General features: G+C 39.8%; 1 protein-coding gene across 8 annotated transcripts; it reads left to right on the top strand.

Moving 5' to 3' along the window:
• The first annotated feature begins 7996 nt into the window (after positions 1-7996).
• On the top strand, positions 7997-101153 carry LOC103972918 (uncharacterized). Of its 8 annotated transcripts, XM_065108975.1 has the most exons (23): positions 7997-8163; positions 8360-8993; positions 9256-9907; positions 16583-16658; positions 21350-21468; positions 21601-21664; positions 21799-21944; positions 22207-22376; positions 22481-22620; positions 22715-22999; positions 24028-24177; positions 26417-26671; positions 26854-26994; positions 27077-27397; positions 27511-27684; positions 49769-50777; positions 50871-51058; positions 71279-71383; positions 80614-82050; positions 91113-91685; positions 91778-91988; positions 92859-92974; positions 98242-99595. In XM_065108975.1, the coding sequence occupies exons 1-22, from the start codon at positions 8011-8013 to the stop codon at positions 92867-92869; spliced, it is 7014 nt and encodes a 2337-aa protein (XP_064965047.1). In that variant the 5' UTR covers positions 7997-8010; the 3' UTR covers positions 92870-92974; positions 98242-99595. The 8 variants fall into 8 exon arrangements, with proteins under 8 accessions (XP_064965047.1, XP_064965046.1, XP_064965043.1 ...); XM_065108974.1 differs by lacking the exons at positions 92859-92974; positions 98242-99595 and adding an exon at positions 100962-101153; XM_065108971.1 differs by lacking the exon at positions 92859-92974.
• Positions 101154-144179: the final 43026 nt, after the last annotated feature.

Consider the following 144179-nt stretch of genomic DNA (forward strand, 5'->3'; position numbering starts at 1 on the left):
CGCCTGGCTGGGCGGTGGAACCGCCAGCACCGGGAACCCTAAGAGAATTCAAATTTTGGAGCCCAAAATTTGAATCCTCTTGAGGCCTATAAATACCCCTCAAATCTCAGCTGAGGTTACAACTTTTGAGAAGCATTTTGATTGAGAGAAAAGTCTTAGAAAGTCTTAGCAAGTCTTGTTTTCAATTTGCTAGAGAGTTCTCCTCCTTCTTTCTTATTGAAAATTTGTAAGAGGTTGAGCTGCTTGTAAAAGGTTGTAAGAGGGGTGTTTACCCTTCCATTTCAAGAGACTTGCTAGTGGAAGGTGGGAGCCTCATCGAAGAGGGGCCTCGCAAGTGGAGTAGGTCATTTGACCGAACCACTCTAAAAATCGGCGTAATCTCTGGTTTGCTTTTTATTATTGTCATTTACATTACTGCAAATCTTCTTACTGCTTTAGTTCCTTATTGCTCTTGCTGCGCAACTTTAAGAACACGCCTTCAAGTTAAATTTCTCAAGTTTCGTTCTTAACGTACGAAAGATTTTGATTAAAATCGAAGTTTTAATCCGCTGCACTAATTCACCCCCCCCTCTTAGTGCCGCTCCGATCCTAACACTTACTTCCTTACTGGAAAAAGATGTCTTTCAATGGTCAGACAAAGCCTCCACTGCCTTCGACAAACTTAAGGCAGCCATAACGACGACGCCAGTGCTAGCGCTACCAGATTTCAACCGACCCTTCATCATTAAGGCCGATGCATTTGGAGACAGAATTGTTAGGATCGAGAGCACTAAGAGGGGGGGGGGGTGAATTAGTGCAGCGGAAATCTTTCAGCGATTAAAAACGAAAGCTGCGTTCGTTTGATAAAAACTATTTTGATGCAAAAGCCGATTCTAAGATTACTTATGATTAAGTGCAGTTTACGTCTAAACACAATTTGCGTCTAAGCGCAGTTTACGCAGTTTGTATCTAAATGCAGTTTGCGTCTAAATGCAGATTGCATCTAAGCACAGTTTGCATCTAAGCGCAGTTTGCGTCTAAGCTCAGATTGCGTCTAAGCGCAGTTTGCGTCTAAGCGTAGTTTGCGTCTAAGCGCAGATTGTGTCTAAGCGCAGTTTGCGTCTAAACACAGTTTGCATCTAAGCGCAGTTTACGTCTAAGCTCAGATTCGGAAAGATATGAACTTAGACACTCGTTCGTAAAAGCGCAGAAGGCAGTTTGCGGTTATAAATGGAATCAAAACGTAAACGTAAACTGCAAAGAAACTCGTTCGTAAAAGCGCAAAAGACAGTTGCTATGTAGGAGGTTTGCAGTAATGATAAAGTGCTCAAAATAAAAGCAAACCAGAGATTTAGAGTGGTTCGGTCAGTCTTGACCTACTACACTTTTGGCTTCCTCCACCGACGAGGTCACCGACATCAACTAGAGGCCTTCCTTCAATAGGCGAAGGCCAACTGCCCTTTTACAGTTTTACTCCTTTTGACGGGCTCAGAAGACAACCCTTAAAGAACCTTTCTCTCCTCTCTTTACAACTCAAGACTTGACGAACAGAAAGAGGAGAACTTTTGGACTTTACACAAATTTGAGCTCTTAGAATCACAGAAAAGATCAAGAATTCGGTGTAGGTCTATATCTTTTCAGTGCTGAATGGGTGGGGTATTTATAGGCCCCAACCCAGTTCAAATTTGGAGCTCAAAACGATCAAATCCCGGAATTCCGGGATTAGGCGGTTGCACCTCCTGACTGGAGAGGTTGCACCGCCTGGCAGAGCTCGAGGACTGAGCCCAGGCGGTTGCACCTCTCTATCAGGGGCGGTTGCACCGCTCTGCCAGAGCTCGAAGACCGAGCTCAGGCGGTTACACCGCCTGACTGGAGAGGTTGCACCGCCCAGTCTCGCTCGGAGACTGAGCCCTGGGCGGTTGCACCTCTTGGCTGGGGCGGTTGCACCGCCCAGTCTCGCTGGGAGACATAGCCTGGGTGGTGCTACCTCCCTGCCTGGGCGGTTGCACCTCCCACAGCAACCTAGGTCCGAATGGGTTGAACCATTCGACCCAATTTGAGTTCTTCAGGGGCCCAATTGCCCCAGGATTAAGCTAATGGGATTACCTCCCATTTCTAACTTAATCAAAGTGCTAACTACGATTATTTCCTAAGACATATTCTGCAGCTTGCTTCGATGCGTCACTCGCTTCTTCCGGCGAGTTTCCGGCGTACTTCCGTCGATCATCCGATGAACCCTCGGTGATGCTCCTGCGGACTTCCGGCAAACTCCTGGACTGCGATGATCCACTTGGCAAGTTCCGACGAGCTCCTTTGGCAAGCTTCTGGACTTCTCGGATTTGTTCCCGCAGAACCTCCGACGACTATCCGAACTTCCGTCGAGCTCTCGAACTCCCAACGTGATCGTTGTCATGACTCCGGCGCAACTCCTGCTGCATGTCTTACTTTCATCATAGTTAATCCTGCACACTTATCTCGACACATACATTAGACAACAAATGACAATTGACTTCATCATCAAAATCCGAGATTCAACAAGAATAGGAGACGTTTTCATGCAAGATGGTCGACCACTCACATACATTAGCAAGACCTTGTCTCCCCCCTATCAAAACATGTTAACATATGATAAGGAGATGCTCGCCATTGTGCACGCAGCAACGAGGTGGAGATCGTACTTGATCAGGCGATACTTTCAAATCAAGACTAACCATAAAAGCCTAAAATATCTCTTGGAGTAGAAGATATCTTCCCACGAGCAGCAAAAATGGGTAACAAAACTTCTTGGATTTGATTATGATATAACTTACAAAAAGTGAAAAGAGAATGTTGTTGCAGATGCGCTTTCGCAGCTACCTGAGCAAGTTGAATTTTCGGTCGTTTTACTTCCAACCAGCGACTTCCTTAAGGATATTAAGATAGAATGGCAGGAAGATTCGAAGACTAGTAAGATAAAAAAAAAAATTGGAGGAAGCACCAAGCTCCGTGGCTCATTACAATTGTGACTCAAAAGAATTGTACTATAAGGGTACTAAATTGAAAAGGAGTATAGCATATCACCCACAAATCGACGGCCAGACAGAAGTTGTAAATAGGTGCTTGGAGACAGCCCAAAGCCACCCACCAAATATGACTATCCAAGGAGAACTCCAAACCTAGCCAAGTGCCATTATTGATCGATGGATCGTGACTTGACGATGACGACCCACTGCTAAAGTGCTAATACAGTGGGTGAACCTACTAATAGAAGATGTCACTTGGGAGAACTATTACGACTTGAAGATCAAATTCCCAAAATTCATGAATTGTCAGCCTCGAGGACAAGACTGATTTGAAGAGGGAGGGTCTGTTAGGACTTTAGCTAGGAGAGTCCTAATTGAGAGGGACATTCATGTAAAACCTACCTAAATCGACCCCTATTAAAGAGGTGAAGAGGTCGGCTAGGGTTAGGAGGTTGTTTCTTAGAGAAGAATTAGGAGTTGTAAAGGAATAGGAGTCTTGAGTAGAAGTCCTATTAGGAGTTGGTTAGAAGTAGGAGTCTTGAGTAGGAGTCCTATTAGGAGTTAGGGTTTAGAAACCCTATAAATAGCCATGTATTCCTCCTCTTTTGATAAACAATAGATGAATCTTTTATGCAGCCTTTGAGCAGCAACTTGGAGGGAGGAACCCCTATAGAGTTCCAAGGAGGCCGATCCCCTAAAGTGATCAACCCCAAGTTTAGAATCTGCAAGGGTTCTAACAGAATAACAGGAAGATTCGGAGACTAGTAAGAAGATCAAAAAAAAAAAATTGGAGGAAGCACCAAGCTCCGTGGCTCATTACAATTGGGACTCAAAAGAATTATACTATAAGGGTACTAAATTGAAAATGAGTATGACATATCACCCACAAATCGACGGCCAGACAGAAGTTGTAAATAGGTGCTTGGAGACAGCCCAAAGCCACCCACCAAATATGACTATCCAAGGAGAACTCTAGACCCAACCAAGTGCGATTATTGATCGATGGATCGTGACTCGACGACGACGACCCATTGCTAAAGTGCTAATACAGTGGGTGAACCTACTAATAGAAGATGCCACTTGGGAGAACTATGACGACTTGAAGATCAAATTCCCAAAATTCATGAATTGTTAGCCTCGAGGACAAGGCTGATTTGAAGAGGGCGGGTCTGTTAGGACTCTAGCTAGGAGAGCCCTAATTGAGAGGGACATTCATGTAAAACCTACCTAAGTCGACCCCTATTAAAGAGGTGAAGAGGCCGGCTAGGGTTAGGAGGTTGTTTCTTAGAGAAGACTTAGGAGTTGTAAAGGAATATGAGTCTTGAGTAGAAGTCCTATTAGGAGTTGGTTAGAAGTAGGAGTCTTGAGTAGGAGTCCTATTAGGAGTTAGGGCTTAGAAACCCTATAAATAGCCATGTATTCCTCCTCTTTTGATAAGCAATAGATGAATCTTTTATGCAGCCTTTGAGCAGCAACTTGGAGGGAGGAACCCCTATAGAGTTCCAAGGAGGCCGATCCCCTAAAGAGATCAACCCCAAGTTTAGAATCTGCAAGAGTTCTACCACGCTGCTCCCCGGCCAGCAGTCTTCCCTCATTGCTGCTCCGCCCTGCTCGAGCGATAAGGACCGTGACCATTGCTTCCCGGCTAGTGGACCAACCCCCTCGTCACTTCTACTGTTGGCGATGCTGCCCCCAACCACGCCACCATCGCTGCCTACCCTTGGGTCGCAGTTGTAGTCGCTTGACCATCTCTCTTCGCGGAGATCAAAACAAGGCAACTACGACCATCGTAGCCACCACCGTCTCCTCAACCGCATGCGATTCCATGGCGTCACCAGTGCCTCCTTCCGTAGTGCGATAGAGACAAACATTATTCCCTACCATCCGCAACATCGCAACCACCGCGGCGGTGAGCCCTTGGCGGCGCTGCCCTAGCCGCATCACCGTCGCTGCCTTCCCTTGGGTCACAACCGTCGCAGCCACAGCCGCTCGACTTCCCCTCCTCGTGGTGACCACAACAGAGTAACTTTGCACTTTTTACCGCAGCCACGTAATAGGCTTGGGTAATTGGATGGAGATCCAATACCCAATAGGGCATGATTCATTAGGGTTAAGTTAACAGGGGACCTCTATAAATAGGAGGGAACCAAAGACTCATAGGCTAGATGTTTTCTTAGTTGTCACCTCCTATTTTCCTCTCCCCTTCTCCTCCTCAGATAGGAGACCTGGAGATTTGATGAGCATCGTTGCAGCCCTGTTGTGCGGATCACCGCTAAAGAGGAGAACGTTTGACCTCCTTCATCCTCTCCTACAAATCTATAGGAATTTAAGGATACACAACAATCTCATGTGTGGTTTTAAGTTTCACAGATTTTACGCACAAATCTTCGTACGATGACAAACATATTTTTGAAATCTTCCGCTATGCATGTGATGTCGCCCCCTAGATCTTTCTATAATAAGTTAAATATCTTTCTGATACGAATTTGATCGATTAGAGTTTTCTAAATCGATGAAAATTTATGAAAGTACTAATGCATCCTCCTCTTAGTGTTATTTACGGTCCTAACAGGTTCTCCAACAATCTGGCTTCCGGTTAAGTTGGGTTTTTCTTATGTTCAAAGCTACTGTTCCCCCAAGTAGTTGTGATTAGCTGGAGTCATGAAGAAATCGAGACTCATTTGAGATTGGGTGAAGAGGTATTTTAGGCACACGAGTTTCATGCGCACACGGAGTTGTATGTGTCTCCTACCACATAGCTTTGATCTGGCCATCCATCTTTGTTGGGGCCGAAGTCCTACTTAGATTAGGACTTGGTCAAAGTGGTGTGCTGATCTTGATCACACGGCATTACCTCTTGCTTTAATGGATAAGATCGATGCTTTAATGGTTAAATTTTGCCTTATATTATATTTCACTTCAATGGGTAAGATTGATCTTGATCTCAATTCAATTCGGTAAAATTATCTTTGATAAAAAAAATATGGACATAATCGTTATGCATATTTTCCACAAAATTAGCAACCATATATGATTTTTGTGCTTCTTGTTGTATCTTTGAAATATTACATTGTGACAATATATTTTTGGTTATTTTTTGTTTGCATTTTATTATCAAATCAAATAAAAAACTTGGTATGAATTATTTATGCAGTACTATGCAAATATTTTTGTAAATTGTGCTTTAATTTGTAAAATTCCTAAAATTTTAGACTTTCAAGCTTCTAAGGATAGAATCACTAAAAAATAGTATAACTGTGGTAAAAAATATATGTAATTTTCTGAAAAATACATGTCTAACGATACAAGAGTTGGTAATTTAAAAAGTCTCATCTTGAGTCCTCAAAATAAGGCATAAAGTAGAAATTTAAAAAAAAATCAGCCTATTTATGACTCAATTTTCTCCAATTGATATATTAATATTAAAAAAATAAAAAAGATGATTATTTATTGATTTTGAATAGGGTTATATTGTTTTTGGATCCTATTAAAAAATAGTATAATTAGGGTTTTTCTTTTCATGTGAAGATTTCACACATGAATCTATGATTATATTAAAGGGGTCCTATAAAAAAATATCAACTTAATCCTTAAAATAAGGGATAGATAGAAAATTTTAACCTATTTATGATCGAATTTTCTCAAATTGATCTATAAATCTTAGAAAAAAATAGGACGATGGACATTTAGACTTCCATAAGACGTTTTCTCCACAACAGCTTCCTTGGACACAACTTTATCCCTCTCAAATTTTTAACAGTTTTATTCAACTCAAGCTTCTTCTTATTGTCAACACTCTTCAATTTGTTTTTCATTTTCTTCCTTAATTTATTGGGATTGTAACCTCTAGCCAGGTTTGTAGGATACCTATCTAGTTTCTGTTCTAAATTCCTCTCGTTACTAAGGAATTCAAATATAATATCATCGAGTCATGTTCTACCAAGGTTGTGAGCTATTTCCCAAAGATATCAATCACAAGATTACATTTGGAAGCTGTGGTATCACATAAAGTTGGCTCTGATGGTCTGACAACCTCAAGTGCAACATCATATACTAAGTCATCCATTGGAAAATCCTCTTGTAGGATATCAACTTGTAAATCCTACGTAATGCGAAATGGGTAAATTACCTTAATATCATAATATCACTATATATTGTGACCACTAATGATATAATTACATTAACAAGTGACATAAAATCATATAACAAATACCCCTTACATTCCAATGGGTATAACTCTTTATGTTAAAAAAAAAAAAAAAGATCAGGAGATGTTTAGATAATATATGGACACATATGGTATTGATATTTACGTGTTCAAGTAAGATAATCAGCAAAGGAAAGAGGGAATTGGTTCGGTTCGGAGGGGGTTTTTTCCCCTCAAGTATTAGCCAAAGCAATTGCAAAAATGAATCACGTCAATCAAGGGTAGGGGGGGGGGGGGGGGGGCGCGGTGAGGGGGGAAATTGCTCGCATCGTCCCAATTATTATGGTGCTTATTATTTAAAATCTCTTTTATTATTCATAATTTTTTATTATTTATAAGTTTTTAAAAATTAATAAAATAATATTTTATTATTTATAATATATCTAATTTTATTTTATCTTTTTTTTTCTTCTCCATAGTTCTCGTCTATTTTTATTGTCTTCTCATCACTTGCATATCCTATAGGATAGTTTAAAAACTTAAATTATTATAATGAACATCAAATACAGATAACCCTATTAGATTATTATAAAATATATAATCCTAAAAATATTAAAATTATTATACTAAATATAAAAATTATTTTTATCTTATTTTTTATTTTCAATTTATCTTATTTTTATTTTTTTTTGTCATTTTATTTAACTTTGAGGAGGAAAATGAGGAGTAAAACAACCGGAAGAAGATGAATTATAGATAAGAAGTTAAAAGATTTTATTAAAATTAAATTATAAATTTAAAATATATATCTTTATTTACAAAAAGATAACTTAGAGTATTCAAAGTTAATACTAAAGAACATGGAAGGTGTTGCAAACAATAATGTTGCGAAAAACCCCTCCTTGTGTTTGGAAGCACCACTGGCCCTTCCCTCCGCCTCCCGGCGTCGCTCGACGGCTGCTGCATCGTTTACCGGGTGGACGGCGTTGGAGATCCGTGGTTGTGGTGGTTTTTTTTTCTACCAGTGAGCGGCAGGTTAGGGTTTCTTTTCCCGTTCTTTTTTCTTTGCGATGTTCTTCTTCTGCAATGTTGTTTTAGATCCTTATTGATTCAACCAAAATGTATTTGGTATTGATCGCCCATTTCTGTTTCTAAAACATCCTAGTTGGCCAGGCTTGTTCAATTCTTTACTTAATTGGTTGGCGGAAGCTGAAACTTCTTGTGATTTTAGTGTGACTGGCAAGAACATATGGCCCGTGGTCAATCTCAGAAGGACGAGGATACTAGCAGCTCGACGAGTAGACGCGCTAGCAAGAAAAGGAAAGACATAATTGACTCGAGCATTTCTGGTTCGACGACGAATGCTAGCCCTAAAACCAAAGTTTCGAGTGGCAAAGCGAAAGACAGCAGGACTCTGACTACCACGAGTTCAGCAGCGACGGATTCTTCCAATTTGAGATCTGCTAGGGAAACAACTACCAAGAAAGCGAGCGTGTTGGGTCCTATCTTGCGGAAATCAGAACGGCTTGAGAACCAAAATATGTCAACCCCTTTGCAGAAAAGGGGTTCAGATATGGAAGTCAAGAATCATAGTCCGCTAAGACGGTCAAAGAGGATTGAGAGGTTCTGCGCATCAAGTTCCTCAGGTTCAAAGCTGTCTGGAAAAAGCTCAACTCCTTTGGTGAAGAAGAAAGTGAACGAGGTGAAGAATGAAAAAACAAAATCAGTTTCAGGCACCACAGGAACGAACAAGTCTAAGAAGCTTAGCAGTGGTAGTAGCCGATTGTTAAAAAACCGAACGAGAATGGATGCCCGGAGTTATAGAGCTTTATTTACACCACTAACTAAAAAGGCCAAAATTTCAGGTATTTCATGCCTGTAAATCCACAAGTATATTTCATTGGCATCTTGTCTGCTGACTCTGCTCTCTAAAATTGGAATAAAATAAACCTTATTGAATTTTACTTCTTTTGCAACATTTAGATGTTACATTAAACTAATAATTTCTATTTGTTTGCATGACACCATCTCAATGCAACCAGTTCAATATGGTCCTCTGTTCAGCATCTCACTTGATTTCATCGTTCATTTTTTTGCTATCTGATTCTCTGTCTTGGATACTTCTAGATTCCACAGAACCATTGCATGACTGTGTTTCAAGGGCTGCTGATTCTGCAGCAGTAGTAGAGCATGGAGATGAGTGTAGTGGAAGAAAGTGTGACGAGCCTATAGTGAATCCTTGTGATAAAGAATTAAAAGAAACTGCAGAAGGTTCTAGTTCAGTTTCAAGAGAGCTTGAAGAGTTGGTCCAGGGAGTTGATAGAGCAAGTACATCTTGTTTTAACGTGAAGCGAAAGTTAACTGGATTAAGTGAGTCCAAATATGCTGATAACAGTACTAGTTCACTGCAGCCTTCTCTAGCTGGAAATATTGCCAAAGAATATGACAATGGCATGTTTCAGAGAGAGACTGACATTGATCGTGACGAAATTGATGCATGTAAGTTAAATACAGAAGATTTTGGGTTATTACAGCCTGCAGAGCATGCTTTTCAAAATAGACCCTTCACTGCTGATGTTATTCAACAAAGTGGGGATACTTCAGCATCTCCTAGAAGTGCAAAGCTAACTTGTGATCTTGATTTGAACACTTCATTAACACTACAAGGAGAACATATGTTGATTCAGACAATTTCCATGGTGGATGCTTGTCTTTCATCTCCTTCTTTGACTAGACGAGATAATCTACAGCAGTGCACAAAGTGTTTTGAACTCCAAAGGTGCTTCTTGTCTTATGCTCCTATTTGATCTGAATCCTGTTTTGTTTTTATGTTCGATAGTACTATTATGCACCCCAATCCATTATTTACCAGCAGCATGTCTCATTGCTTATCTGTGAGATAAAAATTAAAATTTGTTCTACTAAGTAGTTTAACAATATATCTGAGTGATCATAATGCAAGTCTGAAAATATATTTAGTTAGATATTTCCTGGAGATTCTGGATCAAGACAATTGCTTGACCATTATAATTTCTCTGCTTCTGGGTTGCTTACATGAAGTCAGTTTGTTCTGAAGACATGTTTATTGATAACAAGAAACAAGGAGATTTAAATTACAAAGAAACAAGTAGACGAGATTTAGATTACACCAGATTATGTAATCGTTGATTCTCTAGTCGACTTCTTTTCTTTGTATGAATCTGTCATATCCATTTAGTTGCATCATTGTCTAAAAGAGAATAAATTAGTTGAAATTAAAATGTTCTTATATATATACATTCTCAAAACCTCTAATTTCTCTCACAATCTATAGCACTACAAGTCAAACTCGGAATTTTTCGAGTTAATTGCAACAAGTTTGGTGTTTTACTTCCAATAAGCCCCACCACTCAGCTACAAATTGAAGTTCAACTATTAATAATAACTTACTCTAAAAATTTATATAATGTTAATCGTATAAAATTTTAAATACATGGGGACTTTGTAGCCCTTGATCAAATTGCCATAAGAATTTCAAACATACCCTTAGCATTCAAGATAACTCATTTGTGATATTGTCTTGAACTTAAATGCTGCGAACCAATCTTTCATTGCATTGATATAACCCGGATATAACTTATAAATAGAAGGGTTCTTATAAAAGAATTTAGGGTTTAAATAGTGTCTTACTCGACGATGAAGTTGACATATGCATATTCCATCAATGATTGTAAAGATATTCTTATAATTTTCTTCATCTTTATCAAAAAAATTTTGAATTGTTTCTTTGGTTCTATTTATAGCCTTATAAAGATATCTCATTATTGGATTTCTCATTATTTGTGAACTAAAGTACTCAAACAAGAGGGCCTATCACTTTTAATGCACAAATCATATGATTGCAAAATAATAGCATCAAGATGATATCAATTGCCTTACTGCCTTTTGCTTTTTTTTGCCTACTTACTTGTCACCCATTTCTCTGAAGTAAACATATTTCTAATATTGTGTTTTTGCTTTTGAATACTATACAATGTCAAGAATGAAAGGAATGAATTGACAAATCATGTGATACTATACCTCACCAATTCCTTGTTGTCTATGAATTTTCTCATCATATTCAATGCTTTGATATGATTATATATAAAACTCATAACAAAAATTGCCTTCTCTGATCTCTAATATTTACTTCATATTTGTAATCTTTCCCATATCCTGTTAATAAGATCAATACAATGTGTCGCGTATGGAGTCCTTTATATAAGTGCAACCTTTTTGCTTGTAATAATTTCCCCAATAAAGAAGAAAATAAAATTGATAATTATTTGAAAATACAAAAATAACATAATTAAAATATTTAAAGAAAATATCATACTAGCTAAAATATAATTGCTTTCATCATTTGATATCACTTGAACCACATTTTGCTATCCAATTTTGTCGACAAGCTTATCAAGCAATTTAAATATTTTTTCTCCAGATTTCATAAAATTAGGATGTAACCATCTTATCGATCCATGCATATGACATAATTGAACAATCATGTTTTGCCCATGCTTCCTTCTGTCTCTTCATCAAACTATTTATGTAATGCAGCTCATTTTACAAATATGAAACTCTGAACTCATGGTACTTGGAGGCTTCAACTTAGAACCATATGTTTTAATTACTTCAATTATATGCTGAAAACTTCTAAACGGGTTGCAGAAGGGAATACCTGTCTTTATGATATTAACAAGTGGATACACTAATCTGTTTTTGAAGTTCACCATAATAAATATTTAAGATTCTATCATATGGTTTTTCTAATTAATAAAAATCATAGTAAATCTTTCTCTTTTCTCCATTTTTTATCATTAATTGCCTTGATAAAAATATAAGTAGCTTTTATGATTGATCTTTCTGGTATAAAATTAAATCGATTCTTGGAAATATTCATTTGCATCTTATTATATCTACAATTTTCAAAGTTATATAATATGCTTTATTATTGTAATTCCTTTGTAGTTAAAGCAGATTTTAATGTCTCTATTACTTTTATAAATTTGTATTAAAATCTCTTCATTCATTAAAAATTTTATTTTTAAACAAATATTAAATAAATTAGTTGATCAAGTCAAACCATTGTTGGATTTTCAAAATTCTTCCAAATCTCAATAAGGATAACTTTAGGATTCACACTCTTATGCAAGGTTTGATGTATTGCCTGAAACGGTACAAAATGTGTGGTTTGTATCAGTTCACTTGCTAAGCATACATGTACTAGCTTGTTTTGGATGGTATATAGAAAACTAGCCTGATATTTGTCGGCATTGATGGTGTATTGGTCAATATGATCGAAACTCGCCTATTATAAATCTGACCCGGTCAAATCTGGCCCAAATGATCAAATTGACCATTTTAGGGCCTCTTTTGGGGCATTAATTCCCCCTCCCTCCCTCGCTCCCCCCATTCACTCACTCTCTTTCACTCATGCACACTCATTTTCTCACACTCACTTATGATTAAAACTCCTATTCGACGATTAGTGGTAATCAAGCTCTAGATTAGTGATTAAAATTCCTAAGAAAAAAGATAAATTCAATTTTTCCTCTTGATAACCTAGATTTTCTATTCATTTATGGCTTAGATACACTTTATTCCTATTTAAATTTAATTTATATATCAATACATTAGGAAAAATTCTAAAAAAAGGGGTTTTTGAATTTCTTATCATTTTTTGGCCATTTTTCGAACAATGGGTATGAAATGGCATACCAACACATGGTACTATTACTGATCGCTATGTATCGATCTACCTAGTGATTGATGGCTCGATGGGCACGATACAGTGTTCCTTGCTCTTATTTTTATTTTTCTTAAAAATTCATTTACTTCATTTTCTCAAATTTTAAGAAGTCTATTATTTTTAACTTGCTGCTATTGTATATCTCTAAATCTAAGCTTTTTAAAGAATGTTTATTCCAAGGATCGCCATTACAAGTGTTAAGACTCATTTCGGTTATTCTGTTGGATTGGTACATACTGATCAATACCAGGGTACTAGGTGTCGGTACACCGGAAGGGTAGGTGGAGGAGGGAGAAAAGAGGAAGAAGAGGAGATAATGGAGGAATAGAAGGCAGTAGGAGGAAGAGGAAGAGGAAGAGAAGAGGCATACCCGAAAAGTAATTAGCGCAAAGATTATGTGCGGTGGTAGTGTGCAGTGAGGTTGTGGTAAGCGTAGGTCACCAGTATCGGCCTGCATGAGATGCGAAGGTCGATCGTGGTGAGAAGTGTTAGGAAATCTGGGGCGATATCACATGCGTAGCGGAAGAATAGAAAACAAAATCCTAGAATTCCCGTAGAAAAATAAGGTTTTATCGTTGTGCAAAGATTGGTGCGCAAAAACCCGCAAAACCGAAAAAACTACATGTATAAGAAAGAAGTGTTACCTAGGGAGATCGTATATCTCTAAAAATCTGTATATCTGTGAGAGAGGACGAAGGAGGTCAACTGCCCTCCTCTCTAGTGGTGATTCACACGGCAGGGGTTGCGAAGATGCTCTTCAAATCACTGCCCAAATCTCTTCCTCGTACGTACTATACAATAAAGAAGGGGTTGCCCCTTCGTGCTGTCCACACTGTCACGGACTTAGCTGGTTTTGTCTAAGTTGTGCGGCACCCTTGCGTGTCCGTCTGCAAAGGTCAGCCTCCCCGAAACCTCCCATGGTCCCTTAGGACCTACAAAAGAGAAAACGGGTTGGAGAAAGCGCCTCACTCGGGATCCACAAGCAAACATTCTAGGAAACACTTCATAGACAATGCAAATTACAAACAGACTTTACAAGCTCTAAACATTTGCACAATAAAGGGTCAAAATGGTCCACTATAGACCGAAAATCTCTCACAAGTGTCCACATGATACAATATTTATTTATAAGCCTAAAGCGGCCACCAAACCCAACTAAAATAGGACTATTAAGCCTTCGGTTGTCCCTCTACATGCTGTGCAAAGCATGAACATACCAAAAGACACGGACATATATAAGTATTACATCAAACATTATGTTTAGAACTTTATCCGTGACATTCTCCTCCACTTATTCCTTCGACGTCCTCGTCGAAGCCTTTTGCCGACACTGCAACTCCTCACCTTTGCTGAGTCTTCAATCTTCTGCTCCAGCTGCAATGCGTCTCTTGACTCCCAACTGCTCTATGCTACTGTTGTTGAGTAGTCGAACTTTTGATCCACTATGCTGTTTCAACTCGCCAATGACTTTGACTTTAGTGTGGGGTTGGCTGAGTTGTGTTGATCCTTGTTGATTCCTACGGATCCTCCAGATGAAGGAAAAGACCATCCTTACTATTCGCCAGTCTCTCAAATACCACATGCTGCTTGAACTGGGTGGATGCTTGTTGGAGCTTTAACGAGCATCGTCTCGTAAACTTTCGAAGTTTTGGGTCATTCCTCCACAAAATGTCTATCGACTCTTCTTTCATTTAGTTGTCACTTCAAAGTAGATTCGCATCACTTCCGCTTTCGATTGGCATTCTGCTGGGAAATGAAGCGGATAATCTACTCTCAGTAGCACTGATCACCATTGGTGAGGATTTGACAACTATTGTCTTCTATTATCTTCGAACGGTCTTTGAACCTGTGCAGCGCTCCTCTGCTGGATAGATAAGAAAATTGGGGTACTCGATTTCGCCCATTCTCTTAAGAGTTGAGAAGGCAATGGTTACTTGACTTCGCCCGCCTCCTCAAGGGTTGTACTCCATGCATCGAGTTGGTTACTGACATTTGCCTGTTCTTTGCTCACACTTCTGAAGCACTCGAAGTGTTTGCACTCTTTGCATTTAGTTAGCTACTGTGATTCACCTTCTCAATGCCATCGAACTTCTGGAATGCAAGAAGTTTTCACCCCAACTTGAAGTAATTATCTAATAGATTTGGTCGCCTCTGAGATTGTACCATCTTCTCCATCAACCCGTCGCCTACTCCACTGAGTAGCAAAGGTACAGCACCGCGTACTGCCTGCTTCGTTCCTTGGTCGTGCACTCTTGTATGACCCGAAGTCCTTCATTTTCGGCTATCTTGATGAGAAGCTCGTTGACACCGGTCTTACGAAGTTCCTTGGTCTCTGCCCTTCAGCCTTGTCTCGGTACTTGGAGTTTGCCTCTACATGCTCCACCTCCTCAGCCCCTTTCACGACCAAGCACTCTCCCTCCATGAGAGTAAGGGATCAATGACTTTCACGGAAGTCCCGCCTCTACGGTACCATAGAGGTACCATATATTTATTTATTTTTCCTTTTATTGGTTTTTGAATTATTTTGAAAGTTGATTTTTATCTTATTGTTCCAATCTGACTGATCTCGTTGATCTCTCTTGTGGCATCCCTTGCCAGTCACAATACTGATACTGCAAAACAATATTGATACTGCTTTTGCAGTTTCTGGAATATAGCTAACTTGTTCTAATTTAGTTTACAGAGTTAAAGAGTCATCCTTTTTGTTAGGTCTGGTATGGCACTGACAATTTAGAAAAATAAAATTATCATTTCCTGTGTAATATTTGATCCAGCTAAATACAACTGAATTTGGTTTTGAGCTAGAAACTCGTAGTTGCACTGCAGAAATATTATTTTTTGGGTGGTCAAATATCCAAATGCTTGTGATTGCTGAATCTTCATACACAGTTCTGTATGATAAATATGTGGCTGGTGCAATGATTCAGCTACTAAATCTTTTAACAACCTCAACAATATGGTTGAGTCTTAATTACTAACTAGATCTTGGTGGTCCATAACAACTTTTTAAAGCTTTTCTTTTCGTTTTAATCGGAACATGACATAGTTGGTTGGCTTGTGTTTGCATGTGGCAAGGCCCATGTGTGGCTTATTGAAAATGCCTTGCAGTGGCTTGGTACACCAAGCAGACACTTATGTCTGACAATGCACTAGGACAAAATAGGTCTCTGTACTATCTAATACTTCATGTGTGAGATACATGCTGCCATTTGTAGCACTGCTATGGACATCACCAACAAATTAGTAGTTTCATGACTGACAGTCTGAGACATCAGCTGAATGTTGCACGCTGACATAATAATCAGTACATTCTTCTTCCTTTCAGCTATTTTGTCCCGGGCCTACTGGTGTTGCAGTAAGAAACTTGCCTATCATCCCCATGCGTGACATGTGCAACTTATATTCTTGTCCATTCCTGCATCGCCAGATAACCAGCTGTACAAGCTCTAGGAGCATAGTATGAGCCTTGGTTCTTGATACCCCTTTTTGTGTTCTTCAGAATTTTCTTTGATGTCTTTGAAAATGGATGTTTAATTTTGTTAATTATGAGTTCTGATGACATTATTTGTCAAAATCTAGAAAGAAGGAATCGCTTTCTAAGATTCCTTTTTAGTTTTATGTATTTTGATTATATCAATATCAGTTATTGTATAATTTGTTGATAAATTTATTGCAAACTTTGTGCAGGGTTCAGGATATGCAAGTTAAGGAGCAATGTTCATATATTGCCAGAAGCCATGATTTATCCCTCGAATTGTCTGAGGTTTGATCCATTCTGCTCTATTTCTTTGTTTGTGTTTATGTTGTCCTTTGATTTAAAAGATATATTTGGTTTGATCCATGATTTATCCCTCGAATTGTCTGAGGCTTGATCCATTTTGCTCTATTTCTTTGTTTGTGTTTATGTTGTCCTTTAATTTAATATATATATATTTATTGTTATAAATAATGATTTTTTTCCCTCTGAGGTTTGACATCTGTCATTACTGTCTTGCTTACAATTCTTTGGTCTTCAATGTGGTTTTTTGATCAAATTCAATTTACTGTTGCAATTGGGTTCTGGTTTCACATTTTTGGCTAAGATACTCGCCAATAAGGTGTGACAGAGTAATTTGGTTCCTAGTTGATTATGGCAACATGGTCCATTATAAAGTTATCTGCTGAGTACAGTTGACCATTGTTCTAAATTTGGCAATACCTGTGCATGGTTTTAATCACCAATCTGGGACCTGTTTTGACAATCTGTTGGATTGACACTGTATCAAGATACTGAGCGGTACTCTAGATTGTAGCACCTGATATCCTTTAGAAAAGAAAAGGAAATGGAAATGGAAATGAATGATATACCAAGTAATACGGTGCTTTATGTCCTGAGACTGGTGCTTGGTTGGCCTAGTAAACATTTGTTGGTATATATCAGAGTAACCAGTATTTTAAACCATGGTCAGTCGATGCATCAAGTTGCCAGAAAGGCATGTACTGGCATGCTGTGCCATGCTATGCCTGACAAGACACCGATGGAGTGTGCCGTTGGAACTGAAAAAAACAGCAAGGAGAGGGTGTTTTTATTTATATATTGTTGTTGGTTGGGGGCGAGGGTGGGTGGTGTAAAAGATAAAAACACATATCTCCAATGTGTGCTCTCATGTGGCATCTGGCTTCTTCCTAGTCCACTTTGGTGGCAAGAAGTGGCTTCATATGGTAAGGTCAAAGGCAGTTGCTTTCTTTGGCAGAAAAAAGGTTTATTACTAAGAAACAAATCAGTTATCTTTGCTTAAGTTAATAGCAAGCTGGTCGGTCTATTTGGAATCAGGTTCCTCCTACCAGCACAACCCAGGTTATTCAATCCTGTTGAATATGTTTGGACTGATAGCTCCAGTTTTGTCTCTGTGATGGTCAAACAACATGATAATCTATTCCATTGATTGGACAGCTATGCCTGCTGTCTCCCTCTACTGGGGGCTGAAAATCTAGAACCATATAAGCCACCATAGATGAGACAGTAGACTGCATTTGTTGTTTTGTTTCGTAATGATGATTTTTCATAGTGTTTAACTGTTGATAATTCTGTGTGCCACATTAAGAAGTATCTCCCAGGTCATCTGGGGAGACATATTTGTGTGATGAATAGAAATTTGTACACCCTGTGTTCTTATTATAGCAGCTTACCGCTGATATAGTTTTGTTGTAAACTTGTAATGCTCTATTGAAGTAGGATCTGCTGCTTTTAGAAGCAGAGAGATAGTTCCTGTAGTAAGCAAGAAGAGCATAACATATCAATTATCATGTATAACATATGCTGACATCTGAATAATGCTTGCTGTAAAATTTTCCATTTAAAGTTAGTCAAAGGATTCAGTTTGATGAGAATTTGTAGTTGATTATATCCTGCATTCATGATGCAACAATGATCAATATTAAAATTCAGATTGGATTTTTCTTGGGTTCGAGTCAAGTCTAGGGCCATCGCAACTACTATCCTATAGGATACACTGCACCGGAGCTATGGCTTTTGTCACTGTACTGCTGGTGTGTACCATAAGATGCATCTGAGTCATGGAAAAATGACTATCACCATAAATCTGTTGGCCATGAGATCCTGGGATGTAGGAAGACTGATACAATAAACTCGTATTGGTCTAAGACAATATATAGGCTCTGCCTCATTTTCTCATAATCATTTTCCTTCTCCTTTCCTTATCTTTGTAGCAATAAATAAGCCTTGTGGATTTACATGTTCATTGATCAGTATCCTAAGTAGCATGATTGAAATATTGCTCTTCGATCTATGCCTCACCTGTCTGGGTTTCAGTAGCAGAAACATGAGACTGGCCCTGGCCAGCAACATTGGTGGACTTATTGCTGTTTACGTCTCTACTATCTCTGCGGGCCTCACCAAACATAGACTGTGAGAGTGGTGTCCTATCATCCAACTGGACTTGTGGCTTATCAATTGCACCAAGTGGATAACCATTTCCATTTGCCATAATGGTTGAATATCTCACCCTGTTGTGTCATACTAGAACCCCTAAAAGATTGACTGCTTAAAACCCAATATTGTTTTGACGGAGGGAGTTGTTGCTCGTATCAGTTCACATCCATAAAACTGGACTGCCTCATACTGCCTATCTTGTCCAATTGAGGAGGGACACTTGATTCTCTCATGTTACCACTCCTGCCCAACCCCTATGTACTGGTAGTAATGGTCTGCCTCAATGTGGAAGATCAATTAAATTGAGTCAGTCCACTGTTGTTTTCACTGCCATGCTCATCCTGTGAATTGGTTGGCTCATGTCTTTCCGTCATCTCCTCGTGCATACAGTGATGCACCAATGACGGACAACTCTCGACTATCAGATTGGTGTTAGTGTTGACATCATTGCTGTGATCCTTGCACCAATGATCCACTGTTGTTTTCACTGCCATGCTCATCCTGTGAATTGGTTGGCTCATGTCTTTCCGTCATCTCCTTGTGCATACAGTGATGCACCAATGATGGAAAACCCTCGACTATCAGATTGGTGTTAGTGTTGACATCATTGCTGTGATCCTTGCATGAATATTAGGTTGGGGCTCTATAGCACTCTTGTCAAATTCCTCCCGTTGTGCCTTTTCTTTCAGCCACGATGCTTTCTGGACCGTTTCTTCAACTTCAAACTTGTGAAATTAGGCGTCCTCTTGATGACTTGAGTGATTTTGGCAGACATTTGCAGGAGGCATGAGAGATCTGAATGAAACTGGAGTGAGAAAGAAGGCGAAGCATGCCTCTTTAAAGCATTTAAAGAGACCCTAATGGGTCTCTTGGCTTGGGTAACCACTGGGTGGGGTTACAGTCCTGTATAGGCTTGGTAACGGGTCATAAATTTGTGGTAAGCCTAATTCACTAAGGTTATCGGACGGTAACCTTGGACTGACCAAAAAGGGCTAGATTGACCTTTGCCTGAACCAAGAAGTACTGATTTGAAGTGAATATGCAGTATGTTACTTTGTACTTGGTTTGTGATGAACGACATAGGGACCTGTGGTTTAATCTGCTGGTTGTGCTGTTCCATGATAACCACACGGTATCGTGTTGGCATGTGTCAGCCTGTGATGTTCTAGTGAAAGGAAAACCTTGACTAGAGTTTTGTGCTAATGAGAAAAGCCTCTTAAACCATTATGTTGTTTGAGGATTACAACTTGGATTTTTCTGTTGAATCTTGAAGATCAAATATAGGATTCAAGACACCCTAATAACAAATAGCTACAAGGACATGAAATTAAGAGGAAGAGTCCATTTGGGCTGCACTTTAGGTTGAGGTTAGTTATATTTGTAGGATTGAGCCATTGGGATCTAGTAGTTCTTTTGTTATGATTTTCGTTCTTATTTAGTTCTTTTCAAAGTCTAATACAATTGATTAGATTTTACATTAGTTAAGTAACATTATTCATAATTTAGGGTTCTTGGTTGAATGAGTTATTAAGTGTACTTTGATTTTGGAGAGTTTGGTTGAGATAGTTTTTGATAAAAATGATCTTAAATAAAAAGATTAATATGCATATTTGTAGTTTTAGGATTTAATATAGTATGATAACATGTTTTTATTTGATATGATCTTAATATGGATATAATGACACGTGGAAGGCCGTCAACACCTCACCGCCACATGGTCGATGCCTCCTGGACATGTGTCTGACACCTTATCCACGTGTCACACCTCATCGTCATTTGGATGACGTAGCAACCATTCAATCTTGTGGAGTTAGCTATGCAAGAAGCTGACTCAGCGAACCGTTGCCCCACGTTTTTTGGATTCTATGCTATGCGATCACATCTGTGCTAGTTTTGCAAGGCTGGGTGGAGTTCGGTAGGGTTCAGTCTTGGAATCTCCTCGCTCAATGGACTTAAAGTAGGACCTTAATTGGCTCCGAATTAGCATCCTACTCAGAGAATAGAATCTGCTTTAACATATCTTGATTTGATTGATTATCTTCTGATCTCAAGGTTTTAGCTATCAACTTGCAGTCTATGAAAAAACTGGTAGTCGCTTTTTGTGGTTGTAATGTGGATTTTGATACGTAAAAGGTCTCTTCTAGTGGTCACATTAGCCCTGCTTTTTTCTTCTTAATTCTTTTATATTTCTTCCATTGTCTCTCTTATTCGTCTCACTATTGTTCTTCTAACTCCATATTTTATGCATTCACATTTTTTGTTGAGGTTTTCTCATATTTACCAGTATTCTCTGTGCGAGTAATGTTTGGATTTGGTACTCCTGTGGTTTGTATTGATGACTCAATCCTGTAGCATACAGAAGGGGATGCCTGGCATGTGTCTCTGCTGATATTATGACTTATTTTAGATATGTATTGAACCCAAAATCATATATTCATATTATGAAAGTTTATTAAATCACCGCATCACATGTTGTCTATCAATGGGCAGTTGTTTCTTATAAAGTTCACTTCTTTCTCTAGGAAGCTCATCATAAAGTTGCTCCAGATAAACATGGCAATGCTGCTATTTGTTTGCAAGAAGATAAATGTAAAGGAAACTCTTTGTCAGAAGCTGAAAGTGGACTGGCTGGAGCAGAGAAGTATTCATACCTATGCTTTGTTTTTTCTACAAATATCATGAATTTTCAATTAATATATAACTTTGATAAATGTTTTTCGTGAAAGCGGATGCATCATATGCATCTCTAAGTCTCCTAATTTTTTTTTAATAGGTCAAATTGTTTTGTAGCTTCAGCCTGTACAGTAAGTCTAAACATGCTCATGGAAAGTCCGGAGGTATTTTTTTTATTCTCTATTTAGGTTCTTTTTGGTTCTCTGTTTATTTTTGATAGTTATACTTGATAATATGTTCTATTAGGCTATCAGCTTCATGCTTATTGTCTAATTTTCTCTTTATATTGTTACATTAGATTGGGGCCAGACCAGTGGACTGTAATCTCATGGATATTTCAAAAGAACATGATAATTCAACTCATTTGAGAAAGTCCTTGTTTGAAATTAAGACAGATGGTGGTGCCAATGCATGTGTTGTCTGCAAACACCCAGAAACAGAACTGTAAGTTACCGGGATTTTCTATTAAAATTTGATTATGGTGCAAATTGATGCTTTCTAGCTTACAAATAGCTAATTAAAATATGGCCTTTATTAACCTTTATATTGGCAATGATTAGTTTAAAGTGTGTGTGCGCATATGCATGCTCAAGATATCTGATAAGAAATATTTTGATGTTAAAATTTTCCTCTGTAGCCCTCGACAAGTGTGATGGCTACTTAGTTTTCCTCATTTAATTTTGGTAAAATTTCTCTGTAATCTTAGGTCTTGTGATGGGAAAGGTTGCAACAGAAGCTATCATCTTTCTTGTCTTGATCCACCCCTGCAAAATTATCCTGGTGCTTGGCTATGCATTTTTTGCATAAAAAAGAAAATAGAGATTGGTGTACACTCCATATCTGAAGGAATAGATTCCATTTGGAACTTTAAAGAAGGTGAGATGATCAACAATCTTTATGCTAATTGAGCTTGGTATCCTTGTCTTTTTCTAGGTTGCTAATTATGAAACTCATCTTTTTCATGGGTGCTCATGGTCTAGAATTGCAGAATGGCAAGCATTACTTTGTCAAGTATAAAGGTCTTGCTCATATCCATAATCAATGGATTTCAGAAACCCAGATGCTTCAGGAAGCTCCTACACTTTTGTCTAAATTCAAAAGGAAATATTACAAAGAGAGGGTTGGTTACTTACAATTTATTTTTTCTTACCTTGTTCAATGTAAGGTGAATATGTTTGCTGGTATCATTCTTGATTAAACTCAATGCTTATTAGGCTATAAAATGGAAGCAGGAGTGGGCCGAGCCTCATCGGCTATTGCTAAAAAGATTGCTGATGCCTCAAAAGCTGACTGATGACCTTTTTAATGGGCTTGCTAATAGCTTTCCAAAATGCTACCATGAGTGGTTTGTGAAATGGAAAGGTCTTGGTTATGAGGATGCTACATGGGAGCTTGAGACTTCACCAGTTCTATGCACACCCGAGGCTATGACACTTATGAAAGATTATGAAGCACGTATTGAGGCAAAGACAGCATTTGATTCTTCCAAAGCTGAAAAGGTATTCTATGATATGGAGTAAATTTATTTCTTAACAGCATTTTCTCTAGTCCTTATAGAAATTAATGACATCAAAATTAAGGAGGTCTTTTGAAAAATAAAAGGACTAAACTTCACTACCTTTTGACATGTTTGGAGTTGCCCCTCCTGGGTGTTTTAACCTCAACCACAGGAAGCTTCCTACTGAAAGTTAATTAGATAATTATAACAGTTAGATATGCTCATGACCGAAAGACATTAACAAAATAAATTACTTCTGAAATATGATATACTTTAACACATAGCTCTGCCAAATAACAATCCGGTGGATCATTCTCAATGAGATTGCTAGATATGGTGGGCTCCAAAATTAGTTGGGAAAAAACAAACTTACAAGTAACACAAAATTAAGTAACAGAAATGAACTGACCTGTTTTAGTATATAGAATTTTCCGCAAAATGTTTGTTCTATGCTTATTCTGATACCCTTGCTTGTTGTTTCTAATGAGATGATTAATTGATGGGAAATTTACTTGGGATTATTTTTGAACTTGGTTTTCAAGACTAACACTAGAAATTAAGGGGTTTATACTAAATATAGGACTATGTTTGAATTTATCAAATCTAGCTTTAGCAATACCAAGATAAGACTTGAGGTGTCCCAGAGGAGGCACTGACATAAGAAGTGTGAAGGGACAATTTGGCATGCTTGTGCTCTATCATCACAACTTGGTAATTTGCTCAATTCCAACCGACCCCCGTACTGGGTACCTTCCCTTGCTGTGACAAAAGTCTGCATGTCCTATATATATATATATGTGTGTGTGTGTATTTTTTTTAAGTTTTCTTGATTATAACTTCTTTTTTTCCACATTTGTCTAGTTGTCCTTGATTATGTGGTATCATGCTATTCCATTCCTTTTGTCTGCCTTACATGCTAAGTCATCAGTTTTGCTTTGTCTGTTTCATTTCAGTGCAAATTGCTTGTTAGGGTTTTGTGAATGCAACACAATTTATGTGGTTTCTATAACTAAAATTTGTTATTCCTAGGCTCTGGAGTTCAAGACAAATCCTTATAATAAATTGACGAGGTTTCCTGATGGGTGTCCACCTGGACTTGATAATGATCATTTATATGCTATCAACAGGCTTCGTGAGTTTTGGCACAGGAATCAAAGTACTGTTTTAATTGATGGTCAGGTACAGTATGTTATTCTCACCATTTAGAATTTTCCAATATTGTAAATTTTTCGAGGCATGCTTGGTGTAGAAGAGCCATATTTGCCTATTCTATATACTCACATGGCCTATAGAACATTATATTTTTTTGCTTCATATGCATTCCACATACTTGTGTCTGTACTTCAATAGTTCATTCTATGCAATGTTCGTAATTTCGTACCATACTGGAGTATTGAGCTCAGCTCGGTATGGTACGATATGAATATACTGAGCGATACATTTCGATGTACCACTCGGTATATATATATATATATATATATATATATATATATATATAAAGTAAAAAAAAAGGGCGACTACCTCGTTGCACTTTTTTGTGCGGGGAGAAGACCCCACGCAGGCAGAAAAACGAGGCGACATTGCCATTTTTTTTACTTTTATATATATATATATATATATATATATATATATATATATATATATATATATATATATATATATATATATATATATATATATAAGTAAAAAAAAAGGCGACGTCGCCTCAGGTTTTTGCCCACGTGGGATGAAGGTTTTCTTCTCTCCGTGCAAAAAAGGGCGACGAGGCGACGTCGCCTTGTTTCTTCTGCTTACGTGGGAGAAGAAACGCCGCCTCGACGATGTTCGGTTTCTTCTCCCCGCGATGTCACCGAGGCCTCGTCGCCTCAGACGAGGGAGAGCGGCGTCGGATCTCTAGGTTCTCCCTCTTCTTTCTTCTCCCTCAACTAATACCGCCCGATAGCGGGTGGCGATGGTCGAAATCGATCGTCACCGACCGATTTAGGGTGGTAATGGTGCGGAAACAGCCCCAATCAATGGTACCGCCCGATAGCGGGCGGTCCGCGTACCAATCTGCCGGCGGATCGGTATGTACCGCCTGGTACGGGCGGTATTATTCAAAATTAAAATCCTTGATTCTATGTACCAGGTGGTATTATTCGAAATTAAAATCCTTGATTCTACGTACATGTTTATGCGATACAAGGTTAATTTTGAGAAAAAGTAATTAAGATATAGTTCTGTTCAGTATTCAGAAATTCCTCTGAGAGATACTTGGCCAAATTTACATGATGCATAGAGATATCTGCTTCTGGGAAGAATGTGATGCAACAGCTAAAACCCAGGACTGCTACACCCAATTTAAGAACATCAGCAGACATTATGATCATCAAAGAAACTATTTTTAGTAGTTTATATAATTATTTATTGCCTACTGATATTTGCTTCTTTGGTGTCTTTGTCGTGGTTGACTTTCATGATTATCAGTTTATATTAGTTTCACTGACTGAGGCATTGTTGCATTATTGAATTCACATAAGATCATATGATCTTGCAAGTGATCTTGGCAAAATTTTGTTTTTTTATGTTTAAATTCATTGTGGACCAGTTTCAGTTTCAAAGACTAAGATACTTGATTGACACAGTGTTCCATTATAAGCTTGAATGACAACACACTCCTCATGGATCTATTTGTATTTAACTTTATTGATCTTAGCGTGGTTCTGAGGTAAGGTCAAATTTGTTTGAGTGGCTAAATTAATCTTTATGGTGGCTAAGATCCATGAGTTTGTTTACCATCTTTGAATCTAATATGTTTAGCTCTCGTGATATAGTCTAACTTGTTAGCTTCTCACTCTTGAGCTAGCTTCACAGAACTTTACTAGGAGTGTAGATCTTGGCTGATTATTTCTGTCTGAACTTCGAATTACTTGCTTGCTTTGGTTCTTCTACTCTTATCGTCCATTTTTTTAGTCGTGGACCATAAATAGAAAGGGTATCTTTTTCTTTTAACCCTCATTAGACAACCTCTAGTGGTTAATATTCACTTATGCAATTTTCGTTCTGTTCTTATATACAAATCTGATTTCCTAGATTTTAGTTATTCTTTTCTTTAAACATTATTTCTGCATTGGTTAAGATCATGCATCTGCACCATAAGAAAGATATTTTACTTAAATCAATAGCTTCGTTTCTGTATTTATTGTCAATTGTCTCTTGTCTGTTTGTTAAATATCGATGCCTTTGGAGATCAAGTTCCTCTATATACCATGAAGCATTGTTTCATTTACCTCTTTGTGGTTTATAGTCTTATGATTGTTTGTGATATTTTAGTTTATTAGATTTACAGTTACTGCTCAAGTAAATGTAAGAGTCAACAATCTGTCTGCTTTAGGTATGTACATTTTTTGTGCCTAACTTGATTGATTCTATTTTGTAGGAGCGGGTTATGAAGTCCATTTTATTCATATTTTCCTTGCTATCTTATGCTTGTCGGCCTTTTCTCATTGTCACACCTTGTACTTCTCTTTCCTTATGGGAGACTGAGTTTAATCGCTTGGCACCTTCTATCAATCTTGTTGTCTATAATGGGAGCAAGGATGTCCGGAAGATGATTCAATCTCTTGAATTTTATCAGGGAGGTGGTTGCATAATGTTTCAAGTGCTCTTGTCACACCCTGATGCTATACTTGAGGTATCTTTGTTTGTTTGTTTTCTACTTAGCTGTTGAGTTATAACATGTCAGCTTAATGCTCTATTGCATGCTTCCCGCAATTCAGATGGACCCAACATTTCTCATTTGCTATATAAATCTTCGCATATTATTTGTACAATACATAAATCCAGTTTTTTAATGCGATCCTGGTTAATATTCAGGATTTTGAAACACTAGAATGCATTGCCTGGGAAGCTCTCCTTGTTGATGAGTGCCAAAGTTCTAGAGTGTTTAAGCATTTGGAACTGCTTAAGCGTCTTTCATCTTCCTTCAGGCTGCTTCTTTTAAGTGGTCATTTGAAGGTATGTAGAAGTATCAATCCTTCATGCTGATATGATTTTTCCGAAACTCTAATAATGTCTAATGAACTGTTGGAACTTTCAGGACAATATTGCTGAATACCTCAACCTGCTCTTGTTCCTTGATCTAGGGACTGATGGGAATTTGGGATGCATTATGAAGTCTGATTCTGTTGGTGTTGTTGGCACACTTGCTTTATTGAAAGAGAGATTGTCACAAAATCTTGCTTATGACCGTAAACCGGATTCCTCTAAGTTTTTGGAGTACTGGGTTCCTGTTCAGCTTTCTAATGTGCAGCTGGAACAATATTGTGCTACTCTGATTTCAAATGCCATACCTCTTTGTTCATGTTCAAAAATTGATCTAGTTGGAGCCCTTGGTAACATTCTTATATCAACCAGAAAGGTTGGCAGCCAGATACTATTTGGTTATTGGGATCATGTAGTGTAATGTTGGTAGTGAATAAATAGGAAGCTAATATTATCTTTTTGTTATCTCAATTATTATTTTTATGGCAGTGCTGTGACCATCCTTACCTCGTTGATGAATCTTTGCAAAGCTCACTTACCAGAGGTCTTCCAGTGACTGAATATTTAGATATTGGGGTAAATGCAAGTGGCAAGCTACTAGTACTTGACAAGATTCTCCAAATGATACAAAATCAAGGATTGAGAGTGCTGATTCTTTTTCAGGTTCGTGACATATGTTCTTTCAGGTTTGCTTATTCTGCATTTTGTAGTTCCTTTAGATCACAGGGTTTGCAGGCTGACGTCATTGGATGAACCTGTGTACCATGCTAGTCGACCTAGCTTGCACTTTGTGCCTTTTAAATGAATTAGTTATTCGGCATGAGCACCACAAAATCTTGAATGCCTGGAAACATCACAATATTATAATTTACTGCAGTAGTTTGCACATTTAGTAAGTAATCAATATGGTGATATTTTAGTTGGAACTCGATCTTGTGTCATCCACCTTATTTTAGTAGTTGGAGAAAATCATTTATGTATAATTTTAAGTTTTATTGGACTTTTCATTAAAATAAGTTTATGCAGAGAGACACTAATATGCTTTGATTAGTTATCTTATGGAAAGTGAATATTGTTGACCTTAAAGTTGGTCCTATGGGGTATGGCAGTGATGGAGTGACATGGTTGGGTTCGGGCTCGAGTGGGAGCGAATCAATTGGCCTGAGATGCTAGGTGGTCGTCGTTGAGGACTTTGTCGAGGAGGATTTGGGTGTTGATCTGGATGCCGATTTGGTATATGTTGCTCCTGAACATTGTCTGGGATCCTACAACAAGACCTAGGTCAAGGAAACCTAACTCAGTCCCTCTGATGCTTAATGGTTTGTTCGAATTGTAGACGAATATGGGACTCAAGAAGACAGAAGAAGAGAATGAAAGAGACTATTTCTTAGGAATGATCATGCACTGTTGTTGCCTCTTTTGTACAGCGTGCTAGTTTTGCCACGCGTTTGCTTGATTTGCTCTTATATCACTTTGTCACGTCCTTAAATGGGATTGCTTAAGGCGTGCGACACCCCAACGATATTTGTCCGCAAGGGTCAACCTAGACCTTAACCTTGTGTGGTCCACAAAGGACTTGTGGACCATTGCACATGGTGAATATACGAGTAATATGCTACCATTGCACATGAAAAGAGTACAATATTTGGGATCACAAGCAACTTAAAGTAATCAACTTTTATTAGGCACAAAAGGCTCTTAAAAATGGGCTGAATGGTTACACACAGAAGGGGGTCTTGAAGGCCTAATGTTCACCAAACACTTTCGTTGAACAAAAAGCGGACACACTAAAGATGTTGCCTCACCTCTCAAACATGTAACCAAGGCGGCATCTGCCCTGGTGCCACCCAGGGGTTCTAAGGTGTTGAGACAACTGACATTTCACATCGCGTGGCTGTCGATTAGAAATTAGCTTGTGGCACACGAGAATGGGGTTGTTTTGGCTATTTTCTCCTTTGTATGGCACTACACAACTAAAAACGTTTTCGAGTTTTACAAGATAGAAAAAGAAAACAAACCAAAATAGGGTTGTCTAATAGTATTTTCTATCATGTACTTCGTAAAAACACTCGAAAATATAAAACAAAAAAGCCGAAATGCATCATGGACATGCATCAAACACCCGTCAAGTTTCGATTGACAAGGTTGAGCCATAGTTTTAATTCGGCCACTCTTTCTTCAGTGTCTTTATCACGTTCAGGCTGCCCTTTAACTTTTGCCTCTTCTACGTGAGAGAATTATTGTGCTGTGGGAACATTGCTGCAAAGCGTCGAATACCTAGTTTGTATTGTTCCATGACATTCGTTGCTTCACCTTGTCTTATTAGCATGTGAGGCACGTCCGAACATATACCTTCACATCAGTCCTCAGCATTAGTCAACAAAAGGTCCTCTCTACTAGAGTCGAAGTTTCATAGATACTTGAATGCCCCACCTATTGGGAATTGTGACACTCTTTCAAGAGTTCATGCGTCAAATTGTTTGCTCATGAAACATAAACTCTATTCCCTTCGGTGTAGACCAGTCCCTTTGGGACCTAAAATTATCGAGCCTTACTCTCTTTGATCAGTTGCATCGAGGTTACTATCTAGGGATCATTGTACAGTCTATCCTTGATCTTGGAAAGAAAGTAGGATTGCAATTGACTCGCTTGGCTGGAAGCCTTTCGGTTGCATTACATTCACCAATTCCACCTTTTTGCCTAAGGCATCAGCCACGATGTTTGCTCGTTTGGGCTTGTCTGCCCAAGCCTCCAATGAGGAAGTAGTTGGATGAGCTATTAAGCGATGGTCGTGTCCGAGTTCGAAAGCATTGTTTGGATATCCAATTCTCTTCTAAAACAAACAATGGTCTCTTCAGAATTAGGCTTCGTTGCCTGGAAGTACTTCTCCACGTCTAAAGAAAATTTTTGAGTTCCTTTGCGTCCCTAGAACCCCTGTAGTTGTGTGGCTTGGGTGCCATCAAATTTTGTGGCAGAGTGATGCATGTGTTGTCCCCTCCTACATATAGATCTCTTTTGAGCATTGTAATTCATGTCGTGAGATCAACCACTACTTCTCGTAGGTGTTGCACGGGCTCTTTGGTGTCTTCCATTTGTTGGTCGACTCGAGATTGCATTGTGTCGATTCGAGATTTTGCCTACTCTTGTGAGTTCTCTACCCCAAAGAGTTGTTGCTGGTGTTGATAAAGTTTCTCTAAGCTCATTTTGAGGAACTTGCATTAAGTTCCATTAAGTTCCAAAACATCTTAGTAGAGTTTCTCTAAGTTTGTATTAGGCAAGTCTATGCACACTTTGTGTACAAACTTGTGAATGCAAAGGGCCCAACACTACCCAAAAGCCCTGTCCAGCTCTGTGCCATCTTGTCACGGACTTAGCTGGTTTTGCCTAAGTCGTGCGGCACCCTTGCGTGTCCGTCCGCAAAGGTCAGCCTCCCCGAAGTCTCCCATGGTCCCTTAGGACCCCCAAAAGAGAGAACAGGATAGAGAAAATGTCTCACTCGGGATCCACAAGTAAACATCTCCGAAAACACTTCATAGACAATGCAAATTACAAACAGACTTTACAAGCTCTGAACAGTTGCACAACAAAGGGTAAAATAGTCCATTACAGACCGAAAATCTCTTACACGTGTCCACATGATACAACCTTTATTTACAAGCCTAAAGCGGCCACCAACCTAACTAAAAATGGGATTATTAAGCCTTCGGCCGTCCCTCTACATGCTGTGCAGAGCATGAACATACCAAAAGACACGGACATACATAAGCATTACATCAAACATTCTGTTTAGAAGTTTGTCCGTGACATTCTCCCCCACTTATTCCTTCGACGTCCTCGTCGAAGCCTTTGTTGACACTGCAACTCCTCGCCTTTGTTGAGTCTTCAATCTTCTGCTCCAGCTGCAATGAGCCTCTTAGCTCCCAGCTGCTCTCCGCTGCTGCTTTTGAGTAGTCGAACCTTTGATCCGTCATGCTGCTTCAACTCGCCAATGACTCTGACTCTAGTGTGGGGTTGGCTGAGTTGTGTTGATCCCTGTTGGTTCATGCGGATCCTCCAGATGAAGGAAAAGACCATCCTTACTGCGCTAGTCTCTCAAATGCCTCATGCTGCTTGAACTGGGTGGATGCTTATTGGAGCTTTAACGAGCATCGCCTCGCAAACTAATGAAGTTTTGGGTCTTTCCTCCACAAAATTTGCTCATTAACTCTTCTTTCACTTAGTTGTCACATCCAAGTAGGTTCGCATCACTTCCGCTTTCGATTGGCATTTCGTTGGAAAATAAAGCGGACAATCTACTGTCAGTAATACTGATCATCGTTGGTGAGGATTTGACAACTATTGTCTTCCATTATCTTCGAAAGGTCTTTGAACATATGCAGAGCTCCTCTGCTGGATAGATAAGAGAATTGGGGTACTCGGTTTCGCCCATTCTCTTAAGAGTTGAGAAGGCAAAGGTTATTTGACTTCGCCCGCCTCCTCGAGGTTGTGCTCCATGCATCGAGCTGGTTACTAGCCTTCGCCTATTCTTTGCTCACACTTCTGAAGCACTTGAAGTGTTTGCACTCGTTGCGTTGACTTAGCTACTGTGATTCACCTTCTCAATGCCATCGAACTTCTGGAATGCAGGAAGTTTTCACCCCAACTTGGAGTAGTTCTCTAATAGATTTGGTCGCCTTTGGGATTGTACCGTCTTCTGCATCAACCCTGCCGCCTACTCCCCTGAGTAGCGAAGGTACACCACCGCGTACTGCCTGCTTCGTTCGTTGGTCGTGCACTCTTGCATGACCCGAAGTCCTTCACTTTCGGCTATCTTGATGAGAAACTCGTTGACACCGGTCTTACGAAGTTCCTTGGCCTCTGCCCTTCAACCTTGTCACGGTACTTGGAGTTTGCCTCTGCATGCTCCGCCTCCTCGGCCCATTTCACGACCAAGTGCTCTCGCTTCATGAGAGCAAAGGATCAATGACTTTCGCGGAAGTCCCCCCTCTGCGGTACCATGGCGCTGCCATGCCCATGGCCCTACTATCTGTCGCCTCGCATCTGCATCCCTTTTCTTCATGATCAGTAGATATGTCTCTGTGGCACTCCTCGGAGTCCACCTCCATTCTAACTGATGCTTGATTTTGGGTAGTTAAGTCCCTCTGGACTCGTTGTCGCTTCCTCGCCCCTTTCGACCCCCTACTTCAACACCTCTGTGTTCTCCAAGCAGCTCCGTTTGGTCGATGGAACGACAGACTACAACTCCCATGCATGGCCTCTGCCATCACGTTGTAGGGTTTGCACCGATTTTGTTCTCCTTAGCTTCCTTGGTAACAATGTTCGTTTACTCGACCTTGTCCTCTGACTTGCCGGGCTCCCTTAAGCGAATATGAGCTCTGGAGCAGTCCAACTCTCCAATTGCTTCGATCATACCTCTGTATAATCAAGTCCCTCCCATGGGACTCACTAGTACTTGCATTCGAACTTTTCCCTTGGTGGAACACAGCCCCCATAAGCTGATGACCAAGGTTTTTATCCGATTCAAAATTCGATGCAGGCACAGAAGACCCGCCTCTGCGGTACCATGGCCTTCACTCCTTGAATCCATAGTCCTTCTTGCCGTCGTGTTGTTCAACGAAGTGGAGCTTCCAGTAGCTCCCGATCATACCTCCATATGATCTAATCCCTCGCGGGACTAGGTTGTTGTTAGGACTCTAGCTTGGAGAGTCCTAATTGAAAGGGACATTCATGTAAAACTGTTAGGACTCTAGCTAGGAGAGTCCTAATTGAGAGGGACATTCTGTTAGGACTCTAGCTAGGAGAGCCCTAATTGAGAGGGGCATTCATGTAGGAGGTGTTTTCTTAGAGAAGAATTAGGAGTTGTAAGGGAATAAGAGTCTTGACTAGGAGTCATATTAGGAGTTGGTTAGAAGTAAGAGTCTTAAGTAGGAGTCTTATTAGGAGTTAGGGTTTAGAAGCCCTATAAATAGCCATGTATTCCTTCTCTTTTCTTAAGCAATAGATGAATCTTTTCTGCAGCCTTTGAGCAGCAACTTGGAGGGAGGAACCCCTATAGAGTTCCAAGGAGGTCGATCCCCTAAAGAGATCAACCTCAAGTTTAGAATCTTCAAGGGTTCTAACACCTGGTATCAGAGCAGCGTTCTTGGCATCTCGCTGCCCTTCCACTGCCATCCATCAGCCCTCCACAACCGCCCAAAGCAATTCCCACAATTGCTTAAAAGATCGTCGTCGAATTCCACCATAATCTCCACCACCGCGGATCATCCTTTGATCTCCTCGTGAATTGCAACAGGTTCTGGTTTCCTACCTTACTGCTGCTGCAATTTAGTTATCCTTATTCGAAAATCAAAAAAAAAAAACTGTTCCTATATTGCTGCATAAACCTTTCGTCACAAAGTTTTCATCTCTACGACGAAAGATACATTGCAGAATTCTAGCCGCATAGTACCATCTATTTGATCTTGCTACTATGCTTTTTCTATCCAAATTTCTATGAAATTTTTATGACATCTTTGACACTTCCTAACAGCAGATTTCCCTTTGGTTTTTTCAAAAAATTCTCAATATAAACCATTGATCTTTTACGTCAAATCTGCTATACTTGAAAATCTGCACTGTAAAATTTCAGCCGCATAGCACTGTTTGTTTGATCTTGGTACTATATTGTTTCTATCCAAATCTCTACGAAATTTTTATGATAGCTTTGACACTTCCTAACAGTGGATTTACCTTTGGTTTCATCAAAAAATTCTCAATATAAACCACTGATCTTTTACATCCAATCTGCTATACCTAAAAATCTGTGCTGCAGAAAATTTCAGCTGCATATTGTTGCATTAACCCATCTATTTGTAATCTTTTTTGAATGAAATTTTTTATACACTTCATAGATCATCTTGGCTTCCATCTAAGATTGATCTATTAAGAAATTCATCTCAAAAAACGATTTTATGTTGCTGCAAATTTTCGTCGTAACCCGCTGAAATTTTTCGACGAGAATTCTGCAATCGCAACTTGCACCAATTTCCTTGCTGTTATACTGTCGATATTTTCTTGATTAAATTAGATATCCTTGCTGTCATATAAACTGTGATTTTGCTATCAATTCCCTCCTCAATTCTCTCAAGTTTTTGGTGGAAATTACGTCGAGAAACCGTTGTTTCTTCGACGACAATTCTACTCTTACAAGACAGCACATACTTGCTGCAACTTCCACTGATTTCTATCAAACCTTTGCTACCATCTACCACAGATCCAAAACATTCATCCATAGCCCTAAAACTCCACTAAACCACACCCTCAAACTGCACCCAAAACAGCCACAAAACAAGCCTAAATCGTAGCCTACATCCATCGATCCACCAATCCTTTCGACCATCACTTCTCTCAACTATACATGCCTTTAACCTGACAACAAAAGAGAGATCTTAACATCATAGATTTGGAGGCATATACTATGGCATCTAAGAAGGCAATCAATGTTAAATTCGAAGCCTTGGAGGCGCGAATGGAGGATAAGATTCGGACGCTCTTTACCGAACTCAGATTGGGCCGACCACTAAACCCGAAAAAATCATATCACGGAGAGAGCTTTGCCCAATCGCACCAGGCTCGAAGAGATGAGTTCCAAGGGAGGGGAGGCTCTATGACTGAACCCAACTATCCATGCATGAGAGTGGACTTCCCTAGATGGGAAGAAGGAGACCCGATTTGTTGGATCTCGCGCGCGGAGCGATATTTTCAGTACCACAAAACCGCGGATGCATCTATGGTGAAAATTGCTGTAATTACATCAAATATTTAAGTTAGGAATTGATTTTCTTTCCTTGTTATTATAATTTAAGGAAATCTTAATCTACTTTCGTGTTTGTTGATATGAATTAAGGAAATAACTAGTAAGTATTCCAAATATGATGATATCATATTTGTTAGTATATTAAATGGAAATAATTTATATTAAATAAATACGAAAATTAAAATTTATTTCCCTTAATAGAGGCTCACCTCCTCCTATTTAAAGGGGAGGGATCTCTCTCCTTCGTTCCTCACCTAGTCGAGCCTGGCAACGGGAGGAACGAGGAGTTACACCCTGTTGACAAGAGAACGAGGAGTTACACCCTATTGACAAGAGGTAGGTTTCCCTACCTTTCTTAAAAGTTTTAGCTTTTATTTTGATTCTTTAAATGTTGAAAGTTTTATAGTTTGAAAAATGTGTATCAATTCTTTAAATGTTAAATTTTTTTGTATTAAAGTAATCGGTTAAAGTTTTCAAAATATTCTTTGACCCATTATTAAGGTTTTTATTGTAGAATTAAATATGTTAAAAAGGTATATGTTTTATATGATATATTTTCTATATTACAGTTTATCTTTAATCTTATCTGGATTAAAATCTTGTTAGACTAGAATATGTTATCTAAAATCCCTTTTTGATATTCTTTGATCTGAAATTTAAAATATATTATTCTGAATGATTTAAAATATGACTAGAATATGTTGAAATTTTATGTGTTGAAAACATGATTTTTATTTGAATTTAAAAAGCTATTTCCTTGTGTTAAAACTTATCTCCTAGTCCCTCTTTTAATGTCTTGTGATTTCTAGTCAAATTGAGAATGTTATTTCTTTGTATTAAAACTTTTCACCTCATCTATCTTTTAATGCATTATTATGTTTTCATATATGTTATTAATGGGTATATGCTATGGCTAGTCCATGGGCCAAGGCTGGGCCAGTTTTATGTAATGCATGCTCAATCATGTATAATGCACATGACCAATAGATGGACTGGCTCAATCTAGCCCAATATTATTGTTAAACTTGAGCCTAAATATTGATTGAATTAAACTATACTTGATTAGTCTAGATCAATTCAGGGTGATTCCGAATTGATTGACTTATTCAAGTTAGTTTAACCTAAATTGAACTTAATCTAGTCTAAATTATACTAGTCTAGGGTGGTTCCAGACCAGTTAAATAAGGATTAGAGATCAGTTCAGTTAGGCTCTAGTAAATCGAGTTCAATTGAATCGATTAAACTAGAGTTAAGTCAATTGAGGGTTAATTTATATTATTTGATATTGATGATTTTTGAAAGAGATGTTTTAAATATGTTATTTCATCCCGAAATGGATATGACCAGTGTGAGATTATATTCCTGCCAAGAGCAGGTAGGGCGATTCCCTTCGGGGATTAGCGGGCCGTCAGACGTGACGGCTGGACGGTTCCTCCATCCGCTGTTGGGAGGAACGTGTCCCCACTTTGGCGGGTGTGGGACACCACTCCATCCGCTGTTGGGAGTGTGATATGAGTTTGCCTCCATCCGCTGTTGGGAGAACACAAACTCATCCCGTAGGATAAAGCCTCTCCATCCGCTGTTGGGGGAGTGCTCCTTCGGGTACTTGATATACGCCAATGGGATGATTGATTGAATTTTGTTCATGTATTCATCTTGATTTGACTTTTGGGGTTCCTACTCAGCGTTGCTGAATTTTCTTTGTTTTTGATTTTCAGAGCAGCCTCCCTCTAGTACTAAATCAGATTCCAGTGGAGAGCGGACCTTCCTCTACCGCTAGGTAGAGCCACTAGGATGACTCTTGAAGTTAACATCACTATGTTTACTTTTCTATTTGTAATTTGATGAATAAATGAATTGTAATAAATGGTTATAGATGATGAATAAAGTGATGTTTATTTATTTGGCCTGTGTGAAAATATATGAAAAAAAAAAAATCCAGGATGTGACAATTTTTATGGTATCAGAGCATGGTCTAGGGCTTGTAGGTATATTAGGTCCCTTGATTGACTTTAACCAATGATTGTCTTTAACCTATTATAAGAGTAATAGAGCTAATTCCAAAGATTTGTGGTTTTATCACTCGGGGTGCTCATGGTCGCAATGCTACTAGTGTACGCACTCGGAGAGGTGTTCATACAAATAATAAGTTGGAAACTCTTTGACAGTTGATCAGATATATAGAAACTGTGTTATTACTATTAAATGTCATAATTTGCTAGTAGATCTTATTATACTAGAATTTCAAGATTTCGATGCTATCTTGGGTATGGACTGACTTTCAACATACCATGCAAGTGTCGATTGTTTTCGGAAGACTATTACTTTTTCACCCTTAGATCAACCATCTTTCAAGTTCATTGGGATTCAGGAAAAGTTCCCTTATATTATTTCAGCTTTGAGTGCTACCCAATTATTACTCAAAGGATGTCAGGGATACTTGACCTTTATTTTTGGAGAAGAATCTAAGAAGCCAGTATTAAAGGACATCCCTATTGTACGGGATTTTCCAGATGTTTTTCCCGAAAATCTACTTGCACTACTACAAAATAGATAGATTGAATTTACAATTGATCTTCTACCTGACACTGCACCTATTTCTAAACCTCCATATAGAATGATACCAATTGAGTTGTAGGAGTTAAAGAAACAGATCCAAGAGCATTTGGACAAGGGTTTTATTCGATCCAGTGTATCACCTTGGGGTGCCTCTATCCTATTTGTGAAGAAGAAAGATGGATCTATGCGACTATGCATCGATTATAGACAACTCAATCAAGTGACCATAAAGAATAAATATCCCCTTCCCCGAATAGATGACCTATTTGATCAACTTCAAGGTACTCAGGTATACTCGAAAATTGATTTAAGATTTGGGTATCATCAACTGAAGATAAGGGAAGGAGACGTACAAAAAAAAAAAAAAAAAAAAAAAACTGCTTTTAGAACAAGATATGGTCATTATGAATTCTTAGTAATGCCTTTTGGACTCACAAATGCATCGACTGCCTTCATGGATCTTATGAATAGGGTATTCCACCCTTATCTTGATAAATTTGTAATTGTGTTCATTGATGATGTCTTGATCTACTCTACAAGCATAGCAGAGCATGAACACCATCTTAAGATAGTTTTGGAAGTCCTAAGGCAAGAGAGACTATATGCCAAACTAAGCAAGAGCAACTTCTGGCTCAATGAAATTATGTTTCTCGGTCATGTAATTTCAAGTGCTGGTATATCTGTTGACCCTCATAAGATTGAAGCCGTGATAAATTAGAAGCAACCTTCTAATGTTTCAGAGATTAGAAGCTTTTTAGGTTTGGTTGGATACTATAGAAGATTCGTAGAAGACTTTTCAAAAATAGTAGCACCATTGACCAGATTGACACAAAAGAATATAAAGTTCATGTGGGATGATAAATGTCAACAAAGTTTTCAAGAATTGAAGAAGGAATTAACCAGTGCTCCTATATTGGTGATTCCTTCGGGGGGGGAAGGTTTTGTAGTGTATAGCGACGCCTCACTACAAGAGCTTGGTTGCGTTCTAATGCAAAACGAGAGGGTAGTTGCTTATGCATCGAGGCAATTAAAGCCTCATGAGAAGAACTATCCTACTCATGACTTAGAGTTAGCAGCTATCATTTCTGCACTGAAAATTTGGAGGCATTATCTCTATGGACAGACTTTTGAAATCTTCACGGATCATAAGAGTCTCAAATATATTTTCACACAGAAAGATTTAAATATGAGACAAAGAAGGTGGTTGGACTTTCTAAAGGATTATGATTTTAATATCAACTACCATCCTGGGAAAGCTAATGTAGTTACTGATGCCTTAAGCAGAAATACCTATAGTCTTGTAGCCTATATAAATATTCAAAGGAATTCTATGATGACGGAGTTGGCAGACTTAAAACTTAAACTTTTATCGGAGACAAATAAAGGTTTTCTTGCGTGTCTGATGGCACAATCATATTTGGTGGAAAAGGTTAAAGAAAGTCAGAAGGAAGATACATATCTTCAAATGATAGTTAAGGACATAGCTCAAGGATCTAGACCTGAATTCCTCCAAGCCGAAGATGGTTCTATTACATTCCATAATCGACTTTGTGTTCCCGAAAGCCATCCAGTAAAGATGCAATTATTGGATGAGGCACATAGATCAAAATTTAACATCTATCCCGGGACTACTAAGATATATCGAGATTTACGCCAAAACTATTGGTGGCGTGGTATGAAGAGAGATATAGCAGAATTTGTTTCTAAATGTTTGATATGCCAACAAGTGAAGATAGAAAATCGAGTACCTACAGGAAAATTACAAAAGATTTTGATTCCTGAATGGAAGTGGGAGCAAGTCACTATGGATTTCGTGACAGGATTACCCAAGACTGTGAAAGGATATGACGAAATTTGGGTAATAGTAGACAGACTTACTAAATCTGCTCACTTCCTCCCTATTAACAAGAAGTATTCATTAGATAAACTAGCAAGCTTATATATTAAAGAAATTATTCGATATCATGGGGTGCCAGTTAGCATTATCTCAGATAGAGATCCAAGATTCACCTCTAAATTTTGGGGAAGTCTACAAAAATCTTTGGGCACGCAGTTAAAGTTTAGTACAGCTTTTCACCCCCAAACTGATGGCCAATCTGAAAGGACAATACAAACTCTTGAAGACCTCTTAAAAGCATGTGCTTTGGACTTTGGTGGGAGTTGAGATATGCACTTGCATCTAATTGAGTTTTTTTATAATAATAGTTATCACTCTAGCATACAGATGGCTCCATTTGAAGCTCTTTATGGAAGAAAGTGCAGATCACCTGTATATTGGGATGAGGTAGGAGAACAGAAGCTTTTGGGGCCTCAATTAATTCAAAAAGATGCTGATAATATTCGAATTATACGCCAAAGATTATTAACCGCTTAAAGTCATCAGAAAAGTTATGCAGATCGAAGGCGAAGAGATCTAGAGTTCGAAATTGGTGAGCATGTCTTCTTAAATGTGTCGCCAACCAAGGTAGTTATAAGGTGTGGTCAAAGGGGGAAGTTAGCCCCAAGATTTATTGGCTATTTGAGATCTTACAAAAGGTTGGGCCTGTAGCATACAGATTGGCATTGCCCCCGGCTTTGGCTAGCATCCATGATGTATTCCACGTGTCAATGCTTCGAAGATATATCAGGGATCCATCACATGTCATATCTTACCAACCTCTACAATTACGAGATTATGCCACTTTTAGAGAACAACCAACCCAGATCTTGAAAAGAGAAGAACATGTTCTAAGGAACAAAATTATACCTTTGGTAAAGATTTGTTAGCAACACCATTCAGACCAAGAGGCAACATGGGAAAGAGAAGAAGATATGCGAGAGCAGTATCCTCATCTATTCTATTAAGGTAAGCTAAATTTGGGGACCAAATTTCCTATAGGAGGGGAGAAATGTAATCACATCAAATATTTAAGTTAGGAATTGATTTTCTTTCCTTACTTGTTATTATAATTTAAGGAAATCTTAATCTACTTCCGTGTTTGTTGATATGAATTAAGGAAATAACTAGTAAGTATTCCAAATATGATGGATAATTCAAAGAAGGACTGCTGATCCGCTTCAGACCAACCGATTACGAGAATATTGATGGACAACTAGCAAAGATCCGACAAACTTCCACCATTCAGGAGTACCAAACCAGGTTTGAAAGGTTATCTAATCAAACTCATGATTGGTCTCAAAAACAGCTATTGAGGACCTTCATTGTGGGCTTAAAGCCGGAGATCCGAGGAGAAGTTAAAGCGCGACAACCGTATACGCTTATGGCAGCCATCTCTTTCGCACGACATCAAGAGGAACAATTTAACCATGAAGCTTGGAGGACTAGGGTAGCTCCTCAACCAGTAATATTGAAGCCCTTAGCCCCCCCTACTATTGACCAAGTCCCTACACCAAAGAGGTTAACAAGAGAAGAGCTTCGGGAGCGATATGCGAAGAGGTTATGTTGGCATTGTGACGAGCCGTGGAGCCGTGAGTATCGCTGTAGTAAAAGAGGACTTCTTATGATTGAACCGATAAAAGAAAAGGTCATTGAACATTCAGAAGAGAGCCTTGAACATGAAGAAAAAGATGCAGAAGAAGAGCCACAACCGATCGAAGTTACGGTACATACACTAGCTGGCTACTCAAACCCGCAAACGATGAAAGTTGGAGGCCTTCTCAAACAACAATCGATCACTGTTCTCATCGACACGGGCAGCACTAATAACTTCCTAAACAATAAGGTTGCTGTCCATATGAACTTACCTATTGAGAATTGCAGTAGGTTTGTCGTTAAGGTCGCCAACGGACGGATTTTGAAGTGTGATCATAGGTGCCCGCAGGTGAAACTGTTGCTGCAGGACCAAGAGATAATTGCAGATTTCTTCCTCCTCCCTCTTGATGATCATGAGGCCATACTCAGAATTAAATGGTTGATGACATTAGGTGATATTTCTTGGAATTTTATGCAACTATTTATAAAATTTTACAGTAAGGAGAAACAGGTAATACTGCATGGGAAACGTGAGGGCGACGTAACGATGATTTGCACACAACAAATGGAGAAGGTTTTGCATAAAGCATGCAGGGGCTTTTTGGTACAACTTGAGCAGCAAATGAAAGGAGAGCCAATAGAATTTGAAGTTCCAAACCTATTTCCTTTGCTTGCTGAATTTTCAGATATATTTGACGAGCCGCACAACCTACCTCCAGAATGATGAAATAGAAAGGATTTTAAAAGAGATGCTTGAAACAGGAGTTATTCGGCCAAGTTGCAACATCTACTTTTCACCGGTGCTACTTGTACATAAGAAGGACGGAACATGACGAATATGCGTTGATTACCGAGCTCTCAATGACATAACCATCAAGAACAAATACCTTATTCCAATAGCAGATGAATTGCTAGATGAAAGGGAGCACAAATCTTCACAAAGTTGGACCTTCGATCCGGGTATTATCAAATACGAGTGTATGAAGAAGTCCTACCGAAAACCGCCTTTCCAACACACAACGGCCACTACGAATTTTTACTTTCTTCAACAAAAGGTGAAATATTTTGGGTATATCATATCAGAGGAAGGTGTGACGGTGGATCCCTGCAAAATTGAAGCAATGCAAAACTAGCCTACCTCGAGGAACATAAAATTGCTACATGGCTTTTTGGGTTTAATAGGCTACCACCGTAAGTTCGTGAAAAACTATGGAAAGATCAGTGCACCACTTAACTTCCTTACTAGAAAAAGATATCTTCCAATGGTCGGACAGAGCCTCCACTGCCTTCGACAAACTTAAGGCAGCCATAACGACGACGCCGGTGCTAGCGCTACCATATTTCAACCGACCCTTCATCATTAAGGCCGATGCATCTGGAGACAGAATGGGAGACGTTCTCATGCAAGATGGTCGACCACTCACATACATTAGCAAGACATTGTCTCCCCCCTATCAAAACATGTTAACATATGATAAGGAGATGCTCGCCATTATGCACGCAGCAACGAGGTGGAGATCGTACTTGATTAGGCGATACTTTCAAATCAAGACCGACCATAAAAGCCTAAAATATCTCTTGGAGCAGAAGATATCTTCCCCCGAGCAGCAAAAATGGGTAACAAAACTTCTTGTATTTGATTATGAAATAACTTACAAAAGGTGGAAAGAGAATGTTGTTTCAGATGCGCTTTCGCAGCTACTTGAGCAAGCTGAATTTTCGGTCGTTTTACTTCCAACCAGCGACTTCCTTAAGGATATTAAGATGGAATGACAGGAAGATTCGGAGACCAGTAAGATAAAAAAAAAATTAGAGGAAGCATCAAGCTCCGTGGCTCATTACAATCGAGATTCAAAAGAATTATACTATAAGGGACGCATTGTGCTTGTGACAAATTCTATTTGCATCTTCAAGAGCAGATTTTGGACAAAGTTATTCCATATGCAGGGTACTAAATTGAAAAGGAGTACGACATATCACCCACAAACCAACAGCCAGACGGAAGTTTTAAATAGGTGCTTGGAGACAGCCCAAAGCCACCCACCAAATATGACTACCCAAAGAGAACTCCAGACCCAGCCAAGTGCCATTATTGATCGACGGATCGTGACTCGATGACGACGACCCACTAATGAAGTGCAAATACAGTGGGCGAACCTACCGATAGAAGATGCCACTTGGGAGAACTATGACGACTTGAAGATCAAATTCTCACAATTCACGAATCATCAGCCTCGAGGACAAGGCTGATTTGAAGAGGGCGGGTCTGTTAGGACTCTAGCTTGGAGAGTCCTAATTGAGAGGGACATTCATGTAAAACTGTTAGGACTCTAGCTAGGAGAGTCCTAATTGAGAGGGACATTCTGTTAGGACTCTAGCTAGGAGAGTCCTAATTGAGAGGGGCATTCATGTAGGAGGTGTTTTCTTAGAGAAGAATTAGGAGTTGTAAGGGAATAGGAGTCTTGACTAGGAGTCATATTAGGAGTTGGATAGAAGTAAGAGTCTTAAGTAGGAGTCCTATTAGGAGTTAGGGTTTAGAAGCCCTATAAATAGCCATGTATTCCTTCTATTTTCTTAAGCAATAGATGAATCTTTTCTGCAGCCTTTGAGCAGCAACTTGGAGGGAGGAACCCCTATAGAGTTCCAAGGAGGCCGATCCCCTAAAGAGATCAACCCAAAGTTTAGAATCTGCAAGGGTTCTAACAGTTGTGTGTATCGCATTGTCACGAACTGTTCCACCACGATCCGCTGCACCATGTCGCCTCCTGGTGACATCTCTATTGCATTCTGATCCTTGTGGTATGAACTCGAATTGTGAACCCTTCATGTGTCGCCTCTGCCAATACATCGCAGGGTCTCTTCCACCTTCGATTTTGTTCGCTCCTTTGGCAATCGATCTTCATCCACCGACTCTTGGGTCACACCTAGATGAAGCACCGCTCTAGGACTGTCCGTCGCCTAGTAGCTCCCGAAGTCCCCCGACTTCGCTGCAATTAGTACACCATTGTCTGGATCCTGGGCCTCTAACCCTACCAACACAATCTTCGCTGCGCACCGCTTTCTTCATAGCAACTTGAATGGCAACACTAGGCATATTCTTCAAGAGTACTCGCCTCTGTGTTCTCTTGTCCCGTGCTATGGCCTTCGGATCCCAACTTCGCCTCCGCAAATTGAGTCGCCTTAGTTCCTCCATCAAATGCTCCTCCGAGATAAAGTGCATGTGCCCAGAAGCTCCCTTCGTCTTTGGCTCCATGCAAGATGAGTCCGCTCCGTCAGAATGAATGACCCATGGAACAACATGTCCTTGACCTCTGTCCAAGGAAAGCACTATGCCTCTGCTCCATGTTCCATCTTCTATGCTGGCTCCCTTCATGCGGCTTGGGTACTTCGCCAAGTTACACCCAAGTTGCTCCGCTCCTCGTTTTTGTATTGAGTTGATGGTGGCCCTCGCGCCCACCATTCCACGGGTCAGCCCTCCCTTGAGTCCGATCTCCATATCGACTCCAAGTGTGCCTTCATTTGTGTTGCTTTGGGTCGCTCTCCCACTTGATCTCGCAATGCATCCACCAATGCATTCTCTCAAGCGAGATCATGCGACGACTCCTCGCCGCTTGCTCAGTCCATTGAGCTTCGTGGAGTTGTTGTTTGTTGAGGTACTCCTCAACTTGTGAGGTCCGTCTCACATGATTCTCCCTCTGGAGAGCCGGGACTTATCCCTCCTGGATAACTGTCTCGTTGGAGTAACATCTCTTTCGTTTTAGAGACCACCATCCCCTTGGACTACTCCGATCTGCTGAACAAACTGTGCATTGTTCTGCCTCCTGCAAACACACTTGCTAGATTGCGACTCCACGTCAATACAGCCCCCGCTGTACCACTCAAGGCCTAGCAACATGCTGAACTCGGTGCACACTTCAGCCTCCTACGGACGTATCCTTCACATGCCAAAGAGAAAGTTTCAATGCTCCATGGCGCCGAGTTTCGGTCGTCTTGGGATGGCCGCGAACATTCCATCGTCCGCATACAAGCCCATGCATGAGTATTGAATTCTTTGAGTTAGCAATTCCCCTCACCTCTGTGAGCTTTGCACAACTCTTTCGGTCGCTGAGCAACTCATTCCACCTTGGATGGTCTCATCCTTTACCAAGCGCCTCGCTTGCCTCGAGCACCATTAAGTATGGTTGTCAACGTTGAGCCGTAGCTCAAACTCAACCATCCTAACCTTTGTGCGCTCCGCATTCTTCCAAGCTTGTCTATTCTCGTGGTGCCTCTTGCGCGAAGGGTTGGCCATTCCTCTGAATGCCAATCTCAGATGCCCGCTCCTCCTAGCGACTCCTTTTCCCTACATCTCCATGCCCGTTTTCTCCCAAACGGTCGCGCGTGTGCTGACTGCCCTCAACGCAGCCCTGTTAGTTCCCCCACGTTTGCATGCTAAGTGTTTCTATGAGTGCTTGTCCCGCTCTGATACCATCTGTCACGGACTTAACTGGTTTTGCCTAAGTCGTACGGCACCCTTGCGTGTCCGTCCGCAAAGGTCAGCCTCCCCGAAGCTTCCCATGGTCCCTTAGGACCCCCAAAAGAGCGAACATGATAGAGAAAACGCCTCACTCGGGATCCACATGCAAACATCTCCGAAAACACTTCATAGACAATTCAAATTACAAACAAACTTTACAAACTCTGAACAGTTGCACAACAAAGGGTAAAATGGTCCATTACAGACCGAAAATCTCTCACACGTGTCCACATGACACAACCTTTATTTACAAGCCTAAAGCGGCCACCAACCTAACTAAAAATGGGACTATTAAGCCTTCGGTCGTTCCTCTACATGCTGTGCAGAGTATGAACATACCAAAAGACACGGACATACATAAGCATTACATCAAACATCCTGTTTAGAAGTTTGTCCGTGACAACCCGGGTTTCTAGGGGTTTGAGATGGTTAGCATTTTGCATCGAACCAAAAATTGGATAGTTTTGGCCCAGTTTAGCCCAATTCAATGAGTGGTCGCTGTGCAGCCTTGAGAGGGGAGGAAAGGAGAAGAGATGGGAGAAGATGAGTGGAAAAGTAAGGAGAGGGGACAAGAAGAGAGGAAAAGTAAGGAGAGTGGACAGGAAGAGAGGAAAAAAGTGAGGAGAGGAGAGGAGAAGGAAGAAGATGGTAGGAGAAGAAAGGAAACGAGATGAGACGTAGGAGAGATGAGGAGAAACGATTCTTGCAACAATAAGCAATGTTGAATGATCATCGAGGTAGGGAGGCTGCAACTCACTCCCCTCACGGGCCACAGCAACAGATAGGGTTCATTTCCTTGTCGCTTCTGCAGGCAGCTGTGGCGATCAACAACGTTGAATGGCTGTCGACGAGCTTCTCGTCTCTAGCGACAACAATGATTAAGGCATGTTGTGTCTCGTAGTATCGTTGCTCCTTCGACATTAAGGTGAGTTTTTCTTTTTTTCTTTTATATACATCTGAGTTGATTCAATCAGCTCGAGTCGACTCATCCAAATTGACCAATCTTAATGAGTCGACCGAACTTATTAAGTCAACATGCAAATCGGGTTGATTCTACCCTTATTATAATACAACATCTGACCGGACTCGTGAGGTCTGATCTGGGCCATAATCACATGATTCAACGGCCCAGATCATGAGTTCAACAACCTTGAAGATAACTAGGAGATGAATTGGTATCTAATGACACTATTTCTGTGAAAATTAGATGCCAAACAATTAAGTTACAATAGTTTGGTAGTTCTATGCAATTTAGTCTCGAAAGCTTTATATAGAGATAGTTTGGATATTTCGTTGATTTCGATTTGATACACCTGATTTTAGCAAAATTCTTAGCTTTACTCAAAGATGGGTCAAAATGAATTAGATGCATCAACCTTAATTGAAGTTAGTTGATTTTGGTTAATCTAGGTAATATTGCAACCTCAATAGAAGAAAAAGAATAGGATAGAAAAAAGAAGAGGAAGTTGAGGTTGAAGAAAAGACAGAAGCCCATCATGAAACAAAGAAGATGCTTCCCTCATTTTGTTTGTTATTCACTACAACTATCATTGCAGTCATCGCATTTGCCACTACTAACTATTTTTATTATCTTAAACATCCATTGTTAGTAAAATAAAGAAGAGACTAGAGAGTAGAGAGTACATTGTGAGAGGATAAAAGAGGACAATTATTGCTCTTACCATATATGTTGCTACAGAGAAGTGAGGTGTTACAGTGCTTTCAATTAATTTCAAGATCCATAGGCACTCTCTCTGAATGACACCTTAATTTGTCTCATTATTACCTGATACTTCTTTTGCATGGTGATTAAAGAGCCTTTATGGTTATAATTGGTCTGTTGCTATGTTTAAAACTGCAAGTGGATGAATTTTGAGCCTTGTGTATAAATGATTTTTTTCTGGATTTTTTTTCATTATTTTTATTTTTTAGGATTATATTTCACATAGTTTTTAACTTTGTGTTTTCAATTTCATATGTCATTTTAGAAAATTAAATATTTATGAAGGTAAAGGAATGTTTAGTATATAATATTTTTTTCCTCAAATTTTCTTTAGTGAACTTTCTTTTTTATTTCTTATGTTTTATATTTTTATGTTGTATTCCCGGACTGATTGCAATCATTTGATCTGATACTGATTGATTTTGCTGAACCCAATTGTAGATCACGTGCTCATCCTGATCTTAATTTATCTTATGAATTTATCTATGAAACTGGTTTTACAACTAGGTTCCTGATGAGAATTGATCTCTTTTGGTTCAATAAAAATGAGCACAATCCCGATTAGATACTCACTTGATCAAATCTAGCAGTTATATTAGATTTATCTGATTAATTTAAACCAACACTAATTAAATTCCCACTCGATTGTCCTCAAACTGGGCACTTTGCTTGAGCTTGTCCTCAATGAAGTTGTTTGGACCAATTAAACTAAATACAGTTACTATAGAAATAAGCAATCTAATACTGTAGTCAACTTGTCTTGTTTGATGTGGGTGTGAGTTTTCAGTTTATGTGGATCCATACATGACCTATACTCATAATCGAAGTGTATATGTACTTCCTTTTTTCTTATTTTTCCTCCAATCCCAACTATTCTTACCTCCCTACTCATCCACTTCCAAACTCTAAATAAAAATATTACAATATCTGATCTTCTTATATGGTTAGCCAATATAAGTACATGCTGTTGGCAAAACATGCCATATGCCTGTACAGTTACACAGCATGTCACGGCCTTAACTGGAATTGCCTAAGGCGTGAGGCACCCTTGCGGCCAAGACGCGAACTTAGCTTGCGTTGCCTAAGTCGCGCTTCGCCCTTACGATATTGCTCCGTAAAGATCAGCCCACTTGCAACCTCTCGCAGGTCCCGAAGGATCTGTAAAAGAGAAAGTTGATTAGTTCGAAAGAACGAGCGACGGACAAGTCCCGACGTCTCGCGAAAAGAGGGGAAGCTTTACAAGCAATTCAGCGAGCACCTTACGTGCACAAGAGAAAAGAGGGAGAGGGGGAAAACAAGGGTTTTAGAAGGTTGAACGAACAGCTGCAAGCCCACAAACAGTTGCTCACCGAGTCCCGGGCGCGACAATAAGTTCCCGTCAAGGCAACGTGCGAACTTGCGAATGAGTGTTCAACGCCCGGTACTATACCGAAGCCCCATCCAGCCCTGTGCCACCCTAGGGGTTCCAAGGGGCTGAGATGGCTGACGTTTTGGTGAGTGGAGGCAGATTCCAGAAATCAGCCCGCGGCACACGAAATCGGAGCTGTTTTGGGGTTGTTTTGCTCGGTTCGGTGAGCGGTCGCTTTGTAATGCTGCAGCTTGTTCGAACTTACATTTTTATAAGCAAAATGACCCAAAACCAAGAGAAAACATGCTGTCAAGCAGCTGTACATGTAGGTGTCAACGATGAACGGTTCGTTGAATGGAGTTGTTGCGAGTGCGCGACGACCGTTCGTGACAAGTAGGCAGAGGAAAAAAAAAAACTAAGAAAAAGGGGAACAAAGAAAGAAAACAAATAATGAGGGGGTAAGAAACTCCCGATCCATGTACCACTATTGATGCAGATCGTTTGCCTTTGTGATGTATATAAATATTTTTTCTTCCCTTCCTGCTTTTTGCTGATATTTTGCCAACCTAATATGCGCTTTGCATGATACTCCTAATGCGAAGTGGTGGCCACCTGGTCAGATACAGGACTTTTTTTTTCTCTTTATTTGCTTTTTCTGAGCTTGCTGATTCTTGATTGTTTACACAAACAACTTGAGATGCTTCTCTGCAAAACCACACCTTAAAAATATTATTATTTGTTGGTACCGTGGATGGGATCCTTATTCACTTGGAGCAATATGTGCCCTTTCTTTATTTGGTGCTTTCACGTATAAATAGCATAGTTTATATGGTCTGATAAATAGCATAGTTTCTTGCTGAAGTTATATGACATGACAAAATATTATATTTGTAAGAATGCCTTGTCTTCTTTTGCAGCCCTGGTTAGTGCTTTCATGTGTTGCTTCAATGATCATATCATGATATTTTTGCCATAGAATTGGTTTTATATTTTGGATTCAGTTAAGATTCCAAATAATTATTTTCCATTTTAATATTGGACTGAGGCACTCTGGCATGTTTAGTTTACATAACTGAGTACCCTTTTTTAAAAAAAAAATCTCAGAGTCTTTTGTTGCTCATTTCCATGATTGTGGATTAAACCGAATTATTTATTCGAAAAACCTAAGGGCGAAGAAACATTTAAACTTTTCCTGCTTATATGATATTTTAAATGTGAAACTTATGTTTGAAGTCCTGATGTTGCTGGCATTAATTTTGTCAGAATAACTTTCTTTTTTGTTATTAAACTTTGCATTCTTTATTTGTTCTCATTTAAACTTTTGAATATGATAGTCAACTGGCAGAGCTGGAAAGACTTCAATTGGTGATATTTTGGATGACTTTCTTCGTCAAAGATTCGGTGGTGATTCCTATGAGCGTATTGATCGTGGAATAGCAATGTCAAAGAAACTGGCTGCACTGAACATGTTTAATGACAAGGAGAGAGGAAGATTTGTCTTTTTAATTGAAAATCGTGCATGCTTACCAAGCATCAAACTTGCATGCATTGACGCTATTATAATTTATGATAGTGATTGGAATCCATTGAATGATCTACGTGCGCTTCAGAAGATAACTATTGAATCACAGCGTGATTATGTAGCTGTTTTTCGTCTATATTCATCCTTTACAATAGAGGAAAAACTTTTAATTCTTGCAAAGCAGGATATGATACTTGACAACAATATGGATAACGTAAGCCCTAGTGTCTGCCATTCGCTTCTTAGTTGGGGTGCCTCATGCCTCTTTCACCGACTAGAAAAGTTCCATCAACTTCAATCCTTGGATAATTATTCTCCAAATTCCTCTGATAAAATGCTTCTGCTTAATGATGTGCTGGAAATATTAACAAAAATACCAGCCTATATTCCTAGCAAATGTTCAATTTTGGTAAAGGTCCAGCAGAGTGGAGCATCCTATTCAAGAAATATAGTTTTGGCTGGTGAGCAAGGAGCCTCCTCATTCGATAAAGATCTGTGCAGTTTCTGGTCAAATTTATTGGAAGGAAGACATCCTCAATGGCGATACATTTCTAAGCCATCTCATAGTCAGAGAAGTCGTAGAAAGGTTCACAATATGGACAAACTTGTAATGCCACCTGAATCAGAAAATGAAGAAGCAGAGAAAAAGCGGAGGAAGGTAGTTAGCAGCAATACTGTTGATCCACTATATTCGGAATGTTCATTTCAAGGAAGACAAGCTGAAGGCAATAGCAATTTGTTGTCTGGAAATCATGATCAGCCATCTCTTAGTTTCATGACTAAAGCAGCTTTCATGTCAAGTAGCTTGCAGACAGAGACTGGTATTACTGTACTGTTAAGAATTGGATTGCAATATGTCATCTTTCTTGGCGATTTTGATATTCTTTATTTTGTTGTGGGATTAAATGTTGCAGAAGCACAACTAACATGTCAAGGAAAGGATGTATCACATGTGTCTCCAATGTCTGATGGTACTTCTGATGTAAATAAGCCTCACGAGGTTGATTTAAACGGGAGAGAGAAATTAAGTTCCTCTCAAAGGAACCTTCATCTTTCGTTGAAGCCAAAGTTATCAAAGCTCTGTGAGGTATTGAAACTTCCGGTAAGCAAAATTAACAATTTGTTTTAGTTTCTTGAACTTTGGGCTCATCACTATTTTTCTACGCAGTGTGTATTGTGACATTTGAACCTCAACTGAGTACAAGTAGTTCTTTTGCAGTGTATTTTAAGCAGCATGCTCTATAAAAAAAAAGCAGCATTGCTCTAGAAAAAGAATTTATCTAATTTTTTCCCCTTTTGACCATCAAATAATAATCAAGCAATCTCCTTTTGGACCATTCTAAATGGGTTTTCTTTATTTTTCCATAAAATTCTCAAATAGATTTGCTAACTTTAGATTGTTCATGTAATTTTATTCATGGTTCGCGTTACCGGTACCATTATATCGATCGACCATTGGTACAATACGTACCGATCCATATGATGTATTAACACATGGTACGGTGGGCGTATCAATAGATCAGTATGTACTGCCGATATCAGTTCTTTTTCGGATCAGTATGTACCACTTGTACTTGATGGTATGTCACGGTACTGTCACGAACAAAATTGTAAATAAGGTGTTTGATGTAATGTTTGTATATATCTGTGTCTTTCGGTTTTGTTTATGCCTTGCACATGTAGAGGGCTTGCAGTAGGTTTGTCAACTTTATTTTAGTTGGATTTTGTGTTCATTTCAGGCTTGTAAACGTAAGTTGTATAGACTCATTGCGAAGAGGTGAAACTGCCCAAAAACAAACCATCCAGACAATCATTTTGGGGGTTTTTTAGCTCTATAGAGTGGTGTGGAGTGTCAGCCAGCACAACACTCGGGAACTACCCGGGTGGCACATGACTGGATGGGCCTTTGGGGTATTGTTTAGGGCTGGTTCGCTGTCTTGTTCCACAGTAGTGTCATATGGGCACTTGTGGAGACTTTTGGCCGCGACGGGCAACCTCGGACCCTTTGTAGCACAATTGTTTAGAGGTTTCGAAATCTATATTTGTAATTTGCATTGTCTATCCAGTGTTTGCTGAAATGGTTACTTGTGGGATCTCGAGTTAATCGCTTTCTCTAACCCATCTTCTCTTTTGCATATTCTTGGGGACCATAAGAGGTTTTGGGGAGATTGACCCTATTTGGATGGATATGCAAGGGTGCTGTACGACTTAGTCAAAACTAAAGATTTTAATTTTGGTATGGGTGATACGTAATGGTCCGCCAGCAGAGACCGCCCGCTATTGGGCGATACCATCGATTGGGGCTATTTTCGCCCCGTTACCGTCCTAAACTGGTCGTCACCACTCGTTATCGGGTGGTATTAACCGAGGGAGAAGAAAGAAGAGGGAGAATGATGGTATTAATCGAGGGAGAAGAAAGAAGAGGGAGAAGAAGAGAACTTGGAGATCGGCGCTGCTCTCCCTCCTCGTCTTGTCACGGACAAAACTATAAATAGGGTGTTTAATGTAATGCTCATGTATGTCCGTGTCTTTTGGTCAGTGATTTAAAAAGCGCTAGGCGCCAATAGGCGTTAAGGTCCAAAAACGGCCAAGGCGCTAGGCGCTCGCCCAAGCGAAGCGAGACGCTAAAATATAAAAATATATAATATAATTAATAAATATAATTATTTAAAATTTTAAATAAAAATATGCTATTAAATTAAGAAAATTAACAATATTAAAATCAAAATAATATATTATTAATCTATTAACAGTATTAAAAATTAATAATTTCAAATAAACCTAATAATATTAACAGTATATAGTATATTGTTAATTGTATACAATATACTATTAACAGTATACTGTATATACTATTAACAATATAAAGAAGGAGAAGAAGGAAGAGTGTAAGGGGTGCTGAATGAGAAAAGAGGAAGCGGCAGCGACAGCGGGAGTGTAAGGAGGCAGCGGCAACGGGAGTGTAAGGAGGCAGCGGCAACAGGAGCAGGAGTGTAAGGAGGCAGCGGCAGCAAGAGTGTAAGGAGGTAGCGACAGCGGGAGTGTAAGGAGGTAGCGGCAGCGGCGAGCAGCGACAGTGGGAGCAGGAGCGGGAGCGGGGAGTGGCGATAGCAGCAGCGGTTGCGAGCAGCGATAGCGGCGAGCAGCGGGATCGGGATCGGGAGCAGCAATGACAACGAGGGTTAGGGTTGGGTAGTCGCTGATATCGATTTTAGTTGGTTCGATTGAACCAACTAACCATTGGAGACCGAACCAGACCTAAAATCCTAGTTCGGTCACCTGGTTTAACCCAGGCGCTCGCCCGAAGCGCCCAGTGCCTGGGCTCGAGCGAGCGCCCAGGCAACGCCTCTTTGAAGTGCGTCGCCTGGATGTTTAGCGAGGCGCTCGGGCCTCGCCTTGCCTCGCCCGAGCACCTAGGCGAGCGCCCGAGCGCCTTTTTAAATCGCTGCTTTTGGTTTATTCATGCTTTGTACAACATGTGGAGGGACGGTCAAAGGCTTAACAACCTCATTTTAGTTGGGTTTGGTGGTCGTTTTAGAGTTGTAAATAAAGGTCGTGTCATGTGAACACTTGTGAGAGATGTTCGGTCTGTAGTGGACCATTTTGGATCCTCTGTTGTGCAACCGTTCAGAGCTTGTAAAAGTCTGTTTGTAATTTACATTGGCTATAAAGTGTTTTATGAAATGATTGCTTGTGAATCTCGAGTGAGACGTATTCTCTAACCCGTTTTCGCTTTTGTAGGTCCTAAGGGACCATAGGAGGTTTCAGGGAGGCTGACATTTGCGGACGGACACGCAAGGGTGCCGTACGACTTAGGCAAAACCAGTTAAGTTCGTGACAGATGGTATCAGAGCGGGAGAAGCACTTATAGAAACACTTGGCATGCAAACGTGGGGGACCTATCGAGGCTGTGTTGAGGGCAACCAGTACGTGCGACCGTTTGGGGGAGTGGGCATTTGAGATTGACATTCAGAGGAATGGCCAACCCTTCATGTTAGAGGCACTACGAGGACAAGCAAGCTGGGAAGAATGCGTAGCGCACAAAGGTTGCGATGGTTGAGTTTGAGCTACGGCCCAACATTGGCAACCATACTTGATGGTGCTCAAGGCAAGCGAGACGCTTGGTAAAGGATGAGACCATGTAAGGTGGAATGGGTTGTTTAGCGACCGAAAGAGTTGTGCAAAGCTCACATTGGTGAGGGGAATTGCTAACTTGAAGAATTCGATACTTATGCAAAGGCTTGTATGCAAACGATGGAGTGTTTTGTCATGGACTTAGCTAGAATTGCCTAAGTCGTGAGGCACCCTTGTGGCAAAGACGCGAACTTAGCTTGAGTTGCCTAAGTCGTGACGCATCCTTGCGCCAACTTCTCGGACTTAGCTGGCATTGCCTAAGTCATGAGGCATCCTTGCGACATATGCGTCCGCAAAGGTTTAGCCTAGTTGTAATCTCGTATGGTCCCAAAGGACCTATAAAACAGAAAGTTGATTAGATTGAAAACGAGTGATGAACAAGTCCCGACGTCTCGCGAAGAGGGAAGCTTTACAAGCAATTCAGTAAGCACCTTGAGTGCATAAGAGAAAAGAGAGAAAAGAGGAAAACAAGGACTTTGGAAGGTTGAATGAATATCTGCAAGTCCACAAACAGTTGCTCACCGGGTGCCAGGCGTGAAGGCAAGTTCCCGTCAAGAAAACGTGCGAACTTGTGAAGATTGTTCAACGCCCGACAATATATCGAAGCCCCATCCAATCTTGTGCCACCCGGGGGGGTTCTAGGGTGTTGAGATGGCTGACGTTTTGGGCACGGTAGCGGGTTGCAGAAAACAGCCCACAGCACGCGAAAACGGAGCTATTTTGGAGCTTTTTGGCCCGGCACGGTTAGCGGTTGCACGACAGCGCTGTAACCTGTTCGAATATGTATTTTTATAAGCAAAACACACAAAACCATGGCAAAACAGGCTGTTGTGTCTCTATTCAAGCATGCAAAAGTGACGAACGGTTCGTTGAATGAAGTTGTTGCGAGTGCGCGATGACCGTTTGTGACATTCTCCCCCACTTAAACTGTCGACGCCCTCGTCGACGCTTGTTGGTAGTTGTTGATGATTGCTTCTTCATGTCGTAGGGCGTCTTCGGGCTCCCAACTAGTTTCAGTTCGGGGAAGCTTTCGCCACTTCACCAAGTACGCGGTCTGCTCAGTTCCATTGGGTAGCTTTATCTTGTGATCCGCAGAATGGTTTCAACTCGCTTCTCATAGGAGGCTCTGGTGGGGGGTAGCAGAGTTGGAACACTTCAAGAAGTATCTTGCAGATCTGAGTGGTAGACTTTCAAGTTGCTGGCGTGAAAAACATTATGAATTTTGAGCCACACCAACCACTATAACCTATAGGAGACGTTGTCCACCCTACTGATAATTGGGAAAGGCCCTTCATACTTGCGCACCAATCCTTTGTGTACTTTTTTCCTAAAGAATTAGAGTGATGCTGGTCGGAGCTTCACCAACACCAAATCGCCGACTTTGAACTCTTGCGGTCGCCTTCCCAAGTCGGCGCACTTCATCTTTTTGGCCGCCTTCGCCAAGTAAGCCCGCGCAATATCTGCATTTCGATGTCATTTTTTTGCAAAGTGATATGCTGACGGACTACTCCCAGTATATCCGATAGCCAAGGTGAGTTGACGGTTGTTTTCCTGTAATGATCTCGAAGGGGCTCTTGTTGGACGTAGAGCTCCGTTGCAAGTTGTAGGAGAATTGGGCTATGTCCAACATCTTCACCTAATCTCGTTGGTTGGTACTCACGTAGTGCCGAAGATATTGCTCCAGGAGCGAGTTTATCCCTTCGGTTTGGCTATCCGTTTGGGGGTGGAGGCTTGTGGAGATGTATAACTTAGATCCCAACAATTTGAATAGCTCGGTCCAGAATCGTCCCAGGAACTGAGCGTCTCGATCACTGATGATATTATGCGGGACTCCTGAATACTTCACCACATTCTTCATCATCAGCTTGGCCGCCTCTTTTGCTAAATAGTGTAGGGGTGCAGCAATGAAAGTTACATACTTTGAAAATCGATCGACCAACACGAGTATCGATCCGAGTCCTTCTACTGCCGGCAAGCTTGATATAAAATCCAAGGAAATGCTCTCCCACGACCTTTCTAGTATGGGCAACGACTCCAAAAGTCCCATCGGCTTCCGTTGCTCCACCTTGTCTTGTTGGTAAGTGAGGCATGTTCGAACATATTCCTCCACATCAGTACCCATCTTCGGCCAGTAGAAGGCCCTCTCCACGAGAGCCAAGGTTCTGTGAATGCCCGGATGTCCACAGCCCAAAGGGAATCGTGACACTCTCTTAAGAGCTCACGCCTCAAATTGTCCACTCGAGGGACATAAATCCTATTCCCTTTTATGTAAACGAGTCCCTCCTGGACCCAAAATCGTCGTGCCTTATCTTATTTGATGAGCTGCATCAGGGTTACTGCTTGGGGATCACTGTACAGTCCATCCTTGATCCTTGAAAGGAAGTTGGAGTGCAACTGACTTGCTTGGCCTCGACCCTCAAATTGTCGCCAAACTCGTAGATAGTGGACCACTGGTGTCATCTCCTTCTCGTGCAGCAGATACCGCCACTCGGTCTCGTTGAGCTTGCGGCTGTCGGAGGCCACCGGATGACCCTCTTGCATGAGTACTCTCCCAATAGTGAAGTCTAAAGCATTTGTATGGATTTCGAAGGGCTCCCTATAGTTCGACAATTTGAGCACCGGTTCTTCCAACACAGCAGCCTTCAGATCTTGGAAAAAACGTCACATTTATCAGACCACCTCCAAGGCTGCTCCTTCTTTAGTAAGTCCGTCAGTGGAGTTGCATGCTTCGAATACCCTGTTATAAAGCGTCGATTGTAGTTGATGAAACCAAGGAAGGATCTCAGCTCTAGCACCTTCTTTAGAGTTCGCCATTCCGCAACAGCTTGCACCTTCGATTTGTCCATCCGAATGGAGCCATCACCGATTCGATGCCCCAAGAATAAGATCTCTGTTTGAGCAAAGTAGCACTTCTCCCTTTTCACGAACAAAGTATTCTCCCTGAGAACCTTGAAAATTATCCGAAGGTGCTCGACGTGCTCCTCGAGTGTTTGGCTGTAGATGACAATATTGTCCAAGTAGACGACTACGAACTTATCCAAATACTCTTTGAATAGTTGGTTCATAAGAGTGTAGAACGTGGCTGGAGCGTTGGCAGATCTATCGATCGCGAAGAGAGGGATGCAGATGTGAGGCGACTGATAGTAGGGCCATGGGCATGATAGCGTCATGGTACCGTAGAGGCGGGACTTTCGTGAAGTCATCGATCCCTTGCTCTCAAGGGGGGAGAGCGCTTGGTCGTGAAAGGGGTTGGGGAGGTGGAGAATGCAGAGGCAAACTTCAAGTACCGAGACAAGGTTGAAGGGCAAAGGCTAGGGAACTTTGTAAGATCGGTGTCAACGAGCTTCTCATCAAGATAGCTAGAAGTGGAGGACTTCGGGTTGGTGCAAGAGTGCATGACCAAGGAACGAAGCATGCAGTACATGGTGCTGTACCTTTGCTACTCAGTGGAGTAGGTAGCTGGGTTGATGGAGAAGACGGTACAATCCCAGAGGCGACCAAAACTATTAGAGACTTACTTCAAGTTGGGGTGAAAACTTTCTGCATTCCAGATGTTCGATGGCATTGGGAAGGTGAATCACAGTAACTAACTCAACGCATGGAGTGTAAATACTTCAAGTGCTTCAGAAGTGTGAGCAAAGAGCAGGCGAAGGCCAGTACTCAGCACAATCCGTGGAGTACAACCCTCGAGGAGGCGGGCGAAATCAAGTAACCTTTGCCTTCTCAACTCTTAAGAGAACGGGCGAAACCGAGTACCCTAATTCTCTTATCTATCCAGTAGAGGAGCTTTTCTAAGGTTTAAAGACCCTTCGAAGAAATCTAATGGAAGACAATAGTTATCGAATCCTCACCAATGGTGATAAGTGCTACTGAGAGTAGATTATCCGCTTCATTTCCCAATAGAATGTCAATCGAAAGCGGAAGTGATGCAAACCTACTTGGAAGTGACAACTAAGTGAAAGAAGAGTCGATGGACAAATTTTGTAGAGGAAGGACCTAAAAACTTCAAAAATTTTCGAGGCGATGCTTATTAAAGCTCCAACAAGTATCCACCTAGTTCAAGAAGCATGAGACATTTAAGAGACTAACGCATAGTAAGGATGGTCTTTTCCTTCATCCGAAGGATCCGTAGGAACCTACAGTGATCAACACAACTCAGCCAACCCCACACTAAAGTTAGAGTCATTGGCCAGTTGAAACAGCATGACAGATCAAAAGTTCGACTACTCAACAATAGTGACAGAGAGCAGCCGAGAGCCAGGAGGCGCATTGTAGTTGAAGCAGAAGATTGAAGACTCAGCAACGGTGAGGAGGCAAAGGCTTTGAAGAGGACGTCGAAGGAATAAGTGGGGGAGAATGTTATGGACAAAACTGTAAACTGGGTGTCTAATGTAATGCCTATCTATGTCCGTGTCTTTTGGTTTGTTCATGCTTTGCATAGCATGTAGAGGGACGGTCAAAGGCTTAACAGCCCCATTTTAGTTGGGTTTGGTGGCCGTTTTAGGCTTGTAAATAAAGGTTGTGTCATGTGAACACTTGTGAAAGATGTTCGGTCTGTAGTGGACCATTTTGGATCCTTTGTTGTGCAACCGTTCAGAGCTTGTAAAAGTCTGTTTGTAATTTGCATTGGCTATAAAGTGTTTTATGAAATAATTGCTTGTGGATCCCGAGTGAGATGTATTCTCTAACCCGTTTTCTCTTTTGTAGGTCCTAAGGGACCATAGGAGGTTTCGGGAATGCTAACCTTTGTGGATGGACACGCAAGGGTGCCTCTCGACTTAGGCAAAACCGGCTAAGTCCGTGACAGTCTATCGGAGACTTCTCCTCATCCACGTGGGGAGAGGAATCCTTGGTATTGCGGGGAGAAGAAACGGTTTCTTGTCCCCACCTTTTCCATGCGAGCAAAAAAGTGGCGACGTAGCCGAGGCGATGTCGTAGAAAACAATTTATTTTTTTACTTATATATATATATATATATATAACGAGGTGACGTTGCGTCGGTTTTTTGTCCGCGTGTGGGGAAGAAACCGAGGTTTCTTCTCCCCACACGCCAAAAAGGGCGACGAGGTAGTCGCCCTTTTATTTTACTTATATATATATATATATATATATATATATATATATGGAGTGGTATACCGAAATGTACTGCTCTGTCACGAACGATCGTCGCGCACCAGCAATAACTTTGTTCAACGAACCATTTGTCGCTTTTACATCCATGTATAGATGCTTGACAGCATGTTTTGCCTTGGTTTTATTTGTTTTTGCTTGTAAAAATGCATGTTCGAATAGGTTGTAGCGCTACAGTGCGACTGGTCACCGCGTCGGGCAAAATTGTCCTAAAATGGCTCCGTTTTCACGTACCACGACTTGTTTTCCACAGACCGTAGCTGCATGCAAAATGTTAGCCATCTCAGCACTTTAGAACCCCTCGGGTGGCACAAGGCTGGAAGGGGCTTCGGTATAGTGTCAGATGTTGAACAATCTTCATAAGTTCACACGTTAACTTGACGGAAACTTGCCTTCGCGCCCGGCACCCGATGAGCAATTGTTTGTGGACTTTTAACTGTTCGTTCTACCTTCTAAAGTCCTTGTTTTCTCCTTCTTCTCTTTTCTCTCTTGCACTCAAGGTGCTCGTTGAATTGCTTGTAAAGCTTCCCCCTTCGCGAGACGTTGGGGCTTGTACGTCGCTCGTTTTCAATCTAATCAACTTTTTGCTTTATAGGTCCTTCGGGACCTGTACAAGGTTACAACTCGGCTGACCCTTTGCGAACGAATATGTCGTAAGGGAGCCTCATGATTTAGGGACCTGTACAAAGTTACAAGCTCAAAAGGCAAGACCCTAAAACCTGGCGGGTACTTCTTGTGCGGAGGGCCGCACATAGTGAGGGAGTGCCCACAGAAACAAGCACTCAATGCCTTAATAGTTTCAATCCATCCCCCCAAATTAGACAAAGGCAAGGCCGTCGCCCTCAGTTCAAGTAGTTCAGAATCTAGCAGCGACGATGAGGAGTCGCAAGATCCTCGAATGGGAGCAATGCGTTTGTTGAATGCATTGCGGGGTCAAGTGGGAGAGAACATGAAGGCAAAGCCATTGAAAGCAGAGAGTAGCGAGCTGATGTACGTGGACATTAAGCTCAATGGCCAAACAACCCGTGCAATGGTGGACACGAGCGTTACCTACAACTTTATTGCTTACTGGGAAGCAAAACGACTTGGGCTGATCTTGTAGAAGAACTCAAGTCGGATGAAGGCGGTGAACTCGGAGGCCATGCGGATCTCTTGGCTGGCAAAAGGAGTCCCCATCAAGATTGGAACATGGAGCAGGAGCATAAACATAATGGCGGTGCCATTGGACGACTTCAAAGTGATCCTCGGAATGGAGTTCATGCACGCGACGAAGTTGGTGCCAATTCCATTCCTAAACTCCCTATGTATGATGGGAGGTGACGACCCCAGTGTGGTTCCCATCCCGCTCATCGTGGACTTGTTTGACCAACTGCGCAAAGCAAAGTATTTCTTCAAACTCGACCTTCGGTTAGCATACTGGTAGGTGCGTATTACTGAAGGCGACGAAGCGAAGACTACTTGCGTGACCAGGTTCGAAGTATTTGAGTTCTTGGTGATGCCTTTCGGCTTAATCAATGCTCTGGTCACATTCTGCACTCTTATGAACCAACTATTCAAGGAGTATTTGGATAAGTTTATGGTCGTCTACTTGGACGATATTATCGTCAATAGCCAAATGCTCGAGGAGCATGTCGAGCGCCTTCGAACAAGTTTCAAGGTTCTCAAGGAGAACACTTTGTTCGTGAAAAGGGAGAAGTGCTACCTTGCTCAGACGGAGATCTTATTCTTGGGGCATCGAATTGGTGATGGTTCCATTCGGATGGACAAATCAAAGGTGCAAGCTGTTGTGGAATGGCGAACTCCAAAGAAGGTGCCGGAGCTGAGATCCTTCCTTGGTTTCGTCAACTACTATTGATGCTTCATAGTTGGGTATTTGAAGCGCGCAACTCCACTAACGGAGTTGCTGAAAGAGCAGCCTTGGAGATGGTCTGACAAATGTTAAGTTGCATTCCAAGATCTAAAGGCCGTTGTGTTAGAAGAACCAGTGCTCAAATTGCCGGACTATGGCAGCGATTTAAAAAGGCGCTCGGGCGCTCACTTAGGCGCTCGGGCGAGGCGAGGCGAGGCCCGAGCGCCTCGCTAATCTCCCAGGCGGTGCGTGCCACCTGGGCACTCGCCCGAGCCCAGGCGCTGGGCTCTCGCCCGAGCCCAGGCGCTGGGCGCTTCGGGCGAGCGCCTGGGTTAACCAAGGCGACCGAACCAGGATTTTAGGTCTGGTTCGGTCCTGGTTCGGTCTCCGATGGTTAGTTGGTTCACTCGAATCAACTAAAACTGCTATAAGTGACAACCGAACCTTAACCCTCGCCGCTGCCGCTCCTGATCCCGATCCCGCTGCTCGCCGTTATTGCTGCTCGCAAATGCTGCCGTTGTCGCCGCTCGCCGCTGTCGCTGCTCGCAAACGCTGCCGCTGTTGCTGCTCGCGCCTCCCGCTGCTCGCCACTTCTGCTCCCGCTCCTACTGCCGCTGCTCGCCGCTCGCAAATGCTGTTGCTGTCGTCGCTCGCGCCTCCCGCTGCTCGCCGCTCCTGTTCCCGCTCCCGCTCCCGCTGCTCGCTGCTGTCGTTGCCGCTGTCACCGCTCGCCGCTGCAGCTGCCTCCTTACACTCCGCTGCCGCTATCGCTTCCTCTTTTCTCAGTCAGCAGGCTCAGCACCCCCTTACACTTCTTTCTTCTCCTTTTGTTAACAGTATACAGTATACTGTATACTATTAAATACTGTTAATATTGTTAAGTTTATTTGAAATTATTAATTTTCAATACTGTTAATAGATTTTCTTAATTTAATAGCATATTTTAATTTAAAATTTTAAATAATTATATTTATTAATTATATTTTAGCGCCTCGCTTCGCTCGGGCGAGCGCCTAGCGCCTCGAGCGTTTTTAGACCTTGGTGCCTAGCGCTTTTTAAATCACTAGACTATGGGGAGCCCTTCGAAGTCTATACAAATGCTTTAGATTTCACTATTGGGGGAGTACTCATACAGGAGGGTCATCCGATTGCCAACGAGAGCCGCAAGCTCAATGAGATCGAGCGACGGTATTCGGTGCATGAGAAGGAGATGACAGCGGTGGTCCACTGTCTATGAGTTTGGCGGCACTACCTTTTCGGATCGCGATTTGTGATGAGGAAGAACAACATCCCCAAGCAGTAACCCTGATGTAACTAATCAAAGAAGGCAAGACACGACGATTTAGGATCCAGGAGGGACTCGTCTACACAAATGGGAATAGGGTTTATGTTCCTTGAGTGGACAATTTGTGGCGCAAACTCTTGAGAGAGTGTCACGATTCCCTTTGGGCAGGATATCTGGGCATTCACCGAACATTGACCCTCATGGAGAGGGCCTTCTATTGGCCGAAGATGGGGATTGATGTGGAGGAATATGTTTGAATGTGCCTTACTTGCCAACAAGACAAGGTAGAGCAGCGGAAGCCGGTGGGACTTTTGGAGCCATTGCCCGTATCAGAAAGGTCGTGAGAGAGCATTTCCTTGGACTTCATATTAAGCTTGTCGGTAGTAGGGGGACTCGGATCGATATTTGTGGTGGTCGATCGATTTTCAAAGTATGTAACTTTCATTGCTGCACCCCTACACTATTCAGCAAAGGAGGCGGCCAAGCTGATGATGAAGAATATGGTGAAGTATTTGGGAGTCCCGCACAATATCATCAGTGATCGAGACGCTTGATTTCTCGGACGATTTTGGACCGAGCTATTCAAATTGTTGGGGTCTATGTTATATTTCTCCACAAGCCTCCACCCCCAAATGGATGGCAAAACCGAAAGGATAAACTCGCTCCTTGAGCAATATCTTCGGCACTACGTGAGTGCCAACCAACGAGATTGGGTGAAGCTGTTGGACATAGCCAAATTCTCCTACAACTTGCAGTGGAGCTCTGCGTCCAACAAGAGCCCCATCAAGATCATTACAGGACAACAACCGTCGAATCCTCACACCTTGGCTATCGGGTATACCGTCAACTCCTCACATTCAGTATAATATTTTTTTTATATTGTTTTTGTTCTTATAATCTGGATTAGGATTCACTATTATAGGCAACCAAGGTCTAAATTCTTATTGCGGATTATGATTGAGCAATTATGATTTGGTACAATCTGTATTATTACTATTTTCCATGGATGATTTGATTCTGATAATTGTTTGACCTTTTAGTTGTCTATCAAAAGTGGTATGAATTGATAAGTAAGTTGGAAGATTTTGTCCAATTCTATCGAATTTGAAAAGCACACCAGAAGAAAAGGAAATGAAAAGACTGAATGAGAAGATAGAAACTTGGATTCAGGAAATACAGAAAAGAAATCTGTGACTATGAATTAGTGGAGAAGACACAGTAGTTATTGCATATGCTCTTTGTTGCAACCATCTTATTTGCCATCTAGAACCAGCGTTGTAATGTATGTCACCATTAATGTGTAAATGATGAGAAGATAAAAACGGAGGAAATAGGATGGGTTGCTGCTTTGAAATTCTTAAGAGAACAGAGATCTAACGTGAAGGGAGATGTTAAAGGATTCTAAATTAATTTCAAATTACTTAGTGCATTCTTGAAATGATTTTTTTCTTTACTTTTTTATTACTATATACTATTATATCTACAAGGTAATTGGAGAAGCACTAAGGCATAGCAACGTCGATCACTATGTTAAGGCTGCAAACGTATAAGTTTTGAGTCTTCTGTATTATGTCTATGATTATTATTTACTATAATGATGCCATTTTATGATATATTTTACATGTATCTTTATAAAAGTATGTCGCCAATATTTTTGTTAAATTCATCTCCATCGTTTTACATTCTTATTCTTTCTTTAATTATCCTTTTATATCACACTTTCATGTTTTCTTGATAATGTTAGATATTTACAAAATAACTAAAAGGAATAGAATATAATAATTTATTTTGATAAATTTATTATAAATTTTATAATATTTCACTATTTTAATGATTTTTTATAATATTTTATCCATGAGTTATTTTCTCAGACAATCCTAATCGTGTTGACCAATGGGAGTAAAAAAGTTAGTCCAAGAACACATGGTTATATTAACAATTTGGAATATAGGAACATTTTCAGGGAAGGGATTATAATTAGTATACACTATGATTAGAAGAAAAATAAATATTATTTGTTTATAAGAGACTAAGTGGATAGGAGAAAATCTAGAGAGACTAATGGTACTGAATTTAAAATTTGGTATACTAAAAAAGTTAAATATAGAAATGGTGTAGAAATTGTTGTTGATGAGGATTTTAAGAATAATATTGTACATGTAAAATGATTTGGAGATAGAATTATAGTTCTAAAATTTGTGGGAGGACAAGATGTTTTGAATATCATTAGTACTTATTTCCCTCAAGTCGGGTTGGATGATCAAACCAAAATATTATTTTGGGAAAACTTAAATGATATCATTCATGGAATGCTTATAATCGAAAAACTTATAATTGGACAAGATTTGAATGGTCATGTAGGGAAAATGTATAGTGAATATAAAGGGGTGTATGGGGGCTTTGGTTATGCGGAGAGAAATAAAACATTTAACTACTTATAAGAGCGGTCATAACTGTAGTCAAATAGGCCTTTTTCTTAGTAGAAAGGTAGATAAACTTATTCTTGGCGAAAGTTTGACGAATCAAAATAGGTTGATGGTATTAGTTACTATAGAAAATAAAAGAAGAAAAGGTAGTTAAAAAATCACTAGGACTAAATGGTGGAATTTTAAAGATGATACTGTAAACACTTTTAAGAATAAGATGGAAAGGTCGACAACGTGAACTTAGATTAGGATAATATTAATATTATTTGAACTATGATGGCTAATAAGATTAGGAGCTTAATAAAGGAGATTCTTGATTAAACTAAAGGTAGAGGTGTAACCTTAAGAAAGAGTTGGTGGTGGTGCGAGGAATTTCAAAAAAATAATTTTTACTAAAAGTTTATGTTTTAAAGACCGACAAAATTGTAAAAATGAGAAAAATTTAAAAGATATGAAGAATATAAAAAAAGTAAAAAAAACGATTAGTACTGTAAGATATAAAGCTTATGATAATTTTTATAATAAATTAGGTACTAAAGATGGTGCAAAAAATATATCAAATTGCTAAAGCTATAGAAAGAAAGTGTAAGGATTTAGATAATATTAGATGTATTAAAGATGAAGATTAAATAATACTTGCTAATGATAACGAGATTAAGAAAAGATGAAAAATTATTTTTATAAATTATTTAATAAATATTCCACATAGGACTTAGATTTAACGATAAATAATAGTGGTAGATTTAATAATCTTAGATTTATTCATAAAATTAGAGCTAATGAAGTAAAATATTCATTAAAGAAGAATAAAATAGCTAAGAGTGTGGGGCCTAATGGTATCCCTATTGAGGTCCGAAAGAGTTTAGGGGACAATGGAATATCTTAGTTAACTAGTTTATGTAACAAAATCATAAGATTCGAAAGGATGTCTGATGAATAGAAAAAGAGTTTTTTAGTACCAATTTACAAAAATATGAGTGACATATATAATTGTTCAAATTATAGAGGAATTAAAAACATGAGCCATACTATGGAACTTTGGGAAAAAGTTATCGAAAGTAGGATAAGGCTTGAAACAAATACATTTGAAAATCAATTTCGTTTTATGCTTGGAAGATCAACTATAGAAGCTATTTATTTATTAGGACAATCAATGGAAAAGTTATAGGGTGAAAAAGAAAGATTTGCATAAGGTTTTTATTGACTTAGAAAGAGCCTATGATACGGCTCCTAGAGAAAGGTGTATTCACTAATTATATTGATGTTGTTAAATATATGTATGATAATATAGCTATTAGTGTTAGAATTATAGGGAGCGTGTCTAGTGAGTTTCTTATTAGCATAGGATTACACCAATGATTCACAGTAAGGCCTGACATTTTTATATTGATAATGGATGAACTTACTAGTTACTTACATGATAGACCTCCTTAGTGTATGTTATTTGTTGATGTTGTCGTCTTAGTTGATGAAAGCCTAAGTGGAATTAATTATAAACTTAAGCTATGGAGGTAAGCCTTGGAAACTAAAGGTTTTAGATTAAGCAGGACTAAAACTGAATATATAAAATGCAATCTTAGTGATTTTAGAAATAGATAAGAGAATATAGTTAGATTGGATGGACAGGAAGTTCTTTTAAATAAAAACTTTAGATATCTTGGATCAATTATTCAATAAGATGGAGAGATTAATGAAGATATATTTCGTAAGGTAAAAATAAAATGGTTAAAATGGCGAGGGGCATCAAGAGTCTTGTGTGATCATTGGATGCCTTTGAGACTCAAAGAAAAAAATTATAAGATAGTTGTGCGACTAACACTGCTTAAAGGATTTGAGTGTTGGGCAATTAAGAAAAAATAGTGTCTGCCATACCGAATCGTACCGCCCGGTACCGGTATTTCGACCTGGGCTCGGTACACCGTACCGTACATCGTAGCAGCACTGTACACTGTACCGTACCGGTACCTAGATTTGAGTGTACGCACTGTAGCAGCACTGTACACCGTACCGGTACCTGGATTTGAGTGTACGACACTGTAGCAGCACTGTACACCGTACCGTACCGGTACCGAGCCCAGGTCGAAATACCGGTACGGAACGGTATTGCGAACCTTGAGAAAAAATATATACAAAAAGTTTGTGTTGCCGATATTAGAATGTTGAGATGGATGTGTGGAGTTACTAAGCAAGATAGGAAAATTAATACTTTTATTCGTAAACAACTAGGTATCGTTTCGATAGAGGATAAGATGAGATAAAATTGTCTAAGATGGTCTGAGTATGTGCTGAGAAGACCTCGAGATGCGATAGTAAAAAAAGATGAAATAATCAATATTAGTGTTACGAGGAGAGGTGGAGGAAGACCTAAAAAGACCTTAATAGAAACTATAAATAAATATTTAAGTACTTTGATCTTAACTAAATATATGACTTTTTATAGATTTTAATGATGGTAAAAGATCCATATAGTCGACCCTAAATAGTTGGGACTTACAATTTGTTGTTTTGTCGTTGTATTGGATCTATACTTGAATGTTTACGAATGAAACATTTCTTTCACAATCCTACCTACTAACTTCACACAACTATCTCAACATTCTGATCTTAGCTACTTAAACTTTTGTATTTGATACTTTTTGATCATCGCACTTAGATTTATAAAATATATCTAATTAAACAATTGTTTGATTTGTTTTAATTGAAAGAGCTTCTAGTGATCATATTAAACTATTTTGGAACCTCTTCACATTAACAACTTTGCTTTTACTCTATAAACAATGCTTTTAATCTCTTTATACTTAAATGAACTTTTTGTCCATCCTTCCTTAACTACATCTTTAGTTCTTCTATTAGCATTATTAAATTTACAACTTGTATATTCAATCTTACTCATACTTAATCTAAAAATTTTAATTGTTAAAGTTTGTCTTCCTAATTTAAATTTAAAATGTATTCCATTAAACTCGCATAAATCAAAATTAATATTTTAACAAACAACATACACCGGATTGGTATATCCTATTTGTCAAGGATTAGAAAATCAGGTGTACTAATTGATATGGGTTGATACTATTAGGTTTCATCTGTTTCAATTCATGCCATCATTACCTCTCAATTTTAATTGTTGAAACCATATGTATGAAGTGGTAACAGCCTACTGCTCGATATCCTATCTCCTCTCACGTGTTCTCTTTCCCTTTCTCTCTTTCTTTCGAAATCTACCACCTTTATAATCCCCTTCTCCAATCTCTCTCTCTTTTGTTTTAACAAGACCATTTCATATTGAATTAATGTCAGTAGGTCATTTACACTGATTTCAATATTAGGAATGGTAGCAAAAGACCTAAAAGGACTTTCTATAAATAAAGATTGAAGTATTCTAATCTAAACTTAATTAAACATATGACATTTTATGAATTGCAATGGCAGCAAAAGATTCATATAGCCGACCCTAAATAGTAGACTTATGGGTTTGTTGTTGTTGTTGTTGTTGTTTTATGACATCTACACCAATGTTGTTGATTAGGATTTTAAACTTTATTGTATATGACTAATAAGGTTGTACGACTAATAAGTTCATTCATTATTGACATACAAAGGAAGGAAAAAGGTTATTTTAATGTATTCCTATGACAACAAGAAACTTGCTAAACACACTTTGTATAGTTCAAGCACTAGTGATTATACTATGGTTTATATCTTTTTAGATTCAATATATTTGATACAAGTGTCTAGTCTGAATTCACCGTAATAAATCTCTAGTAACTATATATAGGATTTTTCATATTAAAAAGTTTATGTAGACTTTTTTTCTCTCTATGCTTCTTTATTAATTTCCTTATTAAATGAATTTAATTTCTGATTGATTTCCTGGGTATAAATAAATTGATTCATGGAAATATTTGGTTCACATCTTATTCAATCTTCAGTTTCCCTTATCCTAAATTTTCATATCATACATAACTTGTTATGTTAAATTCTTCGTAATTAAAGAAAAGTTGAAAATATCTCTTATTCTTATAAACATTACAAAAACTCTTTATTTTCTAAACATGTTTCTAATTTGCAAAATTTTGTTAAATAAATTAGTCAATCAAATTGTTTCTTGATCTCGTAAAATCTTCTAGACCTCGTTAGCATAAAGCATTATCAATTTCCTTTTGTCAATTTCTTTTTCACCTCATTTGCTCTATTTTTATGAAGAAATATATGATTATTAAATCTACCCTTATTGTCTCTTTAAAGCTTATATGTGATGTTCATTAAATAACTTTTAAAAAATAATTTCATCATATTTTAATTTAACCTTCATATCAGTTATGTGTATCTTTTGTTCATTAAATATCTTTTGTATGGGCGGTACGTACCGGTCCGACCGGCTAGCGGTACGCGGACCGTCCCGTACCGGTTCAACTGTAGCAGCGCTACAGTAACACTGTAGCGAACTGTAGCAGTGCTATAGTGCTCGGTACACCGTACCGATACCGAGCCCAAGTCGAAATACTGGTACGGTATGATATTGCGAACCTTGCTTTGTACAATATATTTTATAAATCTTTGCACTTTCTTGCTCTAGTTTTAGCAAGCCAAAGGATATTCTTTTCTTATCCTTTGTTTTTAACATATTTCGAAAATCTTCATAACCTTTGTATTTTTCCACATAGGTTTTTTCCTCTTTCTGGTGGTTGTATATTTTTTAAATCTTTTATATTTTATGAATGTGTCAATCTATAAAGCATGATCTTTTAACAGTGATTGTCTTTTGATTGTAGAATCTACTCTGTTAACTTTAGATTTTCTAAGGATCTCTTTTGTCATGCTTCTAATCTTAATGGTCAGCGAAGTCTACATGTTATTGATGTTGTCCCATGCAAGTTCCATAATTTGCTCATTCTCCATCCTATTTTTGAAAGCCTTCAATTATTGTTTCTAAAATTTTATTGTCTAGTTGTAGTAAAAATAGTTGGTATCTTTCTTTTTCCATTTTATGAAACATATATCTAAAACTATCAATATATATTTGTCAATTTTTCATTCGGTATAACTTTATAATCCTTACAAGTATCCTATCTACCTTCCAAGTGAGAGAAAACTTATCTGACTGTAATTGAATGCTCATCTCTTTTTAAAATGTGTATTAGCAATTGTGAGATCATAGGATGTTGCAAAAGCTACAATTATATCATCCCTCTTCATTTCCTTCTCCATACCAAAGCCATCATATACTCTTTTAAATTTACTTTGCTCTTACCCTTTATGACCATTTAAATTCTGTTCAGTTATGACCTTTTTAATTGAAGATATCAGAATTCTCTTTTAATTTGATTATAATCCAATTTGAGGACATAAGCACTTATAACATTTAAAAATATTTTTATCCAAACTATAACTTTATTGCCAAATCTCTTCACTTTTACAACATTATCCTTAAAGAGTCTTCAACAAGACCTATACCGTTTTATTTATTTTTTTCAAACATATCAAATTCTATTTCTAGTACTATCAATCTCTCAATTTTTTTCTATCCAATATGTTTCTAGTAAATAAATCATGGTAATCCTTTGCCAAATCATCATACCTGCCAATTTTAACCCTTCTTGGAAAGTGTTCATATATTTGATGTTGCTATTATAGTCCTATGATCTTGGCTAACTTCTTTACCTATATCAGACCAATACAACATGCGACCCCTTATCTGTCACACCAAATAGATGATGGGTCTCTTTCGGATAGCCCTCCTGGCTCACCTTTTCTCACTTCAGTGCACTTGGATGTGAGGATACCTCACATCAATTCTGAATGACCATCAATGACCATCTAACCCTATGATGAAAGCGGTTAAGATCCATGCTCATTATTTATGACATTTTTATGCTAGCTATAACTTATATAATACAGCATGCCATCTTTTCCATCCGAATTTGGGACCACCATTGTTATGCAAGTATAAGTAACAAAAGGTATTTCTTTAGAATTTTAGCACTTGTTCATCAGGTATACGTTAATATCTCTGTGAGTACTACTGGTAGAGTACGATAAACAGGTGATCTTGTATCGAGTTGCTATATTTGTTTAATTACAATTCACTGATGAGCATGTTTGGCATACACTAAGTTTACAATACAAGATATTTGAAGCACAATTCAAAGGTAACACAATGAAGTTAGAAAGGATATGAATGGAATGCATATACTGACACTTGTTAATTTACATCACAGTGCTATTTTAAAGTGCAACCTTAATAAATCTGGTAGTGCATGTATACTTTCTTATGTAGAAGGCAGGCAATGACTTAGGATGACCTTGTCTATTATTCTTTTTGTTGTTAGATGACTAGATCTACTGTAATGTTTAAAGGTGTAATTTATCTTCTTATGGGCTTTCTTGTAATCTTTACAATCTTGCTATTTATTTTTTAGTAATAAGATACTACATTTGTTAATATTGATCATACACACATATCACTAGTTTATTGGATGCTCATGATTTTACTTACAGGAGAATGTCAAGGATATGGCTCAAGTGTTTCTGGAGTATATAATGAATAATTATCATGTTAGTCCAGAACCAAAAATGATATTGCAGGCCTTCAAGATATCACTGGTTAGACTGGCCTTCAGTATTATTTTCTTTATAGTTCAAAAGTTCTAGTATCTCAACAAGCTCTTGGACTTCAGTTTTCAACCTTTGACATGTATTTTCATATATACCCTAGGAGGATTTTATGGTTTCAATCTGTTTAGACAGAAATGCACATGATTTTTTAAAAAAGCAAATTTTCAAAAATAAAGGACCAAATTTCCATTTTCTGTTACATTTGTTTTCAATGGATCTTTTTCTTGTGAAACTAAATTAGGTACAAGATATAGATGAAAAGTGGGAAACCTTTTTTGTTTCTTCTTTTGGGTGCTTCATCTTTATTATGTAAAATTCTATAAAACTGCAAAACATCTAGACAAAAGCATAAATCATGGAAGAGAGACATAATACTTCTATAGTTCTATTGAATATTCTAGTTCTAGTCTTGTGTTTTGGATTTATGATTTTTTTTTCAGAAAAGGAACAAGAAACTTACATTGTCAAGGACCAAGGTGACAAGGTTCCAAAACGCCCAAAGTGCAAGCGCTCGACCAAATGAAGCGAGATTCTCATCAACATAAAAGTTATAAAAAAGACAATTAAGAATAAAGATAATCATTAAAATAGCAATTAGACAATATATTAATTACATATCATTTCATATACTCAATATCACTTTAAAATGTCAAGTTACATATGTTAAACCACTAAAATGAAGATACTACCTATGGTTGCTGATATGGCAAAAAATGGCGGACCCCACTCCTGGCAACGTCCCCCGTACTGTCACGACCTTAGCTAGAATTGCCTAAGGCGTGCGGCACCCTTGCGGCCAAAGACGCGAATTTAGCTTGCGTTGCCTAAGTCGCGAGTCACTCTTGCGGCAAAGACGCGAACTTAGCTTGCGTTGCCTAAGTCGCGCTTCGCCCTTGCGATCTTGCTCCGCAAGGATCAGCCCACTTTATAACCTCTCGCAGGTCCCGAAGGACCTGTAAAAGAGAAAGAGAGTTAGATCGAAAGAACGAGCAACGGACAAGTCCCGAAGTCTCGCGAAAAGGAAAGCTTTACAAGCAATTCGTCGAACACCTTGTGTGCACAAGAGAAAAGAGGGAGAGGGAGAAAAACAAGGCTTTCAAGGATGAACGAACAGCTGCAAGCCCACAAACAGCCGCTCACCTGGTCCCGGACGCAACACCAAGTTCCCGTAAAGGTCACGTGCGAACTTGCGAAAGAGTGTTCAACGCCCGGTATATAACCGAAGCCCCATCCAGCCATGTGCCACCCGGGGGGTTCCTGGGGTCTGAGCTGGCTGACATTTTGGTGAGCGGAGGCAGCACTCCGCTCACCTCCCGCGGCACGCGAAAACGGAGCCGTTTTGGGCTGTTTTGGGGCTGTTTTGCTCGGTTCGGTGAACGGTCGCTTTGCAACGCTGCAGCTTGTTCGAAATTACATATTTACAAGCAAAATGACCCAAAACCATAAAAAAACATGCTGTCAAGCAGCTGTACATGCGGGTGTGAGCGACGAACGGTTCGTTGAACGGAGTTGTTGCGGGTGCGCGACGACCGTTCGTGACATTCTCCCCCACTTAAACTGTCGACGCCCTCGTCGACGCTTGTTGGTAGTTGTTGATGACTTCTTCTTCATGTCGCAGGGCGTCTTCAGGCTCCCAACTGGCTTCAGTTCGGGGAAGCTTTCGCCACTTCACCAAGTACTCTGTCTGCTCCGCTCCGTTGGGTAGCTTTATCTTGCGATCCGCTAGAATGGTTTCCACTCGCTTCTCGTAGGAGGCTGTGATGGGAGGTAGCCGAGTTGGAATACTTCGAGAAGCATCTTGCGGATCCGAATGGTAGGCCTTCAGGTTGCTGGCGTGAAGAACGTTGTGAATTTTGAACCACGCCGGCAGCTGCAACTTGTAAGAAACATTGCCTACTCTGCTGATAATTGGGAAGGGCCCTTCATACTTACGCACCAATCCTTTGTGGACTCTTTTCCTGAAGAATTGGAGTGATGCTGGATGGAGCTTTACCAACACCAAATCGCCAACTTTGAACTCTTGTGGTCGCCTTCCCAAGTCTGCCCACTTCTTCATCCGTTTTGCCGCCTTCTCCAAGTAAGCCCGCGCAATATCGGCATTTCGATGCCACTCCTTTGCGAAATGGTAGGCTGATGGACTACTCCCAGTATAACCAATTGCCATAGTGTGCGGAGTCGACGGTTGTTGTCTTGTGATAATTTCGAAGGGGCTCTTGTTGGATGCAGAGCTCCACTGCAAGTTGTAGGAGAATTGGGCGATGTCCAACAGCTTCACCCAATCTCGTTGATTGGCACTCACGTAGTGCCGGAGATACTGCTCTAAGAGCGAATTTATTCTTTCAGTCTGACCATCCGTCTGGGGGTGGAGGCTTGTAGAGAAGTATAACTTTGACCCCAACAATTTGAATAGCTCGGTCCAGAATCGTCCCAGGAACCGAGCGTCTCGATCACTAACAATATTGTGTGGGACTCCCCAATACTTCACTACACCCTTCATCATCAGTCTGGCCGCCTCTTCAGCTGAACAGTGTAGGGGAGCAGCAATGAAAGTTGCATACTTTGAAAACCGATCGACCACCACAAGTATCGATCCAAGTCCCCCTACAGGCGGCAAGCTTGATATGAAGTCTAAGGAAATGCTCTCCCATGGCCTTTCTGGTACAGGCAACGGCTCCAAAAGTCCCACCGGCTTCCGTTGCTCCACCTTGTCTTGTTGGCAAGTAAGGCATGTTCGAACATACTCCTCCACATCAATCCCCATCTTTGGCCAGTAGAAGGCTCTCTCCACGAGAGCCAATGTTCTGTGAATGCCGGGATGTCCAGCCCAAAGGGAATCGTGACACTCTTTTAAGAGTTCACGCCTTAAATTGTCCACTCGGGGAACATAAACTCTATTCCCTTTTGTGTAAACAAGTCCCTCTTGGACCCAGAATCGTCGTGCCTTGCCTTCTTTGATGAGCTGCATCAGGATAACTGCCTGGGGATCACTATACAGTCCATCTCTGATTCGAGAAAGGAAGTTGGAGTGTAACTGACTTGTTTGGCCTCTGCCCTCCAGTTGTGCAGCATTCACGCACTCCACCTTCCGACTCAGCGCATCGGCCACGACATTTGCCTTCCCGGGCTTGTATTCCATTGCCATATCAAATTCAGCCAGGAAGTCTTGCCACCGTGCTTGCTTTGGGGAGAGCTTCTTCTGAGTTTGGAAATAACTCAGGGCGATGTTGTCTGTCCTCAGCACAAATCGCGACCCGAGGAGGTAGTGTCGCCAAACTCGTAGGCAGTGGATCACCGCTGTCATCTCCTTCTCATGCACTGGATACCGCCTCTCGGTCTCGTTGAGTTTGCGGCTCTCGTAGGCCACCGGATGACCTTCTTGCATGAGCACTCCACCAATAGCAAAGTCCGAAGCATCTGTATGGACTTCAAAGGGCTCTCCATAGTTTGGCAATTTGAGCACTGGTTCTTCCAGAACAGCAGCCTTCAGATCTTGGAATGCTATCTCGCATCTGTCCGACCACTTCCAAGGCTGCTCCTTCTTCAGCAACTCCGTCAGTGGGGTTGCCCGCTTCGAATATCCCGCGATGAAGCGTCGATAGTAGTTGACGAAACCAAGGAAGGATCTCAACTCTGGCACCTTCTTTGGAGTTCGCCATTTCGCAACTGCTTGCACCTTCGACTTATCCATCCGAATGGAGCCATCACCGATTCGATGCCCCAAGAATAGGATCTCAGTCTGAGCAAAGTAGTATTTCTCCCTTTTTACGAACAACGTGTTCTCCCTGAGAACCTTGAAAATCGTCCGAAGGTGCTTGACGTGCTCCTCGAGCGTTTGGCTGTAGACGACGATATCGTCCAAGTAGACGACCACGAACTTATCCAAATACTCCTTGAATAGCTGGTTCATGAGAGTACAGAATGTGGCCGGAGCGTTGGTTAAGCCGAAAGGCATCACCAAGAACTCAAACGCTCCATATCTGGTCACACAAGTAGTCTTTGCTTCGTCGCCTTCAGCAATGCGCACCTGCCAATACCCCGACCGGAGGTCGAGTTTTGAGAAATACTTCGCCTTGCCCAATTGATCGAACAAGTCCGCAATGAGCGGGATGGGATACTTGTTCTTCACTGTTACTTTGTTGAGGGCTCGGTAGTCGACGCATAATCGGAGGCTCCCATCTTGTTTCTTCTGAAAGAGAACTGGAGCTCCGAAAGGTGCTTTTGAGCTGCGGATGAGACCACCGCTTAGCAGTTCACCTAACTGCTTCCTGAGTTCTGCCAACTCTGGCGGGGGCATGCGGTAGGGTGGTCTTGCTGGAGGCTTCACTCTTGGCTCCAGCTCGATACTGTGATCCACGCCTCTGCGTGGTGGAAGAGTCTTCGGCAACTCGGGTGGCATAACGTCTTTGAACTCCTTCAGGACGTTCGTCACCATAGCAGGTTCTTGGATGGCTTCTTCGTTGAGTGGCTCTAGTTTCATAGCAGCCACGAATGTCAGTTCGCCCTTTCGCACCCCTTTCTTTAATTGTAATGCCGAAATATGTTGGGGCTCCTTGGTTCCTCTCCGAGAGACGGGAACCACGCAGGGGTCATCTCCTCCCATCATACATAGGGAGTTTAAGAACGGCATCGGCACCAACTTCGCCGTATGCATAAACTCCATTCCAAGAATCACTTGGAAGTCGTCCAGTGGCACGGCCATCATGTTGGTGTTACCGCTCCAAGTCCCGATTTTGATAGGAACACCCTTCGCCAACCCGGAGATTCGCCTGGCCTCTGAGTTCACCGCCTTCATTCGGCTTGGGCTCTTCTCCAATGTCAACCCAAGTCGCTGTGCTTCGCGATCGGCTATGAAGTTGTGGGTAGCGCCCGTATCCACCATTGCACGGGTCGTTTGGCCATTTAGCTTAATGTCCACATACATTAGCTCGCTGCTTCCTGCTTTTTGTGCCTTCGTCTTCATGTTCTCCCCCACTTGACCCCGCATAGCGTTCAGCAGACGCATTGCTCCCATTCGGGGTCCTTGCGACTCCTCATCGTCGCTGCTGGATTCTGAACTGCTCGAACTAAGAGCAACAGCTTTGCCCTTGTCCGATCGGGGAGGGTGGATGGAAGCTGTCAAAGCGTTGAGTGCCTGCTTCTGTGGGCACTCCCTTACCATGTTCGGTCCTCCGCACAAGAAGCATCCTACAGGTTTTGAGGCCTTGCCTTTTGGGTTTGGCCCTTTGTGGGAGCTCTTCTTCTTCTGTTCGCCCCCGAGCTCCTTCCCTCGAGAATGTTTTGGAGGGCGATTGCTTGAAGATTGTTTCCTTCTCGCGGGGTCTTCAGAGGAAACGAAGTCGGTGAGCCTTTCTGCAGCTGCAATTGCCCCGACCACGTCGGTAACATTCCTTCGATTCAGCTCCTGCTGAGCCCATGGTTTCAAACCATCAAGGAAGCTGAACAACTTGTCCTTCTCGGACATGTCCTGTATGTCCAGTATCAGTGCAGAAAACTGCTTTACATAGTCTCGGATGGTGGTACTTTGGCGGAGTTGTCTCAACTTCCTTCTTGCGACGAACTCTGTGTTCTCCGGTAGGAACTGAGTTCTCAACTCCCGCTTCAAGTCTTCCCATGTGTTGACTCGACACCGACCTTGTTGGATCTCCTCTCAACGAGTTCGCCACCAAAGTTTCGCATCTCCATTCAGATACATTGTTGCTATGGAAACTTTGGTATCTTCAGAATCGGGCCTCGTAGCTCGGAAGTATTGCTCCATGTCAAACAGAAAGTTCTCGAGCTCCTTGGCATCTCTGGCCCCTCCGTATCCATGGGGCTCAGGTGCCCTCAAATTTTGTGGCGGTGCAACGCGGGTGTTGCCTCCTCCCGCATTTAGCGTTCTAATAAGCATAGCCACCTTTGCCGTGAGTTCCGCCACAACATCCTGTAAGTGTTGCACGGAGTCTTTGGTGTCATCAGATAGTCGATCGACTAGGGCCTCGACCTTGTCGATCCTGGACTCCGCTTCCTCTTGCGAGCTCTCTACCCCAACAAGTCTTTGTTGGCCATGGTAGAGCTCCTCCATGCTCGCTTCCAAAACATCCAGGCGGGTTTCCGCCGTCGTGAGTCTCTCCTTATGACTCTTTTTCCCAGTTAGCGCACCAGATTGCGCTTCCTCCGCTCGCGGAGAGTTGCCAACTTCTCGCTCATCCTGTTCGCTGCCGCGATCCTCGTGAGCTGCTCCAACAGCATGAGAGCGAGTGTGCACATGCAGCCCACCTGCGGCTGCTTGGGGCAAGGTTCCGGCTTGCCCCGTCTTGCTTGATTCGCCACGATGCTTTGCCATGGCGAAGTTGCGAAGTTTGTTCGCTGTTCGATCGAAGAGCTTGCCCGCTCTGATACCACAATGTCACGACCTTAGCTAGAATTGCCTAAGGCGTGCGGCACCCTTGCGGCCAAAGACGCGAACTTAGCTTACGTTGCCTAAGTCGCGAGTCACTCTTGCGGCAAAGACGCGAACTTAGCTTGCGTTGCCTAAGTCGCGCTTCGCCCTTGCGATCTTGCTCCACAAGGATCAGCCCACTTTGTAACCTCTCGCAGGTCCCGAAGGACCTGTAAAAGAGAAAGACAGTTAGATCGAAAGAACGAGCAACGGATAAGTCCCGAAGTCTCGCGAAAAGGAAAGCTTTACAAGCAATTCGTCGAACACCTTGTGTGCACAAGAGAAAAGAGGGAGAGGTTGAAAAACAAGGCTTTCAAGGATGAACGAACAGCTGCAAGCCCACAAACAGCCGCTCACCTGGTCCCGGACGCAACACCAAGTTCCCGTAAAGGTCACGTGCGAACTTGCGAAAGAGTGTTCAACGCCCGGTATATAACCGAAGCCCCATCCAGCCATGTGCCACCCGGGGGGTTCCTGGGGTCTGAGCTGGCTGACATTTTGGTGAGCGGAGGCAGCACTCCGCTCACCTCCCGCGGCACGCGAAAACGGAGCCGTTTTGGGCTGTTTTGGGGCTGTTTTGCTCGGTTCGGTGAACGATCGCTTTGCAACGCTGCAGCTTGTTCGAACTTACATATTTACAAGCAAAATGACCCAAAACCATAAAAAAACATGCTGTCAAGCAGCTGTACATGCGGGTGTGAGCGACGAACGGTTCGTTGAACGGAGTTGTTGCGGGTGCGCGACGACCGTTCGTGACAGTACGTGGACAGGCGCGGCGCCCCAGGAAGAGCAATGAGGGTGACGGTCTGCGTCCGGACGTCAGCCTCGCTGAGCCCACAGCCCCCTCAGTTGACCCAGCACAGTAGGACGAGACAGAAGTAGGTAGCAGTTGAAGCTCGCCCATACCCTGCGATTCCCCGGTCCCCTACGCAACATCCTCGGCGATGTCAGACGCTATCAGAGGTACGGCCCCGACTGACGGGATGGCGTGCCCGGTAATGCCGAGTCCCCCTATAAACACCCCCGAGCCAGAAGGAGGGGGGGACTCTTCCTCCGAAAAGGAAAACGACCTCCACGTCACTCTCTAACTTGATCGTCGGAGGGGTCGGGTGGAGCATCCCGACCCGACCTTTGTGTAGGTACCGAGCCAAGGCCCCCGTCCGGACACGCAGAATCCCCGCCCGGAGGAAGTCGCAGCGTCGCCCCGAGTCCGAGGCCGCACCCGACCGCCTTGGCAGAGACGAGCAACGCCCCAGGGAGATCCCTGCCATTCAGACCCCCGAACGAGCCGAGACGACCCCCCGGGTCACGGCTAAGAAAAAGGTGTTTACCCTAACAGTTGCCATGATTTATGATTCTAAAAGTGAACCCAAAAGATTAGCAGTAACAATCCTGTAAATAACTATTCAGGATCAACAATCAGGAGGCCATAGAGAGAGAGATGGCCTTGCAGCTTCTTTTGCTTCGAATAGTTTCAAAAATATGAAAAATAATTTTGAAAAAAGTGACATTCTTGGCAGATGGTTTTGTTACTAGTTTCTTGTTTTAGCAGAAAAGAAGCTGCATAAATGATAACAAACTGCCCCCCAATTTGCGATTGATAGTGGCATGGTTGTATTACATAATTTGACCAACTGTTTTGACTGGGTGATTTCTGTTTATTTGTAATATAGAGATGCATATATGATATGCCTGTGAGACTATATAAATTTTATCTGTAATCTTTGATAGGTCAAAGACTTGCTTTCCAATTTTCTTATAACTAGTGTTTATGTTGTTGACATTCTAAGATGTCTTGATGGTCTCTTGTTCTATTATGTTTTACTAGGTGAACCTGATATTTATTCAACAATAAGACCAAGTTGATCACTGGAAAACAGTAACTTATGTCAATATTTAACCTGATTCTTCTATCAATTAATTTTAGCAATACTGAAAAAATGTTAGGTTGTTAAGATGGATGGACAAAGTTAATAAATGTTAAGGTTTTAGATATTTTAGGTTTGTCATTCATCAGGAAGGAGGGATTGATGAAGACATTGTTCATATAATAAAAGTTGGATAATTTAAGTGGATAGGTTGTTTTATCCTTTGATTAAAAAGTAAAATTTTACAAGGCAGTTGTAAGGTTACAATTGCTTCAGTGATTAGCATGATGGGTTGTTGGAGCATTTAAAATATTAAAAAGAGATTTAAGTAACTTATGTCAATATTTAACCTGATTCTTCTATCAATTAATTTTAGCAATACTGAAAAAAAGTTAGGTTGTTAAGAAGGATGGAAAATTTTAATAAATGTTAAAGTTTTAGATATTTTAGGTTTATCATTCATCAGGAAGGAGGGATTGATGAAGACATTGTTCATATAATAAAATTTGGATAAAATTTTACAAGGCAGTTGTAAGGTTCCAATTGCTTCAGTGATTAGCATGATGGGTTGTTAGAGCATTTAAAATATTTAAAAGAGATTTAAGTGCTCTTTATTTAACTATAGTCTTTTCCATATAGCTATTGGTGAGAAAAGATCCTTGCAGCCAACTCCATGTAACTCGGACATTATGATTTGTTGCTGCTGCTGCTGCTGCTGTTTCCGAGACCTGTAATTTGTCTGTGTTGTGATTGCATATGCAAGGACTATTATATTAAAAATTAAATGTACTGGTAGATTTTGTATTTAAAACTATAAATCTGTTCCAAGCTCATGTACTGCTTTCTAATTCTCTCTTTAAGGATTAGCAACTGGTGCATGTTATCTACTACCATATTTTCTAATTCCGTTTGATGTTTTTGGGATCTTTAAGTGTTGGCGAGCTGCTTCTTTCTTAAAGCATAAGATTGATCACGAGGAATCACTTGCACTTGCAAAGAAGTATTTGAAGTTCGCATGCAATGAAGAGCAGGCTTCTAATGTTTATTCTAAATTAAGGATACTAAAGAAGAAATTTTTAGATCGAGACAATGTTATTATTAGCAAACATGAGCCCAGTTTATTAGAGCCTGGGTCATCAGTGTCAGGAAAATATCTTACTGGAGAACTTGCCTTGGAGATGACTTCAAATTCTACAGGATTTAGTCTTCATGAATTTGAGAAATGTGGACTTCAACAGAGTCCTCAAAGCCACAGTGTTCTTGAGCAACCAATGTTGCAGGAGCAGGAGCAAGTCCCTGTTCTTGAAACTTCTGCAGATCTGCATGAGAACCTTGGTTCTCTGAAGGCCAAACTGCTAAAAAAACAAACTGATTTGATTCACAATATTTGTTTGAGAAGGGAAGAAGATCTCCTCCTCAAGCAACAAGAAGAAATTTCAGAATTCCGTGTGTGCAAGGAAAAGTTGGAGTTGAATTTGAAAAGAGCACATCATGAACATTTGGGACATATTCTTGATTTGGTTATGGATTCAGCTGACAAAAATGACAAGATTAGAATGTTCAAAGTAGAGTTTGCAAAAAAAAAGGGTGGATTTGGGAAACACATGGATTGCCAATTTTTTAAACTTAAAGGCATGCAGTCCGTTGCAAGGGATAAGGAGCTACAGATAAAGAATCACTGGTTCGAAGAAGCTAAGGCTGGTAAACTAACAGAGACTTTTGATAGCATTCCTTTGTCAGAGTCTGGATTCAGGTTGGAGGAATTCAGAGGAGATCAAGATGATGTTCATGATGGTCTAGGGAACAGAATATATGACTCCAGGACATCTGTACCATTTCAAAATAAGCATACTGTTGGGTCAATCACTGTGGGTCACTTGGTAACTAGTGGGTTGAGTTCCAAAAGCTCTGGAGGATCTGCAGTTTTGTCTCCTAGAGGAGCTGGATGCCTGCCAAGTCAAATTGATACATCCACTTGTCAATCCAGTGGTTTGAATGAAACTGAAGTTTATGGACCAAGAGGGATGCATTTGGAAGTTCCATCAACTATTCCACCTCCGGAGATGGTTGTCATGCCCATGGAAACTGAAACTCTTGCTTCTGAGATTCCTACAGGTAAGGTTGATGATATGCCTATCAACTCTGGAACTGCAGCAACTGTTGAAACTGAGAAGCAAAGGGATGCAGAAAATTCTGATATGTCATGCTCGATAACTTGTCCATTGGAAAGCATTCGACAAGGCAGAAGTACAGATAATGGTGAGGTTGCATGCTCAGCAACATTTTTTCCACAAAATCTGGTAGACTCTCCTTCCTTCATACATGAAGTAACAAGTACTGGTTGTGAAAGTGGTGTTTCATCAAGTCAGGTGAGTTTTGTTAAACTTATGAGCGTGTCAAAAAAACAGGTCTCTTAATTATATTTAATTTTACATTTTCTGGATAACAAGACTAATCAACTTGCACTCACTAATTGAATTAGATTTACTGCAAAAGGGATACCTTGTGAATTAACTTGTCTGTTTACATGACCTTGAAACATCTATAAAGGGTTTGAGGTGTTTGAGTAAATTGTCAGTAAATTTTACCGGTTCTATAAAAGAGGTAAGCTGCTATTAATTGTGTCACATAGATGGATGATAGATAAATCAATAGAGAACAAATTTTGACAGTACACAATACAGCAAAATCGATTTGTTAATTTTCAGATATCCATTAAACAAGAGGTTAGGGGTGACATTTTGTTTGAAATGAAGAAAACCCATGTTTCCTTGGTCATAATCTGGCATAGCCACATTAGTTGAACATTCTGGAGCCTTGTTGTAAACAGGAGGGCAGGGATGCCTGCACTACCAGTTTGTTATGCACTTGCACATGCACATGCTTGTTCTTGTTCTAAAGATGGCAAACATATGTGTTGATCAACACAGCAGGGTCGCAATCCTTGCATTTATTGGCAATATGAACACCAAGTTTTTTATTACTCGCTTCAAAAAGAGTGATGAACATTTGAATACTTATAGAGTTATTAGAACCAGTGTAGTAAAAGACACCAAGGTGCCAAAACGCTTGAAGTGCTAGGTGTTCGCTCGAGCGAAGCGAGGTGGTCACAAATATTAAATTTTTAAAAAATATATGATTAATGAGAAATATGGTAACTAAAATAAAAATGAGAAATTACGTGAGTTCTAAATCACTTTATATTTCAAATATCACTACCAATATATTAAATTACATTCATTTAAAATATCAAAGTATATATTGTTTAAATCTAATAATAAAATGATAAAACAAGAAAATATTACCATTAGAAATTCAACAATTTCCCTTAAGAAAGTCAATGATCATCAAATTTATAGACTATAGACCATTATTAATAATGATTAACATGTTTACAAGTGAGAGAAAGAAACAAAGAGGAGAGGAAGAAGCAGAGAGAAAGGGGGTAGGTTGTTGATTGTTGCTTGGGAGTGGAGGGGAAGATGTAGAGAGAAGGCGAAGAGGGGTGTAGCTATCGAGGAGGGAGAGGTGCTATCGGGGTTAGAGTAGGAGGATGGAGAGGGGGTTTGTTAGGATCGAAGGAGTGGGAGGATGGTGAGGGTGGCTGTCGTGGTTGGCAAGGGGCGATGGAGGAGGACAAGGTGAAGATAGCGATGAGCAGCATAGGGGAGGGAGAGGGGAGTTGTTAGGGAGAAGGTGAGGATAGTAGGAAGGAGGAAGAGAGGGGTTGTCGGAGGGGAAATAGAAACAAATAGAGTTACCACGAGAAGAAGACACCACAGAGGTTCGCCTTATGCCCAGAAGTCACTCGTTGGAGGCTACTAGAGGGGCCGTCAACAAAGGAGGGATAGGAGAGAGAGAGGGGAAGGGCTTGTCGAAGGAAGACGACATTGTCACTGCTTGCTAGAGATGAAGACAATGGCACAATTGTCATCCATCGGAAAGGAAGGAGCTGTCGCCACCATTCGTTGGAGAGGAAGATGAAGTCATCGTCGTAGTTCGCTGAAGAGGAAGATGTCGCTATTGTGATTAGGTTTCCAAAGGGGGCAAGGGCTTGTGCGTGTGGGGGTGGGTGGGGGTTAAGATATGTTGACTCTAGTTCGATCGAACCAGAATCAAGAAACTAATATGTTTAGACTCGACCCATGCATTAATTGAACCATGCGAGTCAAGTGGTTCGATTGAACCAAAATTAAGAACCAAACACATGCATCAATTGAATCAGGTAGGCGCCTAGCCCGCCTAAGGCTTGGGCCCAAGCGTGTGCCTAGGTTGTACCCAATTGAAGGCATGTGCCTGGACCTCTTCTTAAGTGCTTGGTACTCACCTCGCTTGGGTGCCTAAGCGAGCGCCCGAGCGCCCTATGACTTCCATGATTAGAATATATGTATATATATATCTTTTTTCTCACTAGAAAGTTAGATATAGTTATATGTAAAAATTTTAAAGTTATACTTGGGGAAAGCTTCACGAATCAACATAGGTTAATGATATTAGATATTTATTGTAGAAATTGAAATGAGAAGAAGATATTAAAAACTTAGGACTAGATAGTAGAATATCAAATATAATAAATGTAAGGATTTTTAAGAATAGGATGGACAGGAAGGCTGTTTGGAATTAAGATGGGGATAATGTTAATATTATTTGGACTATAATGTCCAATAAGATTAAGAATTTAATAGAGGAGATTTTTGATGAAACTAAATGTAGAAGTGTAGCTTTAAGAAAGAGTTGATGATGGTGTAGGAAGTTCAAAGAACAATTATTAATAAAAAAATCATGCTTTAAAGAGATTGATAAAATTGTAAAAATAAAGAGAAACTTAGAAGATATATAGAATTTAAAAAGAAGCTAAAAGAGTTGTCTGTGTGGCAAGAGATGAATTTTATTATAATCTTTATAACAAATTATGTACTAAAGATAAGAAAAGATATATATCGAATTGCTAAAGGTTGGGAATGAAAGTATAAGGATTTAGGTAATATTAGATGCATTAAAGATTTTATTAATGAAATTAAGGAAAGATAAAGATTTTTTTATTAAGTATTAAATGAACATTTGAGAAATTACTTAGCTTAATGATAGATAATTGTGGTATATTTAGTAATCATATATTTGGTCTTAAAATTAGATCTAGTGAAGTAAAAGATGTCTTAGAAAATGAAAATAGATAAGAGTGTGAGACCTAGTCTGAAAAGGTTTAGGAGATCAAGTTATCATAATTTGATTAACTAGTTTATTTAACAAAATTATGAGATTTAGAAAGATGCATGATGAATGGACGGAGAGCTTTATGTGTCAATTTATAAGAATTGGGGTGATATGCAAAACTTTGATGATTATAGAGGAATTAAAATCATGAGTCACACTATGAAACTTAGGGAAGGAGTTGCTGAAAGTAGGATAAAATTTGAAATAAATATCTTTGAAATCAATTTGGTTTTATGCATGGAAGATCAACAATAGAAGCTATTTATTTATTGAGATATTTAATGAAAAAGTATTGAGAGAAAAAAAAGATTTGTATATGGTTTTATTAATTTAGAGAGTCTACGATAGAGTTCCTAGAGATTTATTATGGCAAATTTTAGAAAAGAAGGGTGTATCTATTAATTATATTAATGTTATTAAGAATATGTATGATAATGTAGCCACTAGTCTTAAAATTATAGAGAGTGTGTTTAGTGAGTTCCTATTAGTATAGGATTAGAGTTATGGAGGCAATCATTAGAAATTAAATATTTTAGATTAAGTCGAATAAAACTAAATATATGTAATACAATTTTAGTAATATTGGGAATAAACAAGAGGTATAGTTAACTTGGATAGGCAAGAAGTTCCGTAAAAGCTTTTGGTACTTTGGTTAATTATTCGATAACATAGAGATATCGATGAAGATATTACTCATAAAGTAAAAGCAGGATGTGTAAAATGACGAGAGGCATTAGGAGTCATGTGAACATTAGATTTTTTTTTGTGATTAAAAAGGAAGTATTATAAGTTGTTAGATATGCAATACTTTATAGATTTGAGTCTTGGATAGAGACAATATATACAAAAAGTTTGTGTTGTTGAGATGAGAATGTTAAGGCGGATGGATGGAGTTTCTAGGCAAGATAGAAAAAAAATATTTTTATTTACGAACAATTAGGTATCTCTATAGCTTTAATAGAAGATAAAATGAGAAAGAATCATTTAGAATTGTATGAATATATGTTTAGGAGATCGATAGATCAGTGATTTAAAAAGCGCTAGGTGCCAAAAGACGCCAAGGTCCAAAAACGCCCGAGGCGCTAGGCGCTCGCCCGAGCGAAGCGAGGCGCTAAAATATAAAAATATATAATATAATTAATAAATATAATTATTTAAAATTTTAAATAAAAATATGCTATTAAATTAAGAAAATCTATTAAAAGTATTAAAAATTAATCATTTCAAATAAACTTAATATTAACAGTATACTGTATACTGAGCCTGCTGACTTAGAAACGAGGAAGCAACGGCGGCAGCGGCGAGCAACGGTAGTGGCAGCGGGAAAGGGAGCGGGAGCGACGAGCAGCGGGAGGCGCGAGCGGCGACTGCGTTTGCGAGCAGCGACAGTGGGAGCAGGAGCGGTGAGCAACGAGAGGCGCGAGCGGCGACAGAGGCAGCATTTGCGAGCAGCGACAGCGGGAGCAGGAGCGGCGAGCAGCGGGAGGCGCGAGCGGCGACAGAGGCAGCGTTTGCGAGCAGCGACAACGGCGAGCGGCGATAGGAGTGACGAGCAGCGGGAGGCGCGAGCGGCGATAGAGGCAGCGTTTGTGAGCAGCGACATCGGCGACAACGGTAGCGTTTGCGAGCAGCGATAGCAACGAGCAGCGAGATCGGGATCGGGATCGGGAGTGGCAGCGGCAACGGGTTAGGGTTGGGTAAGGGTTAGGGTTGGCTAAGGGTTATATCGGTTTAGTTGGTTCGATTGAACCAACTAACCAACCGAACCAGACCTAAAATCCTGGTTCGGTCGCCTTGGTTTACCCAGGCGCTCGCTCGAAGCACCCAGCGCCTGGGCTCGGGTGAGCGCCCAGGCAACGCCTGTTTGAAGCGCGCCGCCTTGGAGATTAGCGAGGCGCTCGGGCCTCGCCTTGCCTCGCCCGAGGGCTTAGGCGAGCGCCCGAGTGCCTTTTTCAATCACTGCTATAGATGCGATAGCCAGAAGAGATAAAATGATTACTATTAGTGGTATGAGAGATAGAGGAAGATAAAAAATATTTTGATAGAAATATAAATAAATATTTAAGTATTTTTAACTTAACTAAAGATATGACCTTTTTCATATGTCAATGATGCCAAAGGATCAATGTAACCGACCCAGTGATTTAAAAAGCGCTAGGCGCTCGCCCGAGCGAAGCGATGTGCTAAAATATAAAAATATATAATATAATTAATAAATATAATTATTTTAAATTTTAAATAAAAATATGCTATTAAATTTAGAAAATCTAAGATACAAAATCACAATGTTAAATTAACAAAAAGTTTCAAATAAATAAAAATTAACAGTATTAAAATCAAAATAATATATTATTAATCTATTAACAGTATTGAAAATTAATCATTTCAAATAGACTTAATAATATTAACAGTATACAGTATACGTTTACTGTTAAAAGGAAGTGTAAAGGGGTGCTGAGCCTGCTGACTGAGAAAAGAGGAAGTGGCAGCGGCGACAACGGCGAGCAGCGGGAGCGGGAGCGGCGGGAGGCGCGAGCGGCAGCGTTTGCGAGCAGCGACAACGGCGAGCAGGAGCGGGAGGCGTGAGCGGCGACGGCGACAGCGTTTGCGAGCATCGACAGCGGCGAGCAGCGGCAGCGGGAGCAGGAGCGGTGAGCAACGGGAGGCGCGAGCGGCGACAGCGACAGCGACAACGGCGAGCAGCGAGATCGGGATCGGCAGCGGCGAGGGTTAGGGTTCGGTTGTCACTTATATCAGTTTTAGTTGGTTTGATTGAACCAACTAACCATCATAGACCGAACCAGGACCGAACTAGACCTAAAATCCTGGTTCGGTCACCTTCGTTAACCCAGGCGCTCGCTCGAAGCGCCTAGCGCCTGGGCTCGGGCGAGCGCCCAGGCGACGCCTGGGAGATTAGCGAGGCGCTCGGGCCTCGCCTTGCCTCGCCCGAGCGCCTAGGCAAGCGCCCGAGCGCCTTTTTAAATCACTGAACCGACCTCAAATAGTTGGAACTATATGACTTTATTATTGATTTTGTATAAACACAAGTTTTTAACGATCACTAGAATTCTAGGAAGCACATACATGAGAATTTCTTAAATGTGACCATATTATACATATGTCAAACATGGATAAGTGTTGGATATGGCAGAAAATATGTCCAACATGTGGGCTCCCATCAAGTGTACTGAAAGGAAAATAAGGGGACTTTGCCTCAAAATTTTTTGTTTTGTTCTCCATAGTCCAATAAGCAATTGGTTGATGGACAAGATGGAGGTGGTAGAGAGACCCTGGCATTTTTTAGGCTGGCTCTGCTGTTGATGTCGCCCTGGTTTCTTCATGGAGCATCTTGCAAGCTGATTCATTGATTTCCCTTTACATGTACCAAAGTGAACAGTTTCTTGGCCATAACTAGAACTAGAGGGACACTGGGTTCTGCAGGGAAGAGAGCACTGTGATGAGTTGGGATTGTTACTTCTTTTCCCTGTGTTTGACTGAATATATAAACCATCACATCTGTAATGGGTGTGGCTTTGAGGTTGACTTGTGGCCTTTGGTAGCTGCACTGTATGACTTCCATAGCAAGTTTTAAGTAACCTTTTAAGACCTTCCCCTACAGATATTAATAGTTGATACATGCTAGTATAGAAAGTAAAGGTTTAACACAAAAGACTAAGAAATAATAGTAATATGAGATACATACACAGCTACAAGTACTGGTCTATGCTTATTGTTTGTTACGTGTATGATAGTTATGAAATATGTTGTTAAACAAAAATAAGAATAGAATCTGTAAATATAGTTTTGCTCGCTGTGGACATCTCATGCCATGCCCTTAATTATTTCTTAGAATATGTGTGTCAGCTCATCTGTTCTGTGTCCCATGTACGTGTCTATGGTTCTTAGCTACAAGTGAAACATCTTTGCGTGTAAGAATTGCAATTGAACATCTCATGTTTTGCAAATTATAAAAGAAAGCAAGATGGACGAGATCTTGCATTCAGACCATTATTCTGTTTCATCTCAGAAGGCTATACATTACCATTAATACTTATACCAGTACTTAATGTAAATGATTTAATGTTAATTATTATTAGCATATATCAGTAATGTAAATGATTTAATGTTTCAAACATTAATATTTTCTAGACAATTATACTTATGATACTAAATAAAATGGAAGTTTTAAGCCTAAATGGGTTAGAACTTTTGAACTTTTGACTATATTTATTAAATGGATGTTGTCATACTTTTAGATCATGGCTCATGTCAGTTATTGCTTGGACCTTGCCACCATTCATGAAATACAACTTCCAGTTCCATTTTTAATTTGGGTATAGTGAATTGAACTACTTTGAAGCATGATCTGCAGTACCGAACTGTACCGCCCGGTACGGGCGGTACGTACCGGTCTGACAGGTTGGCGGTATGTGGACCGCTTGTTACCGGTCCGAGTGCACTGTAGCAGAGCTACAGTACTCGGCACACCTGAGTATACCGCTCGGTACACCTGGGTGTACCGCTCGGTATACCATACCGTACCGGTACCGAGCCCAGGTCGAAACACCGGTACGGTACGATATTGCGAACCTTGCTTTGAAGTATTCATAATTCCCACTGAACCCATTTCCTTTATCATCATTATGATCTGCAGTTATTTTGAGTATCAAATTCAGCTTTCCAAGAACCCTATGCATAGTTATAAATCAAATCATCTTTACTGTCTTTAGGTTGATGACTTTTTTGTAGGGACTCATAAGGACATTTAGTTTGTCTTTGCATGTTGTTCTTGTGATGGTCTTGTGCCTAATTGGTCTCTCTAGATATTGGCATACCTTTAAGCAAGGTTCGCCGTACCGTACCGTACCGGCGTTTCGACCTGGGCTTGGTACCGGTACGGTACAGTATACCGCTCGGTACACCCAGGTGTACCGAGCACTGTAGCAGTGCTACACTGCTACAGTGCACTGCTACAGTGCTCGGTACGAGCGGACCGGTACAGGGCGGTCCGCGTACCGCTAGCCTGTCGGACCGGTACGTACCGCCCGTACCGGGCGGTACAGTCCGGTACGGCAAACCTTGCCTTTAAGTACCTCTAAGGATGATGGGTCTCTTGTTGGCCCCTTTGTAATTGTTAACATGTTGAAGATGACAATTGAAATCCTAGTAGAAACACTGTCTCATGAGGTCATAGTGGTTAGACAAACCATGGAATGTCGTATTGCATATTAAACCCTTATATTGGCTAGACTGATACGTACCAGTTGACACCGGTGTACCAGTGTTCTAAAGACAAATAAGAATGAGAAGAGGATGGCACAATTGAGGAAGAGAAAGAAAGAAGAGGAGGCTGTGGAGGAAGAGGAAGGAAGAAGAGAAAGAGGAGGAAGAAAAAGGAAGAGAAAGCGGTGTAGGAAGAGGAAGGAAGCGTACTGGAGATAGGTGGCACCAGCTGAGAATGGTAGTGGCCGCAGTATCGGTTTCATGCTCCCTGTAAGAAGAGGGCTCACTTCGTGAGCCCTAATTGAAGTTTTAAAGTTTTTTTTGTCTATTGGGTTGGACTAGACTGCCCGAAACGGGGCAGTCCGTTTCGGGCGGTCTGTGTACCAATTTATGTGGTACAACCCATTTCATACTGGTCTGGGTGAAACAGAGAATTCTGTTTCAAACTACAATTTGAGTGCCTTCTGTGCAGTCTTGGCATACTTTAAAAAAATTGTGCTTTTGTCAGCCAATGTTTTCATAAACAGCTAGCTTGTGGATAATTTGCTGTTTTATGTGACTGTTATGGATTTTATGTGATTGGCTTTTACCAGGTTATTTTCAAGCAGTTCAGGCCATTCTTAAATCAGAAATTCATCCAACATTCAGCTTCATCCTCATTTTCTTGTGGATTGTATGTGTGAGCCTGAATTATTTTTTCATGTGTTTGTTGTTTGTTAATTTTTGTTAAGGTGTAGGGATAGTTTTTATGTTCACATTAACTTGTAGCTTGGGTTTCTTACGAGTTAAATTTTAATATTCAAGTGTCTGCCTCTTTTGAATGACATTTATCTTTTCGGTTTAGTTTAACTTGTATTCTGTTTGTTCTTCTGCACCATAGTACAAGTTTTGATTGCTTCACTTGGGAAAAAGGGAAACATGTGCTAGGTTTTTGCATCTTTGACTTTTGTACTAGGACGTTGAGCACATTCTACTTCTGATCGTGCATCCGTAGGAACCTTGCTTCAATGGGCATGAAAGACCTGAAGACTCTGCTGGTCTGGATGTCCAAGATTGTGGCTTTCCCCAAGAAATTCCTGCATTAAATTCAGCTGATTTTGGCACCTTACAAGTCAATCCGACCAATCATAACATGACTGTCTTGGAATCGTTCCTTGATCCATTGGCTGTCTGTACTGGAGCATCCTTGGTTGCACAGAATCAAGGAAGTGTAGTTTCATCTCAAATTGGAGAAGAGCCTTTTGATCAGATTCAGCAATCTTCCCAACAAAATGATGTGCCAATGCAGGTGCCAGTTGTATTATCATCTTTGCTGGTTGGACAGTCTAATCCTCTCGTCTCCCAGTTTATTGAGAATTCAGTGTTACCAAATTCAGAAAGGAGATTGCAAGGAAATATCAGTGAAGATTTAACATGCACTTTTACTCAACCAGAATCAGTCCATTATCCCCTCTTTCCATTTGCACAGTTGATGCCAACTCAAGGGCTTCATCCTGAGCCATTGAAAAATGAACTGACTAGAATACGAATACATGAGGATATAATTTCTAAGATGCATGATGATAAGGTTTGTTTTCTGTTACCAATATTCAAATACTCTTCTTGCCATCATTTTTGCTCATTATCATTGATAGTTGTATCTTGTTATTTTTTGTACAGAAATCAAAACTTAAACTAGAGTGTGACAAGGAGTTAGAGCAGGTAAGGAGAAAATACGATGTGTTACTTCAGGATGAGGAGTCGCAGTTTCGTCAGAACAAAGAGATTCTTGAAACCATTTACAACAAAGTTTTCATGAATCAAGTTTTAGCTGAAGAGTTCAGGGCCAAATTTATTGATAACAAGGGAAGAGCTTCTTCGTCTTCGCAAGGTATGGAATGATTTCTAAATCAGCTTGGCACTTGTTTTCTGTTGATGAACTGTTTGGAAATCTCTCTTTTAGTATTTTTAAACATTTTTTTGTCCCGCAAACATATATGCATGTTACATGTGGCTTTTCTGGATCTTTAACATAGAACTTGATTTAGCATCAGTGCAATACTGTAAGTACCTCATCATTTCAGTGTCAAGGTGACTAATGCACTATTGCACTTTGATTAGCTCATTGGTTATGAGTTGCAGGTGGAAAATTTGATCAATGTTGCCGTTCTACTTTTAGGCACAGTTGTGCTTTACCTTCTTGTAATTATTTTAAATTGGACTGGGTTAGTGGAACAGATGGGAAGTTTAGGTAGAGTTACTATCGGCTACTCAAGGTTTAGGCATTAGTTGAGTAAGTGGCGGGATATATGCTGCCAAGATAACATGAAGCGGTAATCATGCTTCATGTCTTTTGTTAAGTGTGCATGCTTTGACATGACTTCTTTTAGTATATTCATATCTCCATTATTGTGTATTTTTCAATGTATTTTGTTGTGCATGTATACTGTATCAAATATATATGAATGGTTTAAGCACAGGCCTTCCGTTGGATCTTTGACAAAAAATGGTTGAAACATATCCAAATTTAGATTATGTAAATTGACCAAGATCCAAAATATAAACAAGCCTAGAACGAAAAGGTATCAGTGATTTGGAATTTTGGATGTCCTTTTTGAAATCTGGAAACTGAGACTATATATATCTACTTTCTGAAAACATGTTTAGATATATGAATTCATATGGTTTAAAATTTTATATAATACATTTATGCATGTAAAAGTCTGTTTTAGATCTTGACAATATATGTTTTTCTTCCTAGGCTTTTCATAGTTGCAGATCATGATTTATGAAGTTGATCTCGAAAGGGTTACTTATGGTGAAATCACCATGCAGAATTCTGATGGGATACCTTGGTGTATAGATGCGTATTTTCAAGTATGTATATTTTTGAACTTATATAGAAGAAGTGGGGATTGTTATGTTTGTGTGGTTCCTATAAAAGATCTAAAAGAATCTACTTTAATGTTTTCAATTGTTTCACATCATGCTTACTCAATTGTTTCGCATCTAAAGGAATATCTCTAACCGTCAAAATTTATAATTATAGGAGCTTTAAATGGTCACGTAAGAAAAATATATTTTGAATTTAAAGGGGTGCATGAGGGACTTTCATTACGGGAAGAGAAATGAAGAGGGTGATATGATTTTGGATTTTACCACTTCGTATAATCTTATAATTATAAATACTCATTTCAAGAGAGATGAATATTTAATTAGTTATAAGAGTGTTAACAACTAAGGTCAGATATCACTAGAGAGTTAGATAAAGTTATATGCAAGAACTATAAAGTTTCATATAGTGAAAGCTTCATGAATTATTAGATATTTATTGTAGAAAATGGAAAGAAAAGATAGTAGAAAAATTTAGACTAGATTATGAAATTTTAAAGATGATAATGTAAAGGATTTTAAAAATAGGATGGAATGAGAGATGGCTTAGAACCTACATGAGGATGATATTAATATTATTTGAACTATGATGGCAATAAGATTCGGAGCCTAACAAGAGATTTTTTGTAAACTAAAGATAGAGGTACAACCTTAAGAGAGTTGATGGTATGTGAAAGTTTAGAAAATAATTATTATTAAAAGATTATGCTTTGAAGATTGGAAAATTTATAAAAATAAAGAGAAATTTAAAAGATATATGAATCTAATAAAGAGGCAAAAAGAGCAATTAGCATGACAAGATATAAAATTTATGATAATTTTGTAATAAATTAGATACTAAATTTGAATATATATATATATATATATATATATATATATATATATATATATATTGAATTGCTAAAGCTAGGGAAAGTAAGTGTAAGGATTTAGATAATATTAAATGTATTAATGATGAAGATTAAAAAATACATGTTAATAAGAACAAATTAAAGAAAAATGGAAAATTACTTTTAGAATTATTTAATTATTCCACAAATGATTTAACTTTAACAACAGATAATAGTGGTTATCCCTAATGAAGTTTGGAAAAAGATTGAAAAAGTTTTGATAGTATCCCTATTGAGGTTTAAAGAAGTTTAGGGGACTAAGGAATAACTTAGTTAACTAATTTAATAAAATTTTGAGATTTAGAAAGATGTCTGATGAATGGAGGAAGGACTTTTTAGTGCCAATTTAACTAATTTAGTTTTGTGCTAAGATCAACAATAGAAGCCATTTATTTCAGGGATTGCTGTATCGCTCGAATTAGTATGGTTTGGGTGGTATGCATCGGTCCAGGCATGGACCAATACACGGACCACCCTGTTTTGAGTGGTCTGCATTAAAATAGTAAAAAAAATCAAAAAGTGGTGGGCCCTAGTCCATTTCAGCATTAAAAGAAAAAGCATAATAGGGCTCTTCTCGTGTATGAAGCTGTGACACTACCTCTTCGCCACTACGATGTTGTAGCGGTGTTGCCTCTTCGTTGCTTTACCGCTATAGTGACTCTACCTCTTTGCTGATTCGCCATTGCGATGCTGCAATGGCGTTGCCTCTTCGTCACTTCGCCACTGTGATGCTATAGCAGCACTACCTCTTCGCCGCTGTGATGCTGCGATAGCACTGCCTCTTCGTCGCTTTGCCATTGTGTTGCGATAGCGGCACGACCTCTTCGTCGCTGTGATGCTATTGCTTCCCTTCGATGCTGCCGTTGCCCAGGTACTGCTGCGCTTCTCCTTTTCTTTCATCCTTCTTCCTTTCTCCTTCCTCTTTAACCTCTTTTTCTTGTTTAAACATCGGTATGGATCAACATACCATGTGTCGGTACATCGGTACGAAGTAACACGTGTTGTGCTGCTGGTCAGTCGGCACACCGACTCGGACCGGCAATTCAAACCTTGATTTATTTATTAAAACAATTAATGAAAAAATATATAGAGAAAATGAAAGACTTACAATAGGTTTTTATTGCTTTAAAGGAAGCCTATGATAAAGTTTCTAGTGATTTATTATAGTGGGGTTTAGAAAAGAAAGGTGTATCTACTGATATATTGATGTTACAAAAGATATTTATGATAATGTAACCATTAGTCTTAGAAGTCTGTCTAGTGAGTTTTTTGTTAGTATAAGACTACATCAAGGATCCGCATGAGTCCCTACATTTTCACACTGATAATAGATGAACTTACTAGTACAAACCTCCTTATTTGACATTATTTATGTCTTACTTGATGAGAGTCTAATTGGAATTAATTTTAAATTTAAGTTGTGGACATAATGCTTAGAAATTAAAGGTCTTAGATCAAGATTGAAACTTAATATATGAGATGTAATTTTAGTAATACTATGGGAATAGACAAGAGGATATCGTCAAGTTGGATGGTAAAATGTTCTATTAAGTAAAAGATTTAGGTATCTTATATCAATTATTCAATAAGATATAGAGATTCATGAAAATATTATTTATAAAGTAAAAATATGATAATTAAAAAGGTGAGGGGCAATATGAGTCCTTTGTGATGTTTAAGTACCTTTGAGATTGAATTAATAATTTTATAAGAGAACAATGCTTTATGGATCTGAGATTTAGGCAATTAAGAATAACATATACAAAAAGTATGTTGAAGTGGATGCATGGAGTTATTAGGAAAGATAGCAAATGACATATTTTTATTTGTGAACAATTAGGTATCATCTCAGTAGAAGATAAAATTAGGAAGAATCTTTTAAGATTTACATGTGCTTAGGAGACTTATAGATGTGACAATTAGAAGAGATAAAATGATTACAAATAGGATGAGGACAGAGGAAGACCTAAAAATTTTTAATAGAAACTATGATTAAAGATTTAAATACCTTTATCTATATATCTGACTTTCAGTGATTTCAATAGGCGCTCGGGCGAGGCGAGGCGAGGCGAGGCTCGAGCGCCTCGCTTCATTTCTAGGCGGTGCACTTTAAAGAGGTGCCGCCTGGGCGCTTGCCCGAGCCCAGGCGTCGAGCGCCCGGGTTAAACCAGGCGACCGAACCAGCATTTTAGGTCTGGTTCGATCTCCGATGCTTTAGTTGGTTCAATCGAACCAACTAAAGCACTGATATCAGCCTTCCTCTCACGACTTCCCAACCCTAACCATGTTCGCCGCTGCTCGTTGCTACCACTACCGCTGCCACTATCGCCGCTCCTGCTGCTCCCGTTGCCATTGTTGCCACTACCGCTGTCGCTGCTTGCTGCTACCGCTGCCACTATTGTCGCTCGTCGCTCCGGCTTCCGCTGTCGCTGCTCGCCACTACCGTTGTCGTTGCAACTGTCGCCGCTCGTCGCTCCCGCTCGTGCTACCACTGCTCGCTACTACTGCTGTCGCTTGTCGCTCCCACTGTCGCTTCTTGTTGCTACCGCTGCCGCTACCACTGTTGCCGCTTGCCTCACCCGCTCCTGCTCTCGCTATCGTTGCTCGCTGCTACCTCTTCTCACATCAACTCAATAGTATACTATTAACAGTATATAAACATTATACTGTTAACAATATTTTTTTATTTATTAGATTAATAATATATTATTTTGATTTTAATACTGCTATTTTTTATTTATTTGAAATTATTGTTATTGTTTTGAATTTTAAGATTTTTTGTTAATGTGATATTGTGATTTTGTAAGATTTTTTAATTTAATATTATATTTTTATTTAAATAATTATATTTATTAATTATATTATATGTTTTTATATTTTAGCGTCTCGCTTCGCTTGGGCGAGCGCCTAGCGCCTCAAGCGTTTTTGGACCTTAGCGCCTAGCGCTTTTTAAATAACTTATGACTTTTACATAACCTATTGGCAGCAAAGATCGATGTAATTGACTCGACCCTAAATAGTTGGGACTTTATGACAAGAATTGTAATACCATCTGAAATGGTACGAACGGGCGATATGTACCAATCTGATTGTGGATCGATGCGCGGAATACTCTTGTTTCCTATCTCAGACGATCCGTTCCAACTCAAATAAAAAAACTAAGATAGTGATAGGCCTGTCCAACTCAGCATTAAAAAAGAAAATATACCTAAAATAGCAACCACAAGCCCTCTTCTTGCAACAATATTATCGTTGTTGCTGCTTCACAAGCCTTCTTCTCATTGCCGCTGACATCACCAAGCAATGTATCGTCTCTATTGCCATTCGACATCGTGTGAGCCTTCTCGTTGTTGCCATCTTCTCGTGATGTTACTATCGTCGCTATTGCCATTCGGCATCGCACGATTCTTCTTCTCGTTACTGCCGTCTTCTTGTGACTATCGATGCTGTTGTTGTCGTCATTGCTCTTTGATGTCGCTGCTGCTGTCTTTTGTTAGTTTCTATCACCCTAGGTACACTCCCACCTCTTCTCTTCTTCCTTCTTCCTTCTCCTTTGCTGCTTCTTCCGTCTTCCTCCACCGCTTCCTCTTTTAACTTCTTCCTCTTCCTCCACTTGTCCTTTTTCTCCTTTTTCTTCCTTTACGTACTAGCACGTACATGCTACCTAATAGAAAACACTCGAAAACATGGAAAACGATAGAAAACAAGAATCGGAAAGCGTCATGGACAAGTGTCAAACACCTTGGCCACATTGCTCCATGACAACATGGTACACCAATACTAATCATATGTACCGGTCCAACCAGATCACTAAAATGGGTCTAGCACTCGAAATGGCAATCCTTGCTTTATGGTTTTGTTGTTGTTGTTGTTGAACGACAGTTTGAACTTCATGTGAATCCATTATGATGAAATCTGATTATACACAAACAAGATAAGTCCTTTTCATGTGAATTGAATTTGGCCTCACAAATAAGCACATGAATTAAAGTTGGAAGTTGAGGAAGGAACATGTGATTGTGACTTTGTTTACTGAGTTATTTTACCAGGGATTGAAAAATGGCTTCAAAGAGCCAGGTTGGTGGTTTATCGCCACTTTTCACTTGGATTTCTGAGACTTTCTTAGCAGCTTGGTTCCTTAAGCAAATTGAAGGTCCATTTTTTTGGTTATTACGTCGAACATTCTGGTATCTTTATATGAAATCATTCGAGAAAAATGTATTTTAGGCATAATTTATCTTTCTTGATTTCTTTTTTGTTTTCTTTTCTTGCTCAGTTGTCTCTTTTTATGATTATTTGGTTCAACCTATTGATGAGCAGATACTAACATCATTCTTTTATTACCCTCTCTTTGAGTTCCAGCTCAGCGAACAATGCAGCAGTTACTTCAGTCATATCCCAAACTCAGTTTTTCCAGAGATCTGTGTCACCGTCAACCTCTGTCCGTACTGCACTGTCTACTGTACTGCCTGCTGTAGCCCCAACCTCACTTGTGTCGGTCAGGCTTCGAGCCTCATCCATTTCTTCTGGACAGATAGCCCGCCTGATCACTCCAGTCTACTCAAGTAATTCAGTTAGACCTCACTTCAGCCCGATGCTTCCATCCCTGGCAAACCTTCAAATTGGAAGTGAAACCCGTGCGCCTGCTCCACATCTGCATCGATTCAGAACTAACACATCCATGCCCTCTCAGAATCTAGTTTGTACAAATGGGATAACCAGTCAGCAGCACTATCTTGTGAATGTAGGTTCAGCTACCATGGAACAAGTTGCATCTATCCCTACGAGCAGGTCATCTGTTTCAAATACTCTATCTGTTTGTCGGGGTTCCTCCCCATCTGATGTTGAGTTTCATGTGGATACTGAGGACTCCGGACGAGCTAACCAGCCTAACTCGTCCCAGTTAGCTGACTTTACACCAAAATTCGATCGTTGGTCCTCAACTAATCGTACTTCAACAACTTGCGGATTGTCTCAGTCACGTTGATGTTGTTAGGTTGCCTTTTAACTCAGATGTAGTCTGTCTATCAGATGATGACTGATCTTTATAAGTTCCCAGTCATCCATCCTCATATTTTTATACCATCTGTCGATAACAGTTAATAACCTTGGAAAAGTTCGTCCTTCCAATCCAGTATAGAGCCAGAAGGAAAGACACGAGGCAAGTCAAGGAGGGGTCAGGTCTGGTAAATTTTACCCCTCTACTTGTATATCTATTCTATTCCATCCTAGAATTAGATAGCTGAACCAATTTGTTGTCATGGCCCCATTCTGATCTGTGAATAAGCGGGCCAAATTTTAACCAGGATGCAGTTAGCAACTGAATGGCAATAGTCAAATAATTGCAGGTATCTAAACATTAACTTGGGTCATCAACTTCCATCATAGAATCTTTTTGTGAGCTCAGATAAATATGGTACGTGGTATCTTGCGTGGCTTCCCTATAACTTCGATCAGTAAGAATGCTGTGCATGATTGCTATATGTGACCCAGATTTCTGTAAAGCTGTGTACCACGGAGGTAGTTGATTGTGAAACGTGTTCATGAGCATTTTGAGGGGGTTAATGCCATCCGGTGCCTTGACAAGTGAGAGCTTTCAATTTAAGCTGCTAACCAGAAATTTAGGATGAATTTGAGTGGATTATAATAACAGTTGTTTTCTCAATTATTTGTGACCTGAAGATTGGAGGGACATAGAATGCGTCATTAATTCTCATTATGAGTGTTTAGATTATGGTCATCCTTCAGAATAAATTTCCTCATCCTGAAACTTCATTCTGAACTTTCCCACAGGAATCGCTTCAATATAATTTAATAAATATATAAAAATACTTTAAATTATTTGCTTATGTTAATTTTTTTTATTATAATACTGTTTTTCGTTTATTTTGAATATAATCATGAAATTCATAAAACAAATGTGGTCTTGTTTCGATCTTGAATTGCATAAATCCAATATGTCTATCTTATATGATATGAAAAATATTGCTAATTTGATGCATCCAACGATGAGAATGTATGTATATGTGAGCTGGGGAGGGGAGCACCATCCCATTTCGCATCGAATACCTTATCGAGCTCTTCGCTCGAGGATCATATCTTCTCTCCCATTAGGAATATCTTCTACAGCTCCTCCCTCACCAACTTGTAAAGTGGGTAGGGCCTGCACTTCTCGATCCCACTCAGGATTGTCACCTTCTCGCTATTTACACCTTCAATACGCCTTTAGTTCCTCTGGTAATATTCTGGAAGATGGAGTTGTTGGCATCATTCTTGTCATTGATTTCGAATGCGTGTGTGATGATGACGACAAGCTGTAGCTTTTGCATCAACAAACAGGTAGGTGATTGTTAGGTTATGTGTTCCTATTTAATTAAGATATATTATAGATCTAATTGAATTCTAATTATGATTAATGATCAATTGAAAGAAAGTTTAATTATGATAGAATTCTTTAAAAGATAATTTTAATGGAAGAGATTCTTAATTATTTATCCTAGATCATTTACTTTCGCTTATAAATAGATAGACATGAGTTCCTAAAGACTCAAAATATAACGTTATATTACAATATACATTGAGAAATTACAAATATTTTCTCATCTCCTCGTAATTCTTATCCATCACTTATAGTGGTCCTGTGAAGGATATGAAAAGAGAAGAATGCGAGTTTAGTTTTCTTTATAGATTGGTATCAGTGTGTCTTTCGGAGTCGACGATGTTGTACTTGCATATTAGATAAATGTTTTCTGTATAGCATCAAAGGTAATATAATCCTAATCTTGATATATCGTTATTTGATTTCGATTTTAGCATTAAAGTTTTTTCGCATAGTAGAAATATAATTATAGCTTTTATGCTTACAATTAGTATTTAAGCCATGTTTTGAAATCAAATACCTTATATTAAAATATGTTAGATCTATTTATTAAAACCCTTCAAAAAGGCATTATTTGGTTTTGATTATATGTTGCTTGAATGATTTGACAATATTATTGATCTGTTTTCATATCTTGTCCATCTTATTTGATCTCTATATCTATTCCTCCATGCTTCTCACCTATTTGCGGACATTGTAATAGGTGGAACCACAACATGCTACTCATATTTGTTCAACAGGTTGCCATTGATAGCTTGTTATTAAGAGAAGCACTATTGAGGGTGATAGCCATAGGCGACATATGTGAAAATCAGTCGATTGCATGAGAACATCCACTCACCATGACATCCATGGGTGGTGGGTAAGCGATGGACAACAATTGCACTATCGGTGAGGACCTACATGTGTGGGCACAATGTAATGCAACAACGGCTACTAGAGAAGTGTTTAGAGTTTTATTTTTTATTAAATAAAAAGATATTTTTACCTTTTAAAAATTAAATAATTCTAATATGCCCTTAAATCATTTTTTAAGTTTTACCCTTTAGAAATAAAAAAATTCCAATATGTGTCCTTAGTTTATTCTTGCTAGTTTTGCCATTTGAAAATTAATTATTTTTTACTTATGTCTATAATTACAAAATTGCTATTATACCTTCATAAAACTTATTATTTTTGGCTGATATCCTTTGTTTATAATTTTACCATTTTGATTTGGCAATATTATTTCAATAACTATAATTAGGTAATAATATATTATGTCATAAAACTTGATGAATATTTTTATCAAAATTAAATGAAAAATAAAATTTAACTACTTATGTTATTTATAAAATTTAATTATTGTTTTAGATATTTATATGGTTATTAAATACATAAGCATGAAAGGAAATTATGAAATGATATTTATTTTTCATATAAAAAGCATGGTTTATATTTATCATGATTATAGCTATCATATGAGTTTTTTTTTTATGCTGATTAATGCTCAATGATCATTATGGTTATTATTTTATTATTAATTAAACTATTTTTGTATAAATTAGATAAAAAAATATAGTAAATATTATTTGTAACTTATATCCCTAAGTTTTATTTGATTAGTAACTATCAAAGTGGCATAGGATGATATATTGAGATATGAATTATAATAAATATTTTAAATTATATTTTATATTATTATATTGGTCTTGTAGTCATGACTTAGACCAATAACTTTTAAAATAAAATTAATGATATAGTTCTAAATGATATTAAAAAATAATATTAATAATAGTATATATATTAGGAGATTTAGATAATCTTGTTGAATCTCAAATTTTGATGATAAAATCAATTGATGAGTTTATGATCTAATATATTATTTGAAAAAAGTGATGCTAGACTAACTTTGATCATGAAAAGGAAAAATAATTAAAGTAGAAGAATTAGACGTTGGGCCGGAGTTAGAAATCGGGCATCGGGCTGGAAGAATCAGATATTGCGCCAAGATCGGATGTTGTAGGAGTCAACATATCGATCGATCGGGCGATATATCGAAGGCTTGGACGATGTGCTAAATGTTCGCCAGGAGTTTGGATAAACCAATGACATGACGGACAACATAGATTTTTTTGTCTTGTAATTATTTAGGTCTTAATTATCATAGTTAGGATGAAAATTGAGTTAGTTTTGGGAGGAACCTTACTAACTCAATTAGGGGCCCATTGGGCCTGATCTAGGGCTGAGTTGGACTCTTTGGGAGGCCAATTTAGTGACCCAGAGTTAGGTCAGGTGATGGAACCGCTTATGAGTTGGAAAAGTACAAAATATACTTTTTTTGGAAGACCCGATAATGGTACCATTGTTGTCAAGTGGTGGTACCATTGTTGTCAAGACTCAGTCTGGTAGATAGTAGTATCGCCTAGACTAGGGGGTAGTACCGCTAGTTGTTAAAGGTGCAGGTGGTGGTACTACCTAATAATGACGGTGGTACCACTAATACCTTAAAAACCTAGGATGAGAGTTTTTTTGGCTCCATTTTTAAAACCATTTGGGGTCTATAAATACCCCATTCTTTCCTGCTTGTAGAAGCATGTCATGGACAAACTTCGAAACAGGATGTTTGATGTAATGCTTATGTATGTCCGTGTCTTTTGGTATGTTCATGCTTTGTACAACATGTAGAGGGATGGCTGAAGGCTTAATAGTCCCATTTTAGTTAGGTTGGTGGCCGCTTTAGGCTTGTATATAAAGGTTGTGTCATGTGGACACGTATGAGAGATTTTCGATCTGTAGTGGACCATTTTATCCTTTGTTGTGCAACTATTCAGAGCTTGGAAAGTCTATTTGTAATTTGCATTATCTATAAAGTGTTTTCGGAGATGTTTGCTTGTGGATCTCGAGTGAGGTGTTTTCTTTATCCCGTTCTCTCTTTCGTGGGTCCTAAGGGACCATGGGAGGCTTCGAGGAGGCTGACCTTTGCGAACGGACACGCAAGGGTGCCGCACGACTTAGGCAAAACCAGCTAAGGCCGTGACAGATGGTATCAAAGCGGGACAAGCACTCATAGAAACACTTAGCATGCAAATGTGGGGGACCTAGCGGGGCTGCGTTGAGGGCAGTTAGCACACGCGCGACCGTTTGGGGGAAAACGGGCATGGAGATGTAAGGAAAAGAGTCGCTCAGTGGAGCGGGCATCTGAGATTGGCATTCAAAGGAATGGCCAACCCTTCGCAGAAGAGGCACCACGAGAATAGACAAGCTTGGAAGAATGCGGAGCGCACAAAGGTTGGGATGGCTGAGGTTGAGCTACGGCTCAACGTTGACAACTATACTTGATGGTGCTCAAGGCAAGCGAGGTGCTTGGTAAAGGATGAGACCATCCAGGGTGAAATGAGTTTCTCAGCGACTGAAAGAGTTGTGCAAAGCTCACAGAGGTGAGGGGAATTGCTAACTCAAATAATTCGGTACTCATGCATGGGCTTGTATGCAGATGATGGAATATTCGCGGCCATCCCAAGGCGACCGAAACTCGACGCCATGGAGCATTGAAACTTTCTCTTCGGTATGTGAAGGATACATCCGTAGGAGGCTGAAGTGTGCAACGAGTTCAGCATATTGCTAGGCCTTGAGTGGTGCAGCGGGGGCTGTATTGACGTGGAGTCGCAATCTAGCAAGTGTGTTTGCAGGAGGCAGAACAATGCGCAGTTTGTTCAGTAGATCAGAGTAGTCCAAGGGGATGGTGGTCTCCGAAACGAAGAGAGATGTTGCTTCAATGGGACAGTTATCCAGGAGGGATAAGTCCCGGCTCTCTAGAGGGAGAATCATGTGGGACGGACCTCACAAGTTGAGGAGGAGTACCTCAATAAATAACAACTCCACGAAGATCAATGGACTGAGCAAGTGGCGAGGAGTCGTCGCATGATCTCGCTCGAGAGAATGCATTGGTAGATGCATTGTGAGATCAAATGGGGGAGCGACCCAAAGCAACACAAATGAAGGCACACTTGGAGACAATATAGAGATCGAACTCAAGGGAGGGCTGACTCGTGGAATAGTGGGCGCGAGGGCCACCATCAACTCAATGCAAAATCGAGGAGCGGAGCAACTTGGGTGTAACTTGGCGAAGTTGTTGGGAAATCTTGGGGGCGACATCACATGCGCAGCGGAAGAACAAAAAAACAAAATCCCTGATTCCCAAAGAGATGTTCGTCGTCGTGCGAAGATTGGTGCGCAAAATCCACGAAACTTAAAACAGCGTATAGAGTAGATTGTGTTACCTAGGGAGATCGTATATCCCTATTTCCTTGTAGATCCTTAGGAGAGGGTGAAGGAGGTCAAGCGTTCTCCTCTCTAGCGGTGATCCACACAATAGGGCTGCAATGATGCTCCTCAAAACTCCAGGCCTGCTTTGAGGTGGAGAGGGGGAAGAGAATAGGAGAGGCAAGCAAAGGCTCTAGCCTATGAGGCTCTGAATCCCTCCTATTTATAGAGGGCCCCTGTCAAACCCTAATGAGTCCTCCCCTAGTGGGTATTAGATCTGCATCTAATAAGACAAGGGCTCCGTCGGATATCTCATATCCGAACCTCTACTCATCGCAATGCCTACCATATGTGTGTGACCCTGTAGGCCCAATATCGAGCTGGCCGTGAGTCAAACTTGTCAGAACTCCTTCTAACTCAGTGAATTATTATCTCTGTAATAATTCACTTGACTCATCGACTACGGACGTACTAGGCCACTACGTTGTAGTCCTCAGACGATACAGGGGAATCCAATCCATTGGATCTTTCTGTCCTCAGTTACCGTGTACCTATAGTCCCTCATCCATCTAATATCCCAGAGACCGTATATCGAGCATGATATTGTCAGACCCATACGGTTTCTACTCGAGTCTCGCTCTAATCGGATTCTCTCGGAGAACTCTTTCTCTCTCAACCCGAATGACCCTGGCCAGGGATTTGTTTGAGCACGAACACATGGGATATTCCTCTCATGACGCTGAGAGTGGATGATCCTCTATCGACACTCAATAGCCCTCGTAAGGTTAACTACCACTCCTAGTGACCAGCTATACTAGATCTGGGACAGCCAAACCTACAAGTCTGGTATCAAAGAGTGGAGCACTCATACAGGACATCCTTGGTGTCTCAAGTCTAAGGACCAGATACACCACTAGGACTACGGAATCATTGTCTAACAATAAGGCATCATCAACCATCCAGTATTCCGTAAGCAGATCAATCAATGAACTCATTCTCCAATGAGCACCTGTACTGTATCCCTAGTGTCCCTATACGAGCAACTATGAGACTAGCAGCATCCATCATATGGACGGGTATACAGCACACCAGTCTGTCTGATTATCACAATATCCCTCTCGAGTAACCTGTGACCGGGATTATTTAGGATCTGTGTTTAAAGGTGAATCGATCTCATTATCGTGATCTCATCACGATCTGATTCCCATTGCATAAATTCAAGGACGTCATAATATATATATGCACATATGCAATAGTTTTAAAGTGATATACGCCAAAAATGTAATAAGTAAAAAGATTCTGTATCAAGTCACACATGCCATCACTCACGTGATTGGCTTGCTGGGCACCTATGACTAGCAATCTCCCACTTGACCTAAAGTCAATCACCTATGTGTCTGATTCCCAACAGACCCCTGTGACGCTCAAAGACAATATGAGACAACGACTTTGTTAGTGGATCTGCAATGTTATCTTCGGATGAAACTCTTTCCACTGCTACATCTCCTCGGGTTACGATCTCTCTGATAAGTTGGAACCTCCTCAGAACACTTCTGATGTGACCCGGGTTCCCTTATTTGAGTAATCGCCCCGTTGTTGTCGCAATATAAGGAGATCGGCTCCTCGCTACCCGGCACAACTCTTAAATCTGTAATGAACTTCTTCACCCAGACTCCCTCCTTTGCTGCATCTGATGCAGCAATGTACTCCACCTTTGTGGTCGAGTCAGTAGTGGTATCTTGCTTGGAATTCTTCCAGCACACTGCTCCTCCATTCAAGGTGTACACATACCCTGAATTCGACTTGCTATCATCGACATCAGATTGAAAACTTGAGTCAGTGTAGCCTTCAACCTTAAGGCTATTACCTCCATATACTAGTAAAAGATCCTAAGTCCTTCTCAAGTACTTAAGGATACACTTTACTGCTTTCCAGTGCTTCAAACCTGGATCCACCTGATACCTGCTCGTGACACTAAGAGCGTGTGTTATATCAGGCCTAGTACATAGCATGGCATATATGATAGACCATATTGCTGAGGCATAAGGTATCATATCCATGTTCGCCCTTTCTTCTGGAGTCTTTGGGGACATACTCGTAGAAAGCGATATCTCATGTCTCATCGGTATGAGACCTCTCTTGAGGTTTCCATGTCAAACCTTTTGACAATGGTTTCTATGTACTTGGACTGGAACAAGCCAAGCATCCTTTTGGATCTATCTCTATATATTCGAATCCCCAAGATATAGGATGCTTCCCCTAAGTCCTTCATGGAGAAGTGTCTAGATAACCAAGCCTTTACTATGGATAGCATTCCTACGTCATTCCCAATGATCAGGATGTCATCCACATATAACACCAAAAAGGTGATAGCACTCCTACTTACCTTCCTGTACACACAAGGCTCATCTTCGTTCTTATCGAAGTCATAAGATCGGATTGCCTCATCAAATCTTATGTTCCAACTTCGGGAAGCTTGCTTTAGTCTATAAATGGATCTAAGCAACCTACACACCTTATCTGTGTAGTTTGGACATGAATTCCTCATGTTGCATCATATACACCTCCTCCTCGATGTTCCCATTGAGGAATGCAGTTTTCACATCCATCTGCCAGATCTCATAATCATAGTATGCTGCAATAGCCAATAGAATTCTGATGGATTTTAGCATTGCTACGAGTGAGAAGGTTTTGTCGTAGTCAATACCTTGTCTTTGACGATACCCCTTAGCCACTAGCCTTGCTTTATAGGTCTCTACCTTTCTATCTACTCCGATCTTTTTCTTAAAGTTCCACTTGCAACTGATGGGTACAATACCTTCGGGCGTATCAACTAGGTTCCAAACCTTGTTGGAGTACATAGAATCCATCTTAGAATTCATGGCTTCTTACCACTTCCCGGAGTCTATACTCATAATAGTCATCTCGTAGGTCAGAGGATTAATATCCTCAACATCCTCTCCTCTAATATGTGCCACATATCTCTCAGGAGGATGGGACACTCTATCAGACCTACGTAAAGTTGAAACTTGTGTATTAGGTACCTGAATAGACTCGGGCTGTAGAGTGGTGCTTGAGTTTGGTTCTCCAACCTCGCTCAACTCTATCAAGCTCCCATTATCTCCACCAAGAATGTGTTCCTTCTCAAGGAACACTGCTCTCTTAGCTACAAAGATCTTTTGGTCCTCGAGATGATAGAAATAATACCCATAAGTTTCCTTGGGGTATCCCACAAATTTTGCATCGCTCTGTCTTTGATTCTAACTTATCGGGGTTGTGTCTTTTAACGTGGGCAGGGCAGCCCCAAATCTTAACAACCTTAAGATCATGCTTCTTCTCTTTCCATATCTCATATGGTGTAGACACTACCAACTTAGTTGGAACTCTGTTCAGAAGGTAAGCTGCGGTCTCTAGGGCATATCCCTAGAATAAGATGGGTAGGTTAGCGAAACTCATCATGGACCGTACCATATCTAATAGCATATGATTCCTCCTTCCAGAGACACCATTGAGCTGAGGTGTATAAGGAGGTGTCCATTGGGATAATATCCCATGGTCCTTGAGGAACTGAGTAAACTCTATACTTAAGTACTCACCTCCTCGATCTGATCGAAGAATTTTGATACTCTTTCCAGTCTGGTTCTCCACCTCATTCTTATACTCTCTGGATTTCTCAAAAACCTCGGACTTGTACTTCATTAAGTACACACATCCATACCTTGAGAAATCATCAGTAAAGGTAATGAAATAGGAATAACCACCAATGACATGAGTTGACATGGGTCCACTTACATCACTATGTATGAGTTTCAATAGCTCAGTGGCTCTCTCTCCAATTCCACTAAATTGAGAGTTGGTCAGTTTTCCATGATGGCAAGGCTCGCAAGTTGCATATGACACATAGTCGAATGGATCTAGATATCCATCATTTAGCAACTTTTGAATCCTTCTTTCATGGATGTGACCTAGCCTATAATGCCACGGGTATGCACTGTTCATCTCATCTCGTTTCCTCTTGGACACATTTACACTCATGATATGTGGAGTAGTGTCTAGCATAAATAAACCTTTATGCAATATTCCTCTTGCCAATCTCCCCTCGGCTTTGCTAGAATTTATAATAAATTGTAGATGTGATAAGCAATACTGGTATCTAATACCAATGCACTATCACAAAAATCTGACAATTGGAGATTGATTATGAATGTACCTGAAGCTTCTCCAAGCTTCTATTTCGCCCTCTCTACAAGGTACTCTTTGGAGTTCCTCTTCTAGTGCCCATCTTTGCCATAGTGGAAGCACTGGCCTTTGTCCTTTGTTGGGTTTTTCTTAGCAACCTTTGCTTTACCTAGTTTGCCCTTGCCCTTTCCCTTCTTAAGGGACCTTTCTACTTTCCTTTTCTTTCTGGTCTCACCAGTGTAGAGAACTAGCTTCTCTTTCTTAATAGTACTCTCTGCCTCCCTCAACATATTGAGGAGCTCTAGGAGAGTCACCTCAAGTTTGTTTATATTAAAATTCATTATGAACTGTGAAAAGGAATATGGTAGGGACTGAAGCACAATGTCCACACACAAATTATCCTTTAGCACCATTCCTAGACCTGTGAGTTTTTCTATCCACTCAATCATCTTTAGGATATGGTTCTGAACCGGTGTCCCCTCAGTCATCCTAGTGCGGAAGAGGCTCTTGGATATCTCATATCGCTGAGTCCTTCCCTGTTCCTCAAACAATTTGCAGACATGTAGGAGAATGGATCTGGCATCCATCTTTTCATGTTGTCTCTGTAACTCAGGAGTCATAGAGCCCAACATATAGCACTGAGCAAGAGTGGAGTCATCAATGTACTTCACGTAACGAGCGATCTCATCCTCGCTTGCCCCTTCTTCGGGAGTAGGCATCACTGTATCAAGGATATACATGATTTTCTCCGCTGTGAGAACAATTCTCAAGTTACAGAGCCAATCCGGATAATTTGGACCAGTGAGGCAGTTGACATCAAGTATGCCACGTAAGGGATTTGAAAGCGACATTTTCCAAAAAATAAAGATGCAGCAGAAATGAATAACATGCAGATTTTACAAAAAATAAACTATCAAGATATGGACTTCTATCTTAATATGCTCCCACTATTTTACTAACGAGTCATGCAACACCCTCAGCACGTGAAACGAAAGTCTCAGGCAGACTTCTAGTGGAGATCAGGATCCAATCAGCATCTTAGTGTAACCTCGAGGGACTCGACCAATCACACTAAGCCTAAAAGGTAGACAACTCTTACCGATCACAACTCCTTGTGATTCCCATCCTGTTCGGCCTCCGAATCACCATGGTCTCAAGGGATTCGACCAACCATGATGCTCAGTTAAGTCAATACCTTCGTTACAAGATGAGTCTGATTTGATGATATACCCTCGAGGGACTCGACCAAGCATACCACGCCCTCAGGTCACCGGTGACATCTCTATGTCGTAAGCAAGATAGTGAATTACGATATAGGTGAGTCTCGAGGGACTCGACCAACTCAACCTACATCGGGAATCGGTTCCTACTTATAACGATGGAAGGCCACGTGGGTCAATCTAATTACCTCACGTTTATCGACTTAATATTATCGAGAGAGATGTTTCTATGATTTGGTCTCCTAATATGACATGTCACACATATACATATTTAATATATATCTACATCGCGTGCAAATATATATACATATATAGTATGTGTATAAGCAATCACTCTAGATGATCATGGACCATAACCTAATGTGATTAGGCCTAAGCTAGTAGGCCTAATCACTCACATCAAGATCTATGTGTGCAACGATGCATCTCCATGCCCTGTGATCGTCCATCTCGTCCTCATCAGTTCCGTCGACATCTTGATGCATCTTCATGCATCGCGATCGTCCATCTCGTGGGTCCCGCTATCGTATCCACGCTCCCGCTACGCCTCCTCATATGATTATAACTTAAACATAGGCACGTAGGCCCGACAATAAACGAGAAATATAATGGAGGCTCGCAGACCTCAATAATAATAATCACAAGTACACACATCACACAGTCTATGATCATCTGTCCACACATCATACATCACATGTATAAATAATCATCATCATGTAAGACTACTAGATAATGATAAAAAATAATAATCAACTAAACCTTTTAATTAATTAATATTTTCTGAAATCAGGGACTTGTAGAGAATTTCAGAATTCCTAGGGGTATTTTAGTAATTTGGACAAAAGATAGAAACTGGAATTTTTCAATTCCGAGGGGCAAAACTATATTTTACTTAGAAAACCCTAATGCCCTACTCCCCTTTGCTGTTGCCGCCGCCGCCACCGCCACCCTGCTGGCGGCGGCTTGTGCGACGGGGCGAGGGCACTGCCCTCGCCTGCAAGCGGCACGCCCGCTGGTGGCACTGCCGCTACAGGGGGGCGCCCCCGCGGGTGGTTCTGCCGGCGGGGCAACGCCCGCAGGCAGTGCTGCCCCTGTAGGTTGGCACCCCTACGGGCGCCGCCACCTCCGCGGGAGGTTTTACCCGCGGGGCAACGCCCGCAGGCGGTGTTGTCCAGCCGGGCGGTCGCCCCTACAAGGGGGTTTCGCCCGCGAGAGCAGCGGCGGCAAGCGTCGCTGCCCTGCGGTGCCTCACCTCACTCACCTCGCGAGAGAAGCGGCCGCAGGCACCTCTGCCCGCGAGCTGCCAGCCCCGCCGGACGCAAGCATGCTTCAAGCAAGCCTCCGGCCGGCTGCTGCAGACGCAGCCCCTGTGCTGCCTGCCTACGGCTGCGCTGCACGCACATAGATCGAGGGTAGCAACTGTTATTGCCCTTCCTTGTTTTTGCGTCAACAAATTGGACGTCAAAATTCTTCCTAAACACAATACACGCAGTTCAAAACCAATCATTCACACGAACAACCTGGCTCTGATACCACTGTTGGGAAATCTTGGGGGCGACATTACATGCGCAGTGGAAGAACAAAAAAACAAAATCCCTGATTCCCAAAGAGATGTTCATCGTCGTGTGAAGATTAGTGCACAAAATCCACGAAACTTAAAACTGCGTATAGAGTAGATTGTGTTACCTAGGGAGATCGTATATCACTGTTTCCTTGTAGATCCTTAGGAGAGGGTGAAGGAGGTCAAGCGTCCTCCTCTCTAGGGGTGATCCACACAACAGGGTTGCGACGATGCTCCTCAAAACTCCAAGCCTGCTCTGAGGTGGAGAGGGGGAAGAGAATAGGAGAGGCAAGCAAAGGCTCTAGCCTATGAGGCTCTGAATCCCTCCTATTTATAGAGGACCCCTGTCAAACCCTAATGGGTCCTCCCCTTGTGGGTATTAGATCTGCATCCAATAAGACAAGGGCTCCGTCGGATATCTTATATCCGAACCTCTACTCATCGCAATGCCTACCATATGTGTGTGACCCTGTAGGCCAAATATCGAGCTAGCCGTGAGTCATACCTGTCAGAACTCCTTCTAACTCAGTGAATTATTATCTCTGTAATAATTCACTCGACTCATCGACTATGGACGTACTAGGCCACTACGCCGTAGTCCCCAGACGATACAGGGGAATCTAATCCATTTGACCTTTCTATCCTCATTTATCGTGTACCTATAGTCCCTCATCCATCTAATATCCCAGAGATCGTATATCGAGCATGGTATTATCAGACCCATACGGTTTCTACTTGAGTCTCGCTCTAATCGGATTCTCTCGGAGAACTCTTTCTCTCTCAACCCGAATGACCCTGGCCAGGGATTTGTCTAAGCAAGAACACATGAGATATTCCTCTCATGACGCCGAGAGTGGATGATCCTTTATCGACACTCAATAGCCCTCGTAAGGTCGACTACCACTCCCAATGACCAGCTGTACTAGATCTGGGACAGCCAAACCTATAAGTCTGGTATCAAAGAATGGAGCACTCATATAGGACATCCTTGGTGTCTCAAGTCTAAGGACCAAATACACCACTAGGAGTACGGAATCGCTGTCTGACAATAAGGAATCATCAACCATCAAGCATTCCGTACGCGGATCAATCAGTGAACTCATTCTCCAATGAGCACCTATACTATATCCCTAGTGTCCCTACATGAGCAGCTATGAGACCAGTTGCATCCATCATATGGATGGGTATACAGCACACCAGTCTGTCCGATTATCACGATGCCCCTCTCGAGTAACCTGTGACCGGGATTATTTAGGATCTGTGTTTAAAGGTGAATCGATCTCATTATCGTGATCTCATCACGATCCAATTCCCATTGCACAAATCCAAGGACATCACAATATATATATGCACATATGCAATAGTTATAAAGTGATATACGCCAAAATATAATAAGCAAAAAGATTATGTATCAAGTCACACGTGCCATCACTCACGTGATTGGCTTGTTGGGCACCTATGACTAGCATAATTACCTAAGCCGCATGAAGGGAGTCAGCATAGAAGATGGAACATGAAGTGGAGGCATAGTGCTTTCCTTGGGCAGAGGTCAAGGACATAAACTCTTACAGAGGCAAGAGCAGGATCATGTTGTTCCATGGGTCATTCATTTTGACGGAGTGGACTCATCTTGCATGGTGCCAAAGATGAAAGGAGCTTCTAGGCACATGCACCTTATCTCGGAGGAGCATTTGATGGAGGAATTAAGGCGACTCAATTTGCGGAGGCGAAGTTAGGTTCAGAAGGCTTTAGCACGGGGCAATAGGACGCAGAGGCAGGTTCTCTTGAAGAATATGCTATAGTGTTGTCATTCAAGTTGCCATGAAGGAAGCGGTGCACAGCGAAGATTGTGCTGGTGGGGGCAAAGGCCTAGGATCCAGATAATGGTGCACTAATTGTAGCGAAGTCCGGGGACTTCGAGAGCTACTAGGCGACGGACTGTCCTAGAGTGGTGCTTCATCTAGGTGTGACCCAAGAGTGGGTGGATGAAGGTCGATTGCCAAAGGAGCGAATAAAATTGAAGGTGGAAGAGACCTTGCGATGTATTGGCAGAGGCCACACATGGAGGGTTCATAATTCGAGTTCATCCCACAAGGATCCGAATGCAATAGAGATGTCACCAGGAGGCGACATGGTGCAGCAGATCGTGGTGGAATAGTTCGTGGCAATGCGATACACACGACATAGTCCCGTGAGGGACTAGATCATACGGAGGTATGATCGGGAGCTACTGGAAGCTCCACTTCGGTGAACAACATGATGGCAAGAGGGGCTATGGATTCAAGGAGTGAAGGCCATGGTACCGCAGAGGCTGGTTTTCCGTGCGTGCATCGAATTTTGCATCGGATGAAAACCTTGGTCATTGGCATATGGGGGCTAGGTTCCACCAAGGGAAAAGTTCAAATGCAAGTACTAGTGTGTCCCGAAGCAGCTGGAGAGTTGGATTGCTCCAGAGCCCATATTCGCTTAAGGGAGCCCGACAAGTCAGAGGACAAGGTCGAGTAAGCGAACGTTGCTACCAAGGAAGCTAAGGAGAATAGAATCGGTGCTACCCAAAATCAAGCATCAATTAGAATGGAGGTGGACTCGGAGGAGTGCCATAGAGGCATATCTACTGATTGTGAAAAAAAAGGGATGCATATGCGAGGCGATGGATAGTAGTGCCATGGGCATGGTAGTGCCATGGTACCGCAGAGGCGGGACTTCCGTGAAAGTCATTGATCCCTTGCTCTCATGGAGGGAGAGCGCTTGATTATGAAAGGGGCAGAGGAGGTGGAGCATGCAGAGGAAAACTCCAAGTACTGAGACAAGACTGAAGGGCAGAGGCCAAGGAACTTCGTAAGACCGGTGTCAACGAGCTTCTCATCAAGATAGCCGAAAGTGAAGGACTTCGGGTCATGCAAGAGTGCATGACCAAGGAACGTAGCAAGCAATACACGGTGCTGTACCTTTGCTACTCAGGGGAGTAGGCGGTAGGGTTAATGGAGAATACGGTACAATCCCAGAGGCGACCAAATCTATTAGAGAATTACTCTAAGTTCGGGTGAAAACTTCTTGTATTCCAGAAGTTCGATGGCATTGAGAAGGTGAATCACAATAACTAACTCAATGCAAGGAGTGCAAACACTTCAAGTGCTTCAGAAATGTGAGTAAAGAGCAGGCAAAGGCTAGTAACCAGCTCGATGCATGGAGTACAACCTCGAGGAGACAGGTGAAGTCAAGTAACCTTTACCTTCTCAACTCTTAAGAGAATGGGCGAAACTGAGTATCCCAATTCTCTTATCTATCCAGTAGAGGAGCTTTGCACACGTTCAAAGACCATTCGAAGATAATGGAAGACAATAGTTGTCAAATCCTCACCAATGGTGATCAGTGCTACTGAGAGTAGATTGTCCGTTTCATTTCCCAACGAACTGCCAATTGAAAGCGGATGTGATGCGAACCTACTTAGAAGTGACAACTAAGTGAAAGAAGAGTCAATGGACAAATTTTATGGAGGAAGGACACAAAACTTTAGAAGTTTACGAGACGATGCTCGTTAAAGCTCCAACAAGCATCCACCCAGTTCAAGCAGCATGAGGCACTTGATAGACTAGCGCAGTAAGGATGGTCTTTTCTTTCATCTAGAGGATCCGCAGGAACCAACAGAGATCAACACGACTCAGCCAACCCCACACAAGAGTCAGAGTCATTGGCGAGTTGAAGCAGCATGGCAGATCAAAGGTTCGACTACTCAAAAATAGCAATGGAGAGCAGATGGGAGCCTGGAGGCGCATTACAGTTGGAGCATAAGATTGAAGACTCAGCAAAGGCAAGGAGTTGCAGTGTCGGCAAAGGCTTCGACGAGGACGTCAAAGGAATAAGTGGGGGAGAATGTCACGGACAAACTTCGAAACAGGATGTTTGATGTAATGCTTATGTATGTTCATGTCTTTTGGTATGTTTATGCTTTGTACAGCATGTAGAGGGACGGTCGAAGGCTTAATAGTCCCATTTTAGTTAGTTTGGTGGCCGCTTTAGGCTTGTAAATAAATGTTGTATCATGTGGACACGTGTGAGAGATTTTTGGTCTATAGTGGACCATTTTACCCTTTATTATGCAACTATTTAGAGCTTGTAAAGTCTGTTTGTAATTTGCATTGTCTATGAAGTGTTTTCAGAGATGTTTGCTTGTGGATCCCGAGTGAGGCGTTTTCTCTATCCCGTTCTCTCTTTTGTGGGTCCTAAGGGACCATGGGAGGCTTCGGGGAGGCTGACCTTTGCGGACGGATACGCAAAGGTGCCGCATGACTTAGGCAAAACCAACTAAGGCCATGACAGATAGTTGTCAAGGGTGCAGGTGGTGGTACTACCTAGTAATGATGGTGGTACCACTAATACCTTAAAAACTTAGGATGAGAGTTTTTTTGGCTCCATTTTTAAAACCATTTGGGGTCTATAAATATCCCATTCTTTCCTGCTTGTAGAAGCATGAAAGAGAAAAAAAAAGCCTTGTGATTCTAAGTTGTAAAATTGTGTAAAGTGCTAAGTGTCCCCCTCCTCCTAATTTTAAGCTTATTCCAAGAGAGGTGTGAGACTTGTAAAAGTTGTCTTCTAAACCTGTGAAAATGAGAAAAGAGTTATAAGAGGGTAATTGATCTTTTCCCATTGAAAGAAGATTGTTAGTGAATGCTGATGGCCTCGATGGATGGGGAATCGGGAGTGGACGCAAGTCGCGACGACCGAACCACGATAAACTCGATTTGTAATTTCTGTTCTACTTTTTATTGCTATTTCTTTTTGTGTTAATTTCTTAGTTCACTTACTCTAAGTCAAGCACTTTTCTGATACAATTTTTCATCAAACAAAAATTTTCTAAAACATCGAAGTTTTACGAAAGCACTAATTCACCGCTCTTAGTGCCAAAACGGTCCTAACAGTTTGTATCAGAGCCAAGTTTCTCTCCGTTGGTTTAACACCCAAGAGAGACTAAATAGCTTTTGTTGGCAATCTAGAGGGTCACTTTATCACTCGTCCTCCTATGTTTAATGGGACAAACTATACGTATTAGAAAACATATATATGGATTTTTCTAATTTCTATGGACTTTGATTTATGGAACATTGTAGAACGTGATTTTCAAAAATCCTTTAGACCAATGAATGAATGGAATGATCTAGAGAAAAAATTATTTTCTTTAAATATGAAAGCTTTGAATGCTTCGTTTTGCACTTTAGACAAAATGAGTTTAATCGTGCTTCTATATGAGAAACTGCATATGACATTTGACACACACTCGAAGTCACACATGAAGGTGCAAGTAGAGTTAAAAAGTCTAAAATTAATCTTTTGGTGCATAGTTTTGAATTCTTTCGAATGAAACCAAGCGAAACTATTGGAGACATATACACCCATTTTACGGATGTCATCAATGGTTTGAAAGCACTTGGTAAAAGTTTTTCTAATATTGAACTTGTCAATAAAATTCTAAGATCTCTTCCAAAAAGTTAGGATCCAAAAGTGACTACAATCCAAGAAGCAAAAGACTTGAATAACTTTCGTCTTGAGGAACTTATAGGGTTATTAATGACCTATGAAATGACTTGTATGATACATGATAAACTTAAAAACAACCTTCTAAAGAACATGAAGAATATCGTACTTAGAACTGAAGAAGATCGCTTGAGCCAAAGTTCAAGTGATGATGAGGACTTGACACTCCTAACAAGAAAATTTAAAAAATTCATAAGAAGAAATGAAATAAATCTTGTCAAATAAGATACCAAGAACAAAAGCGAACTCAAAAAGGATATAATCATCTGCTATGAATGCAAGAAGCTGGGGCACTTCAAAAGTGAATGTCCTCATCTTAAAAAAAAGAAGCTACCAAAGAAGAAAAAAACACTCAAGGCAACTTGGAATGAATCGAGTGCATCCAAAAACAAAGAGCAAACCAATGAAGATGAGATAGCAAACTACGCTCTAATGGTGCTTAATGATGAGGTCAGTGACTCAATCGAATCTCATTTATCTTATGATGAATTACTTAATGATTTAATGATTTATATGATGAATAAGCTAGTTGGTAAAAAAATATAAGTTATTAAAAAATGATCATACTTCTCTCTCTAGTAAATTTAAAAAATTAGAAAATGAGCATGATAATTATATTTTACTCCTTGCATTAAGTGTAAATAGTTAGATTCACTTAAGAAAGAAAATATAGTATTACAACAAACTTTAGAAAAATTTAATATTGGTAATAATCATTAAATATGTTCCTTGCCGATGAGAGTCATATTCGTCGAAAAGAAGGAATAGACTTTGTGAGTAACACTCAACAAAAGCTAACTACATTCGTTAAAGGACCCACATTACATGTTTTCCCTAAAAATAAATATAATTTTTGTGATAGGTATGAACATTTTGCTTATAAATATTTATTTAAAAAATATAGCTCACACAAATTAATGGGTTCCTAAAGGAACCATAAATAACTTAATGTCATTATTCAAAATAGGTAGATCTTTTCATGAGGGGCCCAAAGCTAAATGGATACCTAAAGCGAACTCCCCTTTCTTGTAGATAGGTCTACAATCAAAAGCTAGGAGCAAGAGATTGTACCTTGATAGTGGATGCTCAAAACATATGACCAGAAATCTAACACAATTCTCTAAGCTCACTAGCCAAGACGAAGGATTTGTCACATTCGAAGACAACAACAAAGGAAATATAGGTAATAAATCAAACCTCTTAATTAAAAATATTTTATTAGTAGATGGTTTAAAACATAATTTACTAAGCATTAGTCGATTATGTGATAAGGGTTATGACATCAAATTTGAATATAATGCTTACATTATAGAAATATCACATAAAAATATATCTTTGATCGCCTTAAGGATTAATAATATGTATACTATTGATCTTGATGAGTTTTGTGATGAAACATACTTTTCGATTTTAAATGATGATACATTGTTTTGACATAAAAGATTAGGTCATGCAAGTATAAAACTAATTTTACAAATTATAACTAAAGAAAATATAAGAGGTATGCCTAAAATTGAATTTATCAAAGATAAAATTTATGATGCATGCCAGCTAGGTAAACAAATAAAGAGTATCTAAAAATCAAGTAAGTACCTTTAGACCACTACAATTAATCTATATAGATTTATTTGGACCAATTGATATCATAAGCCTAGGAGGTAGTAAATATGCTTTTGTGATAATTGATAATTATAGTAGATATATTTGTTCATACTTCTTGGCACATAAAAGTAATTGCTTAAAATGGTTTCTAAAATTTTGTAAACTAGTTCAAAATAAAAAGGGTTTTATGATTTTCTCTATTTGAAGTGATCATGGTGGTGAATTTCAAAACCATGACTTTTAAATTTTTTTTGATTTAAATGGGTATAACCACAACTTCTCTACTCTAAGAAACCCATAACAAAATAGAGTTATTGAGAGAAACAATAGGAGTTTATATGAAATAACAAGAATCATGCTTAATGAACATAAGCTACCCAAGTATTTTTGGGCTGAAGCCATTAACACGGCATGCTATATCATGAATAGGGTTCTCGTAAGACCATTACTTTCTTAAGCTCCTTATGAATTGTGGAATAATAAAAGACCTAACATTTCATATTTAAAGTTTTTGGTTCTAAATATTTTATTTTAAATGAAAAAAGATACCTTAGAAAAATTTGATGTAAAATCCGATAAAGACATATTTCTTGGATATTCCTCTATTTCTAAAGCTTATCATGTCTTTAATAAAAGAACTTTAGTTATTGAGGAATCTATTCATGTTATTTTTAATGAGATTTTTAAATTTAAGAAAAATAATTTTGATTATGATTTTGATTTTGATATTTTAAATTAGAATGAAAATTCTCCTCTCCCAAACAACTTGGATGCATCAACTTCCAATAATTCCTTACTCAAGGAATAGAAGTATGTAGATGCTCATCCTAATGAGCTAATTATTGGAGATACATCAAAAGGTCTTCAAACTCGTTCTTCTTTTAAAATTTTTTGTGCTAATGTTGCCTTTTTATCTTAAATTGAACCCAAATGCATTGATGATGCTTTAAAATATGATTCATGAATTTTTCTAATATATGAGAAATTAAATCAATTTGAGAGAAATGAGGTATGGAAGCTTGTTCCTAGACCTAGTGACCATCTTGTAATTGAGACTAAATAAGTCTTTAGAAACAAGAAAGATGAACTTGGTATTGTGGTTTAAAATAAGATAAGATTAGTGGCCAAATATTTCAACCAAGAAGAATGTATCGATTATGAAGAAACTTTTGCTCCTGTGATAAGACTTGAAACCATAAGGATTCTCCTTGCCTATGCTTGTTGTAATAATTTTTAGTTATTTCAAATGGATGTTAAAAGTGCTTTTATTAATGCTTTTATTTCTGAAGAAGTTTATGTTGAACAACCACCTGGATTGAAGAATATTCTTTTTCCTAACCATATGTTTAAGCTATCTAAGGCTCTCTATGGATTAAAATAAGCCTCAAGGGCTTATATGAGAGATTTAGTTCATTTCTCATTAAGAATGATTTTTTGAAAGGCAAAGTCGATACTATATTGTTTATTAAATATTTTAAAAATAATTTTTTAATTCTTCAAGTTTATGTTGATGATATCATTTTCGGTTCTTCAAATGAGTATTTATGTGAAACTTTTGCCAAAAGTATGAGCCAAGAATTTGATGTGAGTTTAATGGGTGAAGTAATATTTTTCTTAGGATTACAAATCAAACAACTTAGTGATGAAACTTTTGTTAGTCAAACTAAGTATGCTTTAGATCTATTAAAATAATTTAATATGGATAGTACTAAGGCTATTAATACACCAATGAGAACTTCTACAAATTTGGATATGGACATTGATGGAGAATGTTTTGATCAAAAAACTTATAGGGGTATGATAGGCACTTTACTATACCTCACAACAACTAGACCTGATATTATGTTTAGTAAAGGATTTTTATATACTTAAAATAAACTTCTAAAATAGGATTATGGTATCCAAAAACTAAAAATTTTGAATTGATTGCTTATGCCGATAATAATTTTACTGAATCTAGAATAGATACAAAAAGCACGTCAAGAACATGTTAACTCTTTAGTCATTTACTTATTTCTTGATCATCCAAGAAATAAAATTCTATTATATTATCTATAGTTGAGGCTGAATAGGTAGCAGTAAGTGCATGTTGTGCACAAGTTATTTGGATGAAAAATACTTTAGAAGATTATAAAATTTATTTGAAAAACATCGCTATAAAATGTGATAACACTAGTGTAATATATTTAACAAATGATCATATTCAACACTCTAGAACTAAACATATTGACATTAGATATCATTTTATTAGATATCATGTTAATAATCATGACATATCTTTAGAATTTATTGATACAAAGTATCAATTAGTAGATATTTTTACAAAACCATTAAATGAGGAGCACTTTGATTTTATTAGAAGAGAAATAGGCATGTTAAATCTTCCAAATGCATGGATGTTTCTTATATATTTTTTGGATCATTATCTTAATTTCTCGGTTTTTATGACTTGAGTTTTTCTTTTTGTATCAAGATCAATTCTTATGATTCCCTCCTTTACAAAAGAAGATTTGTCAAAGTGATTCATGATATTTCGGATTTATGAGTTGATCTCTCATTCGTTCATATGATGATTGAAATTTTTACACCATTGAATTCTTCCCCTCTTCTTCTTTTTATAAGGATAAAAGGGAGAAAGAGAAGTGCTATCTTGCATATCTCAAGAGAAGTAAAACTGCTAACATATATAAAAGACTTGCTAGCTTGCATGTTCTAAAATGAAGTGAAACTTGCTAGTTGCACTTCTCTTTTTTGTTGATGACAAAGGAGAAGTAATGATGAATGAGTTGAAAATAATGATGAAGAAATGATGAATGTTTTGAAAATGTAAATGTTTTGGTATCATGCAAATGTAAATGTTTTGGTATCATGCTTGATAATTTTATATTTTGAAATTATGAATAATGATTTGAAATCATGTTTGATGAGTTTATATCTTGAAATTATGCATGATGATTTGAAGTAATGATGATTTAAAATCTTATGTTTTGATATCATGTATATTATGACCAAAGTAATAATAATTTGTAATTATGCATGTTATACCTTGATGATATGAAATTATGATGATGATGCTGTTAGGACTGAAATCGACATTAAGAGGGAGGGTGAATTAGTGCTTTCGATAAAAACATCGATTTTGGAAAATCTTCATTCGACGAAAATAATAATGAAAGCGTGCTTGACTTAGAGTAAGTGAACTAAGCAATTAACTCAAAATGTAATAGCAATGAAATGCATAAAGAAAGTGCAAACTGGATTTATAGTAGTTCGGTCGTCGTGAGCTACGTCCACTTCTAATTCCTCTTCTGTCGAGGCCACCGCCGATTACTAATGGTCTTCCTTCAATAGACAAAGACCAACTATCATATTATAACTCTTTCTCCTTTTCGCAGGTTTAGGAGATACCTTTACAAGCCTCATACCTCTTTTAGAATGACCACAAACCTAAAGGAGGAGGAGGACACTTATCACTTTTTCAAGACTTTTACAACTCAAAATCCCAAAACTTTTGTTCACGCTTTTAGTGCTCTTTCATACAGGAAAGAGTGGGGAATTTATAGGCCCCTATGACTTCAAAAATGGACCTAGAAAGTGTCTCATCCTTGGTTTCCGGGGTACTGGTGGTACCATCGCCATTATTGTGTGGTACCACCGCTTGGTAGCATTAATTGCCAGTGGTATCATCGCCTAGTCTAGGCGGTACCACTACCCAGACTACCTAGGAGGCCAAGCCTTAGGTGGTGCCACTACCTAGGCCAGCTAAGGATCACTGAATGGGCCAAACAACAAGCCCAATTCAGCCCTAATTCAAGCATAATTAGTCCCTAATTGAGTTAGTAGGATTTCTCCTAAAACTAACTCAAATTGAAACCCTAACTTTGATAATTAAGGCTAAACAATTACAATGCAAGAAATCCTAGTTGTCTGGCACATTAATTGTTCATCCAAACTCCCGGTGAAACTTCCGACGCACTCTTGGCGATCTTTCAGCGAGCTTTCGGCGAACTCTCGGTGAACTCCCGGCAAGCTTCCAATGCATCGTCTGAACCTTCTACATATCCCTCGATTCTTCTAGCCCGATACCTAATCTTTGACTCTGGCCCAACATTCGATTCTTCTTTAATTGTTTTGCCTTTTCATGATCGTAGTTAATCCTGCATCACTTTTCTCAACACATGGATTAGATCATTAATTCATCAATTGATTTTATCATCAAAATCCAAGATTCAACAATCTCCCTCTTTTTTATGATGAGAACCTTTATGATGAGAATCAATTGATAACGGAGTTAACCTTAACTCCCCTTATATATATGCCATATTGAGATAAGGAAAACTTGTATTCAAAAGGAATCATAACCTTTGAATTCAAGTTAAAACAATTTTGATCATAGTAATCAAATGCAATATATCATATCAAAAATTTCATACATTGTGCATCATTATAGTTTCAAATTATCAAAATGTAATATGCACAATTTCAAAATATTACAATTCATCATCACTTCATGTATGATACCAAAAATAAATCAACATCACTTCGGGCATAACATACATGATACTAATGTTAGGATCGAAATCGGTGTTGAATGTCAGATTTTGATGATGACATCAATTAGTGAATTAATGATCTAATCCATGTATTGAGATAAGTGATGCAGAACTAACTACGATCATGAGAAAGGCAAAACGATTAAAGAAAAATCCAAGTTGGGCCAGAGTCAATGATCGAGCATCGAGTCGGATGAATCGGGGGATACACCAAAGGATCAGACGATGCAGTGAAAGCTCGCTAGAAGTTCACAAGGAGTTCGTCGAAAGCTTGCTGGAGGTTTGCCGAAAGCTCACCGGAGGATCACCGAGAGTCCGCCAAAAGCTCGTCGGAAGATCGCCGAGAGTTTGTCAGAAGTTCACCGAGAGTTCGGTTAAACAATTGACGTGCCGGACAACTTAGATTATGTGTATCGTAATTGTTTTAGCCTTTGATATGCTCCGTAACATTTTATATGCCATTGATATACTTCAAAATTCTTCCTATACTATTGATATGCTCCGAAATCCTTCTAATGCCATTGATATACTCTGAAATACTTCATATGTCATTGATATGTTCCGAAGCATTTCATCCGCCAATGATATATTCTGAAATATTTCACTACGTCAATGATTTGCTCCAATTAGTCTTTACTCCCTTGTTATGAACAAAACATGCTTCGAATAAAATGACATTGTAATTCTACATTCGTTGAGCAGTTATCTATGAACTCTTGTATCCTTGTCTTGTATTTTGATACCTTATTTGCTTTGAAACTATCCTTTTTCACCATTGATATGTTAGTCGCTTGTTGAGCTCTATGTGCTCACCCCATTGCTATATAAATTTTTCAAGATAGCTTGTCGCTCACTAGAATGTTTAAATTAAGCTACGACAATAGAAAACTAGAAGACTTTAGGCAAATCTTTAGTGGATGATATGTTTTTGTTGTATAAGTACACAAGGTGTCTAATGGAATGTTGATGGTAATGATATGAACATGTGATAAATATTGATTTTTGTGATTGTATAGAATCCCACACTTGTAGATTTATGAGGTGGTTCTTGTCTTGGTGAGTTGGTTTCAGATTTTACTATTCATTGAGTGACGTGGTATATAAATTTAAACTACACATGTTTTATGAATTGTGGAATTATGGATGTGAATGACTTAATGTTTTCTTAGTGTCCTCAATTGTGTGATTGGATCTTTGAATTGGAATATGTTGATCTGAATTATAATATTATCAATTCGAGGGGGGCATGACAGAGTGGTATCAAAGCATGATTTGAGAATCACTGAGATATTTGATATGCTTGATGTGCAAAATATATTGTGGTCTAGTAAACTATAGCGATTGGTAAAAATTACTTTGATGATTTTAGGATTCTATGATGTTGAGGACATTTGGTTCTCTTGCTTCATCTTCTTTTGAATAATTGAGTGAGATGAAAGTGTTGATCAGGGACATCAAATTAGAATGGCCTAGGAATGAGATAATTTAAGGAGCTTAGTCCTCCTAGTTTTAGTGGAGAGCCTGATCTAATGATAGCAAAACAATGGACGTTATTAGATAAAAATTTTGATTTGAATGTTATGAAGAAAGGGCAAGACTCAATGATATCGATGGCCTCAATCCAAGTGCAATCTTGATCTCAACTTTTTATTGACGGAGGTATGACAAATTTAGAGGACAAAATTTTTCTTTCAAGGAGGGGAGATTGTAACATCCCTCATTTTTGAAAATTTTATAAGAGCTTGTTTGTAATATAGAGACCTAAATGTAAATATTAGAACTATGATATGATTTGTAAAAGATTCATATTAGGTTTAAAAAAAAAATGATTGACATGTGTCACTAGCTAACATAATGGTGCCACCTATGTTTATTCTAAGGATGATACCTAAGCCCCTTTCATGTATGTTTGCCACCTTGCAATCCTTATATTAGCTAAATCTAATACATTAGAGAAGAAATTAAAGGAGGAAAACTAATGAGTTGCAGCCAATGTAGGTTTGAGAGGAGAAAGGAAGATGAATTGAAGTAGAAGAAGGAGAAGAAGCTTTTCTTTGCTTGAGGTTTTGCATCAATTCCCCACATTTGGGAATAAAACTTTTTCTAAGGCAAGTGTTCTAACTCCTTCCTACAAAAATTTTGATCTTTGATTTTATCTTAATTTTGAAAACTTTAGAAGATTTTGGCTTCATACTTGATATTTCTATCATTTGGGATTAAAACTGTGAATCTGAAATTTTTCAAGATTTGACCTTTCTATATTGTTCTATCCATAACTTTCTTCACGGATCTTGGATTTAAGAGAAACTAAATTAATTAGAAAATAGACTCAAACTCATTCTTTGATACTAAGACTGACATATTTAGAGTCTATTTACCTACCAAAATTGTTATTTTAATTGACCATATGAAATCTGTAAAATAGAGACTATCAATTTTGATCTTTTAGTACTCTCTTACTTATATCTCTCTGTTGAAAACTCTGATTTATTTGAGGCATCATTTCTTGGAAACCAGACTTATAGACCTTTCTGTGCATATCTGATTTGAAATATTTGGAGCATAAATGCCTATTGTATCATATGTTCTTATCAACTCTATGAATTCTACAAAATAGAGATAATGTTCTTTGACCTTTGGTTACTAAATTATTTATAACTCTTTTTTGGAATCTCCAATTCATACAAAACTTGATTTATCTATATCTAGATTGATACATCTTTCGAATGACACCTAATTTAGACAAATTAGAGTATAATTGGTTATCTAAATAATTCATGCAATGTGCCTCTCAAATTCTGTTAGAATCGAGCTTTGATCGATTTCGCCTATTCTTGTTTCGTCTCTTTCGAAATTGATTTCAGCTAAAATCCTTACTTCAGTTGAGCTTTACATTATTGATTCAAATTTTTATATACTCTTGTCCTATAAGTATTTGCATACCTGAATCTATTATGTAAACTTCATGTTGGTATCGTAATATTTCAAATAGGCACATGCATTTCGTTATTCCACATGTCTTTTTGATATGTGCCAACTTTATTGTTCACAATACCCTTTTATACTTTATTATTTATGGGATTATTTGGACCTTTGCTAAAAATAGTAAAGGGATTATTTGGACCTTTGCCAGAAATGGTAAAGGGATTATCTAGACCTTTGCCAGAAATGGTAAAGGGTATATGCTTAGAGCCTGCAATGCTTTGCCGGCCCCCTCTGGCTTCATCCAGACATAGATGAATGATGCTCCCAGATGTGGGAGATTATGTTTGGGATCCTAAGTCACCTTCTATCTATTTGATATGATATCCAAAGCTTTGGTTATTGGCTTCTATATGTGCTTTGGATAAGAATGAAATGTGTGCAACGTCAAATGCGACGTTTGAGCTTCTAGTTTGTATTTATTTTTTGATATGCTCTGAAATGCTTCATATGCCATTGATATTTTCTGAAGCATTTCATCCGCCATTGATATGTTCCAAAATGTTTCATCCATCATTGATATGCTCCGTAATATTTCATATGACATTGATATGCTCCGAAATGCTTCATATGCTATTGATATGCTTCGAAACATTTCATACATCCTTGATATGCTCCAAAATGCTTCATATGCCATTAATATACTCCATAACATTTTATATGCCATTGATATGCTCCAAAATTCTTCCTATGTCATTGATATGCTCTGAAATCCCTCTTATGCTATTTATATACTCTGAAATGCTTCATATACCATTGATATGTTCCGAAGCATTTTATCCACCATTGATATGTTCTGAAATATTTTATTACATCAATGATTTGCTCCATTTAGTCTTTACTCCCTTGTTATGAACAAAACATGCTTCGAATGAAATGACATTGTAATTCTGCATTCGTTGAGCGGCTATCTATGAACTCTTGTATCCCTGCCTTGTATTTTGGTACCTTATTTGCTTTAAAATTATTCTTTTCGCCATTGATATATTAGTCGCTTGCTGAGCTCTATGTGCTCACCCCGTTCCTATATAAAATTTTTAAGATAGCTTGTCGCTCGCTAGAATGTTTAAATTGAGCTACGACAATAAAAAGCTAGAAGACTTTGGGTAAACCTTTAGTGGATGATATGTTTTTATTGTGTAAGTACACTAGGTGTCTAATGGAATGTTGATGGTAATGATATGAACATGTGATAAATATTGGTTTTTGTGATTATATAGAATCCCACATTTGTGGATTTATGAGGTGGTTCTTGTCTTGGAGAGTTAGTTTCAGATTTTACGATTCATCGAGTGATGTGGTATATGAATTTAAACTGCATAGGTCTTGTGAATTATGGAATTATGAATGTGAATGACTTGAATATTTTTCTCAGTGTCCTCAAATGTGTGTTTGGATCATGGAATGGATTATTGATTTGAATTATAATATTATCGATTCGGGGGGAGGGGGAGGGGGAGCGGCATGACAAAGTGGCAAGAAGCCAAGAATTCTGAGATGGATTCCATGTACTCTAACAAGGTTTGGAACCTAGATGATGCACCCAAGGGTATTATACCCATCGGTTGCAAGTGGATCTTCCAGAAGAAGATCGGAGTAGATGGAAAGGTAGAGACCTATAAAGTAAGGCTAGTGGCTAAGGGGTATCATCAAAGGCAAGGTGTTGACTATGACAAAACCTTCTCACCCATAGCTATGCTAAAATCTATCAGAATTCTATTGGTTATTATAGCACACTATGATTATGAGATCTGGCAGATGGACGTAAAAACAGCATTCCTTAATGGCAACCTCGAGGAGGAGATGTATATGATATTGTTAGGATCAAGAGTGCACTAAGAGGGGGGTGTGAATTAGTGCAGCGGTAAAATCACATCTTCAAAAACGTTTCATTTTGATAAAACCATTTACGTTGAAAACCAATCTCAAAAATTTCTTAACTTGAAACACATTTATAAATGAATTGAAGATAGTAAGCAATTAAAGAGGTTTGCAGTAAGGTAAATTGCTAAACAGAAATGTAAACCCGAAATTCCTCTTCTATTGAGGCCACCGGCATCCACTTTCGATCTTCCTTTACTAGGCGAAGATCAACCTCCTTCTTACACCCCTCTTCTCCTTTTCATAGGTTTAGGAGTCAACCTTTACAAGCACTCACTCCTCTCTTACAGAATTCTAACACTTAGACTAGAGGAGGATTCTCACAAGAAATTTCTATAGTGTTTTTCTACTTTTAAACTCTCTGTGCTTGTGTACTTTAACCAGGGATGAGAGGGGTATTTATAGGCTTCAAATTGATTCAAATTTGGAGCCTAAAAATTGTTAGGATCAAGAGCACTAAGAGGGGGGGGGCGTGAATTAGTGCAGCGGAAAACCTTCTACGATAAAAATCGCGTTCGTTCGATAAAAGTGATTTCGGTAAGAAAGCCGATTCGTAAATCTCTTTAACTTTTGATTGAGCGAGATGCAGTTAAAGCAAGGATATAAAGACAGTTTGCAGTTATGATAGAAATAAAAGCGTAAGCGCAAACTGAAATATGATGATCGTACGATAAAACTGATTTACGTCTAAACGCCGATTCGGAAAGTGCAAAGCGTGAAACCCAATCGTATATGCGCAGAAAGTAGTAAGCTTTTTAGGAGGTTTGCAGTAAAGATAATATGCTCAAAGTAAATGTAAACCGAGTTTTAGAGTGGTTTGGTCAATCTTGACCTACTCCACTTTTGGCTTCCTCCGCCGACGAGGTCACCGACGTCAACTAGAGGCCTTCCTTCAATAGGCAAAGGCCAACCACCCTTTTACAGTTTCACTCCTTTTGACGGGCTTAGGAGACAACCCTTACAGAATTTTCTCTCCTCTCTTTACAGCTCAGAACTTGGAAGAAAAGAGGGAGAAGAACTTTTGACTTTTACAACAATTTTGAACTCTAAAAATCACAGAACAAGATCAGGATTTCGGTGTTAGTTGATTGCAGTTTCAGTGCTGAATGGGTGGGGTATTTATAGGCCCCAACCCAGTTCAAATTTGGAGCTCAAAACTGTCAATTCCCGGAATTCCGGGATCAGGCGGTTGCACCTCCTGATTGGAGCGGTTGCACCGCTTGGCAGAGCTCGAAAACTGAGCCTCTGGGCGGTGCCACCTCTTGTCAGGGGCGGTTGCATCGCCTGCTAGAGCTCGAAGACCGAGCTCAGGCGTGTTAGGATCAAGAGCACTAAGAGGGGGGGGGGGTGAATTAGTGCAGCGGAAATCTTTCAACGATAAAAAAACGTTCGAAGGATAAAAACGAATTCGGTGTGAAAGCCGATTCTAAGATTACTTTAACTTAAGATCAAGCGAGATGAAGTTAAAGTCAATCTATGAAGGCAGTTTGCAGTTATGATGAAAACCAGAATATAAGCGCAAACTGAAATACGACGTTCGTACAAAGAAACTGATTTACTTCTAAATGCTGATTCGTAAATCACTTGATTAGGCAAGATGCAGCTTAGGCAAGGATATAAAGGCAGTTTGCAATTAAGATAGAAATCAAAACATAAACGCAAACTGAAATATGATGATCGTACGAAAAAATAGATTTATGTCTAAACGCTGATTCGGAAAGTGCAAAGCTTGAAACCCGATCGTATATGCGCAGAAAGCAGTAAGCTTTAGAGGAGGTTTGCAGTAAAGATAATATGCTAAAAGTAAATGCAAACCGAGATTTAGAGTGGTTCGGTCAATCTTGACCTACTCCACTTTTGGCTTCCTCCACCAACGAGGTCACCGACGTCAACTAGAGGCCTTCATTCAATAGGCGAAGGCCAACCACCCATTTACAATTTCACTCATTTTGACGGGCTTAGGAGACAACCCTTACAGAATTTTCTCTCCTCTATTTACAACTCAGAACTTGGAAGAAAAGAGGGAGAAGAACTTTTGGCCTTTAAAACAATTTTGAGCTCTAAGAATCACAGAAAAAGATCAAGATTTCGGTGTAAGTTGAATACCTTTCAGTGCTGAATGGGTGGGGTATTTATAGGCCCCAACCCAGTTCAAATTTGGAGCTCAAAACTGTAAATTCCCGGAATTCCGGGATCAGGCGGTTGCACCTCCTAATTGGAGCGGTTGCTCCGCTTGGCAAAGCTCGAAGACTGAGCCTCTGGGTGGTGCTACCTCCTGTCAGGGGCGGTTGCACCTCCTGACAGAGCTCGAAGACTGAGCTCAGGCGGTTGCACCTCCTGACTGAGGCGGTTGCACCGCCTAGTAGAGCTCGAAGACTGAGCTCAGGTGGTGCCACCTCTTGTCAGGGGAGGTTGCACCGCCCAGTCTCGCTTGGAGACTGAGCCCCAGGCGGTGCCACCGCTTGGCTGGAGCGGTTGCACCTCCCAGTCTCACTCGGAGACTGAGCCCAGGCGGTGCAACCTCCTGCCTTGGGCGGTTCAACCGCTTGGCAGAAATCAGGGTCCAAATGGGTTGATCCATTCGGCCCAATTTGGGTTTTTCAGGGGCCCAATTGCCCCAAGATTAAGTTAATGGGATCACCTCCCATTTCCAACTTAATCAATGTGCTAACTACGATTTTTCCTAAGACATTTACTGCAACTTGCTCCAGTGCGTCAATCGCTTCTTCCGGCGAGCTTCCGGCGAACTTCCGTCGATCATCCGATGAACCCTCGGTGATGCTCCTGTGGACTTCCGGCAAACTCCTGGACTTGCGACGATTCACTTGGCGAGTTCCGATGAGCTTCTTTGGCATGCTTATGGACTTCTCGGATTTGTTCCCGCAGAACTTCCGACGATTGTCCGAACTTTCGTCGAACTCTCGAACTCCCAACGTGATCATTGTCTTGACTCCGGCGTAACTCCTGCTGCATGTCTCACTTTCATCGTAGTTAATCCTGCACACTTATCTCAACATATAGATTAGATAACAAATGACAATTGACTTCATCATCAAAATCCGAGATTCAACAATCTCCCCCTTTTTGATGATGACAATCAATTGATAATGGAGTTAACGTTAACTCCCCCTGTCTATATGCCATACTTGAGATAAGTCATTCTTGAATTCAAAACCTAAGAATTCAAGAGACATATTGATAAGTTAAAATCATTTGAACTTATCAATACTCCCATCATGATTCCCATCATGATGTATCTCTCTGAAGATGATGTCAAGCCTTGACATTCATTTTCAAATATAACAAGTTTGAATGATGGTAATAGTAGCAATTCATCATATAGTAAGATATCAACATGTAAAGCTGTGAAGTAAGATTTTGATATCATTACATGATATACACATTTTAAATATTTTAGCAAGTATTGCATTTCTTCACATGGTAAGATATCAACTCAAGGCATAATGCAAATTAATGTATGGCATCTGTTCATATATCTCTTGGTGATGCAAGCATGACATAATCATAGCATCAGTGTTTATAGTATCAATTCATATATTTCTCCCCCTTTGTCATCAACAAAAAGCATGGTAGTTGTGATACCAGCAAATTATCAAGCATATAAAGGAAGGCATGATACGTAGATTGCATTGAATACTTCTTCCTCTTTTTTGTTATAATTTTTTGCATGAAGGAGGAAAGCCATTTGTGATACCAGCTATTTGTGAGTTTACTTTGAGTCAAGATATGTGTGTGAAATAGCTTTTTGCAAGTAAAAATACTATCATCCATATTTCAAGATGGAATTCATAAGCAGGAATTATTTCATCAAATTCATTTCAGAAGAAATATTTTTCATAAGAATGTATGAGAAAATCCGATTTTTAGCATTCCAATTGTTAAGCGAATCCGAAAATGAAATGAACTCTTTCATGCATTCGGACAAGACTATGCTACAGATTTTCAAATACAATCATGAAGACAAAACATTTTTGTATTCAACACATAATTTCCAACATGTTATTTAGGCATGTAATGGCAATCAAGTGATTTGAGCATTTAATAAAGTTCAAAAAATAATTTTAACTAGTTTATGTATTCGGACACATCAACATTCCTAATTCTCTTCTTATGAAATCAAATTGCTTTTCACTTAGAGGTTTTATAAAAATATCAGCTAGTTGATGTTTAGTATCAATAAACTCTATGGTTACGTCATGATTAGTAACATGATCTCGTATAACGTGATGTCTAATATCAATATGTTTTGTTCTTGAGTGTTGTATAGGATTCTTGGTTAAGCATATTGCACTTGTGTTATAACATTTAATGGGAATATTTTTAAGATGAACTTTGTAATCTTCTAAGGTGTTTTTCATCCATACAACTTGAGCACAGCATGCACTTGCTGCAATATATTCAGCTTCGGTTGTTGATAGTGCAACCGAGTTTTGTTTCTTAGATGACCAGGAAACAAGGGCATGTCCTAAAAATTGACATAATCCTGATGTGCTTTTTCTATCTAGTCTACAGCCAGCAAAGTCCGCATCAGCATAAGCAATTAACTCAAGATTCTCTGATTTTGGGTACCATAATCCTAGATTTATGGTACCATTAAGATATCTAAGTATTTTTTTAACTGCTTTGAGATGAGATATCTTAGGGTTTGTTTGAAATCTAGCACAAAGTTCTACACTGAACATGATGTCTGGTCTGGTTGCAGTGAGGTAAAGTAAACTTCCTATCATACCCCTATAAGTTTTTTGATCGAAGCTTTCTCCACTTTCATCAATTTCTAACTTAGTGGAGGTGCTCATAGGAGTGTTAATAGCCTTTGAGTTATTCATATTAAACTTTTTTAATAAATTCATAGCATATTTAGTTTGACTAATAAAGATGCCATTGCTTAGTTGTTTGATTTGTAAGCCTAGGAAGAATGTTAATTCTCCCATTAAACTCATTTCGAATTCAAGACTCATAGTTTTAGCAAACGATTCACAAAGAGATTCATTCGTGGAACCAAAGATAATATCATCAACATAAATCTGAACAATGAGAAAATTATTTTCAAAATTCTTGATGAATAATGTAGTATCAGCCTTGCCTTTTGTGAAATTATTTTCAATAAGAAAAGAACTAAGTCTCTCATACCAAGCCCTTGGGGCTTGTTTTAAATCATAGAGAGCTTTAGTTAATCTAAACACATGATTAGGGAGGCTATTATTTTCAAATCCCGGAGGTTGTTCAACATAGACTTCTTCGGAAATAAAGCCATTAAGAAAAGCGCTTTTAACATCCATTTGAAACAACTTAAAATTATTACTACTAGCGTAGGCAAGGAGCATCCTTATGGCTTCCAATCGAGCCACAGGAGCGAAGGTTTCTTCGTAATCGATACCTTCTTCTTGGTTGAAACCTTTGGTCACTAATCTAGCCTTGTTTATAACCACGATACCATTTTCATCTTGCTTGTTTCTAAAGACCCATTTAGTACCAATAACTAAATGGTCATTTGGCCTAGGAACAAGCTTCCACACCTCATTTCTCTCAAATTGATTCAATTCATCTTGCATTGCGATAATCCATGAATCATCTTTCATGGCTTCGTCAACACATTTGGGTTCAATTTGGGAGAGAAAAGCGGCGTTCGCACAAAAATTTTTAAGAGAAGATCGTGTTTGAACCCCCTTTGATGTGTCTCCTAAGATTAGCTCCTTGGGATGAGCATCTACATACTTCCAATCCTTGGGTAAGGATGTTTCGGAAGTGGATGCATCCAAGTTGCTAGTTGGTGATGGGGTTTCATTTAAATTTAAGGAATCAAAATTAACATCATCATCAAAATCATTTTTCCTGATTTTAGAAATCTCATTGAAAACAACATGAATGGATTCTTCAATAATTAAGGTTCTTTTATTGAAGATACGAAAAGCTTTAGAAACCGAAGAATAACCAAGAAAGATTCCTTCATCGGATTTAGCATCAAATTTTCCTAAGTTATCCTTTTTATTCAAGATAAAACACTTACACCCAAAGACTTTAAAATATTAAACATTGGGTTTTTTGTTGTTCCATAACTCATAAGGAGTTTTGGTGAGTAAAGGTCTTACCAGAACTCTATTCAAAGTATAGCATGCGGTGTTTACGGCTTCGGCCCAAAAATATTTGGGTAGGCTATGTTCATTCAACATGATTCTTGCCATTTCTTGTAAATTTTGATTTTTTCTTTCTACTACTCCATTTTGTTGAGGATTTCTTGGAGTAGAGAAATTATGGTTGTATCCATTGAGTTCACAAAATTCTTGAAAATCATGGTTTTGAAATTCTCCACCGTGATCACTTCTAATTGACGAAATCATAGACCCCTTCTCAGTTTGAACAAGTTTACAAAACTTGGTAAAATATCTAAAGCATTCATTTTTCTGTTTTAAGAAGTAAGTCCATGTATATCTGCTATAGTCATCCATAATGACGAAGGCGTATTTGCTACCTCCTAGACTTGATGTAGAGATTGGTCCGAACAAGCCCATATGGATCAATTGTAAGGGCCTAGAGGTGCTTATTTGATTCTTAGATTTGAAACTACCCTTAATTTGTTTACCTAATTGGCAAGCATCACATACATTATCTTTGATGAACTTGATATGAGGAATTCCTCTTACAAGTTCTTTAGATGATATTTGAGTGATTAGTTTCATACTAGCATGACCTAATCTTCTATGTCATAGCCAAGCATCCTCATTCAAAATCGAAAAACACATTTCATTACACAAATCATTGATGTCAATAGTGTATACGTTATTTTGTTTTAATGCAATCATAGACATGTTTTTGTATGGTTTTTCAATGATGCAAGCATTAGATTCGAATCTGACAATGTATCCTTTATCACATAGTTGACTAATGTTCAAGAGGTTATGTTTTAAACCATTAACTAACAAAACATCTTCAATAAAGAAGTTGGATTTGTTACCTATGGTTCCTTTGCCAATGATTTTACCCTTGTTGTTGTCTCCGAAGGTGACATAGCCTTCGTCTATGCTAGTGAGCTTAGAGAATTGAGATGGATCTCCGGTTATATGCCTTGAGCATCCACTATCAAGGTACCATCTCTTGCTCCTAGCTTGTGATGGTATAGGTTTCTACAAGAAAGGATGATTTTTAGGAACTCATTTGCTTTTGGGTGCCTTATAAATAGATCTACATTGTTTATCATGTTGCATAGAATTTATCATGGTTCCTTTAGGAACCCAAATTAATTTATTCGGACTAATTTTCTTGAATGGACAATAATGCGTTTTGTGTCCAAGTTTGCAACAAAAGTTGTATTTGCTTTGGTGTCGAACATGTAAGATGGGGCCTTTTATGAAGGTGGTTGGATTTTAGTGAGGACTTCTCACAAATCCGATTCCACTTCTTTTGGGAACGTGACCCTTGTTTGCAAGGATCATGTTCAGTGACTTGCTACCAACCTCGAATTTCTTCAAGGTGTCCTTAAGTAGCAAGTTTTCCTTTTGGAGAGTTTCTAGATCATGGCATTTTATGCATGAACTTAAACTATCATGATATTCAGTTTTTAACTTATCAAAATTACAAGTAAGACTATCATGCTCCTTTTTTAGAAATTTATATTTTCTACTAATAGTCTTGTATTCATCAAATAAGTCATGGAAGGCATTTAATAATTCATCAAATGATAAATCTGCATCTATTAAATTTGTTACCTCCTCTCTGATGGCCATTAAGGCGTAATGAGCAACTTGCTCGGTGTTGGACTCCTCTTCTTCGGATGCGCTCGAGTCATCCCATGTTGCTTTGAGCGCCTTCTTCTTTGATGTTCTCTTTTTGACTTGGGGACAATCACTCTTGTAGTGTCCCGGCTTCTTGCACTCATAGCAAATAACTTGGTCCTTCTTGGGTTCAAATTTATTTTTTGTTTCATTCTTAAACTTGTTTCTTTTAATGATTTTTTTAAATTTTCTTGTTAGAAGTGCCAAGTCATCATCACAGTCCTCATCACTTGAGTTTTCTCTCAAGTGGTCTTCTGAAGTTTTAAGTGTCATATCCTACCTGTTCTTTGGAAGGATGTCTTCTTGCACTTCATGAGCTTTGCAAGCCATCTCGTAGGTCATTAATGACCCGATTAGTTGTTCAAGAGGGAAGTTACTTAGATCTTTTGCCTCTTGAATAGCAGTGACTTTAGGATCCCAACTCTTAGGAAGGGATCTTAGAATCTTATTTACGAGCTCAAAATCCGAAAAACTTTTTCCGAGTCCTTTTAGACCGTTGACGACATCCGTGAAACGGGTAAACATGTCGCCAATGGTTTCACTCGGTTTCATCTGGAAAAGTTCGAAAGAATGTAACAAAAGATTGATTTTTGACTCTTTCACTCTACTTGTGCCTTCGTGAGTCACTTCGAGTGTGTGCCAAATATCAAATGCGGTTTCACAAGTCGAAACATGGTTAAACTTGTTTTTATCAAGTGCACAAAATAAGGCATTCATAGCCTTTACATTAAGAGCGAAAGCCTTCTTCTCCAATTCATTCCAATCGATCACTGGAAGAGAAGGCTTCGAAAATCCGTTTTCGATAAGATTCCAAAGTTCAAAATCCATAGAAATAAGAAAGATCCTCATTCGGGTCTTCCAATAGGTGTAGTCCGTCCCATTGAACATGGGTGGACGTGTAATAGAATGGCCCTCTTGGTTTCCGGCGTATGCCATCTCTCTTGGGTTTTAATCCGTTAGAGAGTTAACCCCACTCTGATACCAATTGTTAGGATCAAGACCACTAAGAGGGGGGGGTGAATTAGGGCAGCGGAAATCTTTCGACGATAAAAAAACGTTCGAAGGATAAAAACGAATTCGGTGTGAAAGCCGATTCTAAGATTACTTTAACTTAAGATCAAGCGAGATGACGTTAAAGTCAATCTATGAAGGCAGTTTGCAGTTATGATGAAAACCAGAATATAAGCGCAAACTGAAATACGACGTTCGTACGAAGAAACTGATTTATGTCTAAATGCTGATTCGTAAATCACTTGATTAGGCGAGATGCAGCTTAGGCAAGGATATAAAGACAGTTTGCAGTTAAGATAGAAATCAAAACGTAAACGCAAACTGAAATATGATGATCGTACGAAAAAACAGATTTACATCTAAACGCTGATTCGGAAAGTGTAAAGCTTGAAACCCGATCGTATATGCGCAGAAAGCAGTAAGCTTTAGAGGAGGTTTGTAGTAAAGATAATATGCTCAAAGTAAATGCAAACCGAGATTTAGAGTGGTTCGGTCAATCTTGATCTACTCCACTTTTGGCTTCCTCTACCGACGAGGTCACCGACGTCAACTAGAGGCCTTCCTTCAATAGGGGAAGGCCAACCACCCTTTTACAGTTTCACTCCTTTTGACGGGCTTAGGAGACAACCCTTACAGAATTTTCTCTCCTCTCTTTACAACTCAGAACTTGCAAGAACAGAGGGAGAAGAACTTTTGGCCTTTACAACAATTTCGAGCTCTAAGAATCACAGAAAAAGATCAAGATTTCAGTGCAAGTTGAATACCTTTCTGTGCTGAATAGGTGGGGTATTTATAGGCCCCAACCCAGTTCAAATTTGGAGCTCAAAACTATCAATTCCCGGAATTCCGGGATCAGGCGGTTGCACCTCCTGACTGGAGCGGTTGCACTGCCTGGCATAGCTTGAAGACCGAGCCTCTGGGCGGTGCTACCTCCAGTCAGGGGCGGTTGCACCTCCTGACAGAGCTCGAAGACCGAGCTCAGGCGGTTGCACCTCCTAACTGAGGCAGTTGCACCGCCTGGCAGAGCTCGAAGACTGAGCTTAGGCGGTGCCACCTCCTGTCAGGGGAGGTTGCACCGCCCAGTCTCGCTCGGAGACTGAGCCCCAGGCGGTGCCACCGCCTGGCTGGAGCGGTTGCACCTCCCAGTCTCGCTCGGAGACTGAGCCCAGGCGGTGCAACCTCCTGCCTTGGGCGGTTCAACTGCCTGGCAGAAATCAGGGTCCGAATGGGTTGATCCATTCGGCCCATTTTGGGTTTTTCAGGGGCCCAATTGCCCCAAGATTAAGTTAATGGGATCACCTCCCATTTCCAAGTTAATTAATGTGCTAACTACGATTTTTCCTAAGACATTTACTGCAACTAGCTCCGGTGCGTCAATCGCTTCTTCCGGCGAACTTCCGTCGATCATCCGATGAACCCTCGATGATGCTCCTGCGGACTTTCGGCAAACTCCTGGACTTGCGACGATTCAGTTGGCGAGTTCGGACGAGCTTCTTTGGCAAGCTTATGGACTTCTCGGATTTGTTCCCACAGAACTTCCGACGATTGTCCGAACTTCCGTCGAACTCTCGAACTCCCAACGTGATCATTGTCTTGACTCCGGCGCAACTCCTACTACATGTCTCATTTTCATCGTAGTTAATCCTGCACACTTATCTCAACATATAGATTAGATAACAAATGACAATTGACTTCATCATCAAAATCTGAGATTCAACAAGGCGGTGCAACCTCCTGACTAAGGCGGTTGCACCGCTCAGCCAGTGCTCGGAGACCGAGCCCAGGCGGTGCCACCTCCTGTCAGGGGAGGTTGCACTGCCCAGTCTCGCTCGGAGACTGAGTCCAAGCGGTGCCACCGCTTGGCTGGAGTGGTTGCACCTCCCAGTCTCGCTCAAAGACTAAGCCCAAGCGGTGCAACCTCCTGCCTTGGGCGGTTCAACCGCCTGGCAGAAATCAGGGTCCGAATGGGTTGATCTATTCGGCTCAATTTGGGTTTTTCAGGGGCCCAATTGCCCTAAGATTAAGTTAATGGGATCACCTCCCATTTCCAACTTAATCATTGCGCTAACTACGATATTTCCTAAGACATTTACTGCAACTTGCTCCGGTGCGTCAATCGCTTCTTCCGGCGAGCTTCCGGCGAACTTCCGTCGATCATCCGATGAACCCTCGGTGATGCTCCTACGGACTTCCGGCAAACTCCTGGACTTGCGACGATCCACTTGGTGAGTTTCGACGAGCTTCTTTGGCAAGCTCATGGACTTCTCGGATTTGTTCCCGCAGAACCTCCGACGATTGTCCGAACTTCCATCGAACTCTCGAACTCCCAACGTGATCATTGTCTTGACTCCGACGCAACTCTTGCTGCATGTCTTTCTTCTATCGTATTTAATACTGCACACTTAAAACAAAACTTCAATCGAGACAATTAATCCTAAGCAATTAACCAAGTTGTCCGGCATGTCATTGGTCCCTCGACACTTCGTCCGATTCTTCGGCACATCGTCCTCTCCTGCAGCCTATTGCCCAATCGGTTAGTTGACTCCGCAACTCCGATATCCTTGGCACAATACCTGCTCTTTTTGGCCCGATGCCCGAGTCCACGACCTGAAGCCTTCTGTCGATATGTCGACCGATCCACCTGCCCGTCGTCCAATCGTCTGACATATTCCTCCGGCACAACATGATTTTCCTACTTTAATTGTCTCATCCTGATCGAAGCATCCTGCGTCACTTAAAACACAGATTAAATCATAAAAATATATCAAGTAGTTTCATCATCAAAATACGAGATTCAACAATCTCCCTCTTTTTGATGAGGACTTCCACTTGATGACGGAGTTAAACTTAACTCCCCGAGTTTAAACAATCTCCCCCTATCAAAATGCCATATTGATAGAACTTTGAATTCAAACTGAATTCAAGTCATTGCAATATTCATCATGAATACTTGCAACACGTCATCATGAACTTATGCATAATCTTATGCATAACATCATACTTCTCCTCCTTTGTCATCAACAAAAAGGAGAAGTCCAACTATTCTTGTGTTTGGAATATTAGTTTAACTAATTGCATGAAAAATATAATATCATGTTTTATCATAATATAGTTTTGAAGCCAGAAAATTCAGCAAATGTTACATCATGCTTAGAACATTCAAGCTATCAAGTTTTAGATATGCAAGTTTTACAGCATACAAATAGCACTTTTAGAACATGCAAGCAAGCAATGTTACAACATTTTAGAACTTGTAGGCTAGAAATTTAGAGATGTTCAAGAAGGCAACTCTCGCATCTTGAAATATGCAAGTGGCAAGCTAGCAAATTTTTGCTTCCTTTGCAATGTTTGAGCTCGCAATTTTGCTTACATTGCAAGGTGTAAGTTTAGCATGTTTAATTTTCTTGAGATAGCAACTATTTGCTTCTCTTTATACTACAAGCTAGCAATTTTTACAATATGCAAGTTTTGCTTCTTGAGATAGGCAAGATAGCACTTTTGCAATTTTTGTTTGGTAAGCTTGTGATGTTCAAGATAACAAGCTCTTTCTTCTCTTTTGAGAAGTGTCATTTTTGCTTTCTTTGCAAATTGCAAGCTAGCAAAATGCCAAACTAGCAAGAGAGAATGTTTTACGTGAGGCAAGCAAACAATTTGGCAAGTGTTACATTTGCATCTTCTCTTTGTTAGGATCAAGAGCACTAAGAGGGGGGGGGGTGAATTAGTGCAGCAGAAAACTTTCGACGATTAAAATCGCGTTCGTATGATAAGAGCGATTTCGGTAGAAAATCCGATTCATAAATCACTTTAACTTGTAACCAAGCAAGATGCAGTTAAAGCAAAGATATCAAGGTAGTTTGCAGTTAAGATAGAAATCAGAACGTAAACGCAAACTTGAAATATGATGTTCGTACGATAAAAATGATTTATGTCTAAACGCCGATTCAGAAAATGCAGAGCTTGAAACACAATCATATATGCGCAGAAGGCAGTAAGCTTTAGAGGAGGTTTGCAGTAAAGATAATATGCTCAAAGTAAATGCAAACCGAGATTTAGAGTGGTTCGGTCAATCTTGACCTACTCCAATTTTGGCTTCCTCCAACGACGAGGCCATCGACGTCAACTAGAGGCCTTCCTTCAATAGGCGACTGCCAACCACCCTTTTACAGTTTCACTCCTTTTGACGGGCTTAGGAGACAACCCTTACAGAATTTTGTCTCCTCTCTTTACAGCTCAGAACTTGGAAGAAAAGAGGGAGAAGAACTTTTGGCCTTTACAACAATTTTGAGCCCTAAAAATCATAGAACAAGATCAAGATTTCGGTGTATGTTGATTGCAGTTTCAGTGCTGAATGGGTGGGGTATTTATAGGCCCCAACCCAGTTCAAATTTGGAACTCAAAACTATCAATTCCCGGAATTCCGGGATCGGGCGGTTGCACCTCCTGACTGGAGCGGTTGCACCGCCTGGCAGAGCTCGAAGACTGAGCCTCTGGGTGGTGCCATCTCCTGTCAGGGGCGGTTGCACCTCCTGCCAGAGCTTGAAGACCGAGCTCAGGCGGTGCAACCTCCTTACTGAGGCGGTTGCACCGCTCAGCCAGTGCTCGGAGACCGAGCCCAGGCGGTGCCACCTCTGTCAAGGGAGGTTGCACCGCCCAGTCTCGCTTGGAGACTGAGCCCAGGCGATGCCACCTCCTGGCTGGGGCGGTTGCACCGCCCGGTCTCGCTCGGAGACTTAGCCCAAGCGGTGCCACCGCCAGGCTTGGGTGGTTCAACCGCTGGCAGAAATCAGGGTCTGAATGGGTTGATCCATTCGGCCCAATTTGGGTTTTTCAGGGGCCCAATTGCCCCAAGATTAAGTTAATGGGATCACCTCCCATTTCCAACTTAATCATTGTGCTAACTACGATATTTCCTAAGACATTTACTACAACTTGCTCCGGTGCGTCAATTGCTTCTTCCGGCTAGCTTCCGACGAACTTCCGTCGATCATCCGATGAACCCTCGGTGATGCTCCTGCGGACTTCCGGCAAACTCCTGGACTTGCGATGATCCACTTGGCGAGTTCCGATGAGCTTCTTTGGCAAGCTCATGGACTTCTCAGATTTGTTCTCGCAGAACCTCCGACGACTATCCGAACTTCCGTCGAACTCTCGAACTCCCAACGTGATCATTGTCTTGACTCCGGGGCAACTCTTGCTTCATGTCTTTCTTCTATCGTAGTTAATCCTGCACACTTAAAATAAAACTTCGATCGAGACAATTAATCCTAAGCAATTAACCAAGTTGTCTGGCATGTCATTGGTCCCTCGACACTTCGTCCGATTCTTTGGCGTATCGTCCTCTTCTGCAACCTATTGCCCAATCGGCTAGTGGACTCCGCAACTCCGATATCCTTGGCACAATACCCGCTCTTCTTGGCCTGATGCCCGAGTCCACGACCCAAAGCCTTCTGTCGATATGTCGACCGATCCACCGCCCCGTCGTCCAATCTTCTGACATGTTCCTCCGGCACAACATGATTTTCCTGCTTTAATTGTCTCATCCTGATCGAAGCATCCTGCGTCACTCAAAATGCAGATTAAATCATAAACATATATCAAGTTGTTTCATCATCAAAATACGAGATTCAATAATCTCTCCCTTTTTGATGATGACAACCACTTGATGACGGAGTTAAACTTAACTCCCAGAGTTTAAACAAACTCCCCCTATCAATATGCCATATTGATAGAATCTTGAATTCAAACTGAATTCAAGTCTTTGCAATATTCATCATGAATACTTGCAACACGTCATCATGAACTTATGCATAAACTTATGCATAACATCATACTTCTCCCCCTTTGTCATCAACAAAAAGGAGAAGTCTAACTATTCTTGTGTTTGGAATATTAGTTTGACTTATTGCATGAAAAACATAATATCAAGTTTTATCATCATGCAGTTTTGAAGCCAGAAAATTTAGCAAATGTTACATCATGCTTAGAACATTCATGCTATCAAGTTTTAGATATGCAAGTTTTACAGCATACAAGATAGCACTTTTAGGACATGCAAGCTAGCAATATTACAACATTTTAGAACTTGCAAGCTAGCAATTTAGAGATGTTGAAGAAGGCAACTCTTGCTTCTTGAAATATGCAAGTTGCAAGCTAGCAAATTTTTGCTTCCTTTGCAATGTTTGAGCTCGCAATTTTGCTTCCATTGCAAGGTGCAAGATAGCTTTCTTGTGTAAGCTTATGATTCTTGCTTCCTATTGCAATGTGCAAGTTGCAAGTTTTGCTTCTTGAGATAGGCAAGATAGCACTTTTGCAATTTTTGTTTGTCAAGCTTGTGATGTTCAAGATAACAAGCTCTTTCTTCTCTTTTGAGAAGTGTCATTTTTACTTTCTTTGCAAAGTGCAAGCTAGCAAAATGCCAAACTAGCAAGAGATAATGTTTTACATGAGGCAAGCAACAATTTGGCAAGTGTTACATTTGCATCTTCTCTTTAGAGGAGTGTAATTTTTGCTTTCATCTTGAATTGTGTAAGCTAGCTAGTTTGCCTCTTTTCATGATGTCCATGCTAGAAATTCTTGCTCCCCCTTTGTCATTGTCAACAAGAAGGGAAGACCCTTTTTTTTTTTTTCAATTTTCAGATTATGACAAAGGTAAGTATCAATTTTATTTGTGCATCATTATATATTCAAATTAAAACATACACAATTTCAAAAACCTTATTTTTCATGCACGATACCGAAAAATATATCAATCATCATTAATAGGTATATCATACATGATACTCAAACATTAAAATTTTTAAGCATTTATCAACATGTTGATCATGATACCAAACATTCATCATTTAAAGCATTCATGATACATATCATATGCAATACATCATGTACATCATTGTCATAAGTATTGCATGCATAATTTCAAATTCATGAATATTTCATCATTGCATGCATCATGCCAAATCATAAAATATACTATCATCATTAATGCATGATTCCTAATCATCATTTATTTTACAACATGATGGTACTAAATTTGTCAAATTACATCCTACCATACATGATCGAAACTTCTTATTTGTATACATCAAAACAAATTAATGAATATTTCATGTATTCTTATCATCACATAAGGAATATCAAGAAGAATTATTAGGTGATGAGATAAACATTTCATGAAAACAAGGTATTGCATAAAAATTTATCATAAGTGTTTCATGTATTCATATTATCACATGAAGCATACAAGACAACAATGCAAAGAAATCATGTCATGAAGAATATCAATATGAAAATTCAGCAAAGATCACATGATACAATCGCAAAGCATGACATAATTATGCGATATATCATGAGATGATAATTTATCAT

The sequence above is a fragment of the Musa acuminata genome, chromosome BXJ2-5, assembly GCF_036884655.1.
Source record: "Musa acuminata AAA Group cultivar baxijiao chromosome BXJ2-5, Cavendish_Baxijiao_AAA, whole genome shotgun sequence".
In the NCBI taxonomy this organism is placed as follows: domain Eukaryota; kingdom Viridiplantae; phylum Streptophyta; class Magnoliopsida; order Zingiberales; family Musaceae; genus Musa; species Musa acuminata.

Coding starts and splice junctions, on each gene's coding strand:
- LOC103972918 (XM_065108971.1), top strand. CDS start 8,011: ATGTTGCGAAAAACCCCTCCTTGTGTTTGGAAGCACCACTGGCCCTTC. Junction 50,778..50,870: donor TAGCTTGCAGACAGAGACTG/GTATTACTGTAC, acceptor TAAATGTTGCAG/AAGCACAACTAACATGTCAA. Junction 91,989..98,241: donor AGCTTCTTCGTCTTCGCAAG/GTATGGAATGAT, acceptor TTTGAGTTCCAG/CTCAGCGAACAATGCAGCAG.